This window comes from Paramisgurnus dabryanus, chromosome 14 (assembly GCF_030506205.2).
Source record: "Paramisgurnus dabryanus chromosome 14, PD_genome_1.1, whole genome shotgun sequence".
In the NCBI taxonomy this organism is placed as follows: domain Eukaryota; kingdom Metazoa; phylum Chordata; class Actinopteri; order Cypriniformes; family Cobitidae; genus Paramisgurnus; species Paramisgurnus dabryanus.
In genome coordinates this window covers 36,237,398-36,372,773 of record NC_133350.1, presented here as the reverse complement: position 1 = coordinate 36,372,773, position 135,376 = coordinate 36,237,398, and the positions used below count along the sequence as shown (strand labels likewise).

The 135,376-nt window shown below is 41.2% G+C and overlaps 1 protein-coding gene and 1 long non-coding RNA gene across 4 annotated transcripts; both read left to right on the top strand.

Annotated features, from left to right (window-relative positions):
* Window positions 1-24,068: 24,068 nt before the first annotated feature.
* Window positions 24,069-67,572, top strand: znf831 (zinc finger protein 831). Its single transcript, XM_065273057.2, has 5 exons — window positions 24,069-24,100; window positions 24,541-24,719; window positions 25,926-30,169; window positions 63,028-63,206; window positions 66,800-67,572. Exons 3-5 carry the CDS (start codon window positions 25,972-25,974, stop codon window positions 67,565-67,567), a joined length of 5,145 nt encoding a protein of 1,714 aa, XP_065129129.1. The 5' UTR covers window positions 24,069-24,100; window positions 24,541-24,719; window positions 25,926-25,971; the 3' UTR covers window positions 67,568-67,572.
* Window positions 67,573-77,525: 9,953 nt separating this feature from the next.
* LOC135758174 (uncharacterized) lies at window positions 77,526-81,548 on the top strand. 3 transcript variants are annotated; one of them, XR_010536474.2, is made up of 6 exons: window positions 77,526-79,008; window positions 79,118-79,139; window positions 79,250-79,271; window positions 79,383-79,404; window positions 79,516-79,537; window positions 79,648-81,548. It is a non-coding gene; the product is annotated as an uncharacterized lncRNA (long non-coding RNA). The 3 variants fall into 3 exon arrangements; XR_012335053.1 differs by having other exon boundaries at window positions 77,526-79,271; window positions 79,648-79,816; window positions 79,963-81,548; XR_012335051.1 differs by having other exon boundaries at window positions 77,526-79,271.
* Window positions 81,549-135,376: the final 53,828 nt, after the last annotated feature.

Genomic DNA, 135,376 nt, shown 5'->3' with positions numbered 1-135,376 from the left:
AATTCCCAGAATGCAACTGCACCCACCCATTCATTCTCACCAATCAGGATCAACAGCATTATTTCAAACCGCTTCTGACTCGGTCTTCGTTTACATGCTAAACAGTACGGCTGAGGTAAGTCTGATTTTCATTCCTCTACATCGCGCAGACCTGTTCCATATTTGTTCCTATTTTGTTCTTCACTGTGATTATTTTTGTCTTTATGCGAGAAGTGTTTTAATTTAAAGCACACACAGGAAACATTAAGAGTATACACTGCACACAGTAACGTTAGTAACTTCAACATGCGGTTTTTCAGTGAGCAAATTTCCATGCAAAATGCCTGATAAACATATCAATTCGATGTTTAAAACTTCAAAAATAAAATTACTTGTGTTGGAGATGTTCAGCTAACTGTAGCAAATGGTTCTTTCTGCTATTTTAAACGATATAATGTTAGACGATCTTCTGTTGTTTAAAAGCTCATTGCTTTAGTTCTGGTAGATGCTGATTATTTTGCAAGCCTGTTTTAATAGCTTTATTTTGTTTAGTAACCAAGCCAGCTTCACTTTAAGATAAACTAGATGCTGTTGTAAAGAAGCTTGGAGTCAAAATATATTTTAAAGTTGGATGATTGCCTTCTTTTTTAATATGATGTCTATCCATGTTTGTGTTTACAGAGGTCTTGTACCATGTGGTCAACTTTGTTGACGCCGAAGAGGTTTCTGTGTAAAAATGATGTAAGTTTAATCATTTAATTTAATCTGTTTTAATTCATGCCCATGTCATGCTGGCAACCAGTCAAATATTGCATACAATTAAAAATACTATTAATCACCTATAAAGCCTTAACCTCTCGACGCGCACTAGCTCGCGGACGGAAGGACGTCAGTTTTTTTTAATGCTGCTAACAATATATATATAGCCTTCTGTGTACAAACAACAATAATAATAACACTACTATACATCGTTTAAAAGGTCTAAGGGTTTAGCATCAGTGTATGGTGTCCGTTTTGAGATTAAATTGCTCTAGTATCATAAATATAGTATTTTATTACAGAAGTCCAGATAACAACATGCATAATATAAACTGACTCCTTACCTTTGTGCTGGTATAAGGAACGCGAATCGAATCCAGTCTGTTTCAGATGTGTGAATAACCCATAAAAACTCTCCAACAAAGTACATCCAATGACCATTTTTGTCCACAAATGCGCATAATCTGTGAAATATGGATATATTTTCCATTGTTTACATCAGATTTCAGATGCACGTCTTGTAATAGATTAGTATATACAATCTGAGGACTATTTACATTGTAACACTTGTATATGAGAGCACACTCACGTTCAAAACCAGCGCTCAAACTTGATTGTACAAGTAGGCGGGAGTATAATACATAATATCCAAACAGCGCTGTCTAATATCGTTACGTCATCTGGCATTTTATATGCTTATATAAGGATAAACAATAAAAAGAACGAACGTGTATGCATGTAAACAAAAGACTTTTATTTTGTGGCTGACTGGCACTTAGAAAGGCACTAGTCTTACAAAAACTCTTGCAAGAACCTCATTTTTGGGTCTATTGACTTCAAACGTGAAATATAACTTCTTTAGACTTGTGGCTTTGGCCTCATTGCATTTCTAGGTTTCACACATATATTTATCATTAAGATTTTTAGTGTTAAAAAAGATGTTATGCAAAAAATTTTTTATTACAATGTACTTCAGCCTCTCTAACTTTTTTTTTTTAATCTTAAAATAATTTTGAAACATGGAAAACGAAGCTCAAAGTGTCTTCTATCTAATGATACCACAGTTATGCTTATACTATAAATGGTTTAGTAAAAACAGCCCTTTTAGTGAAAGTAGGTATTTTCATGGTTTCGGGCCAGAATGGGGGTGCTTTTCAAGAGGTTAAATGGCCTAGCACCTTCGTATCTTAGAGAATTAATATCAGAATACAATCCATCACGTACATTGCGGTTGCAAAATTCTGGTCTCTTAATTATCCCTAGAATATCAATGTGTCTAAAGGTGGTAGATAATTTTCCTACTTAGCCCCTAAGCTCTGAAATGATTTGCCAACTGATGTTTTTGAATCAGACACAGTCAATCACTTTAAATCTAAACTTAAAGGATAATTCTGGTATTTAACACTTTGAGTCTCATTTCTGGTTTGATTTGGATGAACTACAGTGATGGACACTGAAATTTTGACAATGGGTCGTGTCTTGACTTTTTGACTCGTTTAGAAGCGTCTCTCGACTGCTTCAGAATGTAAGTCAAGGGCCATGCACAAACATGTCATTTAAACAACACTTAACGTTCATTTTCAAAGCTACTCACCAAGTGGTTTGTGGTGTTTGTTGATGATTGTCCATCAGTGTCCATCCAAAACAAACCAGAAATGAGACTCAAAGTCTAAGGGGTTTTTAGGGCCCTGGGGAAGTTTTGACATGCACTGACATTTGTGCTTTTTTCAGTTGCTTAAAAACATATAGATGGCAAAAGTCTCATAACACTGTGTTCATCACAAACTGGGATACAATATCATATAATCAACATGTATGTACATGTTTGTATTTTTGAGAGAAAAATGTTTATGCGTGTTTTTTGAAAAAGCAATATTTTTAAATCACTGATATAAGTCCACAAAAATATAGCGTTCAGCGTCAGTTCAGGCAGGCCACGTAGTCAAGCGCTGCTATCAGCTGATTGTCAAACCTAACCCAGCCCTATCAGCTGATCCGATTCCTATGCATCAATTGGTCCCTTTCAAACAGGGCGCCTTATTTAAATGGATTTTCATTCTGTCTGCTTGGCTGCTTCCACTGCTTTGCTTGCAAAAGCGCAGTTTCCTGCAACATGATAATACGGTTTTATTTTGCTGTACTCACCCAACTGATGACCATGTCTGCCGCCGCAAATGATTCAGATCCGTGGCAAGTTGAATTTATCGAAGAATCCCAGCAACAAATAAGTCAAGCGGAGGAAGTCATTAATGACAAAAGCATTGCTTCTGTCAGCCGGAGCTCTTGCCTGGCAAGTAGGGCACTGAGAAATCATCCTAACCGCTGCTTTGTCAATTATTTAATAACCGGACTTATCCAAGGGTTTTTTGCAGGATTGTCTTGGTTGCCTAATCAATCTTTTTTCTGTAATAATTTGCTTTCTGCTGTTAAAGAACCTGAAATTGTCGATTCCTTGTTGGAAAAGGAAGTTAAGAAAGGATTTCTTATTGGGCCTTTTGATAAATCTCCTTTCTCAATTTGTCGGATTAATCCTATAGGGATAGCTACTCGTAAATATTCAGGAAAGAAGCGCTTAATTTTTGACTTGTCCGCCCCTCATAATGATGCTGCTCAAAATATTAATAGTCTTATTCCTTTAGCTCCATTTTCTCTGTTTTACGCAACCATTAATGACCCAATTAAAATCATTAAAAAAGCAGGTAGGGGTGCATGGCTCGCAAAGGCAGATATTTCAGATGCCTTTAAAGTTATGCCTTTACATCCATCGCAGTGGCATTTATTTGGAATTAAATGGAGGGAAAAATTAAATTTTTCGGTCAGGCTCACTTTTGGCTGTCGCAGTAGTCCAAAAATTTTTGATACACTATCAGAGTCGCTATGTTGGATTATCCTAAATAACTGCAAAATACCGCATGTGCTCCATCTTTTAGACGATTTTCTGCTAGTGGATTATAAAAACGCAAAGCCAGAAAGATGCATTTCGGCGTTAAAACACCCTTTTGCCGATTTAGGTGTTCCCCTTTCTGAGGAAAAAACTTTAGGCCCACTTAAAGTTATCGAGTTTTTAGGCATTTCATTAGATTCGAATCTAATGCAAGCCTTGTTGCCCCTTGAGAAATTAAAACGCATTCGAGAAATCATGAGAAATGCTCAGAGTTCCGTTTCTTTTTCAAAAAGAGATTTGCTTTCTTTACTAGGCCATCTTAATTTTGCGATGCGTATAATTCCCCAAGGCAGGTCTTTTATTGCCAGACTCCTCGATCTATCCAAATCAGTCAAAGATCTTAAGGACATAGTTACCTTAGACGCAGGCTCCAGATCAGATCTCAGATTCTGGTCTTTGCTCCTTGAAAATTGGAATGGCATTTCTTTTTTTCATCATGATGATCTGGAGTCTTCTGCAGCCCTTAAATTGTATACAGATGCTGCGCCTTCTGTTGGTTTTGGGGGGGGGGTTCAGTGGTCAGTGGTTTGCTAGCAAATGGCCAAAGGAGCTGCTTTCCATGCCTGATAATAACATGTCCACTGCTCTGTTGGAATTATATTCCATAGTGATAGCTTGTATTCTGTGGGGGAAACAATGGGCCAAAAAAACTAATTCTGTTTTTTGTGACAATGAGGCAACTGTTAATATTATTAACAAAGGTCGCTCATCAGTGCCGTTTATCAACAGATTCGTCAGGCGCCTTACTTGGTAATCTGTCATGGATAATTTCATTTTTCGAGCTGCTCATATTCCAGGCCTAAACAATCAAATTGCTGATTCCCTTTCTCGATTTGAATTTCAGAAATTCCACCTCCTCTGTCCGGATTCAGCGCCAGCCAGCTTGGTTTGCCCTCTTTTCAGGCAAACGGTTCTAGATTAGACATGACCCTTCAATCTTATTTGCATTTAGCAGCCAAGTACATGCGTAGTGGTTTAGCAAAATTGACATTAAAAATGTATGACTCTGCTTGGTCTCATTTTAGTTCTTTCTGTGCCACCTTCACTGTAGATGTATTTCCTGTCAATGTTTCATATGTCTGTTTTCATCCACTGTTTTGAGTCCCGTAAAATGCAGCCTTCATCCATCAAGAGTATGATCGCAGGCATTCAGTTCTACCTGCGCTGCTTGGATCCATCCACCATCAGCTTGCTAAAAAATTCATCAATTCGTCTCCTGCTCAATGGACTTAAAAAAGAGAAACAATAAAGGCAATGATCATCGTCTGCCTCTCACACTTCCACTTTAAAAAAAAAATTATATCACGTCTGAAAGAGGGATGCTTTGGGATTTATTCTGATATAATGTTCTCACCACTTCACCATATTTCTAAAGCACTCAAAAACTGATCGGGATGGGGAAGGATCTTTTGTTTTTGTGTCTGAAGCTAACTCTGCTTTTTGTCCCCTGTCGTCCATGTTGGCTTATCTGAGGTGTCGTCCACAAGCTCGTCCGGAGGACCCATTATTTACAACAGAGGAGGGAAAGCCCATGTCCAGAGCCTGGTTTGCATCCCGTTTCCGCCTGCTTTATCAATTCTGCGGGCTACCCCCAGAGTGTTATTCGGCCCATTTGCTGCGCATAGGGGCTGCTACAACTGCAGCTTCCTCTACTCCCGTTTCTACCCTAAAAGCTATGGGAAGATGGTCTTTGGCAGCTTATGAACGGTACCTCCGGCCAGATACTCGAGGCATCCTTGAGGCTCAGAAAGCTATGAGTCATGCTTGTGATCTGTAGTTGAAATAAATATCGCTTCAGTAACTTATTGTTTTCATTTTTAATTTCACTGCTTCATCTAGCTATTTCTCTTGCTAGCTTCATGTAGTGGTATTTTTATTATTATTGGCTTCTTAAAACACTTTTTTTTATCCTCTGCTGGCTCTTTGATAGCAGAAAGAGCCAGGGATGATTACCTGGTATGGTCTTTTTGGGGGGAATTTTGCTGCTATCCTAGTTTATATGGAAGAGCTGCTGCTGTTCCCTGACTAGTGTCACAGGTCGGAGAAGCCGACCGCCCCTGTCGCGGGTCACGCTCCTCCTAGTTCCACCCCGAGGAGGTCCCAAAACCACCCCAATGACCAGACACACAAGGGATGAATAACATTAAAATGAAACTTTATTAAATATTAAAATAGGGGGAATTAAATATTTAAAAAGGACACCATCCGTCCTCAAGTCTTCATAGCGAGGGGGCTTGGTAGGCCTCCCCTAGTCGAGGGAAAGGGCTCGTAGCTGCACATTCCAGAAAGTCCCACGTTATAAAGTGCCTCAGTCCACACTCCACCGTTTCCCAACAGCCGACTCTCCTCACGGCTCTGCTGGCCTCGAATGGCTTCTATCGATATAAATATACAGCACGACACTGCAAGCTGTAGAGTGTACACACACAAATGAAGAAAAGACTCACCTACGGCACTGCACACACACTCAGTGAGTTATGGACGAAGCCAAACACGGCCCGGGCCCGCCGTGTGGTGGTTTGGACGATATTTCCTGGTGGAGGGGATGAGATGAAACGAAGAGGAACGTGGGACTTTCCCCTACGGTGGTTCAGATACACTACGGCTCGCCCACACTTCTCTCTTCGATGGGGCCGCAACACTTTAGAACACTCAGGACACAAGACCAGGTAAGACTTCAATATCCACCATACACAACATAGGCCGAAGTGGAACTCACGTATATCTTCTATTTCCAGAATGAATTCCCGGCTCGCCCACGCTCTCTCTCTCTCCAGTGGGGCCGTAATGCTACGGGCTTCTCACATTCTTCACATGGGCTGAAATGTTACTCACATATAACTTCTATTTCCAGAATGGATTCCCGGCTCGCCCACGCTTTCTCCAGTGGGGCCGTAGTGCTACGGAGATTCTCACAACACAGCGTCAGGTAATGCTTTGCTTAGTCGTTCCCCATACGCAGAATTCGGTCTACTCACACTTAATGTGGCTTTCGGCTATCCGCATAAAAAAACCGCAACCGTCTTCAATGTAGCCGTCCTAGCAACTCACTTAACGATCCTCCTTCACTCCGTTTATGCAGCTCCAATTCCTTTGTAGTAGTCACCGTATAGCAGCCCCACAGCACAACACAGCAGCGCAGACAAACACAGGGCAGCCCAGCTTCTCTGCAGACAAAACTCTCTTTCCTCTTTCTGTGGTGCTTCGCTTTATAATAAACCACAACTCCTTCCTTTAGCTTTTCTCGGGCCCACACTCTTTCCGTTCACTGGTAAAGTGATCCCCGGATCAACGGCGCCCTCGGCGCTTCGCCGGAAGTGTGTGTTTGTCGTCCGCCTTAGGCGGAGCAGAGCTCGCCCACGCTGCTCTCTTCTCAACTTCGCTCCCGTCCTGTGTTTCTCAAGTTCCTTTAATCCTCATCTCCTCCTTCTCTTCAGCCAATCGGTAATCGCTGTGCTTATTTCCCACACCTGTGCCTCATCAGGCTGCATTCGTCTCTAGAAAAACTACAAGAAGTAAGAGGGGTGCTTTTAAAAATGCAGTCCGGGCGGAAACCATCTTCAGGCCAAACTCCGCCGCTTTTGGTTCCGCCCTATATAGTCACCTGGTGACACTAGCTTTCATAGAGCTCATGAAAAGGTTGGGGAATTCAGAACAGAACCATACCGCCAAATGTAATTTTAACAATCTTGCAAATAAACATTTTTAAATGTCAAAGATTTGTCTTTATTTCGACTCAAGTGGTCCTGACTAAAATATAGCATTAAGCGTCAGTTCAGGCAGGCCACGTAGTCAAGCGCTGCTATCAGCTGATTGTCAAACCTGACCCAGCCCTATCAGCTGATCCGATTCCTATGCATCAATTGGTCCCTTTCAAACAGGGCGCCTTTTTTAAATGGATTTTCATTCTGTCTGCTTGGCTGCTTCCACTGCTTTGCTGCAACCCACCTCCTCCCCCAGCTCCTACTTTAAACTCTGTTTAACTTAATCAGTTTCATTTCGTTGTCACTGATGCAAGCTCTGTTCTAATTGGGGGAATTTTGCTGCTATCCCAGTTTATATGGGAGATTGTCCCCAGAAGCTGCTGCTGTTCCCTGACTAGCTTTCATGGAGCTCATGAAAAGGTTGGGGAATTCAGAACAGAGCCATACCGCCAAATGTAATTTTAACAATCTTGCAAATAAACATTTTTAAATGTCAAAGATTTGTCTTTATTTTGACTCAAGTGGTCCTGACTGAACTAATTCTAAACATGTTTTCCCAAGACTTTTCAAAACAGGATCTAGTAGTCTAGAGTTTTTTTCTTCAAAATGATGTGAAAATCATTCGGCCTACTCATTCACATAAAGCAAGATATTGATATACAATTTCTAAGACACTTTTGCTTGGGAAAGGCTGTATGCGTGGAGGCGGGAAAGCTCCTGAATAATCAGTGATTGACAGCTGAGAGACAAAAGAGTTGAATAATGAGCCACATAATGAGCCTTGTGGGGATGTTCAACAGGAATGTAACTTTCTCTGTAGTAAAACCATGATTAGGTTTACTTTTCAATATAATGTAAATACACACACAAACACATTATATATATATATATATTTCTATTGAAATATTTTCTATTAATTTCTTAAGTATAAGTTACCTTTTAAAAACCATAGTAGCCTAATCATGGTAAACATGCGCGTAATTTGCACGAGGGTTAAGGGGGTCATGACCCCCGTAAAAATCAAATCCAGCTAGTATAACCCCCCCAAAATCATCACATCATTCAGATTAAAATAAATATGAAATATTCGTATGTACACTTTTTTCGTTTTCTTTACTAATTTCATTTGCCAGCAAGAAAGATAGTATTTTAAATAATCTGTAATGTACCCCCCCCGCACCGACTACTTGGTATTACCCAACCCGCTTTCTCTCCCAAGTTTGAGTTCACTATTTTGCGCATGCGCAGTGCATGGGATAAATGGTTGGAGAAAGCTGACGGGGCATGATGAAAAGGACACTGAAAGGCAGCCAGTCGAGCCAGACAACGATTTTTCATTGTTGGTCGACACCAGCCAAAAAGAGGAAAAATCCTGACCAAACGGAGGTACCCCTATTGCTAAGTTAGCTCAGCGTTTCTCAAAGTCAGTGTGTGGCATAGAGACATGACAAGTGGGGCGCGACAAACAGGTTTTGTGCCCAGCTTTTTAATTCCTTTATTTATTGACCATACACTCAAAACAAAACAAAGACACATTTAAATGTAAGCCTTACTTAACCTTTTCACAGGTAAGTCAAAAAGTTTTTTTAAAAGTAGGATCACTTTATTGTATTGAATCCCATGGACACACAGCGCTATTTTTAGCCTTTCATTGATAAATCTGAAGCAGCTGATAGTTTCATTTTGAAAGAGTGTGAAAGTTGCACGATCCTATTTCATCAATTGCGCTGAAAATTCAGAGAAAGCTCTAACATATACAGGTAAAAAACACTGTGCAGCATGTTTACTTGCAAAGCAAGCAGTGGACTCCGACATTATATTAGTTCGCGTCCATAAAAACTTATAATTACTCCCGCTCGTGTTTGAATGACAGCAGAGAGACTCGCCACCGTCTCGACAGACCACCCCCTCACAGTATTCAGGATAGAAGCGATCGAAAGTGGACAAAAAAGACGCATTTAAATACCAGGTGTATACGTGATGTGTCTCTCTCGTCCACTTGTGATCCGATCGATGAAAACACATCTTAATACCAAGTGTAAACAGCCCCCAGGTTACGCACAGCTATGACACAGCAGAGGCTGAACCATGTTGCAGTGTGTCACATCCATCAGGACAAATTAGACCTCTTAACTGAGAAGTCAGTGTGTGGACAGTTCATTTCTTTTACACTGAGAGGTAAACTGGTGTTTGGTGCTTTTATCTGAATGGTATGTGTGTTAAGTTCCAGCCTAATATGTTGTAACATGTTGTGATTTACAGATAGGCCTTCTTTTGTATTTACATGGTGATGCCCGCCAATATGTGAAATCTGTTCTGAATAAAGGTGCAAGCTGCACTTCAGTGTGCCACCCTGTATTGTGTAATATATTGAGAGTTGAATTGTTCATAATACGCTGCATGTAGGTGCCAATACAGTGATTCAATTGATTAATCTTTAAGTTCTTGTTTCTTTTTTGATAAAATATTGAACACACACAAAAAATCAATTAAGTAGAAGCTGCCACTGCTGGCTAGTGCTTAAACACTTAATTTAACTACTGTGTCATTGAGTGCATTTACATGCACAGCATAAGCGGATAACTATCAAAAATCTGCTTATTATAGAAAACTGTTTTCATGCGTTTACATGCAAATCAATAAACCGGTTATGCGTTTACATGGTACTTGGAGAATTATCAGTTTTCTCGCAGGCAGTGACGTCACCACTTATAGTACATAATAGTCGATCAAAAAGCCAACGGCATATCTGTCTTAAGCTGTACTGTTGTATCTCTTCTCGTGTCTGCAGAACCTGTAAATGTAACATAAGCTTCTATTTTCACAAATAGGTGCAAATAGGGAAATTAGCTTTTTTATCGCTTCGAAAGCCGGCAGTATCTGCTACTGAGAAGCTACTTTACTCTGGTGGGATTCGATTGCTGAAGTTGGTTGGACTAGCAGTACCACAGCGGACGCTTCGCTTAATTCCACGGCTCTACACCTGTTTTGTTGTTTTGAGCAGTGTGTGCGTTGCCTTCCCTGTGCGCATCATCAACTGAGCATCTGAGTGAATTTCCCTAAAAGAGTGATACGAGAGAGCTTTGTGCCTTGTTAAAGGCAGCCACTCTCTCGTATATCCGGACATCAGCGTCCTTTTCAGGATGGCTTTTCGTCCGTGCGATCTTGGGTGCGGCAAATACATGGGTCCGAAGGACGGTCACGAGCGTTGTCTTTCGTGTTTGGGCATCGAGCACGCAGAGGCAGCGTTCGCTGGGGGTAAGTGTTCTCACTGCGAGAACATGTCCCTTGTGGATTTGCGCAGACGGTTGTCTTTCCTCCGGGAAAAACGCAACCCTCGTCATGCGAGTGCTGAACGCCGCCACGGTGCGGCTGTGAAGCTCTCAAAGGACGACCTGCGCATCACTGTGCTGAGCCGAGCGGGGGATTCGTCCTCAGGCTCTCAGCCTCCTCATCCACAGCCGGTTGATGTTCCGATGGAGACTTCAGCGTCGTGTTCTACGATGTCTTTAGAATCCATCGTGCCGCCCTCCGGGTCCACCGACGCCGCAGCATCCGAGGGTGGGCCTCCTCCCCCTGACGTGGACCCCGACGCCCTTCCTCCCTCTGGTCGGGTTGGGACGCCGGAGTTCGATCCAGAGATGGTGGCCGTGCTCGCTCGAGCGGCGGAGACCGTAGGGTTAGAGTGGGTTCCCCCCCTCAGCCCGAACCGTCCCGCCTGGATGATTGGTTCTTTGGAGCTGCCCGGGTGTCACAACCCTCTCCACCGGTGCCTTTCTTCCCCGAGGTGCACGAGGAGCTGACTAGAACCTGGAAGTCGCCGTTTTCCACGAGATTACGGCCGTTTCAGCCCTCCCCCCTCACCTCCCTCACCAGCGGAGCCGCTAAGGGTTACACGGGGATCCATCCCGTGGAGCGTGCTGTCGCGATGCAGCTGTGTCCGGCTCACGCTCCCTCTTGGAAGGACCGCCCAACCCTCCCCTCTCGTGCCTGCAGACAGTCCTCCGGTTTAACGGGCGCTGCCCACCAGGCATGTGGAGAGGCGGCTTCAGCCCTGCACGCAATGGCGTTGCTGCAGGTTCATCAAGCTAAGGCCTTGAGGGATCTGCACGAGGGAGGACACGACTCGCCTGTCCTTTCGGAGCTCCGGGCTGCCACTGACCTGGCTCTTCGCGCTACGAAAGTGACAGCGCAGGCGATTGGTCGTGCCATGTCCACGATGGTGGTCCAGGAACGCCACTTATGGCTATGTCTGGCGGACATGTCGGATGCGGAGAAGAACAAGTTCTTGGACGCTCCAGTGTCCCAGGCTGGCCTTTTCGGTGAGTCGGTGGAGTCCTTCGCCCAGCAGTTCTCCGCCGCCCAGAAGCAGACAGAGGCGATCGCTCAGATCATGCCCCGGCGCAAGCGACCTGCATCTAGCCCTCCAGCGCCGGCGGGCCCGTCTGCTCCTCGCCGAGGGCGCCCTGCGGCGGCTGCCTCCACCCCCCCCACTAGAACATCTTCCAGGCCACGGAGGGGGAACAGCCGTCGGCAGCCCGCCCCGCCCGCCCCACCCGCTTCCCGTGGTAAACGGAAATCGAAGCGGCCCTGAGACGGGCGACCTGGAATCGGATGGGATCACTCTTCGGGAGACGGTGACGGCATCGCTCCCTCCACCGGTAGAGGGCCGGATGGAGAATCCTTGGTTTCGTTTTGTTTTTGTTCCGCCGGCTTCTCAGCCGGCACCCACAAAACCACAAAAAGAGTGCATTCCTATTCCTTCTCCAGGTCTTCAGAGGATCGAGAGAGATGTGAGCGGGCATTCACATGCTCTTCCTCCCTCTCCTCTATCGCCAGCGGGTGTTCTGAGGAGTTCCAGCTCTCCGCTGAGGAGACGGGACCACCAGCACCCTCATCGGAGTCTGTGCTCTCCGCTGAGGAGACCAGACGACCGTCACCCTCAGCGGGCTCAGGTCAGTGTCACACACACACATACTGTAGATACTTATGCTGTCCCAGCAGACGTACCGGCAGTACCACCTGTCCCGCTCCGCCGCCCCCCCGCGGGTACCCCGGTAGTGCCGTTAATTCCCCTCGTACGGTCCCTGGGGGCTTGGCTTCAGCTTCCCAGCCCGTCTCGTTGGGTTTTACGCACTGTCCGCCTCGGTTACGAAATACAATTCAGCTGGCACACACCCAAATTTTCGGGCATTCGTTTCACCACGGTGAAAGCGTCCGATGCACATGTACTGCGTGCAGAGGTCGAAGTCCTGCTGGCGAAGGACGCGATCGAGCCGGTCCCTCCAACCGAGATGAGATCGGGCTTCTACAGCCCGTATTTTATAGTACCCAAAAAGGGCGGGGGGTTGCGACCGATCTTGGATTTGCGCGTTCTGAACAAATCTCTGCAGAGGAGGTCTTTCAGGATGATAACACCGAAGCAAATATTCAATTCAATTCGCCCCCAAGATTGGTTTGCGGCTATAGACCTGAAAGACGCGTACTTTCATGTGTCCATTCTCCCTCGTCACAGACCGTTTCTCCGGTTTGCATTCGAGGGACGGGCATACCAGTACAAAGTTTTACCGTTCGGGCTATCCCTCTCTCCCTGTGTGTTCACGAAAGTAGTGGAGGCGGCGTTAAAACCCCTCAGAGAGAGCGGCGTTCGCATATTGGCTTACCTCGACGATTGGCTTATAATAGCGCATTCTCGACGGACGCTTTGCGAACACAGAGATTTAATGCTTCGGCATCTCGCCCGTTTGGGTCTTCGGGTCAACTGGGAAAAGAGCAAACTCTGCCCCACGCAGAGGATCTCTTTTCTCGGCATGGAACTGGACTCGATCGATTTATCGGCGCGTTTGACAGAAGAGCGCGTCCAGTCAATTCTGACTTGCCTCGGTTCATTTCGAGGGAAGAATGCGGTCCCGCTGAAACAATTTCAAAAGCTCCTGGGGCATATGGCAGCAGCAGCGGCCGTGACACCGCTCGGGCTGCTCCATATGAGACCGCTTCAGCGTTGGCTTCACGATCGAGTCCCGAGGAGAGCGTGGCGCGCCGGCATCCATCGTGTAACCATTACACCTGCGTGTCGCCTAACATTCCCCCCGTGGTCGGACCCCGCGTTCCTCAGGTCCGGTGTGTCCATGAGACAGATCGCTCGGCATGCTGTTGTACATACAGATGCGTCCGACACGGGCTGGGGTGCCACGTACGACGAGCTTACAGCTTCAGGGGTGTGGACAGCACCCCAGTTGCACTGGCATATCAATTGCCGAGAGTTGTGGGCAGTATATCTGGGACTTGTACGCTTCGCTACGGAGCTGCGAGGGAAGGATGTACTAGTACGCACCGACAACACTGCGACCGTTGCGTATATCAACCGTCAAGGCGGTTTGCGCTCCCGTCACCTGTCGCATCTCGCTCGTCATCTCCTCCTTTGGAGTCAGAAGCATCTGAGGTCCCTTCGTGCCACTCACATTCCGGGCTCGCTCAATACAGCAGCGGACGCGCTTTCTCGAGCTGCGCGCCCCGGCGAATGGCGACTCCACCCCCAGACGGTCCAGCTAATTTGGAAGAAGTTCGGTCGTGCGCAGATAGACCTGTTTGCGTCGCCGGACGATACCCACTGTCGCCTATTTTATTCACTAACCGAGGGCAGCCTCGGCGTGGACGCATTGGCACACAGCTGGCCTCGGGGGATGCGCAAATACGCATTCCCCCCAGTGAGCTTAATTGCACAGACGCTGTGCAAAGTCAGGCAGGACGAGGAGAGCCTTTTACTGATCGCCCCATATTGGACGAGCAAGAATTGGTTTCCAGAGTTAATGCTCCTCGCGACAGCCCCTCCCTGGCGGATTCCCCTGAGGAAGGACCTTCTTTCTCAAGGAGGGGGCACATTATGGCACCCGCGCCCCGACCTGTGGGATCTCCATGTGTGGTCGTTGAGCGCGCGCAAGGTGTAGGTGATTTACCGCAAGCGGTATCTAACACAATCAACGCGGCACGAGCTCCGTCCACGAGACGGGCTTACGCGTTTAAATGGAACCTTTTCGTCACCTGGTGCTCTTCGCAACGCGAGGACCCCAGAGAATGCCCTATTAACATCGTGCTTTTATATCTTCAACATAGGTTAGACGGTAGGCTGTCACCCTCCACCATTAAAGTTGATATCGCTGCTATTTCTGCTCATCACACACTTATCAACGGCAGATCAGTTGGCCAGCATGATTTGGTTATTAGATTTTTAAGAGGCGCTCGTAGGCTAAACCCCTCGCGCCCTCCTTCTATTCCTCCCTGGGACCTGTCCATGGTGCTGAAAGCCCTTCAGGCCCCCCCGTTCGAGCCTTTGCAGTCTGCGAGTCTGAAGCTTTTATCAATGAAAGCTCTGACCCTGCTAGCATTGGCCTCAGTGAAGAGAGTAGGGGATTTACATGCATTCTCTGTTGACGATTCGTGCCTTCAGTTTGGTCCTGCTGCCTCAAGCGTAACATTGAGGCCCAGACCAGGCTACGTGCCCAAAGTTCCCACCACTCCTTTTAGAGATCAAGTGGTGAGCTTGCAAGCGCTGCCTCCGGAGGACGCAGACCCAACCATGGCTTTGTTGTGCCCCGTACGCGCACTGCGACTCTACGTGGATCGCACGCAAAGCCTCAGGACCTCAGACCAGCTCTTTGTTTGTTATGGTGGCCAGCAGAAAGGGAAAGCTGTCACTAAGCAGAGGATGTCTCATTGGATAGTTGATACTATCGCCCTGGCTTATAATCTTCAGGGTATTCCTTGCCCCTTTAATTTGAGAGCGCACTCCACACGGAGCGTTGCCTCATCTTGGGCTCTAGCTCGTGGTTCCTCGCTAACAGACATCTGTAGAGCTGCTGGTTGGGCGACACCTAATACGTTCATTAGATTCTACAGTGTTCGTATCGAGCCTGTATCCTCTCGTGTTCTTTCCTCACCAGGGGGAGCACGGAGAACAGTCTCGCAGGTCGGCTTGCAGCCTCCAACTGATGCTTCATAACTGTGTCAGTATGGAAGGCCTTCAGAACAAAAATGCGTAATGGTTTGAATTGTTCTTCCTCCGCTGCCTTGGCAGCCTTTGTTGCGGAGCATTGGCTGTCAGCCTTCACTAGCTGCATCCTCGCGAACCTACGTGTTGGCTCGGGCTCCACATTGTGTCCCACCGGGTTCCTTTGTGAGTATTTTTCCATGGGGTTAATCCTACCAGCCCACGTTTCCCTTAGCAGAGCACTGCTTTGCTTACACAGCCACGGCTGTCATTTTTCCTCAACTACGGTTGACTTTCGCCCACCATTAGCCCTTAAGACGGGTGGTGGCTTCCGCAGCGTTACTATCCCACTCAGGTAGAGCGCTTCCCAGTCGCTGGCACTTCTGTGGGGTTAAAGGAACATCTAGTGCCCGGCCTTCTGCCTTAAAACCTACCTCCTCCTCCTTAAGTGGAACCGGAGGGCTTTTACGCAGTCACTGGAAGAGGTCAGCCCCTAGTGGCGTTTTGGTAGGGATTCCCAATTCGTCGGTCACAACGTGACGTCGTAGTGACCGACTGAAAGGGAACGTCTCGGTTACGGATGTAACCCTCGTTCCCTGAAGGAGGGAACGGAGACGTCACGTCCCGTCGCCACAGGTGCTGCCACCTGCTGTTACGGCCGGTCACACTTTCCGGCTTTCTCAGCGAAAAAGAAGCTAATTTCCCTATTTGCACCTGCTGCTTATATACGCACCTGGCGGGGCGGCGCCAGCATTATGCAAATATCTCAATGCCAAGTTCATTGGCGTTTTAGTAGTATTCGAAGCAGATTGGTCTCTCTAAGCGAGTTCCCAATTCGTCGGTCACGACGTGACGTCTCCGTTCCCTCCTTCAGGGAACGAGGGTTACATCCGTAACCGAGACGTTCCGGCTGCCGTGATCTACTGGCCACACGCCACTGATCTACTGGCCGCCCTTCAACGTGATGCCTAGCCGATGGCTGACCAACGACCACTGACGGAACCCGTTAAATCTCCTTATCCATTTACATACCCTTTACATCCCATATATATATATATATATATATATATATATATGTATTCCTCCTAAGACTTTTTGAAAACGTCACTTCCTCCCTGAGGTGAGTGATTCCCCAACACCGAGGTGGCAGAGATCCTGGCCCTTCTACGGAGGAAGTGCAACAATGACAGCTACAAGGCCTCTAGTAGTTAAAGTCAGAGCTAGATGTGCATATAGTTCAAGTTGTTCGCAATTGTTCTCTTCCCGGCATTTCAAAGAAAGTCGACTGTTTAAGGCAGGGGCGTAGCCAGTAATGGGCCAGGGCGGCACTGGCCCGCCCACATAACTCCCTGGCCCGCCCAGGCAAGTTTAACCAAAATACATTTTTAGTTTATTTTTATTATTCAAATGTATTTAATAAAATATATTAACATAAACCGGATTTATTGTTGACTGGTGTGTGTTTAATTTGCTTTCTAAATAAAATGGAATTGTTGAAACAAGTTGTAGGAAGCTTCCGAAACGTAATTGGTTGCTTGGTTGCTAGGAGTTCTGATAGAGAGACTCTGTGGGGGACGGCGGCCGGCGGGCTCTGGCAGTCTGCCAGCTAACTTTGCTAACTGCTTTTTTAGCTAATATTAACATTGCCACAATAATGGCTAAAGTTTCTTTAATGTGTTATTTAAAAAAGCAAGATTTGATGAAGAAGATACGCCACTGCCTCCATCTACCGAGTCTTACCAGCCCAGTTCTTCAGACGCTGGTGGCGCCGGCTGCCCGCTGCTCCCTGGCGGCAGTTCCAGTGCTCTCTCCCGGTCAGTCTGACACAGGTTACCCGCCGATCTAACTGCAATTGATGAACCACCTTCACAACCCAATTTGCATTCATGAGTTACTACCCGCCTCAACAACCTTTTGTTTTTTGAAAAAGAACTCTGTGACTCTTTGGACTATAATGAGATCATTTCTGTTTTCAACATCAAACCCAGGCATTTGCGTCTTGTTTTGTAGAATTAAAACAACAAAGGTAGGCATGTTGTTTAACTCATTTCCTTATTTTTTGCTCGTGAAGTGATTTAACTAAGTGGTGTGTTGTGTATAGATGTATGTGCCAGCCTTATACGAAAATTAACCATGGTTTTATTGTGGTAAAAGTCTAGTAACCATGGTTTTTTGGTCTTAACTGTAGTAAAACCATGGTTAATTTTCGTAAGGGTTACATTGTTTAATTTAAATGAGTTGCTATTTTTGGCACAAAAGCTTAATTTCCAACAGGCTGATTGCACTGTATATGGTAGATTTAACATAACTTAGGCAGTGTGTTGTTATTTATTTCAAACCATGATTTGCTGAGAGTTTTCGTCATTTCAATTTATTTTTAGCCTACTTTATTTCAGGTGAACTGTTTTTGCACTGCTGACTAGCCTGAATAAACCTGGTTTGTCCAGCCTTTATTGAGCTCTGTTGGTTGAACATGTTTAGACAGTGTTTTATTAATGACTCGCCAAAAATTGAAAAGTAAAGATGTCACTGTTTTTGCAGTTTGTCTATTCTTTTTTTCCACTCTAAGGTTTAATTATTATTTAAGTCATTTTATTCTGATAAACATAGGCCCACTCACTTTTGCTCCGGCCCGCCCAAAATAAAATTTCTGCCTACGCCCCTGGTTTAAGGTTCCCCATTTTCTGTGTTTTGTGTGTAACTTTTGTGTCAATAATAAAGATCCTTTTTTAAATGCATTTTGTAATCTGTTTGTGTGCATTTGAACTGAATTGATATATAATACACTTGTAGTGTTATAGCAACATTCATGCTTAAGTATAACAAAATGGGGATAAAAGTACAGATGAAATATACTTAAAAAATAAACTATAATAATATTGCACTGAAAGTACGAGTCTATGTGTCAGGGACGAAAAACACACAGGGATCCCAGAGCAGATTAACAGAAATATTTATTAAGGAAATAACGAGTCAGATGGCAAACTGGGCACACTCTGCACACTGCGTTCCGCACACGCTCGGGCTCCTGCCACACGAGCGGTGGATGAGAGAGATAGGGCACACACACACAACGGGAGAAGGATCCTCCACTTAACTGGGTTCCACACCCTCAAAACACTGGCGGATGATGACTCTCTAGAACTGGTAACACAGTCTCAAAGTCTTCAGTGAGCAGCCAGATCGACCACAGCAGCAGAGAGAGCAAAGTAGAGCACGGGCAAACAAACCAACGACAAGACAAGACTAGAAATAGCTGGTTAAGAAACTAGTAGGTACAAACACAGCACAAACACTGGCGTACATAGACAAACGGATCTGCCAAGACACACTAGAGACACAGGGATTAAATACACAGACCAGACGAGGGGATAACAAGCAACAGGTGAGGAAGACAAGAGGAGGCAATCACACTGAACAGGAACACCTGTGAGGAAGCACACGTGAACCTGTAAAACACATACAAACACAAGACAACCACAATACAAACAAGACAAAACCATAAATATATTTATATATAAATAAATAAATGAATATATATATATATAAATATTATATATACACACACACACATGAAAACAGAACCCTAGACTAAACAAGACATAAAAACAAAGACTAGATAATACAAGGGAGCAGGGAAGAAGTCACAAGACACTGGAAAAACGTGGTTTAATATAACAATACCAAAACCACGTTCTCCCACACAAAACATGTACTGTTAGAACCCTGCCATACAAAACTAGATATAATTACCAACAAGATTAAGGCAGAGTCCTAACAGGACCCTCCCCTCAAGGGACGCCCCCTGGCGGCCCTCAAGGAGAGACACAGGACAAGACAGACTGAACACTGGACACTATCCACGAAAACATGACAAACACCAACAAAGGAAGACAAGACAGAACAACAAGAGGGTTAGGGTGGGACAACAAAAACAACAAACAAGGGAGGGGGGGCGGGGGAACAACAACGTTCACAGGAGGAGGGATGGGACTGGGACCAGGACAAGCCTTCTGACCCCGGGGAATAGCTGAGGGTTGGGTGCGTGGAGGCCGGGCAGGCCTAGCAGGGTTCTTAGGGGAGGAAACATTGGGAAAAACAAAGTCTGGTCTTGAAGGCTGAGGGGAAACAGGAACAGTGACAGGGGGCGCTGCGGCCGGCAGCGGCGGCGAGACAGGAATCATGACAGGGGCAATGACAGGGGGCTGCACAAACGGCAGGGGCTGCAGCGGTGGCTGCGCAGACGGCAGGGGCTGCAGCGGTGGCTGCGCAGACGGCGGGGGCTGCAGCGGTGGCTGCGCAGACGGCAGGGGCTGCAGCGGTGGCTGCGCAGACGGCAGGGGCTGCAGCGGTGGCTGCGCAGACGGCAGAGGCTGCAGCGGTGGCTGCGCAGACGGCAGGGGCTGCAGCGGTGGCTGCGCAGACGGCAGGGGCTGCAGCGGTGGCTGCGCAGACGGCAGGGGCTGCAGCGAAACAGAGGCCGGGGAGGCGGCAGCTGACTGGAGAATTGAGGAACCTTTCTTCCTCTTTTTCTTCTTGGGACGCGGAGCAGAGTACGGGGCAGGTGGAATGAGCGCCGTGGTGGGAGTGGCAAGATCCGTGGAGGACCCCTCGGACGCCGACTCCCACGAGATCCGCCTCTCGCGCTTCCCTCGAAGGCTGTCAGGCTGGGCAGAGCTTGTGGAGCTAGATGTGGTGGGTGCTGATCTCTCTGGGACCACCATCCCGACGACGCGACCCTCTGGGATCGGTGGCAATGGGTTAGAGGAAGCAACCTCGGCTGAGACCCCGGGCTGAGGACGATTCATGGCATAGTTCATCAACTCAATCAAGCCCAGGGACCTCCGCATGCCGAACTCGTTAGGGCTGAGAGGCTCATCGAGGCCACTGTTGAAGGCGATCTTGAGCTCCTCCCAGTCTAATCCGGTCCCTCCCATGGCATATAGAAACTCAGTCACAAAAGCGCTGCACCTTCTTCCCCGCTGATGACAACCGTGTAAAAGTTGAGCCCGACGGGCTCTGTCAGCTGGATTCTGCTTAGGTTGGTCCATATCTGCAGGATCCAGTCTTGGCAGATCCGTTCTGTCAGGGACGAAAAACACACAGGGATCCCAGAGCAGATTAACAGAAATATTTATTAAGGAAATAACGAGTCAGATGGCAAACTGGGCACACTCTGCACACTGCGTTCCGCACACGCTCGGGCTCCTGCCACACGAGCGGTGGATGAGAGAGATAGGGCACACACACACAACGGGAGAAGGATCCTCCACTTAACTGGGTTCCACACCCTCAAAACACTGGCGGATGATGACTCTCTAGAACTGGTAACACAGTCTCAAAGTCTTCAGTGAGCAGCCAGATCGACCACAGCAGCAGAGAGAGCAAAGTAGAGCACGGGCAAACAAACCAACGACAAGACAAGACTAGAAATAGCTGGTTAAGAAACTAGTAGGTACAAACACAGCACAAACACTGGCGTACATAGACAAACGGATCTGCCAAGACACTTCTTCTTCTTCTTCTCTTGATTTTATTGGCGGTTGGCAAACAACTTTCGGGTGCATTTACCGCCACCCACTGATCTGGAGTGTGGACTAAAGATCTATACTAACATTAACTGTTTTAGAGAAAAAAAAAAAAACAAAAAAAAAAACATAACAATAATAATAATATATATACTATAATTACACATCATTCTTTTTAATTCCTCAGACTCTATTAATTAATCTTGTTTTTCCCAAATATTTTAATAGGAGATCCCAACTCTTGTCCCCAGGAGACTTTACCAATATATTACTAATGTCTTGTTCTCCATTTTGCCTTACAGCATTTTTTAACTCTTCCTGCCAAGACACACTAGAGACACAGGGATTAAATACACAGACCAGACGAGGGGATAACAAGCAACAGGTGAGGAAGACAAGAGGAGGCAATCACACTGAACAGGAACACCTGTGAGGAAGCACACGTGAACCTGTAAAACACATACAAACACAAGACAACCACAATACAAACAAGACAAAACCATAAATATATTTATATATAAATAAATAAATGAATATATATATATATAAATATTATATATACACACACACATGAAAACAGAACCCTAGACTAAACAAGACATAAAAACAAAGACTAGATAATACAAGGGAGCAGGGAAGAAGTCACAAGACACTGGAAAAACGTGGTTTAATATAACAATACCAAAACCACGTTCTCCCACACAAAACATGTACTGTTAGAACCCTGCCATACAAAACTAGATATAATTACCAACAAGATTAAGGCAGAGTCCTAACACTATGATGTTTAGGTTGTAATTGAACTTTTCTTTAAAACATTATTATTGTCATAGTGGGACACTTAAAAAAAAAATAGGTAGGAAGTGCATTTGTAGAGCACTTGAAATATTACAAAGGCATACTTAATTAACATAGTTTATAGCAGTGGTTCTCAAACTGGGGTCCGGGGCCCCCAGGGGTCCGTGAGATGGTGCCAGGGGGGCCCCAGTTTAATGACTTTTTATAAAATACATTAATTTATCATGAATTCTGTGTAATTAAACCTTAGAAAATAAGGCTACTAACCAACAGCACTACTTTGTATAATTTAATATGTTTTGTTTAATTAAAATGTTACCTTTTGGAACAAGTTTGTCGAAAATTTTCTTTGGGGGGTCCGCAAAGGAATGCACCATACACAAGGGGGGCCGCACACTGAAAAAGTTTGAGAACCACTGGTTTATAGTAATTATAAGTATGATAGCAGTATGCACAAAATGTACTTAAACACAACTATAATTTGTGCTGCAATGGCTTTTTAAGTGTATTTCCATTAAAATGGCAATACAATCCAACTGTACTGTAAGTGTGCTTAATTACTCATAAATCTTGATTTTCTGTAGTGTTTTTAGTGCACTTGAAGTTTAAAAAAAGTTGTTCCATTTTAGTATACTATTTACACTTGAAGTGTAATCAAATAGATGTTAAGTTGAGGTTAATACATAATTGAGTACACTTAACTATACCCTTTTTCACAGTCTTGGGCATGTCAAATATTGGTAAAAACATTGGCTTTGAAGCATTTTTAGTTTTTGTGTAGCATCAGTTTTTATTTTTTTTTCTCCCTCATTTATTGTTAGTGGCTGTTTTTGCCCCATTGACTTCTATTATAACCACATTTTTTGATTGCAGAGCTATGACACCTTTTAATTTTGGTGTTTTTCCTTTTGCTAAGAGGTCAAATTTGTCATTTTTACTGTTGATCACCATGTGGCACTATTAACCCTTTAGTAGGCCTATGCAAAAACAGAGCTTAATTTCTGGCTTGTACATTGAGTTATATGGAGTATAACTCCATAATAAAATTATAGTATTGTGTGTATGTGTGTGTGTGTGTGTGTGTGTGTGTGTGTGTGTGTGCGCGCACATGCGTGTGTGTGTGTGTGTTATTGAGTTCATTGTTCAGTTTATTTGAAGTTGTTTTTGTGTTCATAATAGATGATGTTCAGAAATCTAATGCAGAGAAGATTTTTACAGAAAATCTTTTTTTTTTACACACACACACACACACGCACGCACGCACGCACGCACGCACGCACACACACATATGCAAATATGCTTTTATTATGGAGTTATACTCCATAAAACACAAAATGTAAGCCAAAAAATGGGGCAAAAACAGCCACTAACAATAAATGAGGGAGAAAAAAAATAATAACTGTGCTACACAAAAACTAAAAATGCTTTAAAATACAATGTTTTTACCAATCTTTGACATGCCCAAAACTGTGAAAAAGGTTAAAAAAATCCAGGTTACAATCACTTTTTATATTGAAAATCTGTCATTTTGTGTGTGTTTTTTCCCCAAATCCAGGTGCGTGCAAGAAGGAATTCTCCCTCTACAAGCTCTCCTGCGTAAAGTGAAGCCCACGCAATGTGCATGTTATTGTGAAACTATAATCATAATAATAAATAATAATGGCATAGCATTTTTATGTCTTTAAAAAAAAAAAATCGAGGATCGAATTGAAACGTGACCTTAGAATCGAAAATGTAACCGAATCAAGGATTTGGAGAATCGTGACACCCCTACTTCATTGTGAGACAAAAACCCTCCGCTTCGCATCTTGATCACACTGCTTATTTCTGCTATAACAACCAGATGCCTATAGATTATCCTTTTCTTAACATCCACAGAAAAACTGTTCTTCACACTTCAAAATGCAAAACAGAAAGGATTGTTTTAAGTTCATTTTAAAGAACGTTTTCTAGCAGATTTATTTTACTGTTTTAGTCAGTTGTATTTTTGTCAGTTTTGCTTATGTCAGCTAAGCTGAATTATTCTGATATTGACAGCCTTTCTGAAGTAATTATAGATTTGAATCAACAGAGACTGAAGGCCTATTTATCAAAGAATGATAACAGATTCTACTTCTTTATTTCTCCTGAGGGTTTGCTTTTGTTTACACTATCTAATGAGGCCTCCATGACTCGGGTGTAGCTTTTAGCACAGATGGTTGCTGATGTATAGTATTAAGGTTGATTATTGGGGGTCGTCGACATGAGCCACTTGATGAGTAGCAGCTAACATTTCTAATAAATGAATAAGCAAAAACATGCACAACATTTTTTTACACTGTAACAAATTCTGTTTCTCCTCCTCCTCAGTGTGTGAGTGTGTGGGTGACTAGAGGAGTGAGAAGCCTGCAACAGGAGTTAGGTACGTACACCAAACCGTACTGTGTCTGTGAATGTGTGGGTGAAATGATCTGTTTGAGGTGGGTCTGCATGTTTACAGCACTTCCTCTTTTAAGCAGGGATTTTGTTTTTCAGTTCAGTCGTGTTGTGCTGTATTTCTCTCGCTATCTTTCTCTCCCTCCCTTCATCTGTTCTCTTCACTCTCTGTGTCCATCTTATTCAACACTTCTCTTTGGATCTCCATTTTGTGTCATGATCTTAACTTTGGTTTGGGTTCTTTTGTTTACAAATGAACTCTGAACGTTTCTCTCTCTCTCTCTCTCTCTCTCTCTCTCTCTCTCTCTCTCTCTCTCTCTCTCTCTCTCTCTCTCTCTCTCTCTCTGTCACTCACACCATTATGTGCTTTTTACATTGTGTTGTCACCGTCATTTGCATGAGTGACGTTTGTATTTCCTCCACCAGCAACAGAACCAAGGAAGAGGAACCAAGGGCCTCTGTGGTGTGAAAGAGTGCCACAGTCACATGTCTCTACCAGTTCATTTCACCTCACACTGTTCCATAGGCAGGCAGTGGATTTCCGTACAGTGGATTTAAATGGGCAACCTTTAGATGCTGCCGTGTTCCAAGTGTTTCAAGTGTTGGTGAGTGACCTGTGGTTGCACTGTCTTAAAGGATTTACAGATCTGTTCATGTGCTTGATAAGGATAGCTTTAATAAGTCTATTGGTCAGATGCATTTGAAGGTAAAGAATTCAGATAAAGGCATGTGAACATATACGTAATTATGTATCGTTAATAATTATGGGTTGTAAACAGTTTACTTTATTTATTTGCATGAGGAACTAAGGGCTGAAGTTAACATTGAGATGTACTTTATAACAATGTAAGTAAAATCCCTTGGCTCTCAAAGCGGTTTAAAAATGCTTTGCTTATAGGATTTTATTGAGAATACACATTTGTATATTTACTATATATCTACCATGTAAACCAGAAGACAACTACAAACTATACATGCAATCATGTAAGTATAGATAGATATACTGTATCTATATATATATTGGCAAATTAAATTGGGCTGTTTAGTGAGGTTTAAAAATTAAGGAGTAGTTTACAGTGTATATTAAAGAAAATTTTGTACACTATGTAGCATATTTAAGAATATGCACCTAAACAAAAAGGGGTTTTCGAATGAGAACAGTAAGTCTTTACTATAAAAACAAAAATAGCCCCTGCAGGGGAAAGTGTGATCATTAATCCGCAATCATGTTTAACAGGAATTGAAAGGAAAAATGAAAGCCAAATAATAGACTTTTAAAGTCTAATATTCACAAAGTGAAGGTGTTTTTGTTTAACAAATGTGGACCTGCACATTCCTGTGAATGTAAAAAATTCTAGTCTTTGAGGTTGGAGCTCATCTGTTATGCTATCATGTTAGCATTTTATCTTTCTAGAAATGAGTCATAACTTTACCACCACGTTTTTTTCACTCCTCCGATGCTTCTGCAATATGCAAATGTTGACCATGTGTTTGCAGTAAATATGAGATTCCTGTTAGACCCACAATAATATTTTTCTGAATTTCACTAGAAACATTAGCACATCCATGCACTAATGTTTCTTTTAAAACCCAGAGTAACCAGCCTTCTCTGATACTATGTTAAATATTCTATACCATCTACCCACTCTGTCCACTTTAATGATCAAGTAATGATCTGTTTATTTGTAATAAGATGTGTTTTCTTCAGCATTCTATTACCTGCATTCCATTTCAAACAGGGGATCGGGTTCTTTGATCTGAAGAAGTGAAGGTCTTAGAAAAAGAATAATAAAAACTGTTTCTTTCTTTAGGTAATTAGCTAGCTCCGTCTCCCAGCATCACAGGGGCTGTGTTACCATGGCAACTAGCAAGCAGACCTTTGTGAGAGCTACTGAGAATCAGTACTCAGTGTCTACTCAGAGAGAGGAAGAGATGCATGTAAAGGCCCCTTTAACAACAATGTATGTCCACAACGGTTCTGCCCCTGGACTGCAACCATATCGTCATGCTCCACCTGGGGCCTTGCAGGATGCAATGGTTGTACCACTGTTTGTGCCAAGAATGTGCAGCAACCAGCCTCTGCCCGCTCTGACATTGCATATAGCCAGCACTACAGATTTGCAGCAACAAAGGATGAGTGCTCCAGCAACCTCATCCAGACCCAAGTCTATCGGAAAGCATGTTTGTCCACACTGTGGTAAGGACTGTCTGAAACCCAGTGTGCTCGAGAAACACCTACGCTGCCACACAGGAGAAAGGCCGTATCCCTGTACCACCTGTGGCATATCTTTTAAGACACAGAGTAACCTTTATAAACACAAGCGCACCCAGGCTCATGCCCGCCTCTCCAGTGAATCTGACAAGGGCTCTTTCAGCAGTCAGGAGAGCACAGATATTTCAAAGGAAAACTGTATCAGTTCATCTCCTGAGATGCACGGTAAAGATTCAGCTGATATGAAGAACACTGATGGGGTTTTTCCTGCAGTGACAGTGACAACTCATTGTCAAGTGCACAAGTGCATAGAGTCTGGCACAGAATGGCCATTACACAAGACTGCCATGGACGGATTTAGCACAACACTAACACTGCAGGACAAAGTCAATACTTCAAGCAAAAATGTGGAGTTATCATTTGAGAGTAAAGACAGTTGTGCTCACAAAAACAGAAGCACCTCAGGTGAAAATGGGCATGTACCACTAACTTCAAACCGGACACCCCTTCAGAGGCAAGAAGCTTTATTTTCTAAGCCATGGGAGTCTCCCGGATCCCGGAGAAAGTCTCAGAGCCATGACAGCACAGACTCTGGTTTTAGTGATAGCAGTGAGCTTCATTCATCCAGCAGTCCTGGGTTAAGCTTACACGATCCTAGTATGGAATCATTACCAGAAACCACTATGAAACATCAAGAACTATGTGCCTCCCAAGCACCCTTAAAAATGAGCCCTGATGACATCAAAAGCAATGTATCTATTCAGGAGAAACAAAAGCTGGAGGAACGTATTTCAAAGCTTATTCATGAAAACAGTGTTTTGGTGGAGGATAAACAACTGGAAAATGTCCGTCCAAGGAAGACTGTATTGTCGAAGCAAGGAAGCATTGATCTTCCTGTGCCGTACACTTATAAAGATTCCTTTCATTTTGAAATAAGGAGCAGCAAACATATCGCAAGCTCCCAAAAACAAGACAGAGGAGGCGGGGATATTTACAGCTCTATGCCTACACAGGACTTTACTAGCCTGGAGCATGCACCGTTAACACGAAGCAGTTCTTTACCTTTTACCATGGGTGGCAAAAATAGTGATGGAGCAGTTAACCCAAATATAAGTAGAAGATGTAGTGCAGGGCATGTTAACCTATTTGGATCAACAGACCAACAAGCACCAATTCATCGCTCACTAGTGAGACAGGTAGCAGTTGATTGCCTGTCAAGTTTAAACGGATCCTCGGTTGACAGAGGTAGTATTAGTAGCCTTAGCTCAGATGGAGACAACACTGACACTGGAACAGAGACAAATATAAAAGGAAACTACAGGAAGAAAACACAGAAGTTTGACTACACAAAATGGCACACATACAAAGGTGGAACATTTCGGAAGCTCTACAACACTGGCAGAGACAGTCCTCTTAAGACCAAAAAGACTACATCTAGCATTGAGCAAACAGACAGTCTGGAAATTCAAGTTAGCCAACCAAGAGACAGTGTATCTGTGTCTCCAAACTTTACTTCCTGTTCTTTTGTGTGTAACCCCCAAACTGCCGAGATGTCTTTAGCACAGAAACCAAACCAGGTCACTTCATACATTCTTCTGAAAAGTCCTCTGGGGAAAACAGTAGAAGAACCCAAGCAGATGTTGATGTTACAAAATACTCAAAGCTCTGACTTCCATATCCCATCAGAGAGAAAGAAACAGCGAACTGGGAGCAATGTGCACATGCCCACTATGACAGGTCCTTCAATTAGACAGGTAAATGCAAATCTGTGGGGTTTAATGAGTAAACCGTTTCCGTCAACTTGTGGAACACACAGTTCCATCAAAGGTCCAGCACAAAAAGGCAACAAGCCAAATCTTCAGGCACAGAACAGCTTCATACAATTTTCAAAGGCAAATCAGTTGTTGTGTAAAACAACCAGCCCTGCTTTTTGTTTGATCAATATGGAGGGGACATCTGCCACACCTTCTGTTTCAACCAATAGTTTTACTCTGCCTGAAGCCAAGACCAGCTTTCCTCCCAAGTACCAACTAAAGATTCCTTCTTCTGCAGATGGAGTGTCGACGTCCTGCTCTTCTCCAACCCTTCCAGGATTCAGTCAAAGCCATCCAACAACAGTTCAATGTCATCCAGAGAACGCTTTTCCAAACTTAAAACAGAGTCAGGGTCTCTCAAAAGTCCCACCTTTTGAACAGAGTAAGCAATGTAAATTGTGTGAAACCACCTCGATACACACAGATTTCTCCTCATTGCAGAATCAAACAAACACTTTATCTAAAGTTTTGACACAGCTTCAGCCAACCAAACCTACATCAGTTTCACACATTTCACCTGTTGCACTTCCAACAGTGCAGCAACAACAAAGTAGTTGTACGAAGGATGTGGTGGAAAACCAGTCAACCAATCCTGTATCATCCTCTCATCCTCTCAAAACTTCAGAGAACATTCAGTCATTCACATCAGTAAGTTGTTCTGGATCTGCTAATACAACTATACAAATCTACCCTTCAGCAACTATGTCATCCACAATTCAAAATGACCATGTCCCCCCTGTGTTTACATTTGAGAAACCCTCTGGGCTTACAGAAGACACAGAATTTACTTCCTCTAAAATGGCTACTGATGACTTTCAAAGCTCCCATTCTGAGGGAAAAGTGACACTTTGGAGTGGTTCAACACAGTCCCAGGCTCAAAACACATTTTATGTACGAACAGCAGATCTTCAGATTGTCATGCAGCTGATTTCTGATGAACAGTTGGCACTAATAGAGCCTCAAATTGAAAAAATAGATTTCAAGCCAGCAGAAAGTTGTTCTGTGACTAGCATTTGCACAAATCAAATATCTCTTTCACAAGAGGTGTACAGTGATGATGTGACCACTGTGGGTGTGACACAGGACATGGTTAATTCAGAAAACAAAGAACAAATTGCTACTTTTTCAAACCTTCAAAATGCAATACATAATTCTAGTGCAAACCTCGGCACTCCATGTGTTTCATCTTGGTCACATCCACAGAAAAAGTTTCATATCTCAGCCTCAACAGGACAATTCAATGAAACAGATAAGATACCAAAGAATTTCCACGATAGAAAATCTGTTGGGTTTAATGTTACCACAGAGTTGCATCACAATCAAGCGTCTGGTGACAAACTAAGTGAACTTGATTTAGTAGACAAGAAACAGGACAACAAAGATCACAGTTTTGTTCGTAACCTAGATACAGTAAACTATTTAGACTCTAAAGTTACTTTCAGCCAGGATCAATCAGACACGAAACAAGAACTTAATATTGAAAAATTTGTTTTAAAAGAAAAGTTTTGTTTAATAGATTCAAATCACACACAAACAATAAAAAATATTAATCCAGAGGAGGCTAACAAAACAAGGCCTCTCATGCCAGTCACATTATTAAGAGATATTGAAGGGGTTCAACTGAACAGTCTGACAACTTCACAAAATGGATCTTGTTTTGCTGACAAAATGATCCAAATGACAACTCTCACAGAATCACAACAGATGCAAAAAGTGTTAATCTCCACAACACAACCTGATCAGAGCAAGTCATGCTGGGCTGCATGTTCAGCTACAGAAGAAATGAAAACATGTAGCACAGGTGAGCTCAAGCTTAGAGCCCATAGGAACGAAACTTTCTCTTCACACCAAACAACTACACACCATGAAATTCAGAAGGACTTTGGACGGACTCATGTTGACTACATTGAAAATGTTAAAGCCTACACCGTGACACCAAACAGGACTTCTAATTCCATTACTGAGGACAACTCTGAATTTGGAAATACTCCTGTCCATACACACCATGATAATCTGGATATATTTACAGGTGGGAGCACATTCTTTTATATTTACTATCCAATGTTGTCATATCTTTTTAGATACAGGGGCAGTGAAGTGTTTGCGTCTGACAGAGCAATATACAATAGCTATATACACTGCAGCGAGAAAATCATACTTTGGACTAACTTTTAAAAAATCACATTTATCACTGCCTATTTTGATATTTTTTTCATATTTACTATTAAATCCAAATAATGTTTTTTTTTAATAAAGTACTAAATGGATAGATAGTTTAATAGATTTATATATAAGATAATAGATGGTTTAGTAATAGTTTAATAAATTAAAATAGTTGACTGTAGTATGTTTATTTTAATTTCAAATGTTTTACTTTTTAGGAATAAAAACAACAGCCTATGAGTGCACTGGTATTATTAATGTAACGCCTTTTGATCAAAGCAACACTCCAGATAATTATATTAAGATATAATAACTTTCTTGTCGTAAGCAAATGCTCGACTCTTCAGCACGAATGTAACAAAAACTCATTGTTTTAAACTCATTAAAACAACACAACAGAATCCTAAACATCATTAATTCTCCTCCTGTTTACAGCTTGCATCATTTTATGAAAAATCTATAAAACTAACACTTTATTTTGACATTTACTCTCATCCAGTCCGATGCAAAGTATGCTGAAAACTGGAAATCTTCAGCAATATTACTTAAACTTGACACACAAATTATTCACATAGCCCTAACTCGAATGGATTAAGTTAGCGGATTGACATCAGTTGACACATGCTATAATTAAGATGTTTCAGCTATTTTAAGTAGATTCATTCACATAATATTTTTAAGGCAAAAAGTTCACATATAGCCAGGGCAGCTTGCTTTGCTGGGGGGATGTGTGGGATTTCCCCCTTTCTGGTCAATGTAATCCTGCCTCTGCTTAATTATTTTCATCCCCGGTGGGGATAAATTTATCCCCCTCTCAAAGTGATCAGTGATACTACAGACGTGGCGAGACGCATCACAAAACTTTTCACGGATTCGTGGTTTGATTAAAGTCAATTTTATTTTAAAATGCGCTACTTTGTCTGGCTCTGATATAGCTGCCGCGCAGCCTCTCTGTATTCACTCTGAAGACTTGCTCAATGTCACGCCTACGGCGCTATCTGATTGGTTACACACCCGTTTACACCTCACGAGTAATGGCCTATCAACACTTGCGAGATGGTTTTGGAGCTGTGTGTCGAAACGAAGGAAGGCAGCTATTCAGCAGCATATTAATAAAGCAGGAATAAACATCACAATCTGATTATCTGTTTATGATGACAAGCAGTGTTATTGTCCCAGTCACACCACTGAGAATGGCCGAGGTTACCCATATGATAAACGCCAATGAGGCGATTAGCGAGGCCTGGGCGCGTCCAGTTCGTGACTAACGTAATGCATCTGTATTTTCTATCATTTCACTGTAGCACAGAATCGCAGTGTAACTTAAAGTTAACGTTTATTACTTTAAAAGCAGCAGTAAAGCTGTTTCTACTGTAATGGTTTAACTTTGCAACCAATACATAATTCATATTTATTTTTAAGTTGACACTACATTGTGCCATATAGTTTTGCCATTCAAGATTTAATTCTTGCATGTTTTTTCGTTGTGCATGATCACAGTTCATATGTGTGGGGAGAGAAAAGCTATAGAGTAAAAATATTGCGTTAGGCTGCTTCATGAGTTAATAAGAAAAAAGATTTTACAATTCCTGCAAATGCAGTGATGAAGTTCATATTCTCATGATTAATTTTTTATGAATTAAAATGTTTTGAAATGTGCTGTGGACAGAGGCGCATTCATTCGCGCAGGTTATTTTTGGAAAGACGATGTCCTGTAGCTCAGGCACAGGCACAGACCCACTTTTCAACAGGCCCACCTAAAACCTTTTTTTCTCCAAAAAACAACTTTTACTATATTCTAATTTTGTCAAGAATTATAAATTTTTTTTTTTGTTTTAAAACCATTTTAAAAAGCTGTTTATATTTTGATGTTTCTGCGCAAGTTCAGCAGACAGTGAGGTTCGGGTTTGTTCCAATGAGAGCTCGTGAGCTGAGAGCACATGTCTGAATATTAAAAATATTTTAATTAGAAATATATATATTTTTTAAAATTTTAACGGATTTTTGTTAGGTCGGACAATGATTACCAAATTTCTCTCTCATGCTCCTCATAACCACTGAAAACAGTCAAAATTATTATGGACAGAAGTTAAAAGTGGTGTTTACAAAATGACTCATGACGAAATGTCACCGAAAGACGCCTATGAAAACATCCCCCCTCTGTTTTTTTCACAAATCGCACCCTGCATATAGCTATGCACAAAGTTGTGTTTGTAAATTTTTAAGTTAATCAAACTAGCTTTTTTTACTTTTTGAAAAGGTGTGCCCCAGTGACAAATTTCGTATCTTCATGTATCTTTATTTCTGAGAGGCTGTGTACACTTGGTATTAAGATGTGTTTTCATCAATCGGATCACAAGTGGATGATGCTAAAGAGTGTAAAACAGTGTTCATCGTCCACTTTGGACCACATTCAGAGGTAATCAAAAACACTTTCGACCGGATTGCTTTTGTGGTGCAAACACGCATGTGGTCGAATGTGTTCAAACAGCCACACGAGACCACCTACTCTCCACCTATTTTTCTAATCTGTGGTACTAAACACAATGTATTACATCTTTTTGACTTCTAGCGAGGACTCACAGTGGACAGTGCTATCTTTAGGCTTTCATTGATAAAACTTAAGCGGCATCTTTCATTAGTTTCATTTTGCGAGCATGTGAAAGTTGCGCAATCATATTTCATCAAATGCGCTGAAAAATTAGATGAAAGCACTTACATATACATGTACAAAAACACTCTGCAGCACGTTTACACAAGCAGCGGACACTGACATAATATTAGTTTGCGTCAATTTAAACCCGTCAATTTAAATCCGTAATTTTAAACGAAACCAGAGGGACTTGCCCAAGTCTCCACAAACCATCCCCTCAAAGTAATTAGGACAGATGCGGTCGAAAATGGACAAAGGATACAGATTTAAATACCAGGTGTAAACGGAATGCATCTCTCTTGTCCACTTGTGATCCGATCAACGAAAACACATTTTAATACCTAGTGTAATAGCCCCTGAGAATGTGTATATGAAAATATCACGGGTGAGATAGCACTTTTTCTCCACCAGGTGGTGACAGAAGTTCATAACTTTTCAGCTCCCACATGGTCCACTTTTGGTCATATCTTAACGTTCCTGATATGCCCTTAGGGGGGACATTCTTCATAGGCTATTCTGTGGTCACATAGCAACGTTACAGAAAGGACATCTGGAACATTAACAGAACGCACCCACATGGTCCTCTCGAACTGATTTTGCCAAGTGGTTGATGTCCTCAGGCAACAGATTGTGTTGATCCAATGACAACATTTTTCTAAATAAAACCTAAACCCACCCCAAACCCTAACCATAACCAAACCCTAAAATCAGCAGGACATGATAAGTTAAAAACAATGGTCTAGAAACCGCTAATCCTGGTTGTAAGCTTAAACTTAAAACAAACTGTAAACTTATTTCTAAAATATGTGAGGTTGAGTAAAATGTTGTCCCAGGGTCAACATAATGTTGTCCTGAGGACATCAACCACTTGGCAAAATCAGGAGAGCCGTCCTCGCTCAGTCATATAAAAACGTTCCCAATTTGACTGTAGGGCCGTTCCAAATTGGTCCTTCTGTTGTTACATAAGGACGTTACAGAAAGAACACTTAATTCATTAACAGAATGGTCCAGCACGGTCCTCTGTTGGTCATATTTATTACAATGTTTCTAATATGACTGTGGGCGAAGTCACATATTTTATCATGAAGAAAAAGTCTAAAAAGTTTATCATGAAGAAATATTTTGTCATGACTAGAACCCTTTAAAATTTGTATTTCTAATAGGAGACAATATTTATTTCAAACCAGATTTACAATAAAAAGTAATTAATCTAAGAGGCAATAATAAACATAAATAATAAAAAAATAAATAAAATAATATAATAAAATAAATAATATTTTTTTTTATATAAATATAGCTGCAAAGCAGCGATGCCGGGGTCAAGCCAAAAAGGGCACAGAATGAAGTATCAGTAATGACTGTCTTGATTTTAGATCTAAGTTTTCAGTAGATTAAGGCAAAAATAGCAATTTTTCAAATCTTGAGACCACTTGGTGGCGCTGCACCAAAACAATAGATGGTGCCTCGGGTCATGATTGTGATGACACCCACCAAATTTGATATATTAATTATTAAGCAATGTTGAGATATAGCCTCAAATGACTTGACCACTAGGGGGCACTGCACCGAGACAATAGATGGTGCCTCAGGTCATGACTGTGATGACACCCACCAAATTTGATATATTAATTATTAAGCAATGTTGAGATATAGCCTCAAATGACTTGACCACTAGGGGGCACTGCACCGAGACAAAAGATGGTGCCTCAGGTCATGATTGTGATGACACCCACCAAATATGATGTACACACAATAAAGCGATCTGGAGATAAAGCCTCAAAACTCTTAACCACTAGGGGGCACTGAAAAGTTTACAAGGGCTTTCAAAAAATGTTGCTGATGAAATAGGTGGCGCTGTAACAAAACATTCCATGCACCCTCAGTTCATAACATTAACAAGTTGTGAAACATTCACCTATTCATACACTGTCAGCCATGCGAGAGCCATCCAGCTCATCGGGAGCAGTTGGGGTGTAGATGTCTCGCTCAAAGATATCTCAACACTTGGTCAGGTGGAGCTGGGGTTTGAACCACCAACCTTCCAATTTGTAGACAACCTACACTAACCACTGAACCAGTGGAAATACGCACATTAATATTCAAAACTTTTGCAAATATATAGCCTCAAATCCATTTCGGCGTGCTTGACATCATATTTGTTCATGCGCTATACAATAACTGACTGGTCTATCAAAATCTTTTTATGACTTTTTGTCTAGAGTCTAGATTGTGTGTATCAAATCCAAGCCAATCAAACAAATGCTGTAGGAAGAGTTTGAGAAGTTGGTATGCTTTGTAATTGAAAATGGCAAAACGTTTTGGTATCGTTTGACTCGGCATGCCTCAAGGAATCTAACAATAGCAATTTCATGATTTTAGACTAAATTTTGCAAATCTCTTTTCAAATCTCGTGACCAACCGTTCCATGCACCCTCAGTTCATGACATATAACAGTTGGGGTTATCACTCATGGACACCTCAAAACTTGGTCAAGTGGAGCTGGGGTCCGAACCACAAACCTTCCGATTTGTAGACAACCTACACTAACTACTGAACCACTGGCAATGCACACATTAATGTGCAAAACTTTTGCGAAGATATAGCCTCAAATCCATAAATTTAATATCAAGTTATAATTAGATATAAGCAAAAATAGCAATTTTTCAAATCTCGTAAAAACTATGTGGCACTGTGATGGAAACTGTGCACGCACGTCGCACACTCATGTCATGACTGCCATCAAAACTATTTTGGCAAAGATACAGCCTCAAATCTGTTTGTTCTCCCTCTACGTAAAATGTTATGACGCGGTATATGGAAACGGATTGGCAAATCGACACGAATTCCATAACTTTTTGCCATGAGTGTCTCTAGATGCTGAACACCCATTCTTTACGCAAATTGGACAAAAGCTCTAGGACGAGTTCGAAAAAGTAGGATTTACAAACAATTAAAAATATCGAAATAATTAGCATAACGGAAATGACGTCATATGGTGCAATCGAATCGGCATGAGCCAAGGAATCAGAAGAAACAATAATTGCATTTCTATGACGTATGGGTCAGCAGTTACAACCAAAAATGCAAGTGAAAATTTGGACTGTTGGTGGCGCTATCGGGTTTGACAAAGACACTCCAAATTTGGTGTCGGGACTATTTGGAATGTCCTCTTTGAGTGTGCCAAATTTCATAACTTTCCGACAAAAAAAGTTAAAATTCAAAATGGCCGACCCCCAAAATGGCCGACCGAAAACATTTTGGTATCGTTTGACTCGGCATGCTTCAAGGAATCTAAAAAATTTATAATTTTAGACTCAAGTTTGCAGTAGTTATAAGCAAAAATAGCCATTTTTCAATTCTCGTGAACAGTAGGTGTGACGAAACTGGGCACGAACCCTCAGGTCATGACTGCCATCAAAACTACAAAGTGTCGTGTGAATACGTTTAACTTTGGCAAAGATACAGCCTCAGGGTTTGACATATGGCGCTTTTCCATTGCATAGTACCCCACGGTTTAGTTTAGTTTGGGTCGGGTCAGCTCACCTCACTTTGGCGTGGTTAGCTTTTCCATCGAGTTTAGTATCACTTCATGCTGGGAGGGATTATAGGCGTGTCGTTATATTTACGCTGCCTACTGCTGTGACATCATACACGTGAGAGCGTTGTTGTACATTCCCATACATTCATTTATTTCTCAGTCTGCACCAAAAAAAAAAATTGGCCACCACAAATAGATGTTTGCACATCGCGTTTATAACTACCTCTGTCTCACATGACAGTTTCTGTTCAAACACCCGACCCGTGGCGTCAGTCGACGGGTTGCTGAGCCTCATTCAGGTTGCATTTAAGCATATATAATGCGGACGTGCACGTCGCGAATGTGCCGCCACAAACTGCAAGTCTGGAAAAAACTGTTATGGTGTCCCGGATTCTCAACTTGCGGATGTTTTTTATTGCTAAAAGGGTGTTTGGAAACTTAAAGCAGAACACAGATAACAACATTTTTACTAGCAGTAAGCTAAAGCTAATATTTACATTATAGCGATAACGTGACGATTCTCTCAGACCAATCAGTGATCTACTGTTTTTTGCGTCATGTTTGGTATCAGCTCGGGTCGCTTGGAACCCCATCCGAGGTGGTACGAAAAAAAGTATCGGTACTACGTACTGCACCCAATGGAAAAGCTCCCAAAAGTAAGCTGACCCGACCCAAACTAAACTTAACCGTGGGGTACTATGCGATGGAAAAGCGCCAATAGACACTCCAAATTTGGTGTGATGACTATTTGGAATGTCCTCTTTGAGTGTGCCAAATTTCATAACTTTCCTACGTACGGTTCTATGGGCTGCTATAGACGCAATGGCGGAAGAAGAAGAATAATAGATAATAATAAGAAAACTAACAATCCCAATAGGGGTCTTGCCCATTCTGGGCTTGACCCCTAATTAAATAAGACTTAGAAAATATTTTTAATTCACAGTTAATACAACGGGGGTGTCAATGTGCAGTAGGCTATACAAACAATGTAATAAATAATGTAAAAAAATACATGAATGAGTCAGTGTGCATGATTGTATATCAGACAAAGACTTACTGGGTGTTTTTAGAGTTTTTGGTTGAATGGTTATTTTGATAATGTGAGTGAGTTTTAGTCCTTTCTGTTGTCTTTGTTCTTTAAGCAGTTGTTCATATAAGACTTATGACTGGTGCTGCCCCAATGACTTTTGTATCTTCATGTACCTTTATTTCTGAGAGTGTGTATATGAAAGTAGCACAGGTAACATAACACTTTCTGTCCACCAGGTGGTGACAGAAGGTCATAATTTTCAATCTCTTCCTATAATAGAATAGCTGTTTAAGAACAGATGACTTTATTTCTCTTACAGCTTAATTATGTGATGAAGTCCAAGCAGAATATTCTAAACGACTTATTTTCACTTCTATGAAAATCATTTTCCACCCACAGGAATAATTCAACTTCACAAATCATTTTCCAATATAACTATCCCAGGTGTGATCTATTCAACATTCAAGAAGAATGTTTTCCCTTACTGTTGCTCTTGGCCTAACAAACCTAAATATGAAAGCATTTCCTATTTCATTTGTAAATATTACATGCTTAATTTAAAGCAATGATATAGGTGTATTTTAATATATAATAAATTAATGCCCACATAGAGGTTGATGTTATTGCAAGCTTTCACAATGTTTCCAAAAAGTTATCTTAAGGGGACCAACAATTTTAACCTTTATATAAAATTAGGCACATTCCTAGCATATCATCTTCAAGAGCTGCAGTTCAATGTTCCTTATTTTACTTTATGGGATGTTCTATTTTGGTTATATCATGGTCATATAAGAACGAGCGGATGTTTGGAACAGTGACAAAACCTTCCCACATGGTCCACTTTTGGTGAGATACAAACATTTCCTAAATGACTGTAGGGGGATATCCCATGCTAGTTATTCTGTGGTCACATGAGAATGTTACAGAGAGGACACTTAGGACATTAACAGAATGTTCCCAAATGGTCCTATTTTATTCATATTGTAACATTCCCGATAATAGGGCCGGCGCTACCTATAGGCAGAGTAGGCAAATGCCTAGGGCCTCAGGCTTGGAGGGGGGCCTTCATAACCGCTAAATCCATGTGCGCTAGTCTGACAATCACTACTGACAGCAATAAATAAAGTTTTAAAGTCAGTTATTATTAAAATAAAAAACAACTTCAGGCGCATAAATATTTAATGAATGTTTGATATTAATGAGAATATATGAATCAATCCTTATTAGGGGTGTCTCGATTCGGTTACATTTTCGATTCTAAGGTCACGATTCAATTCGATTCTCGATTAAAAAAAATTTTGAAGGACATAAAAATGCCATGCCATTATTATTTATTATTATGATTATAGTTTCAGAATAACATGCACATTGCTTGGGCTTCACTTTACGCAGGAGAGCTTGTAGAGAGAGGATTCCTTCTTGCACGCACCTGGACTTAATGCGTGCGTCTTGGACTCCTTCTAGCACCTGAAACAAAACCAGCACGTCATGAGCAGATGCGCTTCTCTCTATTTCCCGTGCACACCCTCTCGCATCTGTCCGAAGTCTAAACATAAACTAAAGTATTAATCCTTACGTATTTGTTCAGTTTTATGCGTTTCATGCGAGCTGAGGCAAACTATCGCTTTTGATTAAAATATAACCCGCTGCATCTTGGCGCCGCTCTCACTCTCGCGCACGTGCAGAGAGCTGCGCTCTGTCCGAAGTCAGATCACTAGGTAGTAATCCTGTTTATGATATGCATTTCAAGGAGTTGTAGCAATACATCCCTCGTGTTTAAAATATAAAACGCGTTCCACTGGACAGATGTTTTCAAAGGCACCTCTGATAGTTTTTTTTTTTTTGCCGCTTGGCAAGCCGACCGGACGTGACATGGGGGCGTGGCAGCATCGACGATCCTATTTTTTTATTCGAAGTTCGAGGTTGTGACTTAATTTCGATCGATTTCGATTTAATACATGGCTGCAAAAAACCTGTAACATAAATGGACTGAATTTTATCAACAACTTCAATCTTTTCTGGAGTCAGAGACAACTATTTAAACAGGATGGCATCCACCCAAACAGACTGGGTGCAAGAGTGCTAAAGGAAAATATCTATTTCTCCCTTTATCATCCTTCATCAGTGTGTGCCAATCCACTCAACCTGAATGGCACACACACACCTGGACAGAGTATGAATGACCACAGGACTAGTCTTCAGCACCTGAATGGACATGACATTGACAGATCCCACAAGGACAGAGATAACACCACGCAGCCACAACAACCACTGCTCATGGACACAATCTCGGCTGAGTCCTGCCCACAGAGCTCACAACAGTCAGACTGTGTCAGATTAGAACTGTTCCAAGATTCAGCACCCAAGGACGACTTTCTGGAAAACAGCCAGGGAAACCAGGACAACATATCACAGCCTCCGGTCACATCAGAGCAACAGGACTCTTCACTAGATATGTCATTCCTCTCTCCAGCATCCCTGCTTTTGACCTTCTCCGGAAAAATGGAGGAACTGGATTATGCTGGAACTAAACTATCCCACTCTATTGCTGCAAGCCCCCAGATTTCAACCAGAAAACGGGAAGCCCCACAACCACCAAAACCAGTGGGCCCAGTTCCCCCTCCTCGCCCTGTGAGAGCTCTTCGGTCTCAGACACTACGCCAAGGCACACACCCTCCTGCATCTACTGTAGGTGAACCAAAAACAACTGATAATGGCTCTCAGTGATTTGTGTCGGGTTCCTGCTATGAAAATACTAATACTTTCAATTGTATAAATAACAAGCAGGAACTCAGTGTGCCTATATCTTTCTCTATTTCTGTTTTAGTACATGATAGAAAGCCCAAGGCTGTATCAAACCATGTGGCAAATCAATCTAATCTGCTGCCTGTTACATATCAAACTAAGATCTCTGTTAGGGAAAAAACTAGTACTGTTAAGTTAGCACTTTTAAACATCTGTTCACTTAAAATTAAATCACTTCTAGTCAGCGACTTAATAACCACAAACAACCTGGATTTTATGTTTCTAAATGAAACATGGCTAGAAGAAAGCTACAGTGCAACAGTCTTTAATGAAACAGCCCCTCCTAACTTTACTTTTAAGAGTGTCTGCAAAACTGCTAGGAGAGGTGGAGGTGTAGCTGCTCTTTTTAAAGATGTCTATCAATGTAAGCAAGTGTCATATGGGAATTACCCGTCTTTTGAATATCTAGGTATTGTGTTGAAAGGTACCCCACGCATTCTACTTATCATTATTTACAGGCCCCCAAAATACTCTCCAGCATTTCTTGAGGACTTTACAGAACTGTTATCAACGATTTCCTCAGAGTTTGACTGTTTTGCTATTGCTGGAGATTTTAACATTCACATAGATAAGCCAGAAAGCATTATGACAAAAGATGTCACAGCTGTTTTAAATACTTTTGATCTGACTCAACATGTACATGGACCCACACACAATCGTGGATGCACTCTTGATTTAATTATCAGTAAGAGTGTAAACATTTCATCAATTGTTATTAAGGATGTAGCACTGTCTGATCATTTCTTTATTTTCTTTGATATATTAATCTCCCCTACTATTGAAACTAGATCTGTGTCTCTCAAAAAGAGATGCTTAAATGAGAACACCAGTATGCTATTTATGAAGGCTATATCTTTAACACCAAGCCTATCTGCAGACTCTGTTGATTTTCTCCTTGATTCCTTTAATTCGAAAGTTAAGAGTGCAATCGATGATATTGCTCCTGTAAAAGTCAGGAAGAAGAATGGCAGGCAAAAATCACCTTGGAGAAACTCAACAGAGGTGCAAAATATGAAGAGACAATGCAGAAAAGCTGAGCGCATGTGGCGGAAGACAAAACTTGTAGTCAATTATAATATCTATAAAGATAGCCTTCGTGTTTTCAGTGTGGAACTAGGCAAAGCTAGACAGACTTTCTTTTCAAATATTATAAACAACAACATAAATAACACACGCACTCTTTTTGCTACTATAGAGAGACTAACAACCCCCCCAAGTCACATTCCAAGTGAAATGCTCTCAGACAGCAAATGTAGTGAGTTTGCTAACTTCTTCTCAGAGAAAATCAATAATATCAGAAAGGTGATCAGCACTTCCTTGAGCTGCTCCAGGGTCAGACAAGTCAGACCACAACATCAGAAAGTAGTTACGATGTCTGATTTCGAAGCAGTTGATGGTAAAAATTTGAAAGAAACAGTACAGCATCTTAAAATATCAACCTGCGCCCTTGACACACTACCAACATCTTTTTTCAAAAGTGTCTTTAACTGTTTAGAAGCAGATCTCCTAGAAGTGGTAAATTCATCACTTAACTCTGGGACTTTTACAAAGTCCCTTAAAACTGCAGTTGTTAAGCCCCTCCTGAAAAAGAGCAACCTAGATAACACTGTATTGAGCAACTACAGACCAATTTCAAATCTTCCTTTCATAGGCAAGATCATTGAAAAAGTTGTTTTCAATCAGCTGAACAAATTCTTAATTTCTAATTAGCACTATGCTGCGTACGAACTGATTGCACTATATTTTATATGCACTATTTTAATTATTTTTATTTCTCTTGTTTTTATTCTTATTTTTAACTGTTTTATACTTTTATTCCTGTTTTATTCTTTTTCACACATTTAAACAGTTTTTATTAAAACCACATTTATTTTCTTTTAATTGATATTTTAAATTCATGTATCTTTGATTTCTTGTTTCCTCATTTCTATGTAAAGCACTTTGAATGACCTCTGTGATTGAAATGTGCTATACAAATAAACTTGCCTGCCTGCCTTCCTGCCTGCCTAAAATCGAAATCGTGACACCCTTAATCCTTATCGCCAACACTGAGAGAGTTGCGTGGCGTAATCTTGTTTTTTTTACGGTCGCTTTTTAAAACGTTTGAAAATGACTTACCTACAGTAAAGCACAATAGCCACAAGTCCAAAGCTAAATTTTTCCCTATAGACAAGTTTTTGAGCCGTTTCCGCTCTACGTCTTAAACTCCTCCCATGGATGCAACCCACTTCCGTTCTGTCGGGCTGGGTTTGTTTTGCTAGCTAGCTCTGTTGTGCTGACAAAGCACTGATATCACAGTGACAAAGAGGATATAACAATTACAACATGAAGAAAAGTGGTTCGGGAACGACGTGTGCGGTAGTTGGTTGCAAACACTCGAGAAAGCACCTGAACGGACACTACTTTAGTACTTTGAGTAAATTTTCCAAGCATCTGTGCTTTATCAGAGTTTTTTATCAGAAAAATTACTTTACTAATAAATGTTCACTACATTCTAAAGCATATAATCATACGGTGTATTCCTTTTATATTGCATATTCAAATTTATTTAATACCTAATTACATAAAAATTTTACTTAAGTAAAAGTAAAAATAATTTTAGATGTTTAATGTACTTAAATATTAAATATAAACCAAAAAATTATTTAAAAAAATATAGTGGAGTAAAAATTATGATAATATGCTTTGGAATGTATGTTTTCCAAAGAAAAACACTGATAAAATGCAAATACATGAATATTTACTTTTTTGTAGAAAGTAAAAATACTCAAGTAGTGTTTATTACTTGATTATTACTCTGTTTATTTGCTTATTTAATATCTTTGGAATTGGAATATGTTCTATATGTGTGTGTTCATTTTATATATGAAGAGCTCTTTTCCAAAACGTAATAAACACCATTTAAAAAAAATGACTTTGTCATGTCATTTTGCTGCTCCATCAACGTTTCATGACAAATCACTATATTTAAAATGTACCGCAACAAGCAGTTTCTTTCCAAACTGCAATAAGCGCGATAAGTCAAACAAATCTTATTCTCTCCCTCTCATTTTTTCGGTGCTGATGCAGTGGTGACACGTCATATAAACAGCACCTAAAAGCTGTCTCAAAGAACCAGCAAAAGTAATGAATATGTAAAATATTTCAATGAGACATTTTAATTGTTTATTAATAAACAAGTGTTTGGTTCATGATGATATCAGATCCAGTTCATGCCTCGGAGGATTTCAGATTGTCCATTGCTTTTCAATCTATTGCCATGGATTGCACAAAGTAAGTTAGGATCAAATCTTGCTGTATGTTATGCTGGGCCACGTCTTCATGTTATCCTCCCAGTTCTGCACTGAATTCGGGTGGGGGAGAGTAACGCAATCTCCAGTCAAAGTAGTAGAGCCGTGTTCCCAAATCGCTGTATTTACACCGGCAGACGCTGCCCAAACCATGGGCGCGGGAAGTGGGGGTGCTGCAGGTGCTGCAGCACCCCCTGGTGGCAAAGGTTGACCATAAAATGATAGCTTATAAATATCTCTGATTGTTGTTTGTTACTGTTCATATACATTTTGTATGTCATGTTTGGGCTGTGTGATGAAGATAGAATGATTAATTTATTAATTTTAAAATGATTTAATTCATTTCAGTGTGTATAAGCCGATCAGATTTGTTTTGTGACGACGTGAATGCGATTCAGCCCATACGCTGCGTATGAACATAACAAACAAGCACGCACACTCACAGCCACATAGAACGAATTACTAGGCTATCTGTAGCCTATCTATCAGCTTCGCAATGTCTCAGAAGAGAATTTTGGATTTTTTTTTCAATAAAACAGCCCAAAAGTCCCGAGGACTAGCGTTATTTGTCCAAACGACTCACATATCAGAAAAAGGTAATCTTTTCAAAAACTATTTAAAAATATAGCCAAATTGTTTCGTGGTGTTTAACGCACATGTAAATGTAAAATAACATTTAAAGTAAACATTTAAAGTAAAAAAGATTGAATTAAATTATTAAAACGACATGAAAGGAACTAAATTGTATAATAAGGAACATGCGCATTTAAGAGTGGTGGGTATTAAAAAATTTATATAAATTATTACCATGCATCGATTTTAATGTTAAACATCTATAAATCCAAATTAAAACATATGAAATATATTCCAACAATTTAGGATATGATGTTTGAATTTTAAAGTCGAAAAATATCTTATTTTTACACCGCCGTGCAGAAGGCATGCAGGCAATTTGAAACAAAACTTAAGACAAAAAAATATTACATTTACGTTTAAAAATAGAATTAAATGAAACCCGTGAATTGAAAGGTCCACTAATCGCCTTAACTCGATGAAGTTTCCATGTTAGAATTTATACATATTAAAAACTTAAGCAAAGGAAACAAAGAAGGCATAGGCTACTGGCACGAGTGAGAATGTATAACTGGTTCCATTCCTCCGACTTTCCTCCAAACTTGCTTAAAGTTAATTCTCCTGTTTTTCTTTTTTTCTTTACATCTTCAAACTCCATGTTGCACTTAAGCTTCATCATACAGAACAGCAGACCCGTGTGTGATGCGTGCCAGAGGAGACTCCGCACATGACTCGCGTTGCATTTTGTAACTTTTACAAATCATTTTGTAGTTTGTGTAACTTTTTGGACACATTTGTTACTTTGGCCTTAATATAGTCTATATATAATATTTCTGATTATATGGCATAGTTTTCTCCCCACCCAATGAGGCTAATAAAGTAATGATTAAAACATATGCTTAATCAACGGCCGGCCCGAAGATAGTAGCAGAAAATAACGACCCTGGCAAAATCTAAACTTTACTATGTTGCAATAGGCTATAGGTTGTATGCACCGTCAACTCAGCTTTACATTATGGATGGGAGTTGCAAGTGAGTTTTTAAAAGAAAACATAGGTGGAGTGTTCTGCAGAATAAAAAAGCTTGTGAATAACTTTGAAATTCTATAACACTACACCCCCCCCGGCCGCATCCGCAGCCCAGCACCCCCTACCGAAAATATCTTCCCGCGCCTCTGGCCCAAACCACTTCCGGCGGAAATGAAATGCATATGTGTAGAGTAATGGCGCCCCCCGCGATTTGGCGCGTAAACTTGTCTATAATATGTGTTTACTTTGTGTGTTATTATTATGCTTGTATGTGACCGGACCATTCAAGTGCAAAGCCTAAAAGGAAAAAGATCGGTCCTCATGCGCTGACGGAATGGGCACATATTGCTAACGTGGAGATTAGATGATAGTGGACAGATGCCTTTCTTTTGTGTCCCAAGTTCCCAACAACTTAATATAAGGACTAAAAACAGTAAATTGAAATGCATTATTGCTTCAACCAGTTTTTGGGATTTCTGTGAGACAGCAGGTGCAGCACACAGCTCACACAGACCTTCACGTATGTATCCTCATGAGAATAATGCATTATACTAGATAACAATTTAAAACTTTAAAATTAAAAAAGATAACGTAGTGATTTTGCTTAAGTGTCATTTAATGCTTAATTTCTAATAAAATTTTAACATACATTTAATCAATTTGTTAACTTGAAAAAATAGAAAAGTAATGGGGAAAACATGTTTAATCACTGTAGTGCTTAAATGATTTCTTACAGGGTAGAAAAAACGCTTTCTCAGATTATTCTGAAAATTAGAGGGGTGTGAGGGGCCTCCAACATAAATTTTGCCTAGGGCCTCCAAATATCTAGAATCGGCCATGCCTGATATGCCCTTATGGGGATGTTCTACATGGGTTAATCTGTGCTCACAAGTTAATAGAATATTCCAACATGTGCTCTGTTGGTCAAAAAAAAAAACATTACCAATATTAGTGTAGACAACTTCTTGCCCACCAGTGACTGTTTAAAACATTCTGAGGACCACCTTTCTAAAATGATAGCATATGCAGCCATATCACCCTGTAGCCCAAGACAGCTTGCCCACTGAAGCTAAGCAGGGCTGAGCCTGGTCAGTAATTGGATGGGAGACCACTTGGGAAAACCAGGTTGCTGCTGGTAGTGGTGTTAGTGAGACCAGCAGGGGGTGCTCCCCCTGTGGTCTGTGTGGGTCTTAACACCCCAGTAAAGTGATGGGGACACTATACTGTCAAAAAGCACCATCCTTCGGATGAGACGTTAAAGTGGGGCCCTGACTCTCTGTGGTCATTAAAAATCCCAGGATGTCCTTCGTAAAAAGTAGGGGTGTGCCCCGACATCCTGGCCAAACTTGCCCATTGGCCTACTAATCATCCCTCATACTAATTGGCTATATCACTCAATCTCCTCTCCACTAATAAGCTGGTGTGTGGTGGGCGTTCTGGCGCAATATGGCTGCCTTCGCATCATACAGGTGGATGCTGCACATTGGTGATGGTTGAGGAGATTCCCCCGTTCATATGTAAAGCGCTTTGAGTACTGAGAAAAGCGCTATATAAATGTAAGTAATAATAATAATATGCAGAATAACCGAAAAACGATGCATTGTGAAATGCTTTTCACCTCACTGGTGGTACCCTTGTAGATGAATGAGAAATGTCATTGCTGCCAATGGAAAAACCAAACCACATCGGTGTCATTTTGAGCAGAAATAAAACATTAAAAGTGGAAGATGTAAAGATTGACTTTTAGACTTAGTGTTATCTTTATTAGTACTCTGTGGTAGTACCTTTGAGAAGTTACATCTTTGGGTAAAACATACAGCCCCAGAACACATTAAGAGACTATTTTAAAAAATATTTTCAGTTTATCTAAATGTACGATTTATATGTACAGTACTGTGCAAAGGCCACCACCACCATACTAACTGTGGGTTCACACCAGCCGCGGAAGAGGCGGCAAAAACGCGTGAACCGCGTCCAGTTTGCCGCTTGAACATTTTGAGTTTACTCGCTTAATCCGCGCGTGAACGCCGCGCGTGAAATTCTAGTCATTCGAGAAATTCACGCGGAAATCCGCGTCATGGGAGGGGCTTCTGCGACTCCGCGGAGACTACACCACTCCGCTCGCTTCCTGTAATCACGTCACTACTACAGCAAGCTCCTGATTGGTTAACGCGGCGCGGAATTCCGCCAAAGTTCAGATTTTTGAACTCGCGCGTTTCCCGCGGCAACGCTCAATTCGCGCGGAACTCGCGGAACGCCCCGCGCCTTCCGCGCGTTCCGCGACATCCGCGCCGCAGCTACCGCGTGTACCGCGCCGCAGGATGCCTAATCGCGTGTTTGCATTGACTTAACATGTAAATCATCCGCGCTTGCCGCCTCTTCCGCGGCTGGTGTGAATCCACAGTAATTGTTTTAGAAGTTTTAATGCCCATCCATATTTATTTGTTTTATTTTGTTTCAATCTATTTTATTAGGATACAAACAGAAAATACAGGAAATATGTTCAGAAAAAGTAAAAAAAAATATTTTCAGGACTTAATGCCTTTTTTAGGCATTATCTGTGTTTGGTGTGACATCTCTTGGCACTAAACACATCTTGAATGTTTTTGAGCAGAATGGAATTAGGATTTGATTTTATTTTATTTATAGGTTTAAAAGATTCAGCAGTTCCCTTTCTGTCTTTCACTCGACATTGTGTTGATGATGACAGTATGCGATGTGCTCTTGAGAGCCAATCTGGTCTGACTTGTGTGTAAAACACCAATACAATTGCAATGAAATTGTGCGAATGGTATTTGCATACAAGTCTCCGCACACACGTGTATAAAAGGAGACAAAATGCACCCATTCATTCGCTCTTGTTCTTCGGAGCTCGCTGGTGTGATTTCTCTTCCAGTAAATACAAAGAAACTTACCGTTGGCGTGATGGCGTATCAGCTGATTCATCTTGAAACATCCCCTGGGCGCTTCAGCAGATTGTCAGAGCATTATCTAAAAGAGCAATTTCCGCACAGAATGAACGTTCTATTAAAGCTACACTGTGTACTTTTTTGAGTTAACTCTTAGCAAAAACCCATGTTATCTTTCTAAAGTATGTGCTCATTCATGTGTAATTACTTCCACCCACTAATCAAAGTATTCTCGTAAGTGTAGAATCTGCTATTTAAAATACATATGGTCGAGTCGCTCGACTGGCTGAATCCAAGTTGTGCCTCCATCTTTGAAATACATTCGCAGACGAGGGACATTCCTGAAATTCAAGCTCCGCCTTTCGCGCTTTCAGACTACACTCACGCTGGCCGCTAGCTGAAGTCTCCCGAGGTTGCATGTGTAGGCGGTATACGTCATCAAGAGTCTTATTTCAGAAAGTCTTATTTCAGAATATTAACAATTATAAAGCTGACAATTATTCTTAGTTAATTGTAAATTGTTGTATGAGTTGCGAATGTAATGCTCAGTTAATTTAAATAAACCAGGCTTGATGACGTATGCAGCCCGCATATGCGACCTGTGTAGACTGAATCCTTCGGATTCAACAATGGCTGCAAACCCTGATGATCCCGCGATCTAATGCTTTGATTTGAGGCAGATTTGAAAGCCTGTTGAAGACCTATTTTCGAGGACATTAAAACACGTCGCCAAGGAAGAAAAAGGGAATTTAAAACGACAACGGTCAGGAAAAACAACAAGACCAAAGTCAATATTGGAGTAATGTTAGTTTTCCAAGATGGGGCTCAAGTACACCGAAGTTGCATACTTTCTATCTTCTCCACAGGTAATTCAGCATATTCATTTACATCTATACAGTCTATGTTGTAAACTTGAAGTTTTACAGTTCCTTGGCTAACTATAGCATGGCTATGCATAACACTTGTTAGTGTACACGCATGTGGTTTAATGTGTTTGAACAGCCACACGCCGTCTCTCCGCCAATTTATGTAATCTGAGATACTGAGATAAATGTTTTTCATCTTCTCTGACCTCTAGCACAAACACACAGTGTACAGCGCTATTTTTAGCCTTTCATTGATAAAAGCGTCTGATCTGAGCTTTGCCACACATTCACACTTGAGACCCCACTGCTCTCACAACTACATACAAAATATGGTTACTACTATAAATCACACTCTTAATATTTATATTTTAAGTAGTGAAAACTGAATTTTTTATATATCAAAAATCCATATCATGTGAATGTATAAAAGCTAAAATGGCTTGCCATACCGTATAACTGTTTATAGTATGCATTAGAGCAATACTTGATCCCTGATGGTTATTATTTACTGAGGGATGTGCATTCATTTTGACCTTATCATTTGCATTATAACTGTCAGGATCCTGTCAGGATCTTGTCTTGTATTACATCTAGTTCATTATGACAGGGTTCTGACAGTACCATGTTTTGTGTGGGAACACGTGGCTATGGATTATTCATTATCAGGCCACGTGTTTTCCTTGTCCCTTCACTTTTTACCCGCCCCCTTACTTGTTATTATTTTCACCTGTTCCTCTCATTATTTATTTTTAGTGTGTTTTTGTGATGACTGTATGTGAAAATCAGGAAGCAAATGCAGGACTGAATGAAACACAGTTTATTATATAAATGACACAGATGATACGGATGATATGGTTGGACAGACAAAGGCTGCGGTGACGAATCCTGGTGCTCGTGGGTGAAGTCAGGTGAACGGATGAAACCGGATACACAAACAGGCAGACCTTCACGCGAAGACGAGACCACAGGAACACACGAACACGAGAACACAGGCAAGACATGTAGCGTAATCATCTGGCAGTGAGAGAAGAGAATGAGTGAGTATATATGCCGTCTGGGTAACCACCGCCAGCAGGAGTAAAGCAATCACGCACACCTGCACTCACTCAGATCGTTAGTGATCAGACACGCACATGCACACTTCAGTCCTCCAAACAAACACAACACAGAAAGTCACAATGGACTTATCCTAACGTGACAGTACCCCCTCCCCCAAGGACGTCACCTGACGTTCTCGGGCTCCTAGACCTGTGATGGAAATCATCAATAAGGGAGTGATCCAATATGTCCCGGGCAGGAACCCAACTTCTCTCCTCCGGACCGTAACCTTCCCAATCCACCAAGTACTGAAATCCGCGTCCCCTCCGTCTAGCGTCCAGAATACGGTTAATCGAATAAGTTGGTTCCCCATCTACGATACGAGGCGGGGGGGACCGGAACAGGCGGATTAAGACGAGATTTAAACACGGGTTTAATTTTGGAAATGTGGAAAACCGGATGAATTCGTCTGTACACAGGAGGGAGGTTAAGGCGGACTGTTACTGGGTTAATGATCTTAGCAACAGAGAACGGGCCGATAAATTTGGGAGTCAACTTATTCGAGACGGAACGCATCGGAATATTCTGAGTAGAAAGCCACACTTTTTGACCCACGACGTAAACGGGAGGCTTCGACCAGTGGCGATCAGCCTTAGCCTTGGTGCGCAGTCTCGCTTGGAGTATAGCTTCACGTGCTCTACTCCAAGTGCGAAAGCGTGTGCGGAGGGGACAGCGACCTCGGATTCCAGACTGGGAAATAAAGGTGGTTGGTACCCTAAGCTACACTTAAACGGCCCGTAGCTGACACTGGTAAAGAATTGTGCGTGTACTCCACCATAGAGAGTTGTTGGCTCCAGGAGGAAGGATTCTTGGAAGCCAAACATCGCAACACTCTCTCCACGTCCTGATTGGCTCGTTCGGTTTGACCATTGGTTTGAGGATGAAACCCCGAAGACAGACTAACCGTAGCCCCTAGCAACCTGCAGAACTCTCGCCAAAATTTAGATATAAATTGGGGACCTCTATCGGAGACCACATCTGTCGGGAGGCCATGTAACCGGAATACATGGTCTACGATAACGACCGCTGTCTCCTTGGCAGAAGGCAATTTGGGCAAGGGAATAAAATGAGCCGCCTTCGAGAATCGGTCCACTACGGTTAAAATCACCGTATTGCCCTGGGAGGGTGGGAGGGCGGTAATAAAATCGAGCGAGATATGGGACCAGGGTCTCGAAGGGACAGGCAGCGGTCTAAGTAATCCGTCAGGAGGACGATTAGACGACTTAACAACAGCACAAACCGAACAAGCCAACACAAAGTCGTGTGTGTCACGAGCCATCCCTGGCCACCAAAATCGTTGCTTAACCAAAAATTTGGTTCGACTGACCCCTGGATGGCAAGCTATACTGGAATTATGGCTCCATTTAAGTACCTCTGATCTCAGTCCCTCTGGCACAAATAATCGGTTCGGTGGGCAACGGGCCGGGGGCGTTACCCCTTCTAAGCCATGAGAGCGCGGAGATGAATAGAGTCTCCGGTAAAATGGGCTCGGGAGAGGAAACACGATCGGAACGCTCAAAAATGCGGGACAAAGCATCAGGTTTGGTGTTTTTAGAACCTGGACGGTAGGACAATGTGAAATCGAAACGACCGAAAAATAAAGCCCACCGAGCCTGCCTAGAGTTCAAACGTTTGGCAGATTTAATGTTTTCTAGGTTCTTGTGATCAGTGTAGACTATGAAGGGCACACCCGACCCCTCAAGCCAATGACGCCATTCTTTCAGTGCTAGTTTAACAGCCAACAACTCCAGATTACCAATGTCATAATTACGTTCAGCAGGCGACAAGCGATGGGAGTAAAACGCGCAGGAATGCACCTTTCCGTCTGAAGATGTGCGTTGGGATAACACGGCTCCTACCCCCACATCTGACGCGTCGACCTCCACTATGAACTGGCATTTACGATCAGGGGCCACGAGAATTGGGGCTGAAACGAAGCAGCCTTTCAGTTTGGAAAATGCAGTCTGGGCTGCATCCAACCACCTGAACGCCGTACTAGGGGAGGTCAAGGCGGTCAGAGGTGCGGCTAGTTGGCTGAAATTGCGAATAAAACGCCGGTAAAAATTGGCGAACCCCAGAAATCTCTGCAGGGCCTTGCGAGACTCTGGGGATGGCCAATCCACCACAGCCTTAACTTTCTCCGGATCCATACGGACACCCTCAGTCGAAATGATGTGCCCTAGAAAGGAAACAGACTGTGCATGAAATTCGCATTTCTCCGCCTTGACAAAAAGACCATTCTCTAGCAACCTAAGAAGCACTCGTCGTACGTGTTGCACATGTTCCTGGAGAGACGTAGAAAAAATCAGTATGTCGTCCAGGTAGACATACAGAAACTGATCGACCATGTCTCGCAACACGTCATTTACGAGTGCTTGGAAAACTGCTGGAGAGTTGGATAATCCGAAAGGCATCACGCAGTACTCAAATGGCCACGAGGGGTGTTAAAAGCAGTTTTCCATTCATCCCCCTCCCTTATGCGGACCAAATTATAAGCATTACGTAAATCCAGTTTAGTGAAGACGGAGGCTCCTTGCAACCTCTCGAAGGCCGAAGACATTAACGGCAAAGCATAAGTATTCGTAATGTTATTCAACCCTCGGTAATCAATACAAGGACGCAAGGACCCATCCTTCTTACCAACAAAAAAGAACCCCGCCCCCGCTGGAGATGAAGAAGGGCGAATGAACCCGGTTGCCAGAGAATCAGAAATGTATTTCTCCATGGCCTCCATCTCAGGAACAGCAAGAGAGTAAAGTTTGCCTTTAGGCGGAGACGTACCTGGCAGTAAATCTATGGCACAGTCATAGGGACGATGTGGAGGTAGAGAAGCGGCCCGGAACTTACTGAACACTCCCTTCAGATCATGGTACTCAGCGGGCATGTTAGTTAAATCCATCGTCTCCTCCTGAAACACAGACGCAGAGAGAGGTACACAAGCAGAGACAAGACAAGACTTATGACAAGCTTCACTCCAACCGGTGATAGTACCCAGCCTCCAGTTGACAGACGGGTTGTGTTTGAGCAGCCAGGGATGTCCAAGTACAATGGGAGCCAGAGGGGAAACCGTAACAAAAAACTGCAAAGTCTCAGAGTGGTTGCCAGAAATACAAATGGTGACGGGGTCTGTGACGTGGGTGATGACAGATAACTCACTTCCATTGAGTGCGAAGGGTGATATGGGTTTGGAAAGAGAAGACAACGGAACTTGAAGTTTATGTGCAAAGTGATGATCGATTAAATTCCCCTCGGCTCCCAAGTCCAGTAGTGCGTCACAGGTGAGATGTGTATTACGCCACCGCAGCTTCGCCGGGAGGAGGGTAGATGTTAGAGGGGTCTTTGCCGAAGAGATTCCGCCCGAGAGTAACCCCAGATTTACTCCCGGGCGCTGCCAGACTGGGCAAGTAAAATACTGACCCATCAGATTTCTTCCCAATCTACTCCAGCACTCCAGTATAACACATTATACTTATTTAACAGCCATTACAAAAAAACGCAAAACAAAAAAGCTTACTACTGCAGTTAGCAATTATTTTATTGTTTGTGCTTTATTATTTTCTGAGCAGTCTGTTTTAACTACATACACTATACGGTAACAAGTTTGCAACTCTTCAGGTTAATATGGGATTGCCATGGAAAACAATGTCCCTGAATCGTTATGTGTAACAATGTGTCCCATATTTTGTGCATAAGACTGTTAATATAAGAATGCTTTCTTCCTCACACACTTACCGGTAGCCTGCCTGCATAATCATGCACATGATCACGTCTCGTTCGGGCTGAGCTTTGGCGCTTGAAGTGCGAATGATGCAGCACGAGTGTAGACAAACCAATCATAAAGCGCAGTAACTTAGAGAGGCGGGACTAAGGAAAGGTAAAGCCAATCATATTAGCGATGTGAATTTTGGAGGCGGGACTCATCTGTTAACCGTTTGTGTGCCACAAATAGCATTATTTTTCTATATAAGAGTTTAAATCTCATTTAAATGATTCCTGAATAAATTCATGTTAAATTAAATAAGCAACAAGTAAAAAACACAAGAAACAGACAGACATCAGTTGTTATATGAATAAAGCTCATATTATTATTTTTTTTTTAAATAAGCACCCCAGAAAAAGGGCACTTTCTCTCCAGGAATAAAAAGGGCAGGTGTTCAAGCCCCCTTTGATGTCTATGTGTGCACGTGCCTGCCCAGCGGTATAACAGCTCAAGTGTCTCCTCCACTTTGTGAGTCCTTGACACATTGTTTGACATGTGATTCTTCCCAACAGTTGAGACCATGGTCTATTCCATATGGGCTCCCCCACTGGGTGAGGTATGGTCTCCTTAGTGCCCTTTTTTCTATACTATTTTATTTTTGGCACATTCCCAGTATACTTCAGTACCCTGCGGCTAAGTCGATGCTATCTGCTTTAAAACACCCCACTGGTGTTACTTGTGAGGGGTCTGTTCCTTTTCCTCGGATGAGGACCCCCTTGCACCTTACTGGAAGGTTTTGATGTCATTTAGCAACAGTACGGCACATTGTACTTGTCTATGATTGCTTTTTGAGGTCAAGACATGAGACAGAGTTGTGGCGTTTCACATAGGGACCCCATATGTCGTCATCGACACAACCTCGAGTGAACGACAGAAAGGGAACGTCTCGGAACGACAGTTTTTTATACTATATACAAATTTTCTGTATTTTCTGGATGTATTCTATTAAAGAGAATGATCACTACAACATTGCAAACAACAAATCTAATTCTGGCATGGTGGCCTAAGACTTTTGCACAGTACTGTATGTGTAAGTAAAAATTATAATTTCCTAAATATAACAAAACAAATTTGCCAAAGTCCCAATAAAAATAGCATTTATTTCCTAAAAATTGAAATAAGACAAAAAGTTCAAATTAATATTTAATAACACTTTGATAATGTTAAACATTTATTATAGGAACAATTTGAAGGTGAATATTTGATGTAATAACCTTAATTACATCTTCACTTGTCCTTTCATGCTCTCAGTCTTTTACATTGGTGTTGTTTTGGGTGACTATGTCATTCCTGAGGTTTGCTGAAGGCAACAGACACTGCACTGAAATGATAACATTAGGATACATGTAGACATGATTATAAAAGGCACAATTAAAGTGGTCTATTCATTTTTTTTGCGGCTGTATTAAAAAGGATTTCTACTTGTACACATGCAGTGAATTAAAATGCGTCGGACAGGGTGTTGAGTAGTATTCAAAAGAAGATGGCCTTTACCAGGATCTACCAGTGCACAGACCTACAGATGAATGGAGATTTTATGTCTCCATTTCAGACAGATGACATGCAGTCTGAAAGCCAAGCTCAGCCTCCTCCTGTAAGCAGTGCTGCACAGAGGCATGCACAAGAGTTCAGCCAAACCAGATTCACCCCAGAGAATCTGACTGATAGTTTTTCATCCGGAATTTTTTTTATATCTCCATCACCAGTGCTTTAAGTGGGCCGGAACTGTCACGGTAGGAAATCCACTGTTTCCACCGTGTCATGTGTGTGTGTGTTTGTTCACTCACCCCAGCCATGTGCTCGTTAGAGCAATTCCCTTCACCTGTGTGTTGATTGTCTCGCTCCAGCTGTTCATCATTACATCACCTCCATAAATACTCACCTGGCTTTCTGTTCCCTGCCAGATTCTCACTTTGTGTTCGACACCGTGTTGTTTGGTTGTTCCGTGTTCTGTTGGATTACGTTTACAGTGGATGTTTATTGTCGTCGTCGTCTTCGTGTGGATGTTCCCGTGTTCAGCCTGGATTTCACCACTCCTCACCACTCCACCAACGTCGCACTCAAACATCAACTTCCACCGTAGTCTTCGCCACCATTGCCAACAACAACAACACCGGACTGTTACTTCCGCATTGACTCTCAATACTCTCTCTGTGTTTATTTTTAATAAACATTGTTCTATTATTCCCCTGCAGTTGTTTCCACTCCTTACGTGTCATTACAGAAGAATCTGGCCAACATGGAAGCAGCGGGGGAACAACCCATTTCCTCGTTGGAGGAGTTTCTCCAGCGATCGTTGGCTAGGATGGATCATCAGGACAAAGCCATCGACGATATGCGGAAGGCCGTCCATGCAATGGTGGAGAAAGTATCCGAGCTCTCCCAGCGATCTCCACACACCACGCTACCCACTGCGACACCCACGCCGCCTGCATCATCTTCACCTCCAGGGGGTAGTTCTTTTCCAGAACCCCGGTTACCGATCCCTGAGAAATCCTCCGGTGAGCCCAATTACTGCCGTACATTTCTCTCACATTGCTCTCTTCACTTTGCTCAACAGCCCCGGTCATTTTTCCTCGAGGAAACTAAGGTTGCATTCACACTTTCACTCCTGACCGGTAAGGCTGCCCTCTGGGGGACGGCGGTGTGGGAGAACAAGGACATCTGCTGCTCCTCGTTCGCCCTGCTATCCCAGGAGATGAAGAGGGTTTTTGATCGCTCCGTCGCCGGGAGGGAAGCCGCCCGTCTCCTCACGGAGCTTCGACAAGGGGAGCGGTCGGTTTCGGACTATGCCATCGAGTTCCGGACCCTGGCGGCGGAGTGCAGGTGGAACGAGGAGGTGCAGTGGGATCATTTCCTGCATGGGTTGGCGGATCGGATCCAGCGAGAGATCGTTATGGCGGAGTTACCCACGACGCTGAATGGACTGGTGGATTTGGCGATCCGGGTCGATGCTCGTCTATCCATAGCCGCCCGTAGGAAGTCTTCCGCCACATCCCAGCCACGTTCCAAGGTTTCCCATCTGTCCAGCGAAGTCTCCGTTGGCGGTCTCTCAGATCCGGAGCCCATGCAGGTGGGTCGAGCTCGGTTACCCCGGGAGGAGAGGAATCGGCGGAGATCCCTTGGATTATGTATGTACTGCGGTGAGCCGGGTCATCAGTGTCAATGATGCCTGGTAAAAGACCAAGCCCGGTAGTAAGACGGATCTCTGCTAGCAAGACCTCGACAACATCTACTCTCCTTCCGGTGAGACTACGGTGGTCCACCAAGTCACACACTGGTCACGCACTTCTGCATTCGGGGGCGGAGGGCAACTTCATTGACAGCTCACTTGCACGTAAGCTTCAGATACCCTTCATTCCGCTCACCCACCAGATTGCGGCCTTCCCCCTCAACTGACAGCAACTTTCCTCTATCAAGCACACCACCGCACTCATCACACTCATCACTTCTGGCAATCACACAGAGACAATTTCCTTTTTTGTTACTGACACTGCTCTCTCTCCCATTGTTCTCGGACATCCTTGGCTCCATTCCCATAACCCCACTGTTGACTGGAAACTGGGTTCTGTTACCAGCTGGAGCGAGGAGTGTCATAAGTCCTGTCTTGTCTCTGCCTGTTTAACTGTGTCTGAGTCTGTGTTTCAGGGGGAAGCAGTGGATTTGTCTAACGTGCCCGCGGAGTACCACGACCTGAAGGCGGTTGTCAGTAAGTCTCGGGCTGATTCTCTTCCTCCGCATCGTCCCTATGACTGTGCGATAGAGTTATTGCCAGGTACGTTTCTGCCTAAGGGCAAGTTATACACTCTGTCAGTTCCTGAGATGGAGGCCATGGAGAAATATATTTCTGATTCTCTGGCAACGGGGTTCATTCGTCCTTCCTCTTCTCCAGCGGGGGCGGGGTTCTTTTTTGTGGGGAAGAAGGACGGATCCTTGCGACCTTGTATTGACTACGTGGGTTGAACAACATTACGGTAAAGAATACCTATCCTTTGCCGTTAATGTCTTCTGCCTTCGAGAGGTTGCAGGGAGCGTCTGTCTTCACTAAATTGGACTTACGTAATGCTTATCATTTGGTCCGTATGAGGAAGGGGGATGAATCGAAGACTGCTTTTAACACCCCTCGTGGCCATTTTGAGTACTGCGTGATGCCTTTCGGGCTCACGAACTTGCCAGTGGTCTTCCAAGCACTCGTTAATGACGTGTTGCGAGACATGATTGATCAGTTTATATATGTTTACCTGGATGACATACTGATCTTTTCCTCGTCTCTCCAGGAACATTTGCAACACGTACGACGAGTGCTTCTGCGGTTGCTAGAGAATGGGCTTTTTGTCAAGGCGGAAAAATGCGTTTTTCATGCACAGTCTGTTTCTTTTCTAGGACACATCATTTCGACTGAGGGTGTGCGCATGGATCCTGAGAAGGTTAAGGCTGTGGTGGATTGGCCATCCCCAGAGTCTCACAAGGCCCTGCAGAGATTTCTGGGGTTCGCCAATTTCTACCGACGTTTCATTCGCAATTTCAGCCAACTAGCCGCACCTCTGACCGCCTTGACCTCCCCTAGTTTGACGTTCAGGTGGTCAGACGCAGCCGAGGCTGCATTTGCCAAACTGAAAAGCTGCTTTGTTTCAGCTCCCATTCGCGTCACCCCTAATCGCTCACGTCAATTCATAGTGGAGGTCGATGCGTCAGAGGTGGGGGTAGGAGCAGTGCTTTCCCAGCGCGCATCCTCAGACGAAAAGGTTCATCCTTGCGCGTATTTTTCTCACCGTTTATCTCCTGCGGAAGTTAATTATGACATTGGCAATCGAGAGTTGTTGGCTGTCAAGCTAGCACTGGAGGAATGGCGTCACTGGCTTGAGGGGTCGGGTGTACCTTTCATTGTTTGGACGGACCATAAGAATCTTGAGTACATTAGAACCGCCAAAAGACTTTACTCCAGGCAGGCTCTGTGGGCACTTTTTTCGGACGTTTCGATTTTACATTATCTTACCGGCCGGGTTCCAAAAACATCAAACCCGATGCTTTATCCCGTCTTTTTGAGCGTTCCTATCACACTGCTACTCCCGAGCCCATTTTACCGGAGACCATCATTATCTCCGCGCTCAGATGGGAGGTCGAATCGAAGGTTTTGACAGCCTTAGAAGGGGTAACTCCCCCGGCTCGGTGCCCACCGAATCGTTTGTTTGTGCCGGAGAAGTTACGCTCTGACGTCCTCCAGTGGGGTCATTCTCCCAGTGTTGCTTGTCACCCAGGGGTTAGTAGAACTAGATTCCTAGTCAAGCAACAATTTTGGTGGCCTGGTATGGCTCGTGACGTCCACGACTTCGTCTTGGCTTGTTCGGTCTGTGCCACTGGTAAGACTTCCAATCGACCTCCTGATGGGTTACTCTTACCGTTGTCTGTCCCTTCGAGACCCTGGTCCCATATATCGCTAGATTTCATTACCGCCCTCCCACCCTCTAAGGGTAATACGGTGATTTTAACCGTAGTGGACCGGTTCTCGAAGGCGACTCATTTCATTCCCTTGCCCAAATTACCATCAGCCAAGGAAACAGCGGTAGCTGTCATTGACCACGTCTTCCGGATACATGGCCTCCCGACAGACGTGGTCTCTGACAGGGGTCCCCAATTTGTGTCCAAATTTTGGCGAGAATTTTGTAAACTGTTAGGAGCGACTGTTAGTCTTTCATCCGGGTTCCATCCCCAGAGCAATGGTCAAACCGAACGAGCCAACCAGGATGTCGAAAGGGTGTTACGATGTTTGGTTTCCAAGAATCCTTCGTCCTGGTGTCAGTAGCTCTCAATTGTGGAGTACGCTCACAATTCTCTGCCAGTGTCATCTACGGGCATGTCTCCATTTAAGTGTAGTTTAGGGTACCAACCACCTAATTTTGTCAGTACTGAATCCGAGGTGTCGGTCCCCTCCGCACACGCACTAGTCCAGAGGTGTCACCGTACCTGGACCAGAGCTCGCAGAGCTTTGCTCCAGGCAAGGTCGCGCACCAAGGTCAAGGCCGATCGCCAACGGTCAAAGCCTCCCCGTAACGTCGTCGGTCAAAGAGTGTGGCTTTCAACCCAGAATATTCCGATGCGTTCCGTTTCGAATAAGCTTGCTCCCAAATTTATTGGCCCGTTTTCTGTTACCAAGATCATCAATCTGGTAACAGTGCGTCTGAGCCTTCCACCGGCGTACAGGAGGGTTCACCCCGTTTTTCATGTTTCCAAAATTAAACCGGTGATTTCATCCCGTCTTAATCCGCCTGCCCCGGTTCCCCCCCGCCTCGTATTGTTAATGGGGAGACCACTTATTCGGTTAACCGTATTCTGGACTCCAGACGGAGGGGACGCGGATTTCAGTACTTGGTGGATTGGGAAGGTTACGGTCCGGAGGAGAGAAGGTGGGTTCCTGCTCGGGACATACTGGATCACCGCCTTATCGATGACTACAATCGACAGGTAAAGCAGGCTGGGAACGTCAAGGGGCGTTCCTAGGGGAGGGGGTACTGTCACGGTAGGAAATCCACTGTTTCCACCGTGTCATGTGTGTGTGTGTTTGTTTGTTCACTCACCCCAGCCATGTGCTCGTTAGAGCGATTCCCTTCACCTGTGTGTTGATTGTCTCGCTCCAGCTGTTCATCATTACATCACCTCCATAAATACTCACCTGACTTTCTGTTCCCTGCCAGATTCTCACTTTGTGTTCGACACCGTGTTGTTTGGTTGTTCCGTGTTCTGTTGGATTACGTTTACAGTTGGATGTTTATTGTCGTCGTCGTCTTCGTGTGGATGTTCCCGTGTTCAGCCTGGATTTCACCACTGCTCACCACTCCACCAACGTCGCACTCAAACATCAACTTCCACCGTAGTCTTCGCCACCATTGCCAACAACAACAACACCGGACTGTTACTTCCGCATTGACTCTCAATACTCTCTCTGTGTTTATTTTTAATAAACATTGTTCTACTATTCCCCTGCAGTTGTTTCCACTCCTTACGTGTCATTACAGGAACGCGCAGGTACTCAGTACCGCCTCTTCTAAATACAGCTCTTGAGCGTACCACCACCTCTCCGTGCGCCCAGAACGTGCTTTTAGCGTACCGGAACGCTCATTTGCACATCTGTTTAAAAATCAGAGGTTTAATGTAATCCTTTGGCTGCGCTGCCGCTTTTCAGAGCGCCCTTCACAATGTACGCTTTCTAATTCGTCCCACCGAGAGCAGAGACTACATTACCCATACACCCTTGTGTTTACAAGTTAAAAGCGCTTGCGTCGCTTTTGCCGCTGACTGTCAGTCAGTGTGGTCTGGACTGGAGAGGTCTGTGTTTGTGTGTGAAACGCGCAACCATATCTGCTCGATTAAAATGAAAATACAATGAACACTTAATATGCCCTCCTTGTTTTAGACTCTGAGTAGTAAAAGAACAAGGTCAGAATCAGAGGACTCGCTGGCTGACATCCCACCAAGCCAGAATGACAGCTACAGGTCAGACGCAAGCTTTATCCAATACTATACCCTTTTGTAGGTACATGACTTCGGATTTCCCCAGGCAATGTGCAGACATTCTTGAAAATTGTAATAGACATTTAGTTTAATTGCTAAACTACAAGTGAACGAAATTTCAATTAATTTGGACGACGACGACCACGGGAGTTGTAACACCCGCAAAATGGAAAACAATGGGACAATATGAAGTGATGACTTTCTAGTTTTAAATGGCCAGTATTTTGTTATTCTTGAACCCATTGACATGGTCTTGTTGTCATTTTAAAGTTTTTTTCAAGCTCTTTCAATCTTTAACCATGCTGAAAATTTTACTCACATATCTCCTTTTGGACATTTTATTTATGTTCAGTAGATATTTCTAGCTCAAGCAAATCCACAAACTTATAAAAGGATGTATTATTTTTTACAAGGTCGTCTGATGACTGCTGAATATAAAACCCCTTCAATATAGGAGTCCAGTCAGCAAAAAAAAAAAAAAAAACAGAGTACCGGCACCTCTTTTGGGCCACTTAAAGCACTGTCCATCACCGTAATATATAGTAGCATATGTTGGTCGTTGTGTCTTGATTTACAATGAAGCTGTCATTTAATATTTTTTTAATTGGCTGACAACAAGCCACATGTTTTTTTAAAGACTGAACCTGCATTGTAAGTTGTCTAGCTTTAAAGGAATAGTCTACCTTTTTGCCATATTAAACTATGTTATTACCTCAACTTAGACGAATTAATACATACCTATCTTTTTTCAATGCTTGCACTGTACAGCGCGTCGTGAATGTGTTAGCATTTAGCCTAGCCCCATTCATTCCTATGGTACCAAACAGGGAAGACACCAAACACTTTCGTTTTTTCCCTATTTAAAGACTGTTACATGAGGAGTTATACCAGTAAGTATGGTGCCACAAAATAAACTTTTTTTTGGTACCATAGGAATGAATGAGGCTAGGCTAAATGCTAACACATTCACAACGCGCTGTACAGTGCACAAATTGAAAAAATATAGGTATGTATTAATTCGTCTAGGTTGAGGTAATAACATAGTTTAATATGGCAAAAGGGTAGACTATTACTTTTACATTTGTATTCAGAAATTAATTTTATGTCCAATGTGTCAGTCTCTACCTCAAGAGGTTTTAGTCTTCAATAAAACCTCTAGCCTTTAAAAATGTCAAAATAAACACCCGGGTGTAGCTTTATGTCAATACTTAAATGTCCCTGTATAGGAAGTCACGTACTGTACAATCAAATGCTATAAGAAGCAAAAAATACAAACCAACCCATTTCATTATTTAAATGCCTTGGATTTAAGGCGGAGCGCATACCATCTTGTGAACAAACAATTGGATGCAAGTCTTATTATTATGGAGATTGGAGGATTCAGGGGTGATTTGCATTGACTATATGGTTTAAAATGGGCGTGTACAGGGCGGGATATATGGCTGATTCATGTACGCAATCAAGTAAATGATCTGTGATTATAAAGTGAAAATTGCGGTCAGGTGTTTGTAAGGAGAGTTTTATAAATCTTAATTTTGGTTTGCGTACCCAATTTTCAGTTTTTTTTCTCAGATGAACTGGTTTCTGTCTTGAACATAGATATTGCTGCTTGAATGGTGTTAAGAATAAATAAATCTAATCATTTATTCATTGTTCTACCCTTAGGGGCTGGGGAGGACGGTGCCCTCAAAAACTTATGGTTTCAGATGGACTCAAAGACAGACAGCAGGGAATCAGACCCCAGAGAACCTGAGAGTGGTGTTACAGATGAAGAGAAACCAGGCCCAAAGATGACTGATATAAACAACACATGCAAGAGCTGTGAGAACAATGGCAAAAGCAAGGTAAGAAAAAAGAAAGAAGGACATGTAGAATGATGGGTAGCACATGTGAAGTCCTGCAAAACATTTCATATCTTAGAAAAGGTGATAGCTGTGACATACACAGCTACACGTGACATACAGTACACATCTACGGTAGGTTTTGTGCATAATACTGGGAAATACTGAATGATGTGACTAATAACAAAATTCAAACTGTAAAACAACATATAAAAATATATTATGTAAATTTATATTTTACATATAACAGCAATTTTATTTAAAGGAGACATATCATGCTAAATCCACTTTCTTGGCTCTTAAATGCATTTTGTTGTATATTTGTAGTGTTTATAAGTACATAAAAGTTGAAATTAGTCTCTTCAGGTGCTTTGTTGATATCTTTATATTCTGTTTTGGTCATATTTTCCAACCGGTTCTGATTTTTCTATTATCTATTACGTTTTTTGAACAATTACGTCACAGTATTTGCAGCGGAACTGCTAAATAAGGACATCGACTTCCAGCCCAACACTACGAGCAATCCGCCATTTTATATTTCTCGCTGCGATATTGTAGTCCAAGCAAGGATGCAGAAGTTACGAGAGCGTAAGAAATGTACTCACATCTGTGGGTAAAGTCATTTTTGTGTGCCCGAGGCACTTTAAGGATAACTACTTCACCAATCTCCGCCAGTATAAAGAAGGATTTGCCGATAGACTTCGTCTGATTGAGGGGTCAATTACTTCTTTCTTTGGAGACGACGAGCAGAGCACTTCGGTAAGCAGTTTATAACTTAAAGTAAAAAAGTAAAGTACACGGTGGTCATGGTTTAGCAGTGCTGTTTCGAAGGCTGCAGCCTGCGGAGATCGCTTTTGGGCATCAAGCCTGGTTTAAGTTAACTGAGCATCACATTTGCAAGTCATGAGCATATTACAACAACTTACGATTAACTAAGAATAATAGTAAACTTTATAATTGTTAATATTCTGAAATAAGACCGTCTTGATGACGTATGCAGCCTAGATATGCGACCTCCGGAGGCTGCAGCCTCACACCATTGCTATACCTCCATATGAAGACGTTGTTCTGCAGGTTCGTCGTCTTTATTTTCCTCTCAGTCCGTTTCCGACTCTGGCTCAAACATGTACGGCTGGATGAACAAGTCTTCCGTTGTTGACATTTTGTGAATAACGAGTAAATAAAAAGTTTCTGTGCAGCTAGATAATCGTATATCTGCTATAAAACTACAAAAATGGCCGAACGGGGTGGAGTTTAACCGAGTGCACCTCTGCAACCTGGAGAGGGGGCAGGGTATGACTTGCATTTAAAAAGACAGTACCAAAACGAGTTGCTCTCAGATGCACATCAGAAAAGGGGTAGAAAGGGGGCCTGTGGGGCTATAATAATGAGGAATTCAGACCCAAGCATTGCAGTTTCGTTTTACATAGACCACAAATAGATGATTTATATGTAAAAAGGACAGATTTAAAAGCATGATATGTCTGCTTTAAATCTTTTTATTGGTTGTTAACAAGACAAAACACAACGATAAATTCAATATTAAAGAAGAGATACATTCTCTTGACCTGTCTCGTCTTCGAACTGAGGACACTGAGACTAACATAGCCAGTTCCTTCTGCTGTGAAGCTTATCACACCACTGATCTTTTGGCCTTCCTTCAACATGATGCCCAGCCAATGTCTGACCAGCAACCACTGACCACTTTCCATTTAATTTACATTTATTTCATATAGACTTATTCCTTATACATATATTTATTTTTTAAATGTTTTTATTCCCAGAATATTTAATAATATAGTATCTAATATACAGTATATCCTTTAAAGATTCAGCTATATCTGCGTCACCATAGGACTCTTTTCCGCTAATGAAATTAGGGTTTTTCGCTTAGGAGTTTTTTCAACCCTAGGGAGTCAACCCTGATATTGGCTTAACTTAGAATTCTTTTCTATTACATTCATAATTTTTCAGTGTTTTCTCCTGCAAAGTAAATAAATACCTAAAATTGAATGGACGTTCCTTTTATTAGAGGACTGTTACATTCCTCATACAGTAAAGAAGTTAAAGAGGCCCTTCCACATAAAACCGTTTTTACTTGTATTTTTTTATATGTGTTAGGTCCATATGTGTTTGTGTTGTGTCGTGAATGTGAAAATTAACTTCCACCTCCTCTGTCAGCTCTAGCCACTGAAAAGAAATAAGCGGAGAAATCAGGTCAGTTAGAAAAGCTTATCAGTGTGACGTGGAACTGATCGAGGTCATTACTATTCATAAGCTCTTCAACTTGAGACCGCGCCCACATAATACGTGTAGTTGAGTTAGTTTTCATAACAAGTTACAGCAAGGATGGCTAAACGTCAACCGTACCAAATTCGGGCAATTGTTTTTCGTCGAGACATCATTTCTATAAAACGAGGGAATCATAACAGTTGCTACATGTTTGGATGTTCAGAAGAACGCTGGATTTGAAGAGAGACTGCGATTAAAAAGCAATGCTCCTCCATCAATATTGGATCCGGACAGAATGGCGCAGCTTATGTGAGTAAAGTCTTATGTGTCACTGTGGCGGCCGGTGTTTTCTCTTCCGAGGGACGCGAATTCATGCTGCACACGCTTTGAAAGGGTTTATGATAAAAGACGTGTTTGTGTGAGTAAAACTAAAACACTTTAGTACTATGTGTTATCAGTTGCGGCCAGGATTTCTCTTCAGAGGGACGCGATTCACGCGAATTCATGATGCACACGCATCGAATGTAATAAAAGTTTGTGCGTTCGTTACACGCGCGTCGAAGGGTTTATGTAAAAGACGCTTGTGTGTGTTTTTTTGTGCGTGGGTTTACGATAAAAGACACGCGTGTGTGTGTCAAAAGGGTTTATGATAATGTGTGTAAGAAAGACACTCGCTGCGTCCCAAACCGCCTACTTCCATACTATATAGTAGGCAAAGAGTACGAGAAGTAGTGCTTTTTGCCTACTAAATAGTATGGAAGTATGCTGTTTGGGATGCAGCCACTGTGTCTTAAGACACTCACTTAACATTAAACTGACAATAAAAGACACGCGTATGTGTGTGTCAAAAGGGTTTATGATTATGTGTGTAAGAAAGACACTGTGTCTTAAGACACTCACTTAACATTAAACTGATTACACATGAGATTAAATTGAAAGTTAGTTTGAACGAAAAACTGTTATCCAATCATAGCAGTGGGCGGTTACTTCCAAGTCGTCAATGCAGCCCGCCCATTAAAACGGATCATTTCTCTAACCAGCCTCAAAATCAGGGTACAAAATGGCCTATTACTTATTGCTTTTGATGTTTTTGGATGTAAAAACCATGCAAACGTCATGAGTAGACCTCAGACAACAGTATAAAGCAATAAAAACGACAGAGGAAGGGCACCTTTAATAGACTATTTTTTTTACATTAAACAATGTAACAGAATTTAGTGTTTTGTTTGGCATGTTGTTGAGTCAGTTATTCAAAATCATTAAAAATAAAGAGAATTTTCTTCCTCTGAAAAATGAAATTACTGTTTGAAGAGGTTAATGGTGCTTCTCAATATGTAGTAACTTTCTGTTTTCATTTAAAACAGGAAGAGTCCTGTGAGGATCATCAGACAGCAGATCAAGCTCACCATTGTCTCTCCCAGGAAGTGATTAATGCGTCCCTCAACATTTCAAACCCAACTCACAATGAGAACTTCAGCGTTCCAAACAATCCTGCACCATCTGTTTGCAACATCTTCTCACAGACGTCTCCATCTCAAGGTCAAGAGGGATTTAACAACTATGCCAGGAGAGACAGTGAGGATGAAGTCTTTGGAAAAGGCACTTCTCAAGAGACAAGCCAAAGTGAGACAACCTCTCCTGCCTATGGGATTATTTTGCCTTCTCCAGGTTTGGATGGAGACAGATTTTCCATTCAACCGTGCAGACATCTTTTGGTCCCTCCACTTATGGTAAACGGCAAGCAAAAGGAAATTCAAAAGGAAACACAGACAAGGAACAATATGACCCTTTGGACTTATGGCACTCAAACCCAGGTTATCTCACCACAAAACAAACAGAATAGCGCAATTATATCAGGCAGTGTATGGCAAAACCATGGCAGTGCATCAGTGACTGAGGTAGTCAGCACAAGTAGGACCCCAGCATCCTGTGTTGCACTGATGAGTTTCAATTCCCCACATAAAACTTACAATCAAATCACTCATACTAATCAAACAGGTTCATTACCCACGGTTAGTAACTCACATACAAACTTTAAATTAATGTATTCAGGCAATAGCAGTTACCTAGAACATGAGGACAGTAACAGCAGCAGTGATGATGAGCAAAAATTAGTAATTGAACTTGAGTAACACACACACAGACACACGCACACACACACACACACACACGCACGCACGCACGCACGCACGCACGCACGCACGCACGCACGCACGCACACACACACACACACACACACACACACAGGTTTCCATGTTTTGTGGGGACATTCCATAGACGTAATGCATTTTATACTGTACAAACTGTATATTCTATTCCCTAACCCAAACCCTTACCCCAACCATCACAGAAAACTTTCTGCTTCTTCACATTTTCAATACACATAATTCTGTTTGATTTATAAGCTTGTTTCCTCATGGGGACCTCAAAATGTCACAAATTTACTGGTATTTCTATCTTTGTGGGGACAATTGGTGATAATTACCAAGTACACACACACACACACACACACACACTGTTGTTTTAATATAATAGTAAGGACTTCATATTGCCATTTATTGCTGATAGTTTGAAGCTAATTATGATTTGTACATATATATGTATGATGTTTTTTCCTTCACAGAATGTTTTGTATGTAAGATATTTTTATGTAGAATACAGTAATTCACAAAAAAATGTACTTAAGCTGTGTTTTTATAGACAAGGTCAAAATGACTTCATAAATCATGACATACATGTCCAAAGCTTTTAATGGTAGTGTAGGTTTTGTAGGTACAGGGGATATATGCGACATGTGTCTATCAATAATTTTCACTATATGTATAACTAAGTTTATGATTATATTAATGCATTCTCATTTTACTTTTTGATACTGTTACACCTGGCATACTGTACACACTACTGCAGAGTTTTTAACCCTCAGAGACTTTTTTTAAATGCTGCAAACCTTGGAATTCTGGGGATTCCGCTGCAGTATGAACAGACCTTACAGGAGTCTTATACCCCGTTTACACGAAGGAAAGACGCAGATATTTCCCTGCGGCCTGTCATTTACACGAAAACCGAGTTTTTATTACAGAAAACGATTATTTCTAAAACCTCCGGCCAAAGTGGATATTTCTGATTACCCCGGTTATGTGTTGCCGTGTCAACTGGGAGAAACGGGGTTTTAGGTTCTTAAACGTCACATTTTGCGCCAGAAAATGTTTAACGTCATGAGAGCACCCTTACAGTTTGTTTGGCTACTGATCAATCAGGTTTATCATGGATGCTGTTAAGGTGCTACGAATTTTTACGTTTGTGCAAACGCTTGTGGTCTGTTTGCATTTGCAACAACTGCTCTACGATATGGAGGAGCAGAGGCGAAGGAGTGCCCGGAGGTCAGCATTTTTACTGCAACTTTCCCTTCCAAGACGTAGGTGCTTTGCCTGGCAACGTCGTCGCCGCCGGTTTTGGATCCGACCTGGCCGAACCGCGGTCTGGTGGGAAAACTTCGAGAAAGAAGTCGTCCTCCCGGAGGAATGGCACGAGAACTTACGAATGTCACGGTCATCTCTACTGTCCCATTCGGAGTTACTGCGTCCCACCATAGAAGGTCAGACTACTGTTATGCGGTCGCCAGTCAGTGTATTGAAAAAAGTTGCCCTCACCCTGTATTATTTGGCTGATGAAGGTAGACTTCGTAAAACGGCAAACGCATTCGGTCTGTCTAGACTGGCTGTTTCAATAATTATCAGAAAGGTTTGTAGAGCGATTACTGTCCACTTGGGTCCTAAATATATAACACTGCCAAAAACCGAAGCGGCTGTCCAGCGACTTGTGCAGAGATTTGAAGAAGCTCATGGTCTCCCTCAGTTCCTACGTGCTGTGGATGGGACCCATGTAGAGATAAAGCAACCCGCAGCCAATTCAACTGATTACATCAATAGGAAAGGGAGATTTACCTTAAACATTCAAGCCACCTGCGATTATAAATATGCCTTCATGGACGTGGTAGTAAAATGGCCTGGGAGCGTGCACGACGCCCGTATTTTTGCCAACTCCACACTTAACACGTCCTTGAAAGACCGAAGCATCCCTCCCTGTCCAAGGCAAATCATTGAAGATGAAGAGGCAATACCGGTTTACATACTAGGCGACCCTGCATATCCACTGCTCCCATATCTTATGAAAGAATATGTTAATGGGGGAAGCAATGCCCAGGAGCAGTACTTTGGACTGTGTTTGTGCCGAGCACGGATGGTGATAGAATGTGCTTTTGGGAGACTAAAAGCCCGGTTCGGAGCCCTGTGAAGGGCCATGGACATTAATCTGGCTGATCTTCCCTTTGTAATTTATGCTTGTTTTGTGCTGCACAATTACTGTGAGGCTTCAAAGGACATGATAGATGACAACAGTGTTGGCTGAGGCAATTCAATATGAAAGGGAAAACCAGCCAGACACACAACCAGCTACCAGAGGAGACTGCATGACATCAGAAGGGAAGAGGGTCAGGAGAGTCCTCACTCAATTCCTGGATCCATAAAAGTGACACTCTGTTCTCCATTGTGTGTGGTATCAGACAGTATGACAACTCTAAGTTTAAAGGTATTATTTTCATAGTTCTCAATATTTTGCTTCTGTTTATCACAGACCTAAAAACTGTGTGCTTCTTACATGCGAGTACAGGCAGTATGTTTTGGCTACGTTTGAAAGTGTTAAGAATTTAAATTTACAACATGTTAAAACAAAATGATTACCGTTTTCTGTTACTTACATTTGTAAACATGTACAGTCACTTGGATGTAATGTATTGACATTGCCAAGTGTAAATGTTAGTTGTTTGGTATAATGCCATTATCAACATAAAGAATGAGATATTCTAAATTACCTTTGTGAACCCTTACTATAATAGGTTGATCTGGTTTGACCCATGTTGAATAAACACAGACACATGCATTTTTCAGGCATTTTACTTCTGTTATTTAATTAATACAGAAAATCAGACAAACATAGTAGTGCAAATAACTGCCTTCTGTAGTGCAAATTGGCAAATAATAAACAAAGGCATATTTCAAGTAAACTAAGACTTCAAGAGGAATACACAAAAATAGTGCATATAAATGCATATAAAAATCGCATTCACACAATAGGCACTTTTCAAGTAAAAAAATAAAACGCTTTTCACGTAAAAAACACTTCAAGAGGCCTTAACTTAAGCCTACCTATGTAGAACCCTTTTTAAACTCTTGGTACAAAAATATTGGAACTGTTAAGGGTAACATTTAACACTAAAAAAACAACTCCCCAAAAAAACAGTACAAATTGGCAAAAACAAAAACACAATTGCACATCAATTGAACCTTTTTAAATATCAATATCGCTAATCTTCCTTAAGGGCTTGGGTGTATGAAAACTGAGCCTGCATGGCATCAACAGGTGTGTGTGTCAAATGCATTGTGTGGTCTGTTGTCAGCTGACGAGGTGAGTGGGAATGAATGTTGAATTGGTGCTGAATTTGGGAAATAGGAGTGTGTGTGTACTGGTGGAGTGTGTGCATATACTGTTCCATAAGAACCTCTTCCCTCAAATGGGATATTGTAATTTGGCGGTGTCTGCACATCTTGACGCAGGAGAGCAAACCCATCTGCAATTGATGATGTTAGCCTATCCAGGGTATTTGTTATTTTAGAGAAGTTCTCAGATGCCTGCTTTTCTGAGGTCTCAATAATTTCCACGAGTTTCATCTTCACATTTTTGTCATCCTCAATGGCATTCAACCAGTGGGCCTCAGCGGGTAGCTTCCTCTTTAACCGTTCATGCCGGTGTCCCTTCAAAAACAAAATTTATTAAAACATGCCCATCCACAGAAGTAAACCTATCCAAAAATAACCAATTTGATATGAAAATGTTTTATTTCTGTCCTTACAATTAATTATTCAATAATAAGAAAATTATAAATAATAACCGGAAAAGGTGTAGGCTGAAGTCAATGCTTATTATGCCTACTCTTTATATACATCAAATGAAAGTCACTTCCCCTGAACTTGATCAGTTCAAAATAACACAAGACATTCTCCAAAAAAGACACATCAATAATCTGGGAAATTAACATTTCATACAACAATACAATACATTACATACTCAGCTATTTCATATTAACTTGTATAGTTTATCAACACCTTGTTTTTAAACATTCTCTTGAATTAATTTTAATTAAGTAATTTATTTCCTTATCACAGTTATTCTATAAATTTACAGCTTTGACAGATAAACTTTTTAAATGAGTTCTTGCCCTTATTTTATTAAAGGAGCATTTCACCCATAGAAACATTAATCTTTATTGAAAGTGTGTCATATTTGTAGTCGAAATGTAACATACATTTCGAATTTGGTGCCTATTTGACCGAGAAAAGGTATGTTTGTAGTCTCTCCCCTTCAACAAAGATATTGGACTTCCTTCTTTCAATGATGCAAAATGATGATTTTTACATCATTAAAAGAAGGAAGTGCAACACTGAAATCTGTATTTCTCCTGTCTCAGCGGCAACTGAGGAAATGATGCATGACCATTCATGACTGGGGTTCTAACAATACAAAGCTTAATGTAAATGGGTGAAGTGTCCCTTTAAACACACATAGGGGTGGTTTCCCGGACAGAGATTATTTTAAGGATGAATTATTCTGATGAAGTATTATCTTGAATTTGACGGATACATGTACACAATAACAAACAAAGCCAACAATATATACACAACAGTGATATGAGAACAAATACATACCTGAAGCAGGTCTCTCCTCTGCTTTACTGTGGGGGTAATGTTCACACTGCCATCAACTTCTAGACCCTCTGCTTCAGACTCGGCGTCCACCAAGGACGAAGAAGATGTGGCGGAGGAAGGAACGACGGAATCCTCCAGTTCGTCGGTCTCGATGCCGGAGGCGATGGTCGTAGTGGCTGGGGAACCACCCCAAACCTGCTCGCACAGTTCAAAGTAGAGGAGCACCAATCTTCCGTGGCTGCTCCTTCGTCCAGTGTCCACTGAATTTCTGTATTTTCCTCTTATTGCCTTAAGTTTCATTGTCAGATGGGCTCGCGTTATCTCCTCCTTCACATGAGGAAAGTCCTGGTTGGTCTCGGGCCAACAAGTCGACATATTTGGACTGGCAAGATTCCCAGTCGACATTGTCTTGGGCTTTACTTGCCTTGTAGTCTAACGCTACACGAAGGAGTAACTCTACTTCGCTGTCTGTCCACACAAACGAACCTCGCGCCATGTTTGCTGTTGTGAAAGGAACAGGAAGTCGCTCGTGTTCTTCGTTGGTGTCGATTCTGACGATTTTGATTGGCTTGCATGGCTGTATTCCCCTTCCTACACTGCCTCCCACAGGTTTGGCATAGTTATTATGGCGCTCGACGGCGTATTTATGCGGGTTGATGTAAATGGAAAGTTTTTTTGAAAACGATGTTGTGTGCACGAAGTTATTATTGAAAACGGAGGCGGGAAAGTATTCGTTTCTCAAAATACCCGGCTATGTGTAAATGTAGTCTTACTGTATGTTAACAAATGCGTGGGTGCTCACATTCGCTCCCTAATTGGGTGTTCTGGATCATTGTGTATCATATAACCATTACGCTACCAAGAGATGACTAGGCACAACGACTCTGTAAACGATAACATGGAGCAGAGCTGCAGGTTTTACTGAGTTTCAGCAATTCAAATGCACATTGGGTGGGTTGCACCAACAAGGATTAGGCTTAAATCTGGTTTAAATCAAGGTTTATTTAGTAATTATGTTGCACCAAACTTAAATCTTTTTAAAAATAAACAGGGTTACATTTGGATGTTTAAATAAAAGATTCTACAATTAAATGTGTTGCTAAATGATCCAAAACGGAGAACCGAGCGTGGTTTATTTGATGCGTTTATTATAATGTCTCAACAGTCAACAGAGTGAGTTTGGCGGCCCAGTAACATGTTTTGGCTTTGAAGTTTCAAGTCTGGGATACCCTCCCTTTCACACAGTACATACAAAGACATCTTTTTTTTTAAATACATGGGATGGAGGCAAATCGCTGAAAAAGATTATTAACAGCACCGGTGACAGCTACCAGTGCTTGTGTACTGCACTTCTCCTTCGCCATGGGCGCACCAGTCAGCATTGTTATTATATTATATCACAATATTTCCTGCCACATTACTCTGTTAATAAATACAATAGATTGTTTTAATAGATTGTCAAATGTTTTATTTTAGATCAGCCCTTTATGGTGCTTTTCCATTGCATTGTACCCCACGGTTTGGTTTGGGTCAGCTTACTTTTAGGAGCTTTTCCACTGGGTGCAGTATGTAGTACCCAATACTTTTTTAGTACCACCTTGGCTGGGTTGCCAAGCGACCCAAGCTGATACCAAAACGTAATGCAAAAACACTGTAGATAACTGACTGGTCTGAGAGAATTGTCACTACCAGCATCATCGCTGATGTCACGGGGTGACGAAGAAAAAAATGAAATGAAACTAAGGCGGAACCATTTTTATAAAGACAGTTTTTGGCCAGACCGATTTTAGTGGAACACCCAGACAGTTCCGGGTGCTCCGATGGGGATTTTAACGAAGAGATGAGCGTCAGGTGTGCGGGCAAAAAGTAATGAGCAGTGATTGGGGCACACAGGTGGAAGAGGGCTTATAAAAAGGAGCCCATTTAGAAGAATGGCAGGCAGAGAGAGCAGTTGAGTCTTGGACAGACACGTAAAGCGGCTGGCGTGGGGGGAGAGAAGAGGGAGAGCGAGAGTCTGGAAAGGACAGAAGTGTGTCGGGAACAGAGCTTCATCGGCTGGAGAGAGGAAGAGGAGTCGCGATACAGTAAAAGTGTCTGGGAAAACAAAATGTGCGGGTTTAAGCTAGGATCTATTAACGTATCTATTTCCTTATACAAGAATAAAAACATATTCTTTAAATCGTAACGTTACCCTTGCTCTGGTTCATAGCGCCTGCAGTGTGCCTTGGAGATGCCGTACAGCCTCCTAAAAAAATTACAAGACATAAAACACACAGCTTGGGCTACTTAAAAATATGCTTATACATAAAATTATTCTTACCACAATCTTGAGATTGTGCACCCGTCTTCTCTTCTTTGAGAGTTACAAACACGAAACCAAACGTCTGTTATGCTCGTCTTATACTGCTGTGGAGCCGTGGCCATGACCTCGCACGTGATTGGACGAAGGCGAGAAGCCTGTCGGGCTCCTCCAATCACATGCGAGGTTATAGATATAAGGAAAATCTTGTGAGACGTGCGCGCATGCGTATCATATAGACAACAAACGCGATGTGCCGGAAGCTCTGTGTGATATCAACACAGTGTGCTGTCAGGGCGCAGTCACACTATCCAAACTAAACCGCGCTCGGGCGCGTTTGACCCCCAAAGACAGGGCTGGACTGGGACAAAAATTCGGCCCTGGCATTTTGGCCCAAACCGGCCCACACTACATACACTGCAAAAAATTATTTTCAAGAAAAAATGTTCTTAGTATTTTTGTCTTGTTTTCAGTAAAAATATCTGAAAAAAAAAGATGCTTTTTCTTGATGAACAAAACGACCCAAGAAAATAAGTCTAGTTTTTAGACCAAAAATATCAAATTTAAGTGATTTTGTGCATAAAACAAGCCAAAAAATCTGCCAATGGGGTAAGCAAAAATTTCTTGACACTAAATGCCAAAAAATTTGCTTACCCCATTGGCAGATTTTGCTTGTTTTATGCACAAAATCACTTAAATGTAAAAGTTTTGGTCTAAAAACTAGACTTATTTTCTTGGGTAATTTTGCTAATCAAGAAAAAACATCTTATTTTAAGAATTTTTAGATAGTTTTACTGAAAACAAGACAAAAATACTAAGAATTTTTTTCTTGAAAATCATTTTTTGCAGTGTATAATTACAAATACCACCCATCTTTGCACGCCTTTAAATATGTATAGCAATAGCAACTGCAATTCCATAAAAGCACTAAACCCAATTAATAGCAGGTAGAAAAGAGTGAGAGTTGACACAACAAACACTTCTAGAACGTGTTATTTATTAATGCAATAAAACTGTATAATCCACACTTATGAATCTTAAAACAAGCTTCATGCAATTGGCAAAATTTGCCATTGGATTGCTGACTTATTACAAAATACAATTGCTGCTTACATTATACATTAATATTGAAAACTGATTATAACTTGCAGTACTTACAGGAAAGTATTTACTACATTCACTGAAGAAAACTTGTGTGATTACAGTAATAGAGATTTTTAACATTATCTGTCAAGTGTGTTGTTATATACAATAAACATATCTTTTTCTGTAAGCAGATCTCCTGTATTGTTTGATTTTGCTTGAAGAGAAATGATACGTTTTGAAACAGACAATCAATGGAAAATATATGAATCAGTTACACTCTCATAGTCACAGAGCAAAGAGTGCAATTATTTTATTTCAGCTTTATCACCATATTTTGTGTTTTTGACTTGTGTTTTGAAAGCAGTTCTGCTTACGGCAGTCAATACACTCACTTCTCCCTCGTATCTCTCCCTCTCCTCACTGACACTTTGCGTGCTGGTGCTGCCAGTGCCACCACTGCCACCATCATCACCAGCGATTCGAGTTGGAGGTCCTGCTGCCGCAGAAAACATTTGTGTTTTTTAACACATTTTGCAGCGTCTGCCTTAAGAGCCTGCTTCTTTTTATCGCTCAGTTTTTCTGCGCCTCTCTTGCGATTTTTCTCTCTCTCTAATTTGACACGTGAACTGACCGACGATGCACGCTCGCTTGCACAGAGACCAAAGGGGTGATTGGGCCAGCTTAATGTCATTCAAAAAAATAACCAATGGGCTGCTGCTTAAATGTGAGTGTGCCGGTCTATCTAGGAAAAGAAAGGATGATGACTCTGCTGGTCAGTCATTGGGCCAGCTTAATGTCGTTTAAATAAAAATAACCAATGGGCTGCTGCTTAAATGTCAGTTGGCCGGTCTGTCTAGAAAAAAAGACACTAACTGGGCTGCTCAGACAAATATGAGATGTATCGGCCCAAAAAGTACGTTGGCCCACCGGGAAACTGCCCGGTTTGCCAGATGGCCAGTCCGCCCCTGCCCAAAGCCTGGTTTGTTTGACTAGTGTGATCACTCTGTTCCGTGCTCGGGCGCGGATTGGTTAATCGCGCCGCGGCCGAGTTGCAGAGGTGGGCCGGAGCGCGGTTCACTTGAGCTCAGACACGGAAGGCTGTGGTGTGAGCGCGGTTCAAAAGGTGAAGACGTCAGTTGCGCGACCACTCACGTTCATCTGCCTCCGTAAAAACCTTTTGATGCGAGCAGCGGGTTTACGTGAATGTCCGAGCTGCACACGTGACAGATCAACTAAGCAACATGATGACATGTGAGAGGGCTGTCTGTAATCGCGCACCAAACGACTCCGAATAAAAAACACAGACTTATCATTACGGTGGGTTCCAGTGTTTAGAGAGCGCTTTACTTCCTGCTTTTTTCAAAACAATAGCATCTTTATGACGAAAGCGCGCCCGGACTCAAATCGATACAAAGTACAGTGTGAGTGCGTGCACCTGGGGGAGTAGGGAGGGGTGACAATCGCGCTGGGGCATGGTTTGATTTGGTTTGGATAATGTGAGTGCACCCTTAGTTGAAAGATGGAAGTCCCAAGACTGAAGAAACGACCTCGGCGCTTCTGTTAACATTGCAACACTGAACTGTGTCATACACAGTATTTTGACCACAGAAAGCGCTATTTCAAAAATGGAGTTTGGGAGAAAAAAATCCAAAAGGGCTACGTCAGATAACGTACAGAGCCTGCTGCTATCCAGTCATGAACCCGCTGTGAGTGATGTCCCCTCATGTGTAAAGACCTGGAGGATAACTTTACTGGAGCTAGAGAGATTGGTGAAAGTGAAATGCAATCCGAGGACCCAGAAAAAGAAGTGATTGAAGAATTTGAAGAAATGCACCCAGCGAATTGCAGTTCAGACAACGGTGAGCATAATTATATATTTTTTATATAAGCTTGGCTTGCTTTAGGTATGTTAACATTTTAAACAATACTTAAACATATCAACAAGTAAAATAAAATAAAATCAACAAGTTAAACAAAAACATTTTGAGTATACTATATCAAAAAGTAGCCCTCAAGCATGTTTTATCCATTGTGGCAGCCCTTGCTCACAAAAAGGTTGGAGACCCCTGGTCTAGTTAAATGTCCCAGATAGCAAAAAATATCCGCAGGACTTCTTTTTGCCGCCAGCCCTAAGCTGTCGGCTATAGGTGCGTCCCGCTGGCGGGGATGAAACGTTTGCCGCCGAATACGTCACTCCCCTTTCTTGCGATTTGCCGCCGACCGACTGCTTAATTTATGCAAAAGCGGCTACCGCCGGCGGTCCGCCGTCAGACCTGTTTGCGATTACGCCCTTATGACGCTTACTGCCTCCAGAGCACCGCCGGTGGTCCGCCGACTCATTGCTATCTGGGGTGTTTGATTATCACTGTTGTTGTTATTTTAATAGTAATTTTTAATTGAATAGGAATATTGCATTATATAAAGCATAACGGTATCTTCTGTTTGTTGTTTTTCAGACGAAACAGCAGATGACCAAAGCATTCATCTTTTCCTGGACATCTCCTGTTATGTGGTAAGCATGAAATTACATTTGGATATACTAGTATAAAGTTCAATACATGCTAATCCAGAGCTGAAATGGGAAAACCTAACATATTTCACCCACATGATTGTTTTTCACTCTCAAATTTCTGTTAGTTAACTAATGAAAGCAACTAAAGTATAAACACACTTTATGAAGTATAAAAAAAAATCCTAAAATGAAGTTGAAGTGGATGAAGTTCCCACAAAGTACTTAACTGGTTCATTGCACTAAAGCTAGCTGTTTGAGATGCACATGATCTTTTTCAACTACAGTTTTCAAATATTTTCATACTCAAATGGCCATATTGATGAGAAATGACCATGTTAATTATGTTCTTTTTAAATCTCAAATGACCATATTAACAATGGGCTTTTCAATCTCTAATGGTCTAATGGTGTTGCTGAGTATCTGTCACAGGTCGGAGCGGACCCGAGATAGTTAAAGGGTCACGCCCCTTCCTAGTTTCCACCTCGAGGAGGTTCCCAAAGCCACCCCAATGACCAGACGCACAAGGTGAGAGTAGAATTAAAATAAACTTTATTTAAATTATTTAAAAGATAAGTAGGGGAGGGGAAAGGGGAACTTAAAATAACGGCCTCTTCTGGCCTCTCGGGGGGTTCCTGCTATCTGTGGCGCCCTCCGTATCCTGGAGGCAGAACTTCAGGGGAGTATGATCCAGATATTGCCTGCAACACAGGAACGTTATTCGGTAATTCACTTCAATTTGTTTCTCTCTCTTTCTCCTTACAGCCAGCTGCTAGCGGTGGTTACAGCGAGTTCTCTTCGTGGACCGGGGTCGTCGTTCTCCTCCTTAGAGGGCTCAGGCTGTAACGTAGGATCACACTTCACCTTTAACTGTGGTTTTTGTTCTTACTTTCAGATGACTGGTGGCAGTGGAAAACGGTAAGTACTCTTCAGGGAACTGGTTCGTCGTTCTCCTCTCTTAGAGGGCTCAAGCTGTAACATAAGATCACACTTCACCTATAACTGTGATTTTCGTTCTTACTTTCAGATGACTGGTAGCAGTGGAAACGGTAAGTACTCTTCAGGGAAACTGGTTCGTCGTTCTCCTCTCTTAGAGGGCTCCGGCTGTAACATAAGATCACACTTCACCTTTAACTGTGGCTTTTATTCTTACTTTCAGATGACTGGCAGCAGTGGAAACGGTAAGTACTTCTTCAGGGAAACTGGTTCGTCGTTCTCCTCTCTTAGAGGGCTCCGGCTGTAACATAAGATCACACTTCACCTTTAACTGTGGCTTTTATTCTTACTTTCAGATGACTGGCAGCAGTGGAAACGGTAAGTACTTCTTCAGGGAAACTGGTTCGTTGTTCTCCTCTCTTAGAGGGCTCAGGCTGTAACATAAGATCACACTTCACCTTTAACTGTGACTTTTGTGCTTACTTTCAGATGACTGGCAGCAGTGGAAACGGTAAGTACTCTTCAGGGAAACTGGTTCGTCGTTCTCCTCTCTTAGAGGGCTCAGGCTGTAACATAAGATCACACTTCACCTTTAACTGTGGTTTTCGCTCTTACTTTCAGCTGGTGACTAGTAGAGGGGCACGGAGGGCAAGCCCTGCGGTGGTCTTCCTTTCCAGGGCTTGAATGTTGCCGGGGAGATACTGCGGTCACTGTCGAGCCGAACGCTGCCTTCTCCTGCTTATGCGTGGACTCTGGACAGGGGCGCACCTTTGAAGAGGCTCCGTGACAGGTAATTATTAACTTCAGCAGTGTGATAACTTTACCCACAGATACATCAACATTCAGAATTTTACTCACAAGCAGTCTCAATATCCTGTACCCTCTCTCTTCACTGTCACCACTGGGGTGTACGCCGTCGAACCCGGGAACCTGCAGTGTCTCACTAGTTCACCAAAACCGTATCACTACACGGCGTAATATGGACAGGCACTTCACTCGCCACACCGCATCTTCTTTGTTCTAACTGACAACAGGTACACAGCACTTCACTGCAATACAATCACGTGTGCACACTCACTCTGTAAAATCCAGACTCACCCACAACACACTTCGGTGAACATTAAGGCCAGGCAAGGGTCTTCGGGGAGCCGGTCCAAGAATCTGCGGGGCGTTAACGTGAAGGAAGCCAGAGATTGAGACGTAGCCGTAGCGATATCCTTTGCTCCTAATGCTATTTAGTCCTCGGCTCACCCACCAAACAACTCTGCAATGGGGCCGCTGCTATGGTTGCTGTGAACTCATACACACGTATATCCTGATATCTTCAACATACACACATCAGTATACACCTCTCATACTCACGAAGAAGGATCACACTTTCTCTCTTCTCAGAGAGAGTAAAAGAAGGGCAATATCACTATAGATTTAACTTCTGCACAAACCATCAGAACTCTAAGAATCACCTTAATTAAAAGGGGCAATAACTTTTTACAGCGAATGAACAAGCGATACTTGCATTGGCTGTTGTGAGGCACGTGTGTACGTCCAGCTGTATGGGCGCGTATGCGAGGAAGAGAGTTCCTGAGTTTGTGGGCACATGACGGAATCCTTGGAGGTGTCCGTAGGAGTTGAAGTTTAAGTCTAAGTGGCAGGGTACCCGAAACTAGAGGGATAGGGGTCCCACAGCCGGAAGCTGAGCTATAGCTATATCGTTGAGAACTATAGGCCAACTGTGAGCTGTGATGAATTGAGGTGCAGGCCTCTTAACCTGAGCTTAGGGCCAACCCCTTGAAGTTCAGATGACCAATCCAAAAGGGTGTTAATCGAGCAGGGAAACTTTGTCTTTGTTTCACCAGACTCATTTGCATAGATGTGCTATGCCAGGGATTTGTTACAATAATAATTTGGATTAATATTGAACAAGTTTGATATAAGTTATGGTAAGATGATGCACATCATTGATCAGGAAAGGAAAAGGGGATTATTTAGAGTGTAAACAAGGTATGGTTGAACACACATCAAATAGTAATCTCATAGATGTGAATTATGAGACATGCTAAGATAAGCAAAGCATCCCTATAGTGTTACAAGGAAGTGGTACATTACAGATACAAACATGCAATACAAGGATATATAATATATACAATTTAAACCAATTTATTTTGGTCTTAGCTGTGATCTACTACAGACACATTTTTGTGTCATGGCTGCTTCGTCTCTGGCCACGGTTTGAAGTTTGCTTTGAGGTGTTAATTTGCTTAGATTGGCACAATAAAACAGTCAGAGGGAGTCGATAGGTCTGGAAATGTGTGTTATCAGGAGATTAGGATCTTCTGATGAAAGAGTCCGAGCAGACCTGGTGACAAAACTCATTCTAGGGTCACAGCATGAAACCGTTAACGACCCAGACTGAAGAGACCTCCAGTTGACGTCCAGCCAGATGTTACACCATCCAAACAGACATTTTGTTGTTTGACATGTTGTTTGATGTTGTTTGCATAGAATGCACAAATTGAGCCTGATTAAAACTCTGTTAAAACAATTAAAATTGTTGAAATAAATTGCTTTGTGTATCTTTTTTTTACCTAACATTGGTTATTGCTAATGACATACAGAGATATTAATATATACTGTTAGCCTGGACAAATTGAATCTACTTAAAGGGATAGTTAAAAAAAAATTGGAAAAAAGAAAGCATTGTGATAAATGATGAATAAAATATTTTGATAAATGATTGTCATTAAACTTATAGATGATTTTGAATTACTCTGTCCAACATCTCCACTTAGTTAACTGAGTTGAAAGATTTTCTATTTTTCATTCATTTATAATTATAATTCTCTTAGTGTTATAAATGGTATTATAACACAAAACTCATGACTAAGTCGGTCATTGAATAAACTTGATTCTCCACTGAAACACACACAAAACTGCGAAAAATACAATACAATGTGCTGTTTATGTCAATAAACACTGATCACCTGAACGGTGACTTTCATTTACAAAAATGGTAATTTATCATCTAAAACTAAACAACATGAATAATATTAAAGCATAAACCTCTATGACATTTTAACAAATATTTAAGTAGATGGGGGTGGTTTCCCGGACAGGGATTAGCTTAAACCAGGACTAGGCCTTAGTTTAATTATAAAATATAACTTGTTTTAACAACCATGCCTTACTAAAAACATTACTTGTGTGCATTTTGAGGCAAAACAAAGGGCACTGATGTATTTTAAGATATGTCAGTGCAAGTTGTTTTCAGTTTGGACAGCTCTTACATTTATTTTAGTCTAGGACTAGTCTAATCCCTGTCCGGGAAACCGCCCCTTAAAGTTCTTATTAGTTCTTAATTCTGTAAAAAAAAGCTTAAATAATCATAATATTCAGGGACAAAGGATTATGGGTACACATGAAAATCCCCAGTGTTAAATTAACTCTACCAGTGTTAAATCAACACTATTTGGTGTTTATATAATCCACACCAAGATCGGTGGTAAAAAAGACTGGTGTTAAAAATATAACTCTGAATCAGTGTTAAAGTTAATGAGATAATGAAGTGAGAATTAAGACATTAGTGGTGAACACCTGCTGGTCATTCAAATCAATTACATTTTGGACATTTTCCTGTCTCTAAATTTTTATTTTGATGACTCGTTTTCCTGTAATACTGTTGGGTGTATGTGTCTCGGCTAGTCCGTGTCATGTTTTGTTTGTCTCCGATTACGTCACCTGAACAATTCACGGACTGATTCATCACACCTGTTCCCTGTTAAGTGTTGTGTATTTATACTGCTGTCTGTTTCTCACCTGTCGCCGGATCATTGTCATTGTCGCCGTTCCACGTCTGTTCCTGTTGTTCTCTGTATTGGATGTTCCTGTGTTGCTGTTTTACTCCTCGTGTTTTGTTTCGGTTCGTTTTATATTAAATGTTATTTATTTCATGTGAACCCTGCGTGTGCGTCCTGATTCCTGTTCCCAGTCATGACAGAATGATCCGGCCAGACTGGACGCAGCGGGTTCACGGAGGGCGGCTCCCCCAGGAGTTTCGTCGAGGGGGAGTAGTGACATCGGGGTTCATTCCCCATCAGCCCCGATGTCTCTTGGGGACCACCGTGAGCGATCGCTCGCTCCTGCGAGCATGCGGGAGGAGGATTGGCCCAGGCGGTCCCCCAACGGTTGAGTCGTCGTCGACGGTCCCTCGGAGGACCACCATCCTGCTCGCAGGGGGATCTGGAACGGACCATGCCCGATCATTTCCCCGGGGTGGCTACTGAGAGAGGGTCTCCGTTTCCGCGAGGGGATGGGAGATGACTTCCGGGGGCAGCTGATCGTCGGCGATTCCCAGGAGGGGGGTAATTCGTCTGCCTCGGTTCTCGGAGCGATCGCTCCGGTTCACCTGGCGCAGTCCGGCCTACCGTTCTTGTTGGTCTCATCCCGGCGGCTGCCGGCTTCGCCAGGGTCCCCAAGCCCTCCACCCCTCCCTTGGACTCTCGCTACCAGACTTTGTTTTTGTTTTGTGTTTATGTGAGTGTCTGGTAGCCACTCGTAGAGGGAGGGGTTATGTCACGATGATCCATGTCATGTTTTGTTTGTGTCTCCGATTACGTCACCTGGACAATTCACGGACTGATTCATCACACCTGTTCCCTGTTAAGTGTTGTGTATTTATACTGCTGTCTGTTTCTCACCTGTCGCCGGATCATTGTCATTGTCGCCGTTCCATGTCTGTTCCTGTTGTTCTCTGTATTGGATGTTCCGGTGTTGCTTTTTTACTCCTCGTGTTTTGTTTCGGTTCGTTTTATATTAAATGTTATTTATTTCATGTGAACCCTGCGTGTGCGTCCTGATTCCTGTTCCCAGTCATGACAGAATGCCTCCAAAAGCTGCAATCTTTCAAGTTTTAACACTGATTTAGTGTTTTTTAACTCTCTATCAGCATCTCTGTTTGAAAAATAAAATGATAGCTTGCAGAGTTATTTTCTAAATGGATAAGTTTGACTTCTAAACAGCTGTCAGAACAAAATACAAGTGCTCAACTATTCCAGCATCAACACACGTGATTTAGTAGACAAATCTTCTTTCTGATGTGATGTCTCACAAGTCAAAAAGACATTTATCACAAAATGTATCACATTAAATCTTAAGTTTGTGTTTGTTATGAGTTCATTGGAAGTCACCATTACGGTGATTAGTGTTTCATTTAGTTTGCATTTGTCCCTTGACCTTCACTGATCTAACTCTCCTCTTTTAGCAATAGCAACAATGTTTTAGTAAGACCACTTGTTCATTGCTTCCTGTAGAGGGAAAACCTTCCAGACCTTCTCAGTTTATTTTTATTATATTCTACTCTAAAAATCATTGAAAAATTTGATCACAAATTAATTATGAAGAAACAGGCATATAAAGAAGCTCTACGCAAATGACATTGTATTGAATAAGACTGCTGTAATGCTTTAGTGTGTTTTTGTTGTTGTTGTTGTTGTTTTTTGCTTAAGAGAGACTTCATGATTTCTGATACAAATCTCAACAATGGTGACAGTTAATGGTAAGAAAGTTGCTAAATTTTTGTCATGTTGCAATGCATGATGGGATTTATGATTGAGTTTTCTACAATCCTGGTACCCAGCATGCATTGCGGCATGAAGCTTTGTTGTTGATTGTCACCATGATTGTGTTTTATAGACTGATTGTTGATGTCTCAGTGTGTCTGACTAACACCACAGATTAGATTTGGGTAAACAATATTTAACTCTTCAGGGTATGTGGACTTTTACAGCGCTGTTGGATTTCATGAGAGCCTCACAGGGTTGGCAGAACATAAATTAAACACTTATATTCAGTGATTACTTTTTTATGATATCATTGAATCCCAAGACTTATACTTTCATACTAATTAACATAGTAATAATAATAGACCTTATTTCTCTCATCTTCCTCTGCTTTAACAGATGTGTTTTATAAACACACTGCCACAATTAGCAGAAGAAAACTAACACTAAATTTCAAGACCCAAGCACCCAACTAAAGGAAACACTAATCGGAGCAATGGTGACTTACTTTGTAATTTTAGTTTTCAAACATAGATGATGATAGTGTTCATTTATCTATATATGGTGATTTCATCTATTGCATTTAATAATTTGGCTTTCTTCCTCATTTTAGTATTACTTTCTCCAGAAAAAGAGTCAACAAAATAGAGCAGTGTTAATTTAACACTGGGGATTTTGCTGTGTATAATATATTTTTAAGTATATGTCCAAAACTCAAAATGTTAAGTAATGTTTACATCATTAAGACAATATCTGGGTTAACAGTGTAGCATACTTTGAAAATAAATAAATTCAAGCTACAATTTAAGAGTCTGTAATTTGGCTATACTAATACCAGAGATTTTCTTAAAATCAAAGTTTAAAACCTCTCAGAATGTCACCTGAGTAAAACTCCCCCAGCTGCTACCCTGATTTGCATTTGTATAGCTCACAGCATGTTCATTTACATGTTAAAGCCTCCCCTAAAATTAGGGGAAGGGGGGACAACTTCCAAGCAAGACCCACGTCAACTTCTGACAACTTACGGCAGTTTTCGGTGTTGGCTGCAAATTGTCGTGCGCAGTCGTAAACTTGGAGTTTCACAACAATCTACAGTGCCACATTCTGACGAAAATTCCACTTTTCATGCAGTGTTATATCGTCCTGCTTACGATGTTTGAGGATTGAATACTCGTAGAAGTGAAGCTAAATCCTGTAAGTGTTTGACTATTCTCTATCTGTATGTTGGTGGCGACCCTTTCCATTATTATCTCCCTGAAGCTAGAAGTGCTGCTCTTGTTCATAGCAGTTTTTGTAAGGAATTATCTTGAGGCCGGTGCCACCATGATTGTCTCTCCTCCCCTCTCTCCCCCACGCTGTGTTGGGCCATTTCGAGCTGGCCTGTCGCTGCCTACATCCCTCCCACTGAAACAATGGAAAACGAACCCTCTGTTCTATTTTCCAGTCCTGTTGTATCGAGGCGACATAGTCGAGAAGGAGGAAGGAGTATGGAAGGCCAAATGGTCTAAAAGTTATATTTATGTACATTTTCTCCCAATGCTGCTTTTAGCCGCCCCAACGCCAGTAGACGGAACTCTGTCAGGGTAGCGGAATAGAGGCCTTATGTCACTGTAAGTTATTGGAATCCGGTGTGTGTGCTGTGGATAACTACGTTTGTGAATAGCCGTGGAATGAAATTGACCACTGCCAGAGTGTGAGGAGCACGTGTGTTGCTGATGTCCGTACCCTGGCCTTGGCTGTGAGTACTGGTCGATTTGAAAGACGAAGTGTACCATTAACGAGCATTGGATTGTATATTGCAGGACTGGGCGAGACTGTCATAACCTTCCCCACTCACCATTGTCTACCTGTAGAGTAAAGCCCCTTCCGAATACTCACCGTTGCCGCCCAACGAAGAAAGCACCAAGAAAGCCCCCTTCTCAATACTCACCGCTGCCGCCCGTCGAAGAAAACCCCCTTTCTGCAAGCCTGCCTGTTGTCCATTCGTCATGTTGGGCCTGAAGGAGAGAGACTATTTTTAGACTCTTTTAACTAATTTAATAAAATTCAAATAGTTACGTTTTAAGTTCAGTGTCTGTCTGTTCTTTGGGGGCCTCTGGGAACTCCTCGGGGTGGTCCAGGTTAAATGCACGTCTGCGTATATACCGATGTATGTAGGTAGTGATTTACAGTATAATACAAAAATTACATTTCCTTTTTGAATGACAACATCAACATTGTTGCTGTTTAATTACATCGGCAAATTCATCATGGCTGACAAATAAATCACAGATTAATGTTTAATACAGCTTTGTTTTAATCTAAGATTTGTTAATCTGTGTTTACATTTAAATGGTGCAACACAACTCAAATTAAAATGAAACTGTGATCAACAAACCCTAGATTAGCTCTAAACTCGGCTTAATTTGATCCTTGTTGGTGCAATCCACCCATTGTGTGCAGAGGTGTAAAGAGTAGCTTAAAGCCATACTTGAGTAAAAGTACAAATTCCTTACTGTAAAAATTACTCCACTACAAGTTACAAGTCACCAATTTAAATACGACTTGAGTAAAAGTATTAAAGTAACCCAATTTAAAAGTACTCAAGTATTTTTACTCGTACTGAATGTTGGCTCAAAGATGCACTAGTCCTCAACACAAAGAGACATTGTAGGTCTGGGCAGTGAAAACTAAGAAAGTTTATTTATGCGGTTTTATTTCTTAATATAGAAAATAAATCAAACACCTCAAAATTTTGACCTGGCAGAACAAACACAGATTAAACATAGTCATAGTCTTTTGACTAAAATTTAATTTAGTTTTAGTCATATTTTTGTCATCTGAATTGATTTAGTTATAGTCTAATTTTATTCAACTAAATGCCATGAGATTTTAGTCTAGAAATCTACATTAAATTTAATTTAAACCCATTTAATTTTAGTCTAGTGTCATTGTGTACTTGAATGTGCCATGCTGAAAAATATATAGCCTAACTTTGTGATATAAATATATGGTAACACTTTACAATAAGGTTCATTAGTTAACATTAGTTAGCTACATTAGTTAACATGAACTAATAGTGAACTGCACTTATACAGCATTTATTCATCTTTGTTAATGTTAATTTCAACAATTACTAATACTTTATTAAAATCTTGTTAACATTAGTTAATGCACTCTGAACTAACATGAACAAACAATTAAAGCTTAAATTTTTATTAACTAACATTAACAAAGATGAATAAATAATGTAACAAATGTATTGCTCATGGTTTGTTGAAGTTGGTTAATACATTAACTACTGTTAACTAATGAACCTTATTGTAAAGTGTTACCAAATATTCTTATATAGGCCTATCCTAAAAAAGATATAATTTTAATATTTAAAAAATTCCAGTAAACTAAAATTACACTAACAGAAATATGATAATGCATATTAAAAACGTGAAGTTGTTCATTTGAAAGATTAATTGTAAACACATGTAGTACGTAACACCACTATCTCACATTAAATGCACTACATTTCTTCCGTCATGCATCCCTCTTTACAGTAAATACATTACAGCATACTTGATTAAATGTGAGGACAGTGAAATTGTACACTTATTATCAATCTTATAATGTACTCAAGTTACTCAGGCAATCAGTACAGGACCTCGCTGGTTTATTTTGGCTTATATAGTAAGTTATATCAAGTTATGAAACTTACCAGCTCATGCTAGCTGATAAAGTAGCATCAGAGTAAACATTTGTGCTTGCCTTTGAGTTGCGGGATGACTCTCCTGCAATCGCGCATCACTTTTGCTTTGATTGTAGCATCACATGTTTAACAAAGGGTCCCTTGACTGAAGCAAATGTGATATGCATCCATATGTCAGCTCTTTATCTCTTCTCTCAGACCAGACGCGAACTTTTCTCCACAGTTTATGACATACGCAGCACGCAGATGTCCCGCTACGGTGGCTCAACGCAAGCCATTCAGCGTTTGACATCAAAGTACCGCGAGACCAGACTTCTCCATATGCATTTGATTCGCTCTCGCAGTACTTTGATTTCATACGATTGCTCTGCGCAGCGCCAAATGTGCGTGTAACCCCGCGACCACAGATTCTATCCATCATCACCCTCTGACACTTTCGTCTCGTTTTTATTTGACGAATAAACAATGTAGCGAGTAACGTTAAGTGTCATTTCAAATGTAGTGGAGTAAAGAGTACAAATACCCGATCAAAAATGTAATTGAGTAGAGAGTAAAAGTTGCCTATATTTTTGATACTCAGTACAAGTACAAAGTAGCCCAAAAAATACTTAAGTACAGTAACGAAGTACATTTACTCAAGTACTTTACACCTCTGATTGTGTGTTTATTCATGACACAAAAGCCCAAAACAAGCGCATAAGTATTACAATACTTATTACAATACAGGTGTCCTTGTGCTCCCTCAGATTTTTGCATGCAACCTCTCAAAATCACTGATAATTTTTCACTTCACTGACATTTTCAGGTGCTTCATTCTGGACGCAATTAATTATTAATGAATTATATAAATCCACACGCAACAGAACAGCTCTGGTGCGATCATTGTACACAATCGCGGATGCGTTGTTGCTGGTGCTGCATTTTGATATCTGATCAAATTAAAAATGATATCACAAACGCGTGCCACAATTTCAAAACACAGCAGCTTCTGCAATGTTCAGTTTACCCTACTTGTGTACAAAGATGATGGTTCAAAGTCTGTTAAATGTTTATATCTAGATTCACCCCTAGAGGTTCATATGCTCTGACTTTGATGCAAAACAGGTTCCTCTAATAATTTTATATGAAATCAGTGTTTCCCATACATAGGCTCTACTTGGGCGCTGCGCCCAGGTAAATTGCGACCCGCCCAGGTAAAAAAAATCACTTTACGAATTTCCGTATTTTCTGAACTCGACTGGATGACCCGTGTTTTGGAGAGAGAGAGAGCGCGAGAGAGAGAGAGAGCGAGAGAGAGAGCGCGCGAGAGAGAGAGAGAGAGAGAGAGAGAGCGCGAGGAGAGGTGGGGGTCGGGTGACCGTGAAGATGATGCACGCGTCATAAACTCATCATCCAGCGCGGCAAACTGGATCAACTGCAGCAGCACATACGGAGCAGCCGAACACACTGCGACCAAAATGGTCGCATATGCTTATGTGCATATGTGTTTATAGCATCTAAGTTGTCTTCATTTTGCGTGCAAGCACGTTGTGTCTCTCCGGTTGAGTGTCCGTTCACGTGCTCTCTGTTTCTCAGTGAATTGGGCGCGACGCGAAGCAACCTCAGTGTCACATTGTATCCTTTCATGTTTCTGAACTTGAGCAGAGTTTTACCATTAGAGGTCTTTCTTCACTGAGGACGCGGGACCCGTACGGTTCCGGGTTTATATTTTAAATGGTCAGATGGGTCCGGGTCGGTCCTAGTTCATTACTTCGGGTCCCAAGTCTGATTAATATTGTGTGTAAAACCCGAGTCGATCGGAGAACGGCCGTGAGCGCTACCGCGCTAAAGCTCGAGTGCTGTTTTAGCGTGCCTCCGGTTTCTATGGCGATAGCAACTGGCTCTTGTCACGACCACGCGCCGCTTCATTTTCAATAGACAATATCTTTACTAAAATCTAAACAGTTTGCACAGAGATTGTAGCAAAAAGCAGTGCTAATACTGAATGAGCAAAGCTCTAGCTGACTCAGGATATAAAAAACGCAAAGCTGTAATGTAAAGTCTGTCATCGGGACAGCAAGTAGACTTTTAAATCTGAAATAATTAGTGGATTAAGCTTTTTTTAATCGGCAAAAGAGAAATAGAAAGCAGAAGCAGTAAAAGTGCATCTTATAGAAGTTATAACATTATAACATCAGTTACATTTATAATCTATAGACCTGCACTGTCTATATAGGCTATAGTATACATAGTATTGTATATAATTGAGTTTGATAAAAGGGGTCATCAAATTGCTTCATATATCAGTGCAAAAACATAAAGTGTTTTCGTGGTGCTTTGACAAACAGTGTCAGCTTTGTTTATGGCAAAAAAAGTTTGGGGTGGTTAGATTAATGAACTATAATGTGAAATAAATATGAATGTTTTATAAATCAAAGTATTGTGTTGTGTCACACATTATTAGTTCTTTGTTACATGTATAGTAGACCTTTTTTTGTCGGTGGATAATAATGATCGCCCTTTTCACCAGCTACCACCACAAGTAAATTTCAGATCTGTGGGAAACACTGGAAATGTTTTATAGGCTTTTTTCAGTTGCATGCTTTCAATGTAATTAAATTGAAGTGTGAAAATACAATAAGAATTACAGCAATTACAACATATATACATTTTCTTATGTTCCATCAAAAGATTAATTTTATTTCCTGTTTTTGCAGTGTTGATCATTACAGCTAATCACAGACGTAACAGATGAGTGCATCAATGTTATGTTAAAATGAGTTGTCAGAGTAAAAGCATATTTTTCACTCAGTTTTACATTTACATTTAGTCATTTAGCAGACGCTTTTGTCCAAAGCGACTTACAAGTGAGGTAAACAATAGAAGCAATTATGGCAACATAAGAACAGCAATACATAAGTGCACTGGAAATAGTCTCATCAAGGGTATGTTAGTATTTTTTTTTTTTTTTTAGATAAAGAGGAAGGTAAATAGAGAAAGAGATAAAGAGAAGGGTAACTAAAGAATCGTGCTGATCGTGTCACGACCGGCAGATCATTCCACAGTTGTGGGACAGTTCCTGAGAAGGTACGAGTTAGTGTTTTCTTCCCTTTTTGAGATGGTACCACAAGCCGTCGCTCGGTGGCAGAGCGCAGTGATCGAGAGGGTACATAAGGCTCTATAAGCAAGCGAAGGTAAGGGGGTGCTGACCCAGTGGTGGTTTTAAAGGCCAGGAGCAGAGCCTTAAATTTGATGCGGGCTGCTATAGGAAGCCAGTGTAACTTGACAAAGAGAGGAGTGACGTGCGCCGTCTTTGGCTCATTGAAGACCACTCTTGCCGCTGCGTTCTGAATCATCTGTAGGGGTTTGGTCGTGCAGGCTGGAAGTCCTGCCAGTAGCGCATTGCAGTAGTCCAGCCTGGACAGGACAAGAGCTTGGACCAGGACCTGCGTAGCATGCTCATCTAGGAAAGGTCTAATTTTCCTAATATTGTAGAGGATGAATCTACAAGAGCGAGCGGTGCTGGCAACATGCTCCGTGAAGCTAAGCCGATCATCAATGACCACTCCCAGGTTTTTGGCCGTCTTGGAAGGCGTGATGGTCGAGGAACCTAGCTGAATGGAAAAGTTGTGCTGAATATTTGATGACAAGCAGTTCTGTCTTCGCAAGGTTTAGCTGGAGATGGTAATCCTTCATCCAGAGTGAGATGTCCCTCAGGCATGCCGAGATGCGGGCAGAGGCATAGCAGTGGTAGGAAAAGCCATGTTTCCGAATTACAGAGCCCAGGGATGTCATGTATATCAAAAAAGAGCAGCGGTCCAAGCACAGAGCCTTGAGGGACCCCGGTATCAAGACGTTGGGGTTCGGAGACGTCACCTCTCCAGGATACCCGAAATGACCTATCTGAGAGGTACGACTTGAACCATAGAAGCGCTGTGTCAGTGACACCCATAGACATGAGAGTCGACAGGAGGATGCGGTGATTGACTGTGTCAAACGCTGCAGATAGATCCAGTAAGATCAGCACAGATGATTTGGAGGCTGCCCTTGCCTGCCTTAGGGCCTCAATGACTGAGAGCAGCGCAGTCTCAGTGGAGTGACCACTTTTGAATCCAGACTGATTGCTGCGTACACAATGCGTTCAAGAGTCTTGGAAATGAAGGGAAGAAGAGAAACGGGTCTGTAGTTCTCTAGCATAGCAGGATTGAGAGTGGGTTTCTTCAGCAGCGAGGTTATCCGGGCCTCTTTAAATGCTACAGGGAAGGTGCCAGTGGAAAGGGATGAATTGATAATGTGAGTGAGAGCAGGGATAACAGACGGAGAGATGGCCTGGAGGAGATGGGTGGGTATGGGATCTAGCGGGCAGGTAGTCGGATGATTAGAAGCCAAGACCTTGGAAACATCTGCTTCGGATAGGAGAGAAAAGGAGGGAAGGGAGCATGTCTCAGGGATTTGAAAATGCGCAAGAAGCGGCGGCTCGGAGAACTGACTGCTAATAGTTTTCGTTTTCTTCACAAAGAAGGAAGCAAAATCATCAGCCGTTAGGTCGGATGAAGGTGGAGGGGCAGGGGGACAAAGAAGGGTAGAGAAGGTCTTGAAGAGAGTGTGAGAGTCAGGTGAGTTGTTAATCTTTGAATGGTAGTATAGGGTCTTTGCAGCGGAGACATCCTTGGAGAAGGAGGCAAGAAGAGACTGATAGAGGCAGAGATCAGAAGGATCATTCGATCTGCGCCACTTCCTCTCTGTAGCCCTGAGTGTGGAGCGATGCTCACGGAGAACCTCAGTTAGCCAAGGAGCAGGAGGTGTGACCCGGGCCGATCCAGATTTCAGAGGGCATAATGTGTCTAAGCAGGATGTAAGAGTGGAACAAAGTGTGTCAGTGGCATTGTCAGTATCTAACAGAGAGAGTTGGCTGGGAGCGGGCAGCGTGGAAGCAATCGCAGAGGATAAGCGGGAGGGAGAGAGCGTGCGCAGGTTGCGCCTGAACGTGACCAATGGGGGATCGTGTGTAGCGACAGGGGGAGTCAGGTCGAGGTCGAGAGTAATTAGGAAGTGATCAGATGTGTGAAGTGGGGTGACCTGGGTGTGGTAGGTAGAACAACAGCGTGTGTAGATAAGATCTAAAAGATTACCAGACCTGTGTGTTGGTGAAGTAGGGACTCGCTTGAGGTCAAACGACGCAGTCAGGGTGTTGAAGTCAGCTGCCTGTGGTTTCTCCAGGTGGATATTGAAGTCACCAAGTACTACTAAAGGAGTACCATCCTCAGGGAATGAAGACAGAAGTACGTCTAACTCCTCCAAGAAGTGTCCAAATTGACCTGGGGGGCGATAGATAACTAAAAAATGCATTTTAGTAGGGTGGTTGATAGTAACAATATGCGATTCGAAAGAGTTGCTGTCACATGAGGGGGTTTGCTGTTGGAATTTCCAGTCCTTTGGGATGAGCAGACCAGTTCCTCCACCCCTTCCTGTTGTGCGAGGACTGTGTGAGAAAGTGTAGTTGTTGGAGAGGGCAGCCGGAGTGGCAGTGTCCTCTGGTTTAATCCATGTCTCTGTAAGTGCTAAAACAGAAAGGCCAAAATGTGAGGCAATGGCAGTTATGAAATCTGCTTTGTTGACAGCAGATTGGCAGTTCCATAAGCCAATCGGAAGAGAGAGTGAGGCAATAGTGGAAGGTGGGAGAGTGCGGAGTTTATTAATATTTCTCCCGCGGCGACGTGATACAACAGATTTACGAGTTGTAATGACAGTAGAGATTTGAAAGCACATAGTAAAATTATAAGAATAGGAAATGTACAAGAGAGGAAAAAGAGTGCTATATAGATAAATAGAAAAAGTTTGTACAAAAAGTGCAATACTCAAGTGCCCTGTCGGTGTCTCTGCTCGGTGGAGTCGCGCAGGTAGAGTCGATGGTCTTCACACGACAAGGGCTGCACTAGTGTTAATTTTGTCACCTATTTTTAATTTAGTCTTAGTCTTAGTCTTGTGCATATCTTTTTTTGTTAGTCAAGTTTTAGTCGACTAAAAGTCTCATCATTTTAGTCTAGTTTTAGTCAAAAGACAACTCAAGGTATCTTAGTCAAGTTTTAGTCGACTAAAAGTCTCGTCATTTTAGTCTAGTTTTAGTCAACTAAAAGTCTTGTTATTTTAGTCTACCGTAAAACTTCAAATAATAGCAGAGTCCCAAATAGACGCCTGTCTCTTTTAGACGCCTGGTGTGAGGACAGGTTTGGTAAATAAACGCCTGTCTCAAATAAAGGCCTGGTCTGTTTTTTAGTTTCGGGCTGTATTTAATCTTCTAAAACCCGTCAGATTGTCTGTTTAAGCCAGTTCTATGGTGCAGATTGCACACGCTAAAGTTTTGCTTACCGGTAGATGTCACGTGACAGACGCAGTTATTCCGTTACTCATCACTATGAAAACACAACAAGGTTCGTCGTCAGGTTTGAAGTGATGATGACAGTAGCGAAGTGGCAATCGGGAGAGTCGGGACTTTTCCGCCACACTTTGTATTTCTCAAGCGGAAACACTATTTAGCATATTTAATATGCTGCAGCGCCCAAAATGTATCTGACCGCACTGCTCTCTCTATCAAGCCGTCTCCCCTGGAGTTCTAGTCGAGCGAGCCCATCCAAAAAAAAGAAAGAGGCTACACAATAGCCAATCAGAAAATAGCACTGTTGTATCTGGGTAAGATTTCACGCAACAACCAATAAAAAGCATATCCTCATTTGCTTTATTTATGCTGCCAATAATTTAAGACTGTTATACTTACACAAACTAATTTGTTAAACACATTCAAATTATAAATAAAACGTAATATGTGGTAACCTCCTGCTGTCATGCTGGAACAATTAAATTAAAAGCCTGTCTCTTATAGACGCCTGGTGTGACGATAGGTTTGGGAAAATAAAAGCCCTGGCTATTATTTGAAGTTTTACGGTAATTTTAGTCAAAAGAAGACTTAATATATCTTAGTCAAGTTTTAGTTAAAACATTTTTGTCTTTCTAAAAAGAAATTATTTCTGAGATTATTTCTGATAACCATTTTAGTCAAATAGGGTTACACACATCTCAAATATTGGTTACACTTGTTGAATGATTTTTGTTGTATGCAACTTTGTTAATGGCGGTGACGTATCTCTATTGCGTGTAAATTGCGTCACCATTCATTCAGTGATGGGCGATAGGAAAGCACCCAGACAGCGATCAGTTACTAATAATAAGCTTTTGTCCTCACAATATACTGTACATTCAGAATACTTGAATAATATAAGGTATAGATTATCAACAATGTTGGTAAATAGCGAATGTGGATCAGAAAGACAAGCCGTCTAAGTTACTGAAGACAACAGGTACACGAGAATACGACACAAAAACTTCAACACAATGCTGAAAAAATGCTAAACTTTTTAGCTGTTTGTGAAATATTAATCATAATGTGTGTGGGCTCATTTTACACACGAGACTCTTACTGACCTGATCGCGTATGCCTTTTCCATAGTAGAATCGCGCTGCGTGCAATTGTTGAAAAACCATATGAAGATTACAAAAATCCGATGGAAACATATCAATATTTCTCATATGTAATACGTTTGTAGACTAACTGCTAATGGATGTTACATTGTGAACACTTAGCATGGAGATTTCAGCAGCGCGAGCTTGTCTGGAGTTATGACAGACGCGCGCAGTTTCATAATAAGAGCACGCAGTCTTTTTATGAATGAATTCACATTTAAATATGACCTCATTGCATAAAATGTAGTAGAGACGATTGAAGACGAAAATGAAGAGAGATTTTATCTTAGTTTTTATTTTATGCAAAACATTTTAGTCTCGTCTTTTTTCGTCAACAAAAATGCATGTTAATTTAGTCTTAGTCAGCGTTTTTGAATATGTGTGTAGTCTCGTCATCGTTTCGTCTTAGTCATGGAAAAAAAGGTCGTTGACGAACATATTTCGTCTCGATGTGTTGCGGTGATATGTGAATTCCTTGTTGCATAGCTTACACACTACCATGCTCTTATCGACGCTTCCATCGGTTCGTTTTTTATAAAAGAATTTCCCATCCACGGGGCCAACCAAAGTGATCTCATCAGCTTCTTTGTTCATGTTCACTGTGGTTTGTTGTTGTCTGAAGTCATGAACGCTAGTTGGTGCTCCAGTATAATCGCTCCGCCGAAACTCATCCAATGAGAAATGTTCCGCGGTGCAAAAATAAGTGCGATTAAAATGCGTTAAAAATGTTTAACGCGTTATTTTTTGTGTAATTAATTAATCTTAATTAACGCGTTAAAGTCCCGCCCCTAGTTTTAATGTATTCTATTAATGGACGTTGATAATAATTCACTCAAACGTTGAACGTTCGTGTGAAATGTGCATTACCCCCTTAAAAAAATTTGGTGCCTTACGCCCCTGACTACTATAAACGTTTTTTCCACTGATTACAACCAATAATGTGACAGCCGGCTTTCACTTTAAAAACAATGCACTGTCACGTAAAAGTCATTTAATTCAGTTTAACAGAGGTTTTCAAAAGAGGTTTTGCACGAAATAGTGCACTTAGACATTAACTTTCAAACACACATACAGTCAATAGAACGTCTGTTGGGGACAGGGCCGGCGCCACGGGGGGCGTAAGGGGGCGTCGCCCCCTCACTGGCACTATCCCGCCCCCTCAGATCACCATTAATGTTGAATGGGATTTTAATGATAAAATGTGCTATTTAAAAATCACATTTGCCTTGTGTAATGTCTTCCTAAAGTGAATTTTATAGTCTTATTATTTAACAAAACAAAAAAACAAGTGTGCATGTATTCTACCGTGACACACGCCCACTCCATGTGTCTAGGCTTGTTCGACTTCATGCGGCGCCGCTAGAACTGTCAGGCGAATATGTCAAAATGCCGCAAGAGTGAGACGAAATGACCCTTAGTATGATTTATCGAATCGTTCTCGCGGTACTTTGACGTCATCCGGCTGTTGGTTCTTGCAGCAGCGCATGAAGTTGAACAAGCTTTTGTTTTGACGGCTTGACGCACGCCGACAATGAGCCCGCATTCTGAGTCTCAATGGGAAATCAAGATGTCGAAGTGGGAAAGTATATAAAAAGTTACAGACAGGAGTGGGAGAGTGACCTGGGCCTAGCAATTGATATATGGAAAATAGCACTGCAGTTCTGCAAACCGGACTCCGGATTGTCACGTGACAATTAATGCCGTGGCGTGGATGAATTATCGGAGCATTTCAGGTGCACAGATCCAAATGTTCGGCTGTCATTAAGTCAATTCTGGCACCATGAACTTCAGCCAGACTGTACATAGTTTTGAAAAGTTCAGATGTTCATGTTCTTCAGCATCCTTGCAAGTTAACGGTTTTATAATGGACATTCACAATGGACATTCGAAAATGGATTAAAAAGAAACTACAGCAACTGCCACTACCTCTGAACTTCAAATGAGCAGTTTTGTGCTAATATATAACCTTAGGTATGCGGTTTGTTGTTGTTGTTGTATTGTTCAGAGCTCTGTACGTTGCTCACTATAGCTGTAATTTTTGTGGTTGTATTACAGAGATGTTTACTTATAACACATTAAAACTTAATGTACCAAACCTATGTATTTTCTAGCTGGGGGAATTATGCATTCATGTGATCGCCCCCTCTGGTATTTTAGACGCCCCCTCATCAGCGCTCGTCTGGCGCCGGCACTGGTTGGGGATCCTCACATTACAGGTTTAGCAGACAGTCTTTTAATACTGTATTACACTGTAAAAAGTCATTCTGCAGGCTTGTAGATTTGATGAAATTGAATATGTAAACTTTATTTAATAAAATTAATTTCATGTAGTTTGGTAATTTTTTTGTGTTAAAATTCCTTTAAAATTACTGGAATAAAAACAACGTATTGTTTTTGTGAAGGATTTAGCTATTCTTATTGTGTATCTGCGAATGTAGCGAATACTGAATGAATCCAACGTAATACAAATGAGCTGTTTTTTTAAAACCATTCCGGGTTGATATGCAGGTCTTGAGCAGACGGATTTAGGAAATATTTCTGTTATTGTGCCAAAATTTAAAGTTTTGAAAGCATTTCAGTCGAGAATGTATGTTTTTTAAACAAGAATCTGCAGTAGGTTCATAAAGATATCGCCTATTTAAACATTTCCTTCGAGTTTTTGGCGATGGGAGCTCCAGATAATCAGCGAGCGCTCAGCGCTCATATATACCGGACAATGGCGCCTCATCTAGGCCAGTCTTGCTGAAAATCCTCGTTGGCTGAGACATCAATGTAGTGTTTAAACTGTGGATAAAATTCATTTCGGGTAAATTTAACGGGCAATCTTTGGTCTTATAAGTCTATAAGCAGTGTTTCTTTGTATAATTTGTTTGTAATTCGTAAATATTAATTACAATAAGGATTAATATGAACTGGGTTTGTTCGTAACTTCAGCTTTAGGACCTTATGAGGTTGCATATCTAGGATGCATTCGTCATCAAGACTGTCTTATTTCACAATATTAACAAGTTGACTTTTATTCTTAGTTAATCGTAAATTGTTGTAATATGCGCATGACTTGCGAATGTAATACTTGGTTAACTTAAACAAACCAGGGTTAATGGCGCATGCAGTCTGCATATCTGACCTACGCAGTCTGTAACCTTCGGATTCAGAAACGGCCTGCGATTAGTGGTCCAGCTGTAACTCATTTTGAGTGACAGAAAAACTGACCAATCATACTGTTCCTCTGAATGGGTGGGTTCTCTTATTACTAACTTTCATAGATATGTATGTATCTATTATGACAAATTCTGCTCGCTCGCTCGGTTCGTGTTTTAAAGATAAATGGACTTTACTGCGGTCTTTTTCAGTTTATTTAGTTTTGTGTTAATTATATCCACAAAGTATTCGAATAAATTGGTAATGTAAAACTATTCTCCGCTGTAAATTAATTGTGTGCTCAATTGCGACGCCCTGTGTTGAATTTTCCCGCGGAAAACATAAACCATTGCTGACTGAATTGTTTGACAAAGGCCTCTTACTGGAGTACAGTATCATTACTGAGGGGAAATTTAACATTATTCATTTAATTCCACAGAAGGTGAGTAAGATATTAAATGTATAAGTTATCTTTTTAAAATGTTTAAGCTTTCTACATAATGTAAATTGAACATTATTATTATTAATTTCGCGACCTATTATCTAAATTGTGTGTTCATGAAGGCCTGTACTGCAGTTTCCTGCAGGCAACGAGAAACATTGCTGAGGGAGAACTTTATTCACAACCAAAGGTGAGGAATATTATTGGATATGGATTGGATCTATGCATTGAATCTCCAGTATCCCAGGCATCTTTTCAGGTGTTTCAGAAACTTTTCTTAGAGCTGGATTCTTCAAAGTTTATAAACTGATTACAGTACAGTAGTCTAAACTGCGGTCTGATGTTCTGGGTGTGAATCAATGTAACAGAACACAAACATGGAACCTTTCGTAGTCGGGGAAATGTGGACAGTTTTCTTTAAAGACTGTAAAATACTCTTTGAAGTGTACACTGTTACAAATGCACCATATATATATGTTTTCCTGCTCTTTTGACTGCAATAAAAAAAGAATTGATTCATCTTTGTCTGTCATTCTAAAATCAGATATAATACTCATTGCTAATAATAATATTAATGGATACATTTTAAATCATGATGTTAAATTAAAATAGTATAATTGAATAGTATTTATTGTGTAGTGCTAGGTCTTTGTCCTGTATACCCAATATTTTGTTTAAATTTAAATTAATTTCTAATTGCAAATTGCAGTTAACCTTTTTGAATGGGTTACTATTAAAGAGTTTATGGAGTGATTCTAACTCAATTTTTATTTGTTTAATTAATGATATTGCTTGTAATCTGTTGCCACACTTTTACACTGTAAAAAGTCATTCTGTAGGTTTGTAGATTTTATGAAATTGAATATGTAACTTTATTTGATAAAATTAATTTAATGTTTTTTGGTAATTATTTTGTGTTACAATTATTTAAAAATGTCTGAAATAAAAACTACATTTATTTTTTTTGAAGAATTAAGCTATTATTAATGCGTACCTGCAAATATAGCGAACACTGAATAAATCCAACGTAATAAAAATGAGCCGTTTTGAAAAAAAGACATTTCTGATTGCAATGCAGGTTGTGAGTGCTGAGCTGAAGGATTTAGGATATATTATTGTTATTGTGACACAATTGTATGTTTTAAGAGCTTTTCAGTCGAGAAATTGCGTGTTTAAAGTTCAAATCTGCGGTTAGTTAATACAGATATCTTCTATTTTAAAATCTACTCAAAGGTTTTCGGAGACGAGCTCCAGACAATCGGGCGCTCATCGCTCATGTACCCAGAGCAACGGAGACTCATCTCGGCAAGACCTACTGAAAATCACCGCTGGCTGTGATCTCAATGTAGTGGTTAAACTGGATACAATTCATTTCCGGTAAATCTGACGGGCAATCTTTGGTCGCATAAGTCTACAACCAGTGCCTTATATTAACTTAGTTTAAAAGTAAGTTAAAAATAAGGATTACATGAACTGGGTTTGGGTATACAGCAGACGCAAGTACTCTGTATTTGCGTCCAGAAATGAACACATGAAAGCCATAGGGACACAAATCCGTTGTTGGAATTGAGATACGACCACTAAACACTATCGCATTTCGCATGTGCTGTTGTCCTTCGGATGTCGCACAGCACATAGCCTGTATACGTCAAGAAGCCTGGTTTATTTCATTTTAATGAGCATTACATTCGCAAGTCATAAGCATATTACAATCATTTACAATTAAGTATAATAGTAAACTTTATAATTTTAAATATATGCACGTTTTGTATTTGTTAAGCTTTGTATTTGTATTTTGAACGATCTGGCAATTTAATATTAATAAGAAAATTGCTTGTGTATCACTGTTTGCTAACGTCTGTCACTTTTAATTTTTATTAAAATGTATTTCATGAATAACAAAATTTATTTACATTAATTACTTTAGTTTTGTATAACAATGTAAATGTAATAAAACTTATTTTTTGTAAAGAATTAAGCTATATGTATTGCGAATATTGAATAAATTTAACGTAATTTAAATTTGCCATATTGAAATTGAAAGCCATTTCCGGTTTCAAGGCAGACCGGTTCTGACTGATTCTGAGCGGTAGGCTGACTGACTGACGACGGGTTCTGCTTTCTGGAGTTTTTCTGAGGACTTGGAGATAAATGTGCCTTTACTGCGGTCTTTTTTGGTTTGTCAAGTTTTGTAGTAAATATATCTATAAAGATATCGATTAAATTGTCCACTGTAAATAAATTGTTTGCTCGTGAAGGCATTGGTTGGATTTTCCCGCGGGTGACGGCATTACTGAGGGGAATCTTCACGACAAAAGGCGAGGAAAATTATTAAATATATAACTTTTAAATGTTTAAGTTGTCTAACATGATGTAAAATCGACGTGTTATGAAATATTTGCGACTTATTGACTGAACTATGTGCTCAAAAAGGCCTTTACTGGAGGTGTTTATGTAACGCAATTATAAATGTTTTTTTGACTTATGAAGGCCTATAACTGTTAACTGTTACTGGGGTTTCCTGTAGCCCGAAGACAACATAAAGCACTACTGAGCTTTATTAATTTAATTCCACGTCAAAAGGTGAGGAAATTATTACATTTGTATCTTTTAAAAATGTTTAAGCTTTCTAACTTAACGTTACATGATTATTTGACTAAATTGTGTGCTTATGCAGGCTTGTACCGAGTTCCTGCAGCCTGAAGACGACGTAAAGCACTGCTGAGAGGGATCTTTATTCATATAGTTCCACAATAAAAGGTAAGGAAGATTTTTTTATATATCACGTCTCTCAGGTTTTACCAAAGCTGTGTCCTAAATGACATAGAGGCGGTTTCCCGGACAGGGATTAGACTAGTCCTAGACTAAAATAAATGTAAGGGTTGTCCAAACTGAAAACAACTTGCACTGCCATATCTTAAAATACATCAGGGTCCTTTTTTTGCCTCAAAATGCACACAAGTAATTTTTTAAGTAAGGCCCGTTTGTTAAAACTAGTTATATCCCCTAATTAAACTAAGGCCTAGTCCTGGCTTAAGCTAATCCCTGTCCAGGAAACCGCCCCATAGTGACATACTATGCACTTAAACTATGCACCACATACTTCATTGTCTAGTTTATGACTTTTAGAAGAGTAACAGTTAGTATCATCCCAAATGCAACACTTAACAGTTTGTACATTGTTATTTTAATGTCACTTTTTACTACGTTTTCATGGACACATTTTCCCCTCTTTCGGAATGAAGTCGTTTTAGTTGACAAATCCTATTGTAGCATTTACTTGAACACTAAATAATGTGATTAGATTGATGTGCAGGTTTATATGGCACAAGTTTATATATGGCACATCAGATTTGATCATTTGACATGCACACATTGCACAAATATCTAGTTTCACGCTGTTTGAAGCCATCCTCCTACAATCGCTCATTTGCTTTAGAAAGCAGGATTTCCATGTAACTAAACAAACTCGAAACACTAAGTGAGAGCCCAGGGTGAACGATAAAACATACACTCTAAAAAACAAACGGTGCTATATAGCACCAAAACAGTTGCTTTGGATCGTAACGATAGAAGAACCATTTTTAGTGCCATATAGCACCGGTGAAGAACCAGTGAAGCACCAGTGAAGCACCTGTGTAGAACCATATAGTGCTATGTAGAACCATATGTGGTGCTATATGGCCCCTATATGGTTCTACACTGGTGCTTCACTGGTGCTTCACTGGTGCTTCACTGGTGCTTCACTGGTTCTTCACCGGTGCTATATGGCACTAAAATGGTTCTTCTATCGTTACGATCCAAAGCAATTGTTTTGGTGCTATATAGCACCGTTTGTTTTTTTAGAGTGTAGGCTACATCACAGACTGAACAGTCGGCATATGAATATCTTCTTTATCTAGTTTGACATGTTTTTTAGTGAAGAAATACAACCATAGTTAGCCTTCCTGCTCTTCATTCTACATTAAAGGAAAACGCCACCGTTTTTCAATATTTTACTATGTTCTTACCTCAATTTAAACAAATTAATACATACTTATCTTTTTTCATTGCGTGCACTTGATCTTTGCACAGTGCGTCATGAATGTGTTAGCATTTAGTCTAGCCCATCCATTCCTTAGGATCCAAACAGGGATGAATTTAAAAGCCTCCAAACACTTCCATGTTTTTCCTATTTAAAGACTGTTATGGCGCTTTTCCATTGCATAGTACCCCACGGTTTGGTTTAGTTTGGGTCGGGTCAGCTTACCTTTGGGAGCTTTTCCACTGGGTGCAGTACGTAGTACCCGATACTTTTTTTTTTTTCATACCACCTCGGTTGGGGTTCCAAGCGACCCGAGCTGATACCAAACGTGACGCGAAAACACTGTAGATCACTGATTGGTCTGAGAGAATCATCACGTCATTGCTATAATGTAAAAGATTAGCTTTACCTCAGTGCTAGCTTGCGCTGTCTTAAGCAAACATGTTGTCATCTGCTTTGCTACAAGTTCCCAAACTCCCATTTAGCTATGAAAAACATCCACAGGTTGAGAATCAGTGACACCATAACAGATTTTTCCAGACTTGCAGTTTGTGGCGGAACATTCGCGATGAGCACGTCAGCATTATATATGCTCAATGCAACTTCAATAAGGCTCAGCGGAGCGTCGTCGGCTGACACCGCAAGTGTTTGAACAGAAACTGTCATGTGAGACAGAGGTAGTGATACACGCGATGTGTAAACATCTGTGTGTGGTGGTCAATTTTAGTTTTGTGGCGGACTGAGAAATAAATAAATGTATGGGAATGTACAATGACGCTCTCACTTGCATGATGTCACAGCAGTAGGCAGCGCAAATATAACGACACGCCTATTATCCCTCCCACTGCGAAGTGATACTAAACTCGATGGAAAAGCTAACCACGCCAAAGTGAGGTGAGCTGACCCGACCCAAACTTAACTAAACAGTGGGGTACTGTGCAATGGAAAAGCACCAATACATGAGTAGTTACATGGGTAAGAATGGTGCCACAAAATAAAGAGTGGTAATTTTTTTTTAAGCAGATAAAACTATATTGTTTGGGGGAAGAGCACTTAGTTTGCAACACTTCGACCTCGGCACGAAGTAACATCAAAGGAGTTCACAGGAGTTATGATGTTACTGGACCAGAGGTCGAAGTGCTGCAAACTAAGTGCTCTTCCCCCATACAATATAGTTGAAATTTTTTATCCGCTTCTAAATTCATCCCTGTTTAGATCCTAAGGAATGAATCACAGGTGTAATCACAGCCGTGATGAGAGAGATAGCTATATCACAGGGGTGGCGAACGTCGGTCCTGGAGAGCCGCAGACCTGCAGAGTTAAGCTCCAGCTCTAATTAAACACACCTGAACAGGTAATCAAGGTCTAAAGAGTTACTAGAAACCTTCAGACAGGTGAGGTTTAATCAGGGTTGGAGCTAAGAACTGCAGGGCTGTGGCTCTCCAGGACCGACGTTCACCACCCCTGCTATATCACATGACTCCGAGAGCGATATTGCTTTATACAACAGTTCGACGGCACACGTTTGAAAAATAAAACTAGAAAACAACAACAGAGTTATTTAAAATGCCTCTTTGTTGGGGAACTACTTTCTTCCGAGAGAGTTTGAAGGCCAGAATGACAGGTAACCCTTTTGGCTTGAATGTCGTAACTCAATAGACGGAATAGCCATTTCTTAATGTTACCGATACGTTTTTTGAGGCACGGATTTGATCATTTTTTGGATCAGCAAAATAAAGTATGGGAAAAACAAGAAATTACAAACATTTATAAAAAAGAACAAAGCTGCACATTAAGTAAGATCTAAAATTCTCATTAGGTACAGACATCAAATCAATAAAATAACACTGTATTTGTTGTATTAATTTAATAGTTAATTCTCTTTGTCTTGGGTTGTTAAATTAACATTAATGATGGAGACTTAAGTTGGTTAATTGAGGTTACTGTCTCTTTAAGACCAAATAGGCACAGACTGGTTTCTGCTTCTAATCTATACACGCACGTTAGACATAAACAAATGTTTTTATTAGATAAAATAATACTGTGGAGATCATTTTGTTTGTATGTGCCCTGTCAAGAACAGAACGATTTTATGTTCGCTTGCTTTTTAAAACGCGTCTCTCCGTGTGTGCAGTATTGAGTGAGTGCCCTTACGCATCCGCGGCACACAGACAGAGGGCGAATGAATTGGCTGTGAGAATTTTCATTCCAAAATGACGGCGCCACTACCGAAGCGCCACCTAGTGGCTGTTGCCAAAAACGCATCAAAGTTTCGCCTCTTGTTCTTCTATACTCATTGATGATGTTAAAAAGCCCAGGTGTGTGTTTGGCATCCAACATCATTGTGATCATGGCTAGTTTAACTGGTTTCATTTTTTCACCGGCTGTATGTGCTTTGCGCAGGTGCCGCAGACACGTGTTTGCTTTTTCGACAATCGTTAAGTTTATCGATTTTAATTCTTATCAACAATTAATCGAAGAACGATTCTTAACATCCATACTCTTAAAGGAATGGTCTACTCATTCTCAATATTAAACTATGTTATTACCTTAACTAAGAAGCGTTCATACATCCCTCTATCATCTTAGTGTGTGCACGTAATCGCTGGAGCATGCTGCGACACTTCGATAGCATTTAGCTTAGCCCCATTCATTCAATGGTACCATTTAGAGATAAAGTTAGAAGTGACCAAACACATCAACGTTTTTCCTATTTAAGACGAGTAGTTATACGAGCAAGTTTGGTGGTACAAAATAAACGTAGCGCTTTTCTAAGCGGATTTAAAAGAGGAACTATATTGTATGGCGTAATAGCACTTTTGGGAGTACTTCGACTCGGCGCAGTAACACCCTCCCTCTCCCATTATGAGAGGGAGAAGGGGAGCGGACTTTTCAGGCGAGTCGAAGTACTCCCAAAAGTGCTATTACGCCATAAAATATAGTTCCTCTTTTAAATCCGCTTAGAAAAGCGATACGTTTTATTTTGTACCACCAAACTTGCTCGTATAACTACTCATCTTAAATAGGAAAAACATTGATGTGTTTGGTCACTTCTAACTTTATCTATGATTGGTACCATTGAATGAATGGGGCTAAGCTAAATGCTATCGAAGTGTCGCAGCACGCTCCAGCGCTTACGTGCACGCACTAAGATGATAGAGGGATGTATCAACTCTTCTTAGTTAAGGTAATAACATAGTTTAATGTTGAAAATGAGGCCCTGTTTATATTACAGCATTTGCGTTTTAAAACTGACTTTTAAAATGAAACCGATCCTCGTTTATACTTGCATTTTAAAAAGAATCTTCATCCACACTATACACCACCATAAACGCATGAAACATGACCAATCACGTAACTGGGCATGCGCATAAAAGTGTAAAATAACTTATTACACTAATAATAGCTTACCTTTGCGCATTTATGCAGCCTAGGGGTGTGCGATATTGACAAAAATTCATACCTGGGTCCTTTGCTGGCAACTACAACAGACACTATTTTTTAACCTATAAAAATGTGTTTGGGAAAGTCTTATACTGTTCTAGCTCCCCCCTACAACATATTAATATGATTAATAGGTTCATTTTTTTTTATAACTAAACAGAAAGGTCTTTATGATTTAAAAAGAAAGCATTCAAGTGAACAGTACTAAACGAACTTGAAGCAAAAATAAATTTCAGCAAATGCAAACTTCAATCAAACATCATAAGAGGTGAAGGATAGCTTTAGCCTACAGAAATGCTTATTGCATTAATTTAAGTGTGCGAGGTCCGTGCACGTCCTGCGCTAGCAACACAAGCTAAAAGCGCAAGCGGCTAAACGAGCATTAAAATGAATGACGTTGAGTTTATTGTTTTTATTAATTTATATTCACAAAACTTATCAACAAAACATCGATTAAAATTAAGAGACAAATTATTTGAAACGAAATTCATTTTAAAGTAGAAAACAAAACTTAAATTAAACTCAAAAATAATGTCCGACCCATTACAATTCTCCATTCATGTTGGCCTTTACAACACTCTATATGGCTTGTAAATTACAGTATATCTTTAGTAATAAGCTAACTAAATTTAAACAAAACATAAACACATTACAACAATATTCAAACCCAACAATACTCAAACATAAATATAAAATAGACATTATCTATAAGGATACAGGTTAAAACAATCTGAAATAGCGTTTATAATAGCTGGTTGGTAGATGTTTACTATTTTTGGCAAAACCTCCGTTGCAAACCTCCATTTACCTGAATAAAATAATTTTTACTTTGAAAATGATGCGCTGTCACGTTAACATCAGCTGTTCGTTTACATAAGACTCCGTCTACGTTCATTTACACTCAGAGCAACGTCTGAGTTCTCAAACTAAAACAGGGTCTTCAGCGTTTGCAAACGAATCCGTTTATGAGGGTCGAAAACGGTGATGTAGTGTAGATGAAAGGCATAAACGTAGCAAAAGTAGCGCGTTTTAAAGGATAAACGCATTAATGTAAACATAGCCTGAGTAGAGTATTCCTTTAACACTGGAGCCCATTGTAATGTTAAGTCTGTGTTTCTTTTATTCTGAGTCGTTTGGTGTACAGTGACACACTTTGTGTGCATGGCTACAAATCAACGAAATTTTATTTTTTTAAAGGGGGGATAATTATTTTTTATACTCCCGGTAACTGTACATACCACCAGTCAGAACTTCCGAGTGGTCTGCCTCGTAACACAAAAATAACTAGCTCTTTTTAATCTCTTTTTTTCTCTCAATATTTGCAAAAATCAACAAACAAACCTGTAGGGTGGCCTATAGTTAAGATTCGTAAAAATAATACGAGAAATGGAGAAGTTGTTTCACACCCCACACCAAAGATAATCTTAAAAAAACTATATACAGATAACAGCTAAAATGTTGGGCTTTTTTTTTTTTTTTGTTCCCCAAGGTGCAGTGTTATGGTATGGCGCTGTAAAATCTGTAGGTACAACGCAACAACCAGGGGGGATCTTCTACAGCATTATAGAACACAACACTATGATATATCTGGAACTGGAAAATCAGTGACATGCCTTTATTTGGATTGCCCATGCTCCTTTAAAACATGGACTGCTCTTCGTACGCATTTGTCTAGGTATCATGCACAAGAAGAAACTAGGAAACCAGAAGAAATTGTCTCTCTCAAGTGTGCGCTTTGCTCTAGTATATATACCAATGAAAATGAATATTTTCAACATCTTGGAAATCATTTAAAGAGTCACGAAACAGCAGATTGTGTGTTTATTGGTTGCACTTTTAAGACTAATATATATGGGACATTTTTTACTCACAAAAGCCGAAAACATAACCCCCATTCACTTGAGGACTTCAAGCCAGAATTAATTGGAAAATATCAAACTTTAAATGAAACTGATGATTTGAATGAAACTGATGACAATTTTGAAGACACCGTGCCACATTGTTCAACAGATGCATCAGAAGATATTGTTAGAACAATCGGTTCACTTCTGCTAAAGTTGGAAGGTGTTTACAACGTTTCTAATAAGTGCATTGATGATCTGGTGGAGGAGCTTAATTTTATTTGCACAGCTTCTGCTCCTGCTATTAAACAAGTTGTTCACAGACATTTGGAGAAGTACAACTGTGCTGTTGATGAAGACATTGTAACAGAATTGGTGGAGGAATTGTGCAAGTCACACCCTTTAAGCAGTGCTCTGGGAGTAAATGGGCCATTTGTTTCTGCATTTAAGAGGAAAAAATATTTAAAGGAACAGTTTGGCTTGATTGAGCCTGTGGAATATATCCTTGATTCACAAAAAAAGCTTAGCTTTCAATATGTGCCCATCCTTCAGACATTGCAGCATGTATTAAGCAATAAAGATTTTTCAGATTCAGTTTTTAAAATACGTCCGGGCACACCCACTCTGTATGATTCGTTTCAATGTGGGACACATTTCAAGACAAATCCATTCTTCTCTGATGAACCAAGAATTTCTTTAATTCTTTATATTGACGACTTTGAAGTTTGCAACCCATTAGGGACTTCACGAAAAAAGCACAAAATTACGGCAGTGTACTGGGTCTTGGCAAATGCACCATCTGAACTGCGTTCTACACTGACTGCAATACACTTGGCCGTTCTCTGCAAAGCTGTGGATGTTAAAACATTTGGTTATGAAGCCGTTTTGGCGCCGCTTCTAAATGACCTTTTTGTCTTAGAACAGGAAGGTGTTTTTGTGCCCAGTGCTGGAAAAAACATTAAAGGAACTGTATTTTGTGTTGCAGCTGACAATCTTGCCGCACATTCTCTTGGTGGACTTGTTGAGAGTTTTACTGGTCCTTACATTTGCCGGTTCTGCCTTGGACCTCAGGCCGAATACTGTCGAAAACAGGGCCATGAATTTGAACAAAGAACAAAGGAAGCTCACGAATTGCATGTCAAGACTGTAAAAGAAGATTGCAAATTACTACATTGCTATGGTGTTAAGAGAGCCTGCCCACTAACAGAGAAGCTGAGTCATTTCCATTTTGTTACAGGATACCCTCCTGACATACTGCACGATCTTCTGGAAGGCATAGTTCCCTCTGAACTGGCACTCTGTCTTTCTGTTTTCATTAACAGGAAGTACTTGACATTGTCAGAACTAAGTGACTTGATAAAAAAGTTTCCTTTTAAGTTTTCTGATGCTGTTAACCGTCCCCAACCCATTCCAGAAAATTTTGCAAGTCGTTGTAGTATAGGAGGAAATGCACACGAGAATTGGGCACTCATACGCTCATTGCCACTGCTCATTGGGTCACGAATTCCCTGCGATGATCCAGCATGGCATATACTTATGACACTGAAAGACATTGTAGAGCTCACTATGGCTCCTGCCCACTCATGTGAAAGTCTGGCTTATCTTAACCTGAAAATTTCAGAGCACCGCCTGAGGTTGCAAGAAGTTTTTCCCAAGCTGAAACTGACACCAAAACACCATTTTGTGGAGCACTACCCTGCTCTTATAGAAGCCTTTGGTCCTCTAGTTGGAGTATGGACAATGCGCTTCGAGGCCAAACATAGGTTCTTCAAACAAGCAGTCAGGTTCTCAGGAAACTTCAAGAACGTTTTGATGTCACTTTCAAGGAAGCACCAGCTCATGATGGCCTACCATTGGCAACAAAATACCAGTATGTTTGCCTTAATTGTCAGCAAAGTGTCAACTGTGCCTCTGGAAGTACTTGATGAAAGAATTCAAAAGTCCATTAAGGAACTGTTCCCACAGATGGCCAGTGTACAGTTGTCAAATAATGTAACATACTATGGGACACAGTACTCTGTTGGTATGATCCTGCCATATGGTTCCACAGGAGGGCTCCCTGATTTTGTGGAGATTGTACAGACAGTGATTTTGGAAAAAAATCTTTTCTTCATTGTGAAGAAACTCAGTGCATGGTACCAAGAGCATTTTAGGTCTTTTCTTTTAGAAGGAACTGGTGAATTGATTCTTGTTCATTACCAAAGTCTTCAAGATTATTACCCACTGACATCTTATACTGTGGAGGGAAAGCGGATAGTTACACTGAAAAGACACATTTGTTGCAGTTTCCTGTAATAGTGAGTTGCTTTATAGACATTGTTATACATTTGTAAGACACATATAATGAATAAAATGTTTTTTGCAATGTACAGTGGGGGAGATAAGTATTGAACGCGTCAACATTTTTTTTCAGTACATATATTTTCAATGAGGTTATTTTTATGAAAGTTTAACCAGACAGTATTAACTCAAGCAATCCACAAATATAAAGAATTCATCAATTTACTAACCCAGCTGATTATAATTTGCACAGATCTTAGAAACTATAATTACTTTCTAAATACTTATGGATTTCAGACGGTTCCTTGCCTTGGTGACTAGCTTTTTCTTAAAGGAATAGTCTACTCATTTTCAATATTAAAATATGTTATTACCTTAACTAAGAATTGTTGATACATCCCTCTATCATCTGTGTGCGTGCACGTAAGCGCTGGAGCGCGCTGCGGCGCTTCGATAGCATTTAGCTTAGCCCCATTCATTCAATGGTACCATTTAGAGATAAAGTCAGAAGTGACCAAACACATCAACGTTTTTCCTATTTAAGACGAGTAGTTATACGAGCAAGTTTGGTGGTACAAAATAAAACGTAGCGTTTTTCTAAGCGGATTTAAAAGAGGAACTATATTTTATGGCGTAATAGCACTTTTGGGAGTACTTCGACTCGCCTGAAAAGTCCGCTCCCCTTCTCCCTCTCATAATGGGAGAGGGAGGGTGTTACTGCGCCGAGTCGAAGTACTCCCAAAAGTGCTATTACGCCATACAATATAGTTCCTCTTTTAAATCCGCTTAGAAAAGCGCTACGTTTTATTTTGTACCACCAAACTTGCTCGTATAACTACTCGTCTTAAATAGGAACACGTTGATGTGTTTGGTCACTTCTAACTTTATCTCTGTTTGATACCATTGAATGAATGGGGCTAAGCTAAATGCTATCGAAGCATCGCAGCGCGCTCCAGCGCTTACGTGCACGCACACAGATGATAGAGGGATGTATCAACAATTCTTAGTTAAGGTAATAACATATTTTAATATTGAAAATGAATAGACTATTCCTTTAACGTGTTCAACACTTTCTTACTGTGTCATTCAACTTTATTGCACATAACTTTATTTATGGACTTTAAAGTTGTGAATTCTTTATATTTGTGGATTTCTGGAGTTAATACTGATTTTCATTTTAAAAGTTTAATGTGATAACCTCATTGAAAATATGTACTGAAAACAATGTTGACGCGTTCAATTCTTATTTCCCTCACTGTATAGTCCATCGCAAGACAATATAATTTTAATATCACTTACCAGGCAAGATCCTAAGTTTCAAGAAATGAATTGTGATTTAGATACAATTTTAAGTTCCTCTTGTTTGTTTATTTTTTGTTTTGTTTTTTAGGTAAACAAGCATGGATTCAGCAGTCCTCAGGGTAATCTTTGACCACAAGATCGAGAGGTTAACACTGCCATCTGGAATACCAGAATCCCTGGAGGAGTTACACTCAGCTGTCAAACAGGCTTTAAATATTGCAGATGATATCAGTCTTCAGTATATGGATTCAGATTTTGGGGATTTTTTTACTCTTCACTCCACAACTCAAATTCAACACAAATCTACCATAAAGGTTGTGTCCATAGCACCAATAGTTCTTACTATGTTTCCACACAATGAAAACTTCTGTGATGGTCAGATCACAGAGCAATCCCTTGATACTACCGACACATGTTCTACCCTAAGGGATGTCTCTGACTTGCCAGACTTGCCAGACCTTTCTGCAAGCACAGTCACCTTGTCATCAACTAATGGTCCAGAACGGAAGCCATGGCCAACAGAATTTATTATTCCAAACTTCTCTGTTGAGACTGAAATGATTCTTAAAAGAGCCAATGAAATATACAGAAAAGATGGGACATTGCTAACTACCCCAAATGTCAAATCTGACATACTTGAAAGGCTGTCTCAGTCTATTTATTCTTACACTGCATACCCATCCTCCCTTCAGGTTCTTTCTGTAGCTGAAGCACTCATAAAGGCACACCCATGTTTGAAAGATCAAGGAAGCGTTTCAGGCTTTTCTACATGGCAGACAAGCATTAAATACAAAATGTCTAATTACCGAACAAAACTAAGAAATTTTGGCATTCCTGAGGTTATGTGCAATGCTCTTAAAAATAAACATCCAGGTGAGAGGATGTCTGCAAAAAATGTTAAAAAGCCAAAAAGAGCTGAAGTCAACTACCTCCCATCTTACCCAGTGGGTGAAGATGAGCAAACTTTGGAAAAAGTGCGAGAAGAACTGCTTTCAGAATTTAAGAAAAAGAACAATGACAACATGATTAAGGAAATGATGAACAAAACATTTGCACATAGACGAAATGAAATCATTAATCGTTGTCCAAGTGTGCAAAACATAAAGGAACGATGGCCAGCTTTGTTTTACCCTTCTCAGGTAAGATGGCATTCACGTGTTTTTTTTATAAGGTATGTAAAATTGTAAATGCATTAACTAACTTAAACTAACAATGAACTGTATAGTTTTTAAGCATTTGTTTTTACTTGTTAATGTTATTAAATGTCTATACACTTATTCATATTAGTTCATGGTGTGTCATCTAATTACCATCACCTGGTCTCAGATGGAGCGGTATGTACTACACAAAGCTGTAGTCCACTTATAATCAGGGCAATTTTGCAGTCGTTATCAGGGACGTATCGCCTGCGATAATGTGTGCGATATGGCTTAGCTTTTAGCTTGAACTACGGCTTTGTGTAGTAAATGCTGCTCCATCTGAAAGCAGGTGATGGCAATTTACTAGTAATCAAGGAACTGGCTTTACTGACGAGATGCACATGAGTATCGCATGCGATTTATTGTGCAGCCCTAGAAAGAATTATAATGCTCCTGCAATTTATAATTAATACTAATTGACTTGTAAAGCATTAAGGATGATAAAACTTGGTATTAATATCCTAAGAAGAATTTTTTTGTCTGGTTCTTTATTTCAGGTTACCGCTGAATTTCAAAGAATAACCACTGTGCAGCTGGAATCTAAATTTATGTCCTCGTTGGATCGTCATACTCCCAAGATGATGTCACTGTTTCGCACCAAAGGCGGCATGCTTGGACAAAGACTGAGAACTGAGATGGAACAACTGAAGGTACAGTTTTGTTTGTTTGTTTGAAAGACATTTGATTACAAGTTATGTATGGGTGAGAGAAATTAGTTGCTCTTAAAGCTGTAGTCTACGATGTTGAAAATCGGCCGAGAAAGCCTGAGACGGTTGGGAAGATTTAAAAAACTCATCCCGCCCCTCTGTGCTACCTGATCCCTCCCACTGGGAAACGACCTGAACAACGTCACTCAGTCAAGCTGTGATCACCGGTAGTAAACATCGGAACAGAGATTTACCGAGCAGTAAACACATCATTCCTTCAAGGCTTTAAAGGGACCATTTAACATGTCCGCCCAAAAAAAATCAATTCATACTCCACACGCCAAACAGACGGGGGCAGTATACCTCCAGAAAAGTGAGTTGGTCTATTTTAATTTAGCAGCTGCAAATTCAGCAGCAGATATCAAGTTTGATTTACATTAGCAACTAAGTTATCATTAGTCACAAAAAAAACATTCTGTCTCATTAAAATTGCAATGTTTTCCGCTACGTTTCGTGCGTCCATTTGGTGTTCATTATAATCAAAAACATTTCAAGCTTCTTAGCTAATGTTACATTTTAGCATCAGCTTGGTAGATAACGGGTGAAAACCGGATCGGATCCGTGGGTAGAGCTAACTATTAAACGTTAACAGCTAAGGATGCGCAATAATTTGCATGCGATAGTCATTGCGCTTCTCGTCAGTGAAGCCGGTTTCTTGATTAAAAGTGAATCGCCATCAGCTGCTTTCAGATGGAGCCACATTTACTGCACAAAGCCGTAGTTCATGTACAAGCTGAGCATAGGTTATGGCAATGCCTATTATAAGTGAACTTCTAGCGAAATACTAACAGCATCTTACTTACCAATCGAAAAGAAAAGTTGTCATTTCGGAGTCGAACCTCATTTCTTTCATGTTCATTAGTTGTCTCCAGCGATGAAAAGCAGTGCCAGTATTTACTCTGGTTCGGTTACTTTATTTATCATATTTTATTTGTGATTCCGAGCGCGTTGTTCCCTGCAGCAAATGTTTGTGGTAGTGGTAAATGTCTCTTGCTTTAGCCATTCTTCCGCTCTCTTCCCTGAACTGAAATACGTCCGAAACCCCTATTGCAAGGCAGGAAGGCATCAAGTCATGTCCGAATCCATGGCTGTCCGAATTGCATTTCTCTGAGCTGCATTCATAAATCTTAAATCAACAAGTCAGCTGCCTTAATTTTCGGACGCAGTGGTACTAATAGAGGGCTGTACTCCCACTTATTCGTGTATTGCAGTTTGGCTGGCGGTTATGTGCGTGGCCCGCATACCGCCTCCCATGGTCGAAACTGGTATTACAACACCAGTCGGGCTGTAGCTAGTAATTTAGCATGCTAATTCAGATTGATATTTCTGCAGCACTATACCTTGTCATTTTTTTAATGACATCTTTGCCCTTATTTCTTCTCATTCTTTTGATGCGTGTAACTAATTTTTAAAAATCTTTTACCTCAATTATTACAAATGGCACCTTTAACACTTACAATTATGACTGATTGACGTCATTTACTTTCACAACAACGTTTGGCATATGTTTCCCTTCCTGCCTCGTTTCCCCTGGTCAAAAGTGCTACCTAGCGCACATTAATTGCATAATAATTACTAGTTAGTATTGCTAAGGTTTTGAGTAATTGTTATAGCAGCACACAGCACATCTTGTTCAAGTTCCGATCGGCTCTAACAGAAACCCGGTAGGCCTATTGAAATTCAAGCACTTTAATATAATTACTTTGACCCGTGATAGGCGATGCTAAACGGCTAACATTCCAATGCCGACTGGCAGCATGAGCATGTTTTCAGACTGATATAAAGATATTTACATAACACTTCACACCAAAAAAGTACCTGCTCAACAAAAAGTCTGCCGTGTCAGCATCGGTTTTCAGTCCCATATCTCCCTGAAGCTTCCTCCAACGGTCAATGGCGGACCCTATATTAATTCGACTTTGAGTCCGGTGTTTAAGTCTCTGTTTTTATCGCTGCTCTTTCCTCTACAGACTTTCTCTTTCTTCCAACCTTGACTGTAGGGACAAGTAGGGTCCGCTTGCTGCTCTCGGTTTGTTTTTTCTTCATTTGTGTGCTGTTGCTACTTTGCTACCATACACTGTCAGACATTTCATCATGTCGCAGGAGAGGGGCGGGGTGGGGTGCGCTGGGGTGGAGACGCGAGCGCAAGGTGGAGTTTTAAGTGGAGCGGGGATTGGATGAGCAGGACAGCTTACATTGGTCAACTTCTCTGCCGCTGTACACCCAATAGAGTGAATAGATTTTTTTCATTCTTTATTCTCTTCATATTGTTAGGATTTTACTGTAGAACCATAACCAGCATCTAAACGAGGTTATTAATAATGAACAATCTTTGAAATCGTAGACCATAGCTTTAATAAGCATCTTAATAATGGTTATCTCTTTCCCTGCCAGCTGTAATAAAAAAATTGCCACCAGCATTTTTATGATTTTCACAAAAGTTTAATGCCTTTATTTGTTCAATATGGGTAGGTTTCTTCAAAAATACAAAATTTTGAGCAAAAGGCTGAGATAATTGGAAAAGACTTGTTAGAGATCAGATTCAGAACGATGATCAAAATATTAAAGTTTTCAAATCAGTAGATGCTTTAGTGCAGTGGTTCTCAAGTTCAATACTCGGTTCAGATGCTGAATGTAATGATAATGTAATGATCCTAAACTTTAGACATTCTCTCTGCCGTTTATGGACATATTCGCTCCGCCATCGCGCCAACTAAATTCAAAATGTACCACGCACTATGATGTGCTTCCTGAACATTGAACAACGGTCCGTGTGAATCAGATCTCGGCGCGTGTAGTGCGCGTCATAGGAATTTAACGAGGATTCGAGGCAGAATTTTTGCCTCGAGGAATTTTTTGAATCGAGGAAATCGAGTAACTCGGTGAATCGTTTCAGCCCTAAATTATTTTTTTTAGAGCTACAGAAGTGATTTTCTCTTTGTCTTAGATTGTATGATTAACATTAATGACACAGACTAGTAGAATAATTGAGGTTACTGTCTCTTCAAGACCAAATCAAGACTGGTTTCGGACTGTAATCTATACATACACTTAAGACATAAACAAATGTTTAAAACAACTCTCCAAAGTTTACACATAAAGGGTTCTGGGCATCTTTGAAGGGCGTGATATAGTGATGACTGGAGCTGGACCGGACACATTCAACGGCATGTGCGTAAGAAACACTGCTTACTTTAGGGTCTTTTTGCGGTTAAATTGTTTAAAATCACTTAAGTGTTAACATTTGCAAGCCTATGAAACTTGTGCAAATGATAAACTTTCCGTATTTAAATTAGCATATTCCCCTGAATCACATGCCGGCGAACCGTGGGTCGGATCACGCATCAACTGCGATCCGTCACAGCACTAAATTTGGAATTGCTGTTTTGGAAATGTATGTTTTAACTGGCAGTTCATACTACTTATTAAAGTTTTGCAGCAGTTTTTCCACTGTATTAAAGCGCCATAAGGTACTGTATCATTTATACATACACTGCAGCTCCCCCTTGTGGTTTTTTAAGAGATGTTAATCATCGCGATGAGACAATTATTTAATCATCGTGACAGCCCTATCCAGTCCTATTATTCAGTTTGTAATTTGTCAATGCAAGTTTGTGTTCTATCACTTCCGGCAATATCGTCCATGTCAATCTATGCAGCTAATCTTTATGTAAGGGATAATGTAGGCAGGAGGAGGTTATTATTGCAGAAATAATCCCGACAGTGTGATCAGGACCCAATGCTTATTTCATGATAACTAGCTGCCAATTGATTTCCACAAAGATCAAACAGAAGTTTTTTATGATTCAGCTCAATAGTGCTCTAAATGCTGGCATCATAACTTTTTTCATCTTGTAGCACTGACTTTGTACCAAAATCTGTACTTTTGAAAAATGTATCTCAATCATTTTAAAAGGTAGCGCACAAAACTGTATCCAGATATTGACTTCTTAATTTGATTTATATATGTTTTACTGAATATTAGCTGTCTTTAAGACCAGGTAATAAAAAGATTGCTAGTGGAGAAAAACCTTGGGAGAAACCATGCTTGGCACATCATTTTGCCACCACTTGTGCCAATATTTTTAACCACTAAAGAAGCTCTGAGGAATTAATACTTTTTTACTACTTTTTTCAGGAGGAGTCATGTTCAATTGATGTCACGCGAGAGGTAGTCGTCCGCTGCTTAACAGAATACCTTGGCGAACACAGAGGAGACCTCATCAAAGAATTTGATGTATGCATTATTTCAGTATTAAAGCTGTATAAATTTATAAAGTAATACAAAGATTTTAAGACTTAATTGCTGTTTAATGTTGCAGGATAATGAAGAACAGGCTGGAATTGAGCAGCTTGTGATGGCAATCATTGTAACCAAGGTATCTTCTGCAGGTGACAGCCCGAAGGATGCTGATATTGTTATTGATGGAGTAAAAGTTCTGTCAGGCCTCAAAGGCGTTCCCAGGGCTTGCTGTATCCTCCTTGGATTGACATATGCCTTAAATCTTCACTATCCCAAGCATCTTAAGTATACATTTGAGGTGTTTCAGAAACTTTTCCTGGAGCTTGATGCCTTAAAGCTTTCAAACCGAGTACAATACCTCAAGTCGAAACTGCTCTCCTAAAACTATGTTTTCTGTGTGGTCTGTATGGCACTTTTCGTGTTCAAGAAAAGTCAGACAGCTTTTCTCTTAAGGACGGTTAAGTAATTTTCCAAGTATACTCTCTTTTTACATATAAAAATATTTGTGTCAGAATCCAGTTTTTTATGCTTACACTGGAATGAATTTGTGTAGCTGTTAAGTTTTTGAAGTCTACACTTTGTTTATGATTGTTTTTTTTATAGTAGTCCCGTTTTGTAAAGGCAACACTTTTTCAATTAGTTTGTATTTTGGTAAGTCTTGTTTTGTGAAGTCTACACTTACAAATACATTGTGTTTGTTTAAGAGTGCAGTTTTTAAAGTCTAGGGGGTGTTTAAAAATTAATTGTTTTGATGTACTGTCTGTTTTTACAAATAGACTATATTTGTGTAATAGTCCAGTTTTACCACTTCAGTCTACACTTTATACAAATAGATTGCATTTGCAGTACAGTTTTTGAAGTCAACGCTGTGTGTACAAGTATTTAAGCATTGGTCCTGTTTTTAAATGATACAAATGTGTTCTATGTGTTTGGCAGTACCTTTTAAAAAGTCTTAAAACTATCATATTTGTGTAATAGTAAAGTTTTGTTGTTTATACTGTAAAAAAATGAGATTCTTGACTGAAATAAAATAAGAATGTTTTAATATTTGTGTCATCATTCTGAAATCAGATTAAATTAATAATACTCAATAATGTTAATACATAAAATTATATTAACTAAATTGTGTTAAATTAAAATAATGTAATTGAGTAGTATTTATTAGTATAGTGCTACTGTATACCCACAATTTTTGTTTAAACTTAAATAACTTTTTTATTTAAAAAATCGCAGTTTATCGTTTTGAATGGGTTAATATTAAGGAGCATACTCGGTAAATCTAACTCAATTTTTATTTGATGAATTTAATTAATGATATTGCTTGTAATCTGTTGCCACACTTTTATTGAGTAGATATGGCATAATATTTTTTATTGTATAGTGCTAGTTCTTTGTCTAGTATACACAATATTTTAGTTTAAATTGTAATAATTATTTTATTTGCAGATTGCAGTTAATCTTTTTGAATGTGTTACTATTAAGGAGCTTATAGAGTAAATCTAAATCAATTTTGATTTGTTGAATGTAATTAATGATATTGCTTGTAATCTGTTGCCACAATTTTATTGAGTAGATGGGGCATATTATTTTTTACAGTGTATTGAGTAAATATGGCATAATATTTTTTATTGTATAGTGCTAGATCTTTGTCTAGTATACCCAATATTTTTGTTTACATTTTTATAAAAATTTTAATTGCAAATTGCAGTTTGGCTTTTTAAATATATGTTAATATTAAGGAGTTTATAGAGTAAATCTAAATCAATTTTGATTTGTTTAATGTAATTAATGATATTGCTTGTAATCTGTTGCCACAATTTTATTGAGTAAATGGGGCATATTATTTTTTACAGTGTACCACGGGCCTGTTGAATGCTTTATTTTGATTGGCTAAGAAATATTCCATGGGTGTTGATTATTTTTCTGTAAACCGCACACCTAACCTGCACTCTAAGAAAAATGGTTGAATATAGTACCAAATAAGGGTTCTTCAGCTTGTAACAATAGCAGCACCCTTTTTGGTACTATATTGAACCCTTTTTTAGATGGTTCTATATAGAACCTTGCCTTAAAAAGTGCTACATAGAACCTCAGTGGTACTATAAAGAACCCTTTCATTTATCAGCAGTCAAGAGGATTATTTTTGTTTATATATATTTTTTTTTTATTTATAGCACTTTATAAGGTTTAACAGTTTAAAAACAGAACTTCAAGACATCAGAAAAATACTTTTATTTTCACTTTTTCATTACATGAGGTGTCATACAATAATAAATACGTGTATTAAAATCACAATCAAAATAAATATATGAATTATTTTGCAAATATAACAAATCACTACTCAAATGAGATATGGATGTTAAATAACTGCTTGAATATTAAATAAATTAACAATAAAATTTGGCAAAGACATTAACTCTAAACAGACAACAATTACATGAAATCATTAAAATCATGACGTATGCCACATTAAAACATGCAAATGATAATAAATACTGAATATTAACATATTATGATATTATATTCAGATGTAAACACTTAAAGGCGCTCTAAGCGAATTGAAGCGTTTTAGACCATAAAACATTTTTTGTTACATACCGGAAACATCTCCTCACTATCTGCTTGCTGCCTGTCTCCTGATCAAACTGTAAAAAAACGCGATCTCTGTAGACAGCCCAGGCTTCACAAACGGCAATATCAACAAGTGGCCAAACCTAGCATCACAATACAAAACAAAGTATTCCAGCCAATAAACGACAAAAAGGATTTGGGGGTGGGGGTTGGGCGCGTTCATGAAAGCACGGAAGGGAGGGGGAGGAGTTAGCTACGCTCCGTCTGTTTGAAAACAGTTTCAAACGTCAACAATAACTAACGTCTCGCAGATTCGCTTAGAGAGCCTTTAAGCAAAACCAGATAGATGGCATAGAATACAAATGAATGGGATGTTTATAATGCATTATTAACTGTAAAAATAAAAGTCAATAGGATTGTGTCAATGTTTGCAGAAGCTAACAAAAAGTCCATATTTTGTTTGCCGGATCATTGTACAGTACATACTCCAATACTCCGTCCAATGTTCTTTGTTTTGTGGCAGTGACGTTGAACATTTAGTCAGACAAGAGTAAGATAAGAGATGGTCTGTAATTGTCATGTTGATCTTGAGACGCAGGCTATGATTACCACAGATTCCCATCACCCTGCAGTGGTCATTATCATACAAGATTGAGCATCAGGCTGAACAAGATTTGGGTCTGTCGGTCATGGGTAAAAGGATAAAACATGGAGACAAAAAGTTAAAATTAACCTGGAGTTTGCTTACATACTGTATGTAAAACATGATTTGACAGAAGTTTTAATATGATTCTGCTCAAGCTACCTGTTTGTCAGTAAATAGGTGAATGGTTGGTGAAAGATTTCTTCATAAACCACTGTTATCAAGCCAATGGCCAACCTGCAGCTAATCAACTGTTTAGAGCTACTGTATGATCCACCTACAACATAACAAAAATAATCATAAGTAATTCTGCTATTACAAGTAAATGTGTCACAAGAACACACACAATCTCCAAAATGTTTAAACAGTAAATAACTATTATTTTAATGTCAGCATTGAAAGTAACATGCATACATCACCTTTAAAAATAGGATGTGTCTCCATATCAAGCGGTCATACGCACTGCCTTCACTCCCAGCAAGATTACCTCACATACGAAACACTGAAATATCAATAAAAAACTAAACACGTGTTGTACCACATTCTCCTGATAAGTTGTTTCATAAACTTAATTTACAATATACATGTATATGCTTTTGAACACTTTAACGAATCATTATCCTAAGTCATTGTTAAAACAGAGTCCTTTAAATATATCATTTAAAACAGTATGAAGCTTACCTGCTATAAAGGGAATGAAGCTTACCGTATAAAGTTTACCTGTTATAAAATAAATAAATTACAATAAGAACACACAAAACTTCAGTTTTCATGTTTTTAACAGTAATGGTGATTATTTTACTGTTTGTGTTGTTAGTCTGCAGGCGGTTCAGCAGGACTGATGTGGTATAAGCTCTGATTTGTTTCATGCCACATTACCACCTTAGGTGTGCATTATTTTGATTAATTCAACAACCAGTCGTCAATTATTCCTTACATAGCTGGTAGTTGACAAGAAGTTACAAATGAACTTATAGGTAGTATATTGTCTAAAGGTTCCTATTGCACATCTTTGTTTGGGAACATGTGGTCCTAATAAACATAGCAAATCCTAACACACAAGTAACCTTTATTTAACCTATATTGTTACTTCAACTGCCTACAATTTAGTTTCCTCAAAACCCAGACAGCTCTGCATCCTCACGCTACATCTTTCAACAGATGCACATGTGCTGTGAATCATAATACAGTTCAAGCCTCTAGGAGTTTCACCCTTTGCTATTTGAGGGCACCTGGAGAAGGCACACAGGGAAATGCATACTTTCTTCTTCAGAGCTCAATCTCTGTATGATTCACATTGTCTTAAGCATAAAGTCATGAGCTGAGAATAAATCCCCACAGTGGTGTTTAACAGAGATTAGTCATCAGGCCTCGGGCAATAAGCTTAAAAACACTTCTTACTCATCCCAGACATTACTTGTTACCTAAATGTCAGTGGCTTACACTGCAAAAAATTGTATCTTGAGTAGTCCAAAAATCTTGAAATAAGCCAATAAATCTTGTTTTCTTTCTTCTAAGATAAATAAACTAATCCAGAATTAACAGTAAAAGATTATTTTGCTTGTTTTGAGAAAAAAAACTTAAATGTTCTTACTTAGAAAAAAATGCCAATTATGGTAAATTATTTAAATTAATTAAGTATCTTTTTAAAGTGTATGGTATATTTTGACACAGTCCATCCTGAAACAAGAAATTTCAAGCCATATTTTCTTATTTTAAGATCATAATGTTTCTTATTTTTAGAAAATAACGTTAGGACATTTTGATACAAAATGTTTATTATTATAATTTTATTATTGTTTTATATGCTTTACCATTAACTTAATTCGAACCAAATCAGAAAAAATAGCAGCAAATCAAAGCAGCATAACATTTTATTCTGTGCTGACAGCACTGTCAAATTATATTCTGACGACTTGTACACCAAATAGTATCCAGTAACTCATAAATTAAACATGTACAGTTTTTTTTTAAAAATAGCCAAATACACATACAGTAAGGCAATGAACAAATGTAATTTTCAAAATTCTTTCGGTCTGTACAGTGAGGAAGTAAAATAATAAATATGAATAATATAATAATAAATATAATAAAATGAATAAAAAAACAAGGAGAGGAAACTGACTGTTTGCTTTCTCTTCACTTTTCTTTGTTTACCAGTACATTAGCAGTCAGTGGTACAATTGTAAATCGCACACACATCTCCGAGATAATACTTCATAGGAACATAAGTTCGGTTCTTAAAACTGAGTGCATAATATGATGTATAATCTACACTTTTATCTGCATCCACTAATTCAGTGGATTGAGCAAGGTTTGGGACCTCGATTTCATAAGAAGCAAACTCACGACTGAAACCCAGTGTGTTATAAACCTGACATTCAAAGCAATACAAAGAAGAATTTGCAATGTATATGTCCTTTATGAGACCAAATACAGGAACACCTTCATTTCCCTTTCAGTCGGTCACTACGACGTCACGTCGTGACCGACGAATTGGGAACTCGCTTAGAGAGACCAATCTGCTTCGTATACTACTAAAACGCCAATGAACTTGGCATTGAGATATTTGCATAATGCTGGCGCCGCCCCGCCAGGTGCCTTTATAAGCAGCAGGTGCAAATAGGGAAATTAGCTTTTTCGCTTCGAAAGCCGGCTTTATCTGCTACTGAGAAGCTACTTTACTCTGTTGGGATTTGATTGCTGAAGTTGGTTGAACTAGCAGTATCACAGCGGACGCTTCGCTTATTCCACGGCTCTACATCTGTTTATTGTTTTGAGTTTAGTGTGTGCGTTGCCTTCCCGTGCGCTCATCAACTAAGCATCTGAGTGAATTTCCCTAAAAGAGTGATACGAGAGAGCTTTGTGCCTTGTTAAAGGCAGCCACTCTCTCGTATATGCGGAGATCAGCGTCCTTTTCAGGATAGCTTTTCGCCCGTGCGATCTTGGATGCGAGAAGTATAAGGGTTCCAGTGACGGTCACGAGCGCTGTCTTCGTGCTCAGGCATCGAGCACTCCGGGGCTGCGTTCGTGGAGAGTTTCTGTTCTCTCTGTGAGAGCATAACCCTCTTGGATTGCGGAGACGACTGTCGTTTCTACGGGAACGCTGTCCGCGCCTTTGCAGTGCTGACGCCGCCATGGTGCGGCTGTCAAGCGCTCGCAGGGCGCCCTTCACGTCACTACGCTGAGTAGGACGGAGGATGCGTCCTCCACCTACCGGCCTTCTCATCCTCAGCCGGCTGAGGCTCCGGTGGAGACTGCAGAGTCGTGTTCTACGATGTCTGCCGAATCCATTGGACCTCCTTCTGGTCCCGTCACTTCTGCAGCATCAGAGGGGTGTCCATTTTTCCTCCGAGGCAGAGTCGTTCCGGAGATGGCGGCCGTGCCCGCGAGCGGCGGAGACGGTAGAGTTGGAAAGGTTAACCCCTCTCCGCCCGAACCGTCCCGCCCACATGATTGGTACTTCGGAGCTGCTCGGGCCTCTCGGTCCTCTCCTCCTGTGCCTTTCTTTCCCGACGGCACGAAGAGCTGACGTAATTTGCGGCCGTCCGGCCGTTCAGCTTCACCCCTCACCTCCCTCACCAACGGAGCCGCTAAGGGCGGGGACCCCTTCAGTGGAGCGGGATGCGTTCCTGGAGGGACCACCCAACCCTTCCCTCCCGTGTTTGTAGACAGTCGTCCGGTTACGGACGCTGCCCATCAGGCATGCCGGAGAGGCGGCTTCGGCCCTGCACGCAATAACGTTGCTGCAGGCTCACAAGGATTTACGAGGGAGCCCGCGACCTTCAGTCGTGCGATGTCCACCACAGTGGTTCAAGATCGCCACCTTTGGCTGTGTCTGGCTGACATGACGGACGCAGACGAGAACAACTTGAATGCTCCTGTCTCACAGACCGGCCTCTTCGGCGAGCCAGGGGAGTCGTACAGCTCCGCTGCGCAGACTGAGGCGATCTCCTAGGTCATGCCCCGGCGGAAGAGAGCTGCCCTTGGTCCACCACGCCGGCTCCTCAGTCTGCCTCTCGCCGTCGGCGTCCTGCGGCGACCACCTCCGTTCCCCTCCTCGGACCCCATCTCGGCAGCGCAGGGGAACCGGTCGTCAGCAGCTCGCCCCGCCCGCTTAGCCGCTTCCCGTGAAATTCGGGAGTTTAAGTGGCCAGTGAAGGGCGACCCGGATTGGCAGAGGATCACTCTTCAGGAGATGAAGCTCCTTCCCCCGATAGAGGGTCGGGTGGAAAATCCTTGGTTTGCATATGTTCCACCGGCTGTTCGGCCGGTACCCACTTAACCACACATAAGAGTGCATTCCTCTTCCCTCTCTAGGTCTCCGGAGGATCGAGAGAGCCGTGAGCGGGTACACACCAGCTCCCCTACCTCTCCTCTATCGCCAGCGGGTGACCTGAGGAGTCCGAGCTCTCCGCTGAGGAGACCGGACCACCAGCACCCTCATCGGAGTCTGCGCTCTCCGTAGAGGAGACCAGATGACCGTTACCCTCAGCGGGCTCAGGTCAGTGTCACACACACATACTGTAGATGTTTATGCTGTCACAGCAGACGCACCGGCAGTCCCACCTGTCTCGCTTCGCTGCCCCACCGCGGGTACTTCGGTAGTGTCGTTATTTCTCCTCGTACGGTGCCTGGGTGCTTGGCTTCAGTTCCCAGCCCGTTTCGTTGGGTTTTACGCACGATCCGCCTCGGTTACGAATCCGGCACTCCCCAAAATTCGGGCTTTCGTTTCACTGTGGTGAAAGCGTCCGATGCACATGTACTGCGTGCAAAAGTCGATATCCTGTTGGCGAAGGATGTTCGAGCCGGTCCCTCTTACCGAGATGATGATGATGATGATAGGGTTTTTCCAGCCTTATCTCATAGTACCCAAAATACGCGGCGGGTTACGATCGATTTGATTTACGCACCGGCTCTACGAAGGTGTTCTTTTTGGATGATAACGCCGAGGCTCGTATTTCAATGTTCAGATCGGTTTGCAGCCTTAGACCTGTAAGACATGTACTTATGTGTCCATCTCCCCTCGCTTTAGACCGTTTTTTCGCTCTGCGTCGTGGGGTGGGCATATTAATACTAAGTACACCATTCGAGCTGTCTCTCTCTCTCCGTGTCTCCATGTGTAGTCACGGCATTGCAATGTCAGAGAGAGAGCGTTGTTCGCATTCTGCTTTTTTCTACGTCGACTTATAATAGCCCGTTCTTGGCAGACGTGCGCGAACACATAGAGTTAATGCTTCGGCATCTCGCTCGTTTAAGTCTTCAGGTCGACTGGGAAAGAGCAACTTTGCCCCGTGCAGAGGATCCTCTTTCTCAGTATGGAAATAAGACTCGATCGACTAATGGGCGTGTTTAACAAGAGCGCGCAACCAGTCAGTTCTGACTTGCCTCGGTTTAATTCGAGGGAAGTACGCGGTCCCTCTGAAACAATTTCAGAAGCTCCTGGACATATGACAGCATGCTGCGGCTGTGACGCCGCCCGAGCTGCTTCATATGAGACCGCTTCAGCATTGGCTTACGATCGAGTCTCGAGGAGAGCGTGGCACCCGACATACACCGTGTAAACATTGCACCTGCGTGTCATTAAAATTTTTCCCTGTGGTAGACCCGGCATTTCCGATAGAAGATATGCCCCTGAGGGGTCTCCTGGCATTCTGTATATTGCAATGCCCTCAGCACGGGATGATCAGCCACGTATGACGGGCTTGCAGTCTCAGGGGTGTGCATAGCACCCCAACTGCCGCGAGCGGTGCGCTGTATATCTGGGACTTGTACGCTCCGCTATGGAGATGCGAGGGAAGGATGTATTAGCCGACACCAATAACATTGCGACTGTTGCGTTATTTACCGTTAAGGCGGTTTGCGCTCTCGTCACCTGTCGCATCTCGCTCGTCATCTCCTCCTTTGGAGTCAGAAGCATCTGAGGTCCCTTCGTGCCATTTACATCCCGGGCTCGCTCAATACAGCGGCAGACGCGCTTCCCGAGCTGCGCCCCCGGCGAATGGCGACTCCACCTCCAGACGGTCCAGCTAATTTGGAAGAAGTTTGGTTGTGCGTAGATAGATCTGTTTGCGTCGCCGGACGATACCCACTGTCGCCTATTTTATTCACTAACCGAGGGCAGCCTCGGCGTGGATGCGTTGGCACACAGCTGGCCGCGGGGGCTGCGTAAATACGCATTCCTTCCAGTGAGCTTTATTGCGCAGACACTGTGCAAAGTCAGGCAGGACGAGGAGAGCCTTTTTATTAGTCGCTTGTACTGGACTAACAGGAATTGGTTTTCAGAGTTAATGCTCCTCGCGACAGCCCTCCCTGACGATTTCCCCTGAGGAAAGACTTTCTTTCTCAAGGAAGGGGCACATTATGGCACCCGCGCCCCGACCTGTGGGATTCCATGTATGGTCGTTGAGCGCGCGCAAGGTTTAGGTGATTTATCGCAAGCGGTATCTAACACCATCGACGCGGTTCGAGCACCGTCCACAAGACGGGCTTACGCGCTTAATGAAACCTTTTTCGTCACCCGGTGCTCTTCGCAAACGCGAGGACCCCAGAGAATGCCCATTAACATTGTGCTTTTATATCTTTAACATAGGTTAGATGGTAGGCTGTCCCTCCGCCATTAAAGTTGATATCGCCGCTATTTCTGCTTATCACTCACTTATCAACGGCAGATCAGTTGGCCAGCATGATTTAATTATTACATTTTAAGAGGCGCTCGCAGGCTAAACCCCTCGCGCCCTCCCTCTTTCGCCTGAGACCTGTCCATGGTGCTGAAGCCTTCAGGTCTCCCTTTTGAGCCTTTGCAGTCTACGAGTCTGATGTTTTTATCAATGAAAACTCTGACCCTGATAGCATTGGCCTCCATGTAAAGAGTAGGGGATTTACATGCATTCTCTGTTGACGATTCGTGCTTTTAGTTTGGTCCTGCTGTCTCACTGAGACCCAGACCAGGCTACGTGCCCAAAGTTCCCACCACTCCCTTCAGAGATAAGGTGGTGAGCTTGCAAGCGCTGCCCCCGGAGGACGCAGACCCAACCATGGCTTTTGTTGTGCCCCGTACGCGCACTGCGACTCTACGTGGATCGCACGCAAAGCCTCAGGACCTCAGACCAGCTCTTTGTTTGTTATGGTGGCCAGCAGAAAGGGAAAGCTGTCACTAAGCAGAGGATGTCTCATTGGATAGTTGATACTATCACCCTGGCTTATAATCTTCAGGGTATTCCTTGCCCCTTTAAATTGAGAGCGCACTCCACACGGAGTGTTGCCTCATCTTGGGCTTTAGCTCGTGGTTCCTCGCTAACAGACATCTGTAGAGCTGCTGGTTGGGCGACACCTAATACGTTCATTAGATTTTACAGTGTTCGTATCGAGCCTGTATCCTCTCGTGTTCTTTCCTCACCAGGGAGGGCACGGAGAGCAGACTCGCAGTTCGGCTTGCAGCCTCCAACTGATGCTTCATAACTGTGTCAGTATGGAAGGCCTTCAGAACAAAAATGCGTAATGGTTTGAATTGTTCTTCCTCCGCTGCCCTGGCAGCCTTTGTTGCGGAGCATTGGCTGTCAGCCTTCACTAGCTGCATCCTCGCGTACCTACGTGTTGGCTCGGGCCCCACATTGTGTCCCACCGGGTTCCTTTGTGAGTATTTTTCCGTGGGGTTAATCCTACCAGCCCACGTTTCCCTTAGCAGAGCACTGCTTTGCTTACACAGCCACGGCTGTCATTTTTACCTCAACTACGGTTGACTTTCGCCCACCATTAGCCCTTAAGACGGGTGGTGGCTTCCGCAGCGTTCCTATCCAGCTCAGGTAGGGCGCTTCCCAGTCGCTGGCACTTCTGTGGGTTAAAGGAACATCTAGTGCCCGGCCTTCTGCCTTAAAACCTATCTCCTCCTCCTTAAGTGGAACCGGAGGGCTTTACCCAGACACTGGAAGAGGTCAGCCCTCAGTGGCGTTTTGGTAGGGATTCCCAATTCGTCGGTCACGACGTGACGTCGTAGTGACCGACTGAAAGGGAACGTCTCGGTTACGGATGTAACCCTCGTTCCCTGAAGGAGGGAACGGAGACGTCACGTCCCGTCGCCACAGGGCTGCTCCCTGCTGTTTATCGACCGGTCACTTTCTCCCGGCTTTCTCAGCGAAAAGAAGCTAATTTCCCTATTTGCACCTGCTGCTTATAAAGGCACCTGGCGGGGCGGCGCCAGCATTATGCAAATATCTCAATGCCAAGTTCATTGGCGTTTTAGTAGTATACGAAGCAGATTGGTCTCTCTAAGCGAGTTCCCAATTCGTCGGTCACGACGTGACGTCTCCGTTCCCTCCTTCAGGGAACGAGCGTTACATCCGTAACCGTGACGTTACACTGATTACAATCACTGACTTCTGGCACAAGTACTTGTTGCCACATAGCTCAAGCCATTTCACATGTTTACCATATGATGCACGTTTTCTACACTCAAGAAATCTCTCATTTTATCCTGCACATACATCATATTTTTCACTTCAGATGCAGGACCCAATAGAATGTCTTTTGAAAAAAATGGGTGATTCTCACGGCTGATATTCTGACAACTCTCAAACATCTGATTGTGTTTAACCAAAGACTTGCAAACATTCTTGAAATTTAGCTTAGAAGACCACTGTTTAAAAAAGTGTGTTTAGATTCAAATCTCATACACATGTGTCTGAGCATAGGACCTAAATCTTTAATCTGTTCAGGAATATGTATCAAATAATGTTGCTTTGGTGTTACATTGTTCTCAGGAAATAACCGTTTCATATGACTTAAATGTTGCTTAATAAGCACCTTAAGCTTTGCTATAGTGGCAAAAGAAAAAAATGGTGCGAATAAGATCTGAACAATCTCTATTAATTCAATAATCACTTGAATGTATTCATTTCTTTCACAGCTGTCCAGTATGAATGGTAGGATCTTCAATAGGACAAGCATTTGCCCAGCTGATTGCTTTAGTCTGTTGTCATTTGATGATAATGTGGTAACAGTAATACTGCAAGGTTTGTCTCGGACATCAGTTGAGTATGGATATCCTAGAATAGCACTGTTAAATGTGTCCAAGTCTAGTTGCCCTGACAGCAGAAGATGTTTAAGTACAGTTTTTACTTCCAGTGGTGCCACACCTTCTAATATCACATGCATAATATCCTGAGGTGTTTGCCTGATGAGATCAAAAGCTGGAAAATCAGTAAGTTTGCTTTTCCTATTAATTCCATAAGTGGTTTTCAAACAGCTTCTCAGAAAGTCTGTGGCGGCCTTCTCAATTTCATTACACTGTCTGACATGTCTATCTAAAGACCGTTTGACAAAGTATTTGAATCAAAGTAAAGTTGCATATCCTCAAAACTACACTCACAGTGTCTGCATTTGCGGAACGCAAATCCAACTCCCTCTTTAAAGCCTGTTAGCTCGTGCTGAGCCAGGGTATCACCACAGAGAGAAATTACTGCACCATATATAGTTCTTCCTCCATGTGCAGTTTTGATGTTCACTCCATTATACAACAAATTTAAATCTTCTTGTATTCTCTGCAAAATTATATCTACACCACATTGAGAGAGGTCTCTTGATTTAGCAATAGCAAGTAGACGAATGGCATCTAACTTAGACCTCTGTTTAGGATTTATATTGCCCAAAGTATAGTACATCATTAGAAGTTTGTTTTTTGAGGCATGAGACCCCAGAGGATTGCACAGTTCTATCTCATTAGTACAGAGCAGTGATTCCCAACCAGGGGTACGCGTACCCCAAGGGGTACGTGAAGAGTTTCCAGGGGGTACGCGAAAAGATTTAGATTTTGCTTTGATCTCATTTACTTTTAATAAAAATGTCTTTCGTTTGTCCAGTCATTGATCTAAGATTGATTTTTGTGAGGAAAGCATTGTAAAAAGGACTACTTTAAAAGTAATTTTAATCTTATCATTAATATTATTCACCCGTCGTGAGTAAATGCGCTGCATGCTGCAATACACAATAGCGATGTCCAACCCAAGAACAATCTGACTATTTTCAATGAACCTGAATAGTTTCTAAAGACAAAATGTATTAACTATAAATAATGTTCAAATAATGATATTCATTCCCGCTGCCTTTGCATTTTCAAATGATGTAAAAAATATTTGCATTGTTTTTGGCTAACATATTTGATGTCTTTTGTACACTGTTAACCCTGATATTGTCTTTACTTAAACAATCAAATAAACATCACTTAATATTTTCTGTTTTGAAGCCAAAGCTTAAAAAAGTTTAGTTGATTTAACTCTTAAGCTTACAAAATCCATTAAACTAAAACATTCAAGTAGAATGAACTTAAAATTATTAGTTCATGTTGTGAGGAATACCCATAATCCTTTGCGGCTGAATACTTTGATTATTTTCTGCTTTTTCACAGAATAAAAACTGATAAGAACTTTCACTACTTAAATATTTGTTAATAAAATGTAGGTTTAAGCTCTTATATTATTGATGTTGTTTGGTTGTAAATTATAATTTTGTAAAGTCACCGTTCAGGTGATCAGTGTTTCTGTACATGAACCCTGTTCAGAACACTTTATTGTATTTCTCTCCACAGTACTGACAATGCATGTCAAAAACACAGTTTTGTGTGTATTACTGTGGAGAATCACGTTTATTCAATGACTGACTTAAAATCAGTCATCAATTCTGTGTTATTTATAACATCAAAAGTAATATAAATTGATAAAAACTAAAGTTATATGCAAGGGGTTTCCCCACAAATTTCTAGTAATGTCAACTAATCTGGGTTAAGAGTGCAGGAATATTGGAAGAAGTCTATTCAACTTAAAATTGTTGTTAGAACAGTTTATATGTTTAAGTAATCATTACTTAAAGTTTTTTAGCAAGTTTGCTTCATTTTTTTAAGTATATTCAACTTATCCGGGCTTACAGTGTATTTATAGTGAATGTCTTAACACATTTTATTTCTCTTTATATTTGAACAAAATTATTTAACTTATTTGCACATTTTAATTATCAGAAACTTAAATTATGATATTAGTAAATTTAGGGCATTTACTAAAAAGGACGTTAGAGCTCAATTCCAAACTTGCGACAATTTGTGTGTGATTTACTACAAAGGCGCAAATAAAATACACAGGCACAATAATGACATAAGCACATTTTCATAATGACCATTGTAATCTACTAAGAGCACCGCAAATTAGTACAGGGTCACAAATAAGAGAACTCAGCAGGACATCGCAATGAAAATGCGGACTGCGGAGTGTGAAATATAAGTAAAAGTACACTAAAACCGGAGGACGAAAGATGAAGGGTTAAAAGAAGTTTTGAAATACCTGATTTGACTTCTCCTCCTCTTTTCTCCAGCAAATTAAACATAGCATGGCAAATTATATATATTCTTAAAAAAAGTATGTTCCTTTGGCAAAATGTAGTAATATCCTCCCATTAATGTTCCTTCTAAAAGGAAAACTTCCACAAATGCATATGCAATAAGGTCGCAAAAATAACACCTTTTCAGAGCTAAATATCTACTGCGTGTCTTTAGTAAGTTCAGTCGTTATTTAACGCCAAATTGATGGTTTGCGCAAGCCGTTAATAAATCTGGGCCTTAAAGGGGTCATATGATGAATTTTTTTAATTTGTAAAATAAGTCTTTAACGTTACCAGAGTCTGTATGTGAAGTTTTATCTCAAAACACCCTATAGATAATTAATTATAATATTTCAAAATTGCCATTTTGTAGGCCTGAGCAAAATGTTCCATTTTTGGGTGTGTCTTTTAAAGTGCCCATCTTATGACTGCTTTTCCACAAGTTATATAGGTGTATGAGTTCCATAAAGCATGTTTCAAAAGTTGTTTGCTCGAAATAGCTTGTAGGAAAAGATTGTTACCCATCTCTAGTAGCCTCTGTTTCAGGGCAGTTCATATTGTGCCGTTTTGAGCTAGTCTTACATATTTATGAGCTGCTGCTCCTTTGATCACGCCCCACTACTAACGTCATGTGCCCGTGCGCATGCTCAGTGATATCGTGAGCAGTACAGACCATACTGTCTTATTATTTTATATATTATTATTATTAACGGTTTATGTTGCCAACAGACAAATCATGCAGAAAAGTGTCACTAATAAGTACACTACAGGTGAAGAAACTCATGACACACAATGATTCCTGATTAAATTGTGATGTTACGTTAGCAGTCACAACAATAAACTCGTTTTCCCTGGACAATGCTAACATATTCCCATTATAAAACATTTTCAAACGCATTATTTTCGCAAATTACAGAAATTAAGACCCGGCGGGGGGTGTATACTGCTTGTGGACCGCGTGCTAATTGCTAGAAGCTAACGGGAGGTCCGGACCGTAAAGTTATAAGAGGCTCGGGGGTTAGCCTCGTCAGAAAAGCCGGGGCGGTAAGGCCCGGTCTCGGTGTGTCAAACTCATCATGACACACAAAGATTCCAGCGTAAATTGTGATGTAGCAGTCTCAACATTACACTCGTTTTCCCTGGACAATACTAACATATTCCCGTTATAAACATTTTCAAACGCATTATTTTCGCGAATTACAGAAATTAAGACCCGGCGGGGGATGTATACTGCTTGTGGACCGCGTGCTAATTGCTAGAAGCTAGCGGGAGGTCCGGACCGTGTATATATCTATGCGGACCGTAAAGTTATTAGAGGCTCGCCTCGTCAGAAAAGCCGGGGCGTACGGTCTCGGTTAGTTTGGCAAAAAGCTTTTAACTCTAGCATCATAAATGTAGTATTTTGTGACAGAAGATGACAACATACAAAATATAACATGACTTAACGTACCTTTTGTGATGATACAACGCGATCGCGAATCGAATCCAGTCTGTTTCAGATGTGTGAATGATCCATGAAAGTCCAATAAAATACATCCAATTACCATTTTTGTCCACAAATGCGTATAATCCGTGAACTATAGATACATAGTCTGTTGTTTACATCAGATTTCGCATGAAGGTCTTATCGCCTACAATCTGAGGACTGTTTGCGTCGTAACACACTGTATATAAGATTACTCCGGGTTCCAATAATCACGCGTTAAAACTTTGTTTTTAAAAGTAGGCGGGAGTATAATCCATAATATCCAAATAGCGCTGTTATTTCCGTGAGACATGATAACAGCACAGAGGGTCTCATTCAAGTGACTGCTCTATGCTCTCTAGCTACCTAGTGGGTGGAGACCTGCGAGTGGGGTGATGGGCGGGAAAATTCAAACTGAATGTGACGAAACTTTTTGTAACGTCACAACGGAGCTGAGTTTTAACTCGCGCAATCTGAGACTCAAGGCAGAGGACATTCAGAAACCTGTATCTCACTCAAAACAGCATGGATGGATTTTTTCCAAGTTTGTATGCGTGTGGGAGCATCAGAGACACAAATGAACACCCCAAAACCCAGAAAAAGAGGTTTGTTGAAATAAACATGCTTCATCAGTCAGTGCTTTTTACTTTAATGTTTAAAATGAACTAATTAATAAATATTACAAATTATTTGTCTTTAAAACACAACTTTGGTTTAGTTTCGATAAAGGGGTACTTGAGCCTTACTGATAGGGCTGTGGGGGTACTTAGGGCTAAAAAGGTTGGGAACCACTGGTATAGAGGATAAGCTGCAGAGCATTGTGTCTCACAGAGAACAGTGGGTGTGACTTCAAAATATCCCCATCAACAATGTCATTTATAAATCCAACCTTGCTTTGGCTTGGTCCATTGTCAAACATTGCTAGAATCACGGGATGTGAAAGTAGTTGCTCC

Bases quoted from the DNA above. Each gene is read 5' to 3' on its own strand.
- znf831 (XM_065273057.2), top strand. From the start codon at position 25,972: ATGGCAACTAGCAAGCAGACCTTTGTGAGAGCTACTGAGAATCAGTAC. The intron at 30,170-63,027 runs GTGGGAGCACAT...TTCTACCCTTAG, and splicing joins TAATCTGGATATATTTACAG to GGGCTGGGGAGGACGGTGCC. The intron at 63,207-66,799 runs GTAAGAAAAAAG...CATTTAAAACAG, and splicing joins AGAACAATGGCAAAAGCAAG to GAAGAGTCCTGTGAGGATCA.